The 107,990-nt window shown below is 37.9% G+C and overlaps 1 protein-coding gene, 1 long non-coding RNA gene and 1 pseudogene across 13 annotated transcripts; 2 read left to right on the top strand and 1 right to left on the bottom strand.

The window, feature by feature from the left end:
- Positions 1 to 1,524: 1,524 nt before the first annotated feature.
- TAB2 (TGF-beta activated kinase 1 (MAP3K7) binding protein 2) lies at positions 1,525 to 92,792 on the bottom strand. Of its 4 annotated transcripts, none has more exons than XR_006598381.1 (9): positions 92,418 to 92,792; positions 65,296 to 65,444; positions 49,575 to 49,765; positions 38,304 to 39,804; positions 16,442 to 16,602; positions 16,132 to 16,225; positions 14,728 to 14,808; positions 2,688 to 3,487; positions 1,525 to 2,597 (listed from the first exon to the last, which is right to left on the bottom strand). XR_006598381.1 is itself a non-coding variant. In XM_045058186.1 (8 exons), exons 3-8 carry the CDS (start codon positions 49,674 to 49,676, stop codon positions 3,345 to 3,347), a joined length of 2,082 nt encoding a protein of 693 aa, XP_044914121.1. In that variant the 5' UTR covers positions 49,677 to 49,765; positions 65,296 to 65,444; positions 92,418 to 92,792; the 3' UTR covers positions 1,525 to 3,344. The 4 variants fall into 4 exon arrangements, 2 of the variants coding, with proteins under 2 accessions (XP_044914121.1, XP_006932147.1); XR_006598382.1 differs by having other exon boundaries at positions 2,765 to 3,487; XM_045058186.1 differs by having other exon boundaries at positions 1,525 to 3,487.
- LOC109499960 lies at positions 26,690 to 65,821 on the top strand. 9 transcript variants are annotated; one of them, XR_006598383.1, is made up of 7 exons: positions 26,690 to 26,835; positions 35,237 to 35,390; positions 42,137 to 43,109; positions 47,079 to 47,189; positions 48,431 to 48,555; positions 65,418 to 65,505; positions 65,678 to 65,821. It is a non-coding gene; the product is annotated as an uncharacterized LOC109499960 (long non-coding RNA). The 9 variants fall into 9 exon arrangements; XR_006598385.1 differs by lacking the exon at positions 42,137 to 43,109; XR_006598388.1 differs by lacking the exon at positions 48,431 to 48,555.
- LOC123385572 lies at positions 53,713 to 55,099 on the top strand (annotated as a pseudogene).
- Positions 92,793 to 107,990: the final 15,198 nt, after the last annotated feature.

Here is a 107,990-nt window from a genome sequence, read left to right as displayed (position 1 = left end):
TGCCACTACAGATTTAACATCATTTTCTAAGGCAATACAGCCAACTTCAATCACTCAGGGACTGAATATTAGAGCTTACACCATTCACTTCTTAAATCCATCACTGCTCACTGGACTGTCCCGTCAACATTTAACTGGGATAGAGGTATGATGAAATGTCAGGGAAGTGTGCGGGTTAAAAATGCTTTAAAATACGTTTAAAGTTAATAACCAACATAGTTTTGACTACCTATGGATATGATTCTGTGCACAATTTCAATTCTCCAATATAAGGTCAATATTAGACTGCTGATTCATCTAGATTGGTCACTTAAAAAAGTAAATGGGGGGTGCCTGCGTGGCTCAGTCGGTTGAGCGTCTGACTTCAGCTCAGGTCATGATCTCACGGTTCGTGGGTTTGAGCCCCGCGTCGGGCTCTGTGCTGACAGCTCGGAGCCTGGAGCCTGCTTCTGATTCTGTGTCTCCTTCTCTCTCTCTGCCCCTCCCCTGCTCGCGCTGTCTCTCTGTCTCTCAAAAATAAATGTAAAAAAAAAATTTTTTTTTAAAGTAAATGTAAATTTTAAAAGAAAAATTAATTTTCATACTTTCACAAAAACCTGCAATATGACATACATCTTTGCATAATGTATTAGTTATAAGAGCATATACTGGCCACTATTGTGTTAATATAAGCTTTTCTGAGAAATCCAGGCTCCCCGAACTAACTGCCCACCTCACCTTTAAATAAGAGAACGTCAACACCCAAGGATAACAGTGATGAGAAACAGAAGTCCATCTTTCCATCTGAGGTTCTTAGTGTCCGTAATTCTATTTTAGTGCAGTAATTCTTGAAGGTGGTTTCCAGACCACCAACAAGTCCAGGCCTCATATTCCTTGGCAAAGGGTATTTCTGTCTCACTAGGTTTAAAACACAAATCAAGGCAAGGCTGGGCTTTCTACGGTTACGACATAAAGAGATCAGCAAACGCTACTTTCTTTTTTTCATACTCAGAAGAACCAACTTATATTTTTCGGAAAGTCTTAATATAGAGATTCTCTTCAAGAGAAGCACCACTGGGATCCCCAGCACCTACACATTATGGGATAAAGTAGATACTAAGTGACTCCTCCAGCCTAATGGCCCAAGATATCACGCTTCCAATGAGGTAAACGGTAAAAACCCAAAAAGAAATGAAAGGAAAAGCAGTAACGACGAAAAAGAAGCAGTATTACATTGTTTTTGGCTCAGTTGAAACAGGGTCGCTTTCTTTCATTAGTTAAGAAGCCTGAGGAAATGGCGAAAAATCATCCAAGAAACGCAGTTGAATGCCATCTGTCACGAGAAGACTCTAGGGAATGAGTTCTCTCTGATTTCAGTTAACTATCAAATGTTCGGCTGGGGTAGAAACTGTCTTCTGTCCCACAGACTTTAAAAACAAGTCACAAAATCCACATTAGAATATAAGTTTTTTAATTTTTATAAATAACTTATCTGTTACAAAGATAGTTTACCCAGCTAAATCACAAAACCATCAACTCAAGATATCCAAATTACGTTTTATTAATAAAACAAGTAAAAACTGATTTATCAATCTTCACATAGAACTGCAGATGAAGCTGAAAAACAAGGCCTAGTTTTAAAACAAAACGTATCAAATGTAAGGGCTTTGGGTCTATGGGCTAATTAACTAGGATTGTCCTATTTCTTCCCATATACAAGATGCAAAGCCCGGAAGTCGAGGCTCTGACATTCATACAGATCACCTGTAATAATCCTGCCTATTTAAAAAATATCCATTTGCAGACATTTACAATGGGTGACAGTCAACATTATCTCCTACCTTTTTGCTACATTTCAGCACTTCCCTTAGCCCCGTTCTAAGCACTGATAGATAATTTCATAATTCTGCTCTTAAATGCATACTGTTATTTCTTTTTCTTGATTTCATTTAGTTATATACATTCCCGATCATCTGAATATTTATTTTCCTTATAAAAATAGATCATCAAAATAAAGAGATGCTTGAGGTTGCTTCAGTGTTCAAGTTTGCTTGTTTTTCTTTTTTCCAGCTTTCCTTCAGTTGTCCTAAATATGACTAGCCTCGTTTTATAAATACGCATGATACTGCCACCAAGTCAGGTTTAGAAACGGACTGCCCCAACAGTAAAGCATTTAAACTTCTCCCCACACCAGGGCTGTAGGTACGGCCGCTGTTGCTGGTTTTGCAAACTGTACTTTCCCGATCGTACTCTCCCGTGAGAGTTCTGTGGGACACCAGGCAGATGGAGCAAGCTCAACCTTGTTGCTCTGTCAGTGGGTTAAAAACACCTTTTGTTTTAAGCTTCCCTGTGGGAGATCAAACACCGTTGTGCCACCCACTGCCGAAGTCAGTACAGATAGCGTGACTTATCGACGTAAGTCTTGGAATATTTCCTGCAATTCACTGGGCAGCATCTGAATGTCTTCACAGAACATCGGCACTCATGAGGGCAAAGTACAGAGTGAGTAGAGGAAGGTTATTTTGTGCACAGCTTCATTTCATTAATGCTTTTTTTTTATTTTAAGGCATTGCTTCTCTCAGGTAAGGCTTAAAAAGGGACATGATCGTGCTTAATCACTAAAAGGAAAAAAGAAAATTAGTTAACAAAAGACTATTACACTATACATATAGAAATATAAGAAAATAATAAAGAAGAAAAGAAATCACTTAAAGCAGACTCGAGAGATCTGTACAGTAGGAAAAGCTTTGGGATATTTCACCGCATGTTTGTACAGACAACGCACTCTGCTTTCCTTCTCATCTTAGAGCCCAGATGCTGGCTTCACAGAGTGGAGACGTTTTCAGGGAAGACAAAGACAAGGCCAAGAGTACCACAGATTCATGAAGTTCTTCCCCCATCCATTGGCACCACGCGGCAGCAAACAGTTTTTAAACAGTTAAACCTTGTTCCTTTTCTTCATGTTTGTAGTGTTTCACCGAAAGCTTTAAAAAAGAAAGCCATCGTTCTATTCCTTCCTCCTGTCAAAATTCAGTAGTGACATGAGGGGGAAAAGGTACTGGGAACACCTAGGCATTAATAGATTGAGGAGTATCCATAACGGGCTACTGGTAACACTGTACATGGTTAGGCAGCGGGCAACCAAGTCTTTCAGCAGATTACCTTTCATGTGATGAATTTCAACTGCCCATGACATTAGACTGAGGTATTATTAGCTCTGTGGGCTGACATTTACCATTAGCACAACACCATCCTGTCACACCTGCAATTTGACAAAATCCTATGTAGCAGTGAAACTTTTCCCCTGATGACAGACTAGTTTCTTGAACTTCAGATGTGGTTTTAGAGATATAGGGCCTTTTGGCTCAGAAATGCCTTGGCATCTCACACTGTTCACAGCGGATTAAGGCTGGATGGTTCAAAAAAGTACAGGCAGTACAATTCCACTGAGCCCCCTCATCATCTTCTGTGTCTTGAGTCTTTGGTGTTTTGATGGTGGACCTTTGATCTATAAGGAAGCAAAAGAATGATTTTAGAAGCAAAAAGCACAAAGTCATCAATTACTGGCAACTTTAGACACCTGTAACTGCACAGCAGGAAAGCAGCCTGTCAAGCAAATGAAGCCTTGACCCGAAACTGACACAAAGCTCCGTTCTCTCCAACCTCTAGGGAGCCGGTGCTCTGTGCCGGGGAGCCAACATGGACATGACGGGGTCACCCCGCTATGTCCTTCAGGGGAAAAGAGCATCTTTTCCAATTTATATATAGCGGGAGAAAACCGAAATCAACTCCCAGGGGACCCAACAGCAAATTCCCATGTCACCTTAAGACTGGGAAAAGGTATCCATCCTACTGCAATACTGACAAAGTTTATATCTCATTAATGCTAGAGTTTCATTCCCCACTGAAGCATTATTTTTATTTCTGTTTTCTTCCAGGAATGGACGTTTTTGTTAAACGTCCTCTATCTGCTAAGAATGAATGTAAGCCTTGACCAACACAAATAAAAATAAAAAGATGAGCTAATTTCTCAAATCCTCACTATGTATCAACAATAGACTTGGAGAAGCAAATTGAGTATAAACATTTTACCATCCTTTATCTCTCAGTTCATTTTAAAATCCTACTTATTATGGAACAGTAGAAAGAACACAAGGTGAAGTTCTGTTCCTGGGTCTGCTACTCATTCATGGCTTTGTTCTGTGATCTCAGATAAACCACATACCCTCCAGGTCTGATCTTTCTCATAAACTAAAGCCACTGCAGCTCTAAGAGGCCGATGTTCTAGACTGTTTGAAAGGATTAAGGTATCTTAAATATCAAGAATAATTATATTCCTCCAAGGCTGTATCTAAGATGAAATTACATTTATGAAACTACTCTTGTGGGAATACCATTAGAAATGTTAGGATAGAGTTGCTACAAATTATTCAGGGAGGTTTAAGGTAAAAGAAGCACGTGTTGCTTGCTGGAATCTCCTGCTGAGGTTTACAATGTAAAGATTCAAACTATGTTAAAATGCTGTCAATTAATTTGCAAATTCCACCTACTCTACTGAGTTGGTAACTAAATGGTAGCTTTTCAGATAACCTAAAATACACACTGCGGTATCTAGTAGATAAAATATAGGAAGTCAAGTTTTTATAACAAATTTAAAATAATTAAGTGATGTTTGGTATTCTGTCCCCCTTCGGCAGCATCTTTTTTACTGATTAGTCTGAAAGAATACTTACTTTATTGCAAAACTGTCGACTTTCAGGCATTGGTAGCAATTTTTAGGCATCATGACAATTTTTGCCATATGCACGAGCAACCGAAAGTGTTATTTATACAGCAATTTTCTTTAAATTGAGTAAGTTAAAAATATCTAATTAAGGGTTTTGTAAATGAAAATATTTGAAAAATCAAGGGTCTGAAAATACTAGTTAATGTTTCCTACCCACATTAAAATAAATAGTTAAGATTTATTTTGACATTTTACCATTTAAAATGATTTCACATTTCATACTTGGGAAACACTTTTATTGAATAATTGTTTTAATCTCGGGCTCCATCCTACTTATTAGAATTTTGGTCTCACTTAGGTGTTAGAAAACATTCCTACCTGGCACATTTAAAAAACTTTGTCTATCCTTTTTGTTTAACTACAAAAGTTTTTAGGAAGGGGTACTATTTGTATTAACATTTCAATTATTATTAAACACCAGCATTATCTTCATTATTTAGATATCTAAGGTAATCAATAGGGGACCTACAAATTAAAAAAAATTTTTTTTAAGCTTTATTTATTTATCTTGAGAGAGACAGAGACAGTAAGGGGTGCGAGTGGGAAAGGGGCAGAGAGAGAGAATCCCAAGCAGGCTCTGCACTGCCTGCTCAGAGCCTGACGGGGGCTGGAACTCACAAAACTGTGAGATCATGACTTGGGCTGAAACCAAAAGTTGAATGCCTAACCGACTGCGCTACCCAGGCGCCCCTAGGGACCTACAATTTTTTTTTTTTTTTTTTATGAAAAATCTCCAATGGTTTTCTTATATCTGCACAATCTCATTTGGTACTTAAACTTACCAATCTTTTTATTAGAGGTATTTGGAAACCAGAATTTATTTATTTTTTTATTATTTTTTTAATTTTTTTTTCAACGTTTATTTATTTTTGGGACAGAGAGAGACAGAGCATGAACGGGGGAGGGGCAGAGAGAGAGGGAGACACAGAATCAGAAACAGGCTCCAGGCTCTGAGCCATCAGCCCAGAGCCCGACGCGGGGCTCAAACTCCCGGACCATGAGATCGTGACCTGGCTGAAGTCGGACGCTTACCCGACTGCGCCACCCAGGCGCCCCTGGAAACCAGAATTTAAAAGGAGGAAGTTGGATTGCAAAGGATGGCTTGTGATTTCCACACTAATTTTAGCCGTTAAAAAAAAAACAACACTGCAGTGTAAAGCAGAACTGTAAAATCATTTCTAACTAAATAAACCTCTATAAATGAAACTAATAAATAATTCTCTATTTTAGCCCTAAGGGAAGAATGTTTGATTCTATATTTCCCCAAAATAGCGTACAAATTTTTATCTTTTGCGAACAAGCTAGTAAGAATTTTTTTCTTTTTTTTTTTGGAAATAATAATATGCCATATTTCATCATTTGACATGTTATGAATGTTTTAAATTGAAGGATAGTTGGCATACAGTGTTCTAGTAGTTTCAGGTATACAACATAGTGATTCAACAATTCTATACATTACACAATGCTCATCATGACGTAGTTACCATCTGTCACCGCACAAAGTTACTACAATATTGTTGACTATATTCCCTATGCTGTACTTTTCGTCCCTGTGCCTTACTTATTTTATAACTGGAAGTTTGTGCCACTTAATCTCCTTTACCTATTTTGCCCATCTCCCTCCACCCCAGAGGCCATTAGTTTGTTCTCTGTATTTATTAGTCTGCATCTGTTTTGTTGTTGTTGTTGTTTTGGACTCCACATATCAATGAAATCATATGGTATTTGTCTTTCTCTGATTTATTCACTTAGCATAATACTCTCTAGGTCCATCATGTTGTCATGAATGATAAGATTTCATTCTTCTTTATGGCTGAATAATACTCCATTGTGCACATGTGCACGCGCACACACACACACCCCACATCTTCTTTATCCATTCATCTATCAATGGACACTTAGGCTACTTCCATATTTTGCTTATTGTAAATAATGCTGCAATAAACATAGGGATGCATGTATCTTTTCAAGTTCATGTTTTCATTTTCTTGGGGTAAATACCCAGCAGTGGAATTACTGGACTATATGGTATTTCTAGTTTTTGAGGAACTTCCATACTGTTTTCCATGGTAGCTGTACCAATTTAAATTCCCACCAACAGTACACAAGGGTTCCCTTTTTTCCCACATCCCCATCAATACTTGTTATTTCTGGTCTTTTTCAAATTGAGTTTTTAATTTTTACTTCTTGTCTTTTTGATTAGCCACTCTGAATGGTGTTACTTCATTATAGTTTTGATTTGCATTTCCCTGATGATTAGTGATTTGTAGCATTTGGAAAAAGTCTACTCAGGTCCTCTGCCCGTTTTAAAATTGGATGATGTGTGGGGTATTTTTGGTGTCCAGTTGTATGGTTCTTTCTATTTTGGATATTAAGCCCTTATCAGATATACTGCTTGCGAATATCTTCTCCCATTCAGTAGGTTACCTATTTATTTTGTTGGTGATTTCCTTGCTGTGCAAAAGCTTTTTAGTTTGATGTAGTCCCAGTATTGCTTTTGTTTCCCTTGCCTGAGGAGTCACATCTAGAAAAATGTTGCTAAGGCCAATGTCCAAAAGATTATTGCCTGTGTTTTCTTTAAGGGATTTTATGGTTTCAGGTCTTACATTTAGGTCTATAATCCATTTAGGGTTTATTTTTAAGTGGTCCAGTTTCCTTTTTTTTTTCCCAGTTTCTTTCTTTAGACACATGTAGGTGTCTAATACTCTCAATACCATCTATTGAAGAGATTATTTTTTCTCCATTTATACTCTTGCCTCCTTTGTTGTAGATTAGTTGATGATATATGGGTGGGTATTTCTGGGCTTTCTATTCTGTTTCATTGATCTATGTGTCTATTTTTGTGCTGGTACCGTATCTTAAAATCTGGGATTCTGATACTTCCAGGTTTGGCCTTAAGATTCGTTTGGCTCTTTGGGATCTTTCAGGTTCCACACAAATTTCAGGATTATTTGTTCTAGTTTTATGAAAAATACTATTGGTATTTTGATAGGGACTGCACCGAATCTCAATGTAGACTGCTTTGGCAGTACAGACATTTTAACAATATTAAGTCTTCCAATTCACGAACATGATACATCTTTCCATTTGTTTGTGTTGTCTTCAATTTCTTTCATCAATGTCTTATAGTTTTCAGAGTATAGGTATTTTTTCCTTCTTGGTTAAATTTATTCCAAAGTATTTTACTTTTCTTTGATGCAACTATAAATGGGATAGTTTTCTTAATTTCTCTTCTGCTACGTTGTTGCTAGTATATAGAACTGCGATAGATTTCTGCATATTAATTTTGTATCCTACAGCTTTACTGAATTCATTTATTAGTTCTAACAGTTTTGTTGGTGGCATCTTCAGGGTTTTCTATATATAGCATTATGTCATCTGCAAATAAAGACAGTTTTACTCCTTCCTTATCAATTTGGATGCCTTTTCTTTTTCTTTTCTGAATCTGAAGCTAAGATTTCCAGTACTATGCTGAATAAAAATGGCAAAAGTGGACATCTTTGTCTTGTTCCTGATCTTAGAGGAAAAGGTTTCAGCTTTTCACCAATGATTATAATGTTAGCTGTGGGTTTGTCATATGTGGCCTTTATTATGTTGAGGTATATTCCTTCCAAACCCACTTTTGTTTAAAGTTTTTTTTTTGATGTTTATTTATTTTAAGAGAGAGAGGAAAAGAGAGAATCTCAAGAAGGTTCTGTGCTCTCAGAGCAGAGCCTGACACAGGGCTCGGTCTCATGAACCATGAGATCATGACCTGAGTTGAAATCAAGAGTCAAATGCTCAACTGACTGAGCCACCCAGGGACCCCTTGTTCAAAGTTTTTATCATGAACAGATACTGAATTCTGTCAAATGCCTTTTCGGCATTTATTATGGTGATTATATGGTTTTTATGCTTCATTTTATTAATGTGGTATATCATGTTGATTGATTTGTAGATTTTAAACCATCCTTGCATCCCTGTAATAAATCTCACTTGACTGTGGTGAATGATCCTTTTAGTGTAGTGTTGAAACTGAGTTTGCTAATATTTTGTTGAAGATTTTTGTATCTATGTTCATCTGGGATACTGGCCTGTAATTTTCTTTCTCTCTCTCTTTCAGTCTTTTTCTTTCTTTCTTTCTTTCTTTCTTTCTTTCTTTCTTTCTTTCTCTCTCTCTCTCCTTCCTTCTTTCCTTCCTTCCTTCCTTCCTTCCTTCCTTCCTTCCTTCCTTCCTTCCTTCCTTCCTTCCTTCCTTCCTTCCTTCCTTCCTTCCTTCCTTTTGTAGTGTTTTTAAAAGGTCTGGTTTTGTATCAGGATATAATGCTGGGCTTGTAGAATAAACTTGGAAGTTTTCCTTCCTCTTTTATTTTTTGGAATAGTTTGAGAAGGATAGGTACTACCTCTTCTTTAAATGTTTGGCAGAATTCACCTGTGAAGCCATCTGGTCCTGGACTTTTGTTTGTTGAGAGTTTTTTGATTCCGGATTCAATTTCGTTACTAAGTTATTGAAATGTTCAGATTTTCTGTTTCTTCCTGATTCAGTCCTGGAATAATGTTTGTTTCTAGGAATTTATCCATCTCTTCTAGGCTGTCGAAATGTTGGCATATAATTTCTCATAGTAATCTTTTACAATCTTTTGTATATCTGTGGGTGTTGGCTGTTACTTTTCCTTTTTCATTTCTGATTTTGAGTCCTCTCTCTTTTTCCTGATGTGTCTGGTTAAAGATTTATCAATTTTGCTTATGTTTTCAAAAAACTAGATTTGGTTTCATTGATCTTTTCTATTGTTTTTCTTAGACTCTATTGTATTTCTACTCTGATCTTTATTATTTCCTTCTTTCTACTAATTTTGGTTTTGTTGTGTTTCTTCTAGTTCCTTTAGGTGTAAGGTTAGATTATCTGAGATTTTTCTTGTTTCTTGAGGTTATATTGCTATGTTGCTATAAACTTCCCTCATAGAACTGCTTTTGCTGCATCCCAGAGATTTTGAAACTGTGTTGCCATTTTTTATTTGTCTGCAAGTATTTTTTTACTTCCTCTGTGATTTCTTCATTGATGCCTTGGTTATTTGATATGTTGTTCAGCCTCCACATATTTGTTTTTTCCCCAATTTTTTCCCTGTAAATGACTTCTAGTTTTATAACACTGTGGTTGGAAAGATGCTTCACATTTCAGTTTTAAGTTTACTGAGACTTGTTTTAAGGCATAATATGTGATCTATCCTGGAGAATGTCCCATGTGTACTTGAAAATATGTACTCTGCTACTTTTGGATGAAATTTTCTGTTAAGTTCATGTCATCTAATGGGTTGTTCATAAGCCAATGTTTCCTTATTTTCTGTCTGGAAGATCTATCCATTGATGTAAGTGGGGTTGTAAAGTTCCCTACTCTTATTGTATTACTATCAATTTCTCTTTATGTCTCTTAATATTTGTTTCATATATTTAGGTGCTCTATTGGTGGGTGCATAGTATTTATAATTGTAATATCCTTTTGCTGATCTTTTTATCATTACATAACGCCCTTTTTTGTCTCATTAGAGTCTTCATTTTAAAGTCTACTTTGGGGGCACCTGGGTGGCTCAGTCAGTTAAGCATCTGACTTTGACTCAGGTCATTATCTTGTGGTCCATGAATTCGAGCCCCGTGTTGGGCTCTGTGCTGACAGCTCAGAGCCTGGAGCCTGTTTCGGATTCTGTGTCTCCCTCTCTCTCTGCCACTCCCCAACTCACACTCTGTCTCTGTCTCTGTCTCTCTCTCAAAAATAAATAAACATTAAAAAAAATGTTTAAGGGGCTTGGTCGGTTAAGCGTCTGACTTCGGCTCAGGTCATGATCTCACGGTCCGTGGGTTCGAGCCCCGCGTCGGGCTCTGTGCTGACAGCTCAGAGCCTGGAGCCTGTTCCAGATTCTGTGTCTCCCTCTCTCTCTGACCCTCCCCCGTTCATGCTCTGTCTCTCTTTGTCTCAAAAATAAATAAACGTTAAAAAAAAAAATGTTTAAAAAAAAGTCTACTTTGTGTGATATAAGTATTGTTACGCCAGTTTGTTTGTTTGCTTCTATTTGCACAGAGTATCTTTTTCCATCCCTTTCAGTGTCTTTAGGTCTGAAGTGAGTCTCTTGTAGGGAGCATATACATGGGCCTTGTTATTTTATCCATCTAGTCACCCTATTTCTTTTGATTGGAGGATTTTGACCATTTACATTTAAAGTAATTACTGATAGGTATGTACTTATTGCCATTTTGTTGTTCTCTGGTTGGTTTTGTAGTTCTTCTGTTTCTTCTCTTGCTTTCTTCCCATGTGTTGATTACTTTCTTTAGTGTTGTGTTTGGATTCCTGTCCGTTTACTTTTTGTGTCTTTATTATTGGTTTGTGGTTTGTAGTTAACATTAAGTTCATATGTAACATCCTAAGTATTTAGCAGTCTATATTAAGTCAATGATTGCTTAAGTTGAACATACTCTAAAAGCACTACATTTTTACTCCCTCCTCTATGTTTTATGTAGATATTACATTTTATCTTTTTATTTTCTGAATCCCTTAACTAATTTTCTTTAGATATAATTGATTTTACTTTTGTCTTTTAGCCTGCATACTAAGCTCTATAAGCAATTGATCAACTATCTTTGCCATAAGTTTGCTTTAACCTGGGAAATTTTTTCATTTCATTATTTTCTTATTTCTAGTTATGGTCTTTTCTTTTTTGCTTAAAGAAGTCCCTTTAACCTTTCTTATGAGGTTGGATTAGTGGTGGTGAACTCTTAAGTTTTGTCTGGGAAACTCTACCTCTCTAATTCTAAATGATAATCTTGCTAAGTAGTATTCTTGGTTGTAGGTTTTTTCCTTTCAGCCCTTTGAATATATCATGCCACTCCCTTGTGGCTGCAAAGTTTCTGCTGAAAAATCAGCCGAGTCTTTTGGAGTTTTTCCCCTATATATAATTAATTCCTGTTCTCTTACTGCTTTTAAGATTATCTATCTTTAATCCTTGACATTTTAATTATGTGCCTTGGTGTGGACCTCTTTGGGTTTATTTTATTTGGGACTCCCTGCGCTTCCTGAATCGGAATGTCTGTTTCCATCCCCAGGTTAGGAAAGTTTTCAACTATTATTTCTTCAAATAAGTTTTCTGCTCCTTTCTCTCTCTCTTCTCCTTTTGGGATGCCCATAATATGAATGTTACTATTTTTTTAAATTATTTTTTTAATGTTTATTTTTGAGAGAGAGAGAGAGAGAGAGAGAGAGAGAAAGAGAGAACAAGAATGAGTAGGGGAGGGGCAGAGAGAGAGGGAGACACAGAGTCTGAAGCAGGCTCCAGGCTATCAGCATAGTGCCTGATGCAGGGCTTGAACTCACAAACCGTGAAATCGTGACCTGAGCTGAAACTGGATGCTAAACTGAATGAACCACCCAGGTGCCCCTGAATGTTACTATTCTTGATGTCCCAGAAGTCTCTTAACCTATCCTCCTTTTTTAAAACATTCTTTTTTTTCTTTTGCTGTTTAGTTTGGGTGCTCTCCATTACCCTGACTCCAGATGGTCTATCCATTCTTCTGCATCCTCTAATCTGCTCATTCCCTCCAATGTATTTTTCATTTCAGTAATTGCATTCTTTAACTCTGATTCTTTTTATATTTTATATCTCTTTGTCGAAGTTTTCGCTGAACTCATCTATTCTTCTCTCAAGTTCAGTGAGCATCTTTATGGCTATTACTTTGAATTCTTTATCAAGTAGTTTATTTCTGTTTCATTTAGTTCCTTTTCTGTAGTTCTGTCTTTGTTTGTTTGGAGCACATTCCTCTGTCTCATTTTGTTTGATTTTCTGTGTTTATTTCAATGAATTAGGCAAAAGAAAAAAAAGACCTTTTCCAGTCTTGAAGGAGTGGCCCTGTGTAGGAATGTCCCCATAAAGATGTGTATGCCCGGCAGCTTTGGCTGGCTGGCTGGAGCCTGTAGCAGGTGTGAGCGGAGACCCAGGGTACTCCATGCAGAGGTGCCCTGGTAGGACGGCTGGAACTGCAGTGGGTGCAGGCTGGGCGTCTACCAGTGCGCACTGCATTGGGGCCCTTTGGCGGGATGGCTGGAGCTCAGGTAGGCATAGGCGCATGGGGCCATTTTGGAAGGATGGCTAGAACTGGTGTGGGAAGAGGCCCGAGTCTTGCTGAGAGGGCAGGTTGGCTAGACTTTGCTCCCATTTGTGCTATCATAGTGGTGGGAGAAGGTAAACATGGTACTTGCTGGCACTTCTGACCCCAGAGAGTTGCAGCAGTTCCCTCACCATTTGGTAGATGCTCTAGGTTTGGTAAATGGGTTTTCCTCACTTATATTCCCGTTGCCCTTTAAACCACATCTTTGTTTTATTTTTTGTTTTTCCTCTGGGGCCAGGTGGGCAAATCTGTGAGTGGGCTCCTCAGTGCTATCTCCCCCTACTGCAGTTTGTAGTGTAGGGGGTGGGGTTCCCATGGTTCCTGTGTCTCTATCTCTCTTTCCAATCTCTATGTGGTCCTTCTACCCTTTGTCGTGCAGAGCTGTTCAATGAGCCCCCCAGTTCTTCTTCAGGTGGAACTGCTCCATACATATGTAGGTGTAGATTTGGTGTGTTTGTGGAAGAGGTAAGTTCAGAGTCTTCCTAGGACACCATCTTGGACCCCTTCCCTTGATATGTTGTAAATTTAAGGAAAGGCTTCCCATCCTTTGCTTTCACTGTTCCACGTTTCCTTACTTCTTATCACAAAAAACTTCAAGCATATACAGTAGTGGAGAGAACGGTAAACTAAGCCCTCATGTACTTATCCTGCTTCAACAACTGTCATGACTGATTCCATTTCACCTCCTTTCCAACTACCTTCCATCTATACTCCCTCCTACTCTCAATACATAAGTACTGGATTAAGTAGAAGTAAAACAGGAATCTTTTTATAAGAACAATTCTACTTTTTGAGAGTGAAAAGATTATATTAAAGCAACTTATTCAGAGTCTGAAATACCCACTTTGTTTATTTTAAGAAGCTAGGCTATGCCACTGTTTTCTTTACTCTATTTAATTAACATCCAAATAGCATGTAGTATTTTAACCACTGCTTACTGTGACAAATGCCCTAATCTCACTTTTGCTGCTCTGGAATAATAGTTCATTGCATTCCAGCTAACTATGTTTAGAAACGTTTAAATTAAAAAAAAAAAAAAAAAAGATGGTACAGCTAGGCCCAATACAATTATATTTAAACAAAAATGATGGAGTGGAGAGAACTCCACTGAGTGCTAATGTGAAAAGTCTTCTAACAAACCAAAGAGCTAGTAACATACCTATTCATTCTTGTTACTATTTCTCTCTTTTAATTCCTAGAGTAAAAAAATCCACACACCTATTTTGGCATCTTGGTTTGGTGTGCATATGGTCTGATTATCAATGATGTAAAATGATAGTAGGTAAAAAAATTTTTTTTCACACCCAGCGTGGAGCCCAATGCAGGGCTTGAACTCACAACCCTGAGACCAAGACTGAGCTGAGATCAAGAGTCAGATGCTTAACCGACTCAGCCGCCTAGGTGCCCCTTAGTTTTTAAAAATGATTCATTTGGAATTTAGAGTATTTTGATTATGCAGAATTATGCATCAACAGAATACTCATGAAAAGTAAACTTCCCTAAGGTGTCTTCCTCTTCATTTATCTAAAATTTTAAAGAGTACAAATTTTTGCACCTGATGATTTCTTTTGCCAAGACTTGCTATTTTAGAGGGGTATATAATGAATCCTAAGGACCTGCATATTACTTTTAAAGAGTTAAGTACATAACACTTTTGCATCCTTTCCCATCCCCAGCATATAAGTGAAAATAAGCAACTATCTTCCTGATGAATTCATCCATGAATGCCAATGTTTGAAGCACTTCTAGAGTGGAAGGTTGCTAAAAACAAAATTTTCTAAAATCTTGTTTTTCAAGATGTAATGGTTTTCACACTTAATGGAGACACTAACCTTTGGGTTTTGGTGGCACAGGACCTACAAATCCAATATTGTCATAAAAGTTATGAATAGCGCTGGGATTAAAATGTGGTCCTGAAATATATAAAAAGTAAATATATCAATGTTTATAGCTCAAAAATACTTAATTTTATTTTTTCAAAAGCAAACATATTCTTTCTAAAAAAGATCACAGTATAAATAGAAGAAATGTCTTTCATTTATTTTGCACTTCTAATCTCAAATTACATGTAAGGATGTCAGAACAGCTGAGGAAGGTATAATACACTACTCACAACAGAGGTCTAAGTGGTACATGAGGGAAGAAGCCAAATGAAACTGTAAGACAGTGACAGATGTAGAACTAGACCACTATTCCATGTGACAAGTTAAAATAACTTAAAATGTAACAATTTAAAATATAATTTCAAACAATCAAACATGGTCTTAAGCAACTAAATAAATAGCTTGGTTCCAAATAAGTATTAAAACCTTACACTAATGTAATATAATGGTTCAGATGTTAAATAAAAGGAACAGGTTCAAAAACTATAGTTGCTAGACCGGCACTAAATTCCTTTTTCTCTCTTTAAAGTTAAATATGGCATTTTCTATGAATGTCAAACATGACTTATTAACATTTTAAAAGGAAACACAACCACCATCTTTCAGTTTGATGGATTTTTGGCACACACTCAAGAGTAATTAAGGACTTCTTTTTTGTTGGCTTCCTTCCTTTTTTCTATCTTTTCCATTTCATACATTCTATTATTTCCCTAACTTCAGAATTAGGTTTAAGTTATAAAATTTCCTTTCAGCTGTCTATGGAACTGAATTAAACTGTCAAGATTTTTTTTTACTACAATAAGCAATTATGGCTTATCACTAATAGCTCAAGCTTCATAATAAGTTGTTCTAAAAAAGTACAGGCCATACTTTTACTCTCTTTTATTAATTAAGACAGTGCCATTAGGGTGGGGATGCCTTTTAATTACGTTTTTTTTAAAAAAAAAGCATGATTCTTGAGAGGTAAAAGGAAAAACAGCAATAGGAAAGAGACATAGGCATACCTCTATTTTAATCTTAATAAATATTACAATAAATATTATAGATTCTACTAATACATAACAGTAATACTTTTGATGGCACAGCCAGACATACTAATTACTGTCTTCCCTTAACACACGACTAAAGCGGGTTTGAATAATACAAATTTTATCAAATTACTCCTAAACCAAATATATAATTTTTTTTGGAGTGGGGGTGGGGAAGAAAAACACAATAGTTCTTTAGTACTATCTGGCTCCAAAGTCAAATCTGAGACAATAAGCTTACAACTGAGAAGTTTGTTTTCAGCCACAGGAAAAGAGTTGATAAATTAATACAATGAATTCCAGTTGAGTATGCACTGAACTTTACCTCGGGCTTGAAAAAGATCAATTTCTTTGGTTAAGCAGTCAATGTCAATCTGGAGTTGTCTATTACAACTTCTCAATTGCTGCATTTCTTCGAGCTGAAAAATAATTCCGTGTGAGAAGGATCTACATTGGATTCTCTTATCATTAGGTAAGAAAGCGTGGAGTTTGGCAAGGGAAGGTAAGGGCAAAGAAACAAGTCTGAGTTAATAGGAGCATTTCTAGAAAACTAGATCAACTCTTTATACTTCTGACAGATTGCCTATTCTCATGTTCCCAAGCACAGAGGTCACAAGAATTACAGAAAGACTTACTGAAGGTATTTGGGATATGGAATTTGATCTTTTCAGGCGCCTTCGAGTTAGATTATTTTCCATTTCATTGACCTCAGATTTTAGTTTATCCAGCTTTTTCTTTTGAATCTCAAGTTCTCTTTGAAGTCGTTCCATTCTGGCCTTCTGGTGTACCAACAGAGCTGCAACACATATTAGCAAACATGAGGACCCACTCACTTCCGTCAATTAACCTTTAAGCAGCTTCGGGAAAACAAATAGTGTTTCTGTGACAATCAAGAGTATGCCAAGAATCCCAAAGATACACTAAAACAAAATATTTTGAGTTTGAACACTTAAAATTTAAAAAATTGTAACTTGAAAATTATTTTAATTATTTAAGCAGACAAATGTTGCTACTCATCTAAAAATTAAAAAAAAACCGGTTTGGCTAAACCCACTTTGTGGCTAAGGCCAGCATTTATAGCCTATTACTTCTATAAAGGCTCCGGTCTAGTTAATTAACCTACTCACTCTTATTTAATTTGCGTCTGACCCTCTGAAAGATAAGACCTACTCCAAGAAGCCTGACATGTTTGGACTATGCATAAGGTATTCTAATGTGAACACTTTATAGACATTTTAGAAGAGAATGTGGGTTAAGCCAAATCCATTTTGATGAATGCCAACAAATAAGACAGACTGATTTCAATCCACATGAATATTAACATTAAAGTGTTCAATGCTAACATTAAATTGTTCAAATCACCAAGTAAAAATGATACCATTTAAAGAAATCACTTCTATTTTGTGAAAATATTTTCCTAAGGTTTTTAAAGAAAGAAAGTACACAATCAATCTTGTAGCATGAAGGATAAGCTGCTTGGGAAACCTTATTAAGCCAAAAAATTAGTGTGTGTTCTTATGATCAATCCTTGGGCAATGTGGGCCTTGTTTTTTAGGATACTGGGCTAGAAGTGAAGACACCTTTATCTACTTCTATAAAAAGGCAATGTGGGATGATTCTACCATGAGAAAACGGGCAGATTTAGAAAAGTACAATTAACAATCTTTAAAAATGAAAAATAGTTATTAAAATGAAGAAGTCAAGTAGATTAAACAGGTTGGGTTAATGCTAAACAGTCATCTTAAACTAAACTCAGATTTCTTTATTTTACTTAATTTTTTAAACCTCATTTTCTAAGAATCAAAAGAATAAGGAAAAGGCTATGGCATATTAAGACATATTCAGGCCAATCGAGTACTGTATTCTAGAACCAGAATTAGGGTGTGGAGTCTGGGAGGCTGTTAGGATCAAGGACTTCAAAATTAACTTTAAACAGTAGAGAATTTTTCCCAACAAAATCTGACACTGTTATAATCCACAAATGCTTCCCTCTGTAATTTTCCTTTCTTATTAATTGGAAGAAATAAATACTAGGGCATTATGTTTCAAGTTTTAAAAAGCATGGCTGATTCTGATAAACATGAAAACCCTGTTAACCTTTCTCCCATTTTAATATATATTCTGTAAATGCAGGGAGGTGTTCTTGGAGGTACACATGTTCCTGGTTGAAAACCCGCTGGGTCTTTAGTACATCCCTACCTATCAAGCTTGTTCTGTCAGGCTTTTATCAATTTGACTTATTTATTTGAACTGCAGTTTTACCTCTCTATTTCTAAAATATAAGAATTCTACGGTAGGGTTTATTTTCTTAAGAGAAGATGAGGATGTGGGCTGTTATGGAGGGAGACAGAAAGAGAAGAAAAGACGGAGGCAGGACTGCAGTAAGAATGAAGGACAGAGCAAAGGAAAATGGGGAATAACATCCTTTCTAAACTCTAACCACCTGCCAACAACATGTCTCACGGGGCATTAATTAGAAATTTGCTCAAATTAGTGATTATTTTACTTAAAAGTAGCATTTCTTAAATTTAATGATGGTTTTCTCCCTAATGACTGAATCCTTTAATATCCTCTGATGACCAAATGATGCCTGATATTTATGCTGAAATTCTAAAACAAGATACATATCTGCGATATTCTTCAGTATTCTTTATGAAGCAGGGATGAGTAGAGATTTCCTGAGAAATTGAAACCCAAGTGAAAACACATCTGAGTGGTCAAAATTTATATCTTAAGGGCAGAGAGAGAACCTCAGGGTGAGAAATACTGACGCCAATGAGCCCCAGGCTGGTGATTTGCTGGGAGGGGCGGGCAGAGGCAAGTGCAAGCTGCCGTGACAAGCCACTTCCACCGCCAGGAAGCTATTACCATGCGATCCGTGGAGGAAACATCCTTTCCATAAAGAGAAGCTTTCAAAAGACAAGTCTGACCAAACAAGAAAATGATCTCCCATGAAGATCCATGGCCTAGAAGGAGCCCCCCAAACTTAGAGATTATGTAACAGTCTGAAAGAAGCTATATAAAAGCCTGAGATGACTACAGTGATAACAGAGTACGTAAAAATACAGCAAAAGATACTATGAATAAAAGAGACAGACTTGCAAAAGTACCATCAACAACCTCTAGAAGTAAAAAGTAGCCACTGAAATGAAAAAGTCAAACAGATTAAACAGTAGACTGTATACAGTCAAAGACACAGCTAGTGATCTGGAAGATAAGCCTAAGATCGCTACCAGGAACACAGAGATAAAGTGACAGAAAACATGAAAGAGGGGTGAAAAAATCTCACATAAGTCAAAAAAGGAGTTCCTGAAGGAGACAACGGATAGGAAGGGGCAAACTTTGAAGAGATGCTTGCTGAAAAAACTTCTAAAACTAAAGAAGAGAAATAACAGATTCTCAAAGATAATAGCATAACTTGATCATCTAGTTAAATTATCGGAGCATGGATGCATAAACATTTTCAGGTAAAGTTTGGGGGAATTCACCAACCACCGGCTGCTGCTGAAAGAACATACTACTAATGTTTTTTTTGATAAGAAGGAGATTAATACAAAAGGAAAGAATAGGTGAACAAATCTAAAGTTCTAACTCTAAAAAAAGGGGAAAGACCATGGCAGTGGGCAGGGTGGCATAAACTGCTTAAAACAAAGTAAAACTAAAACATTAAGAAATAACAAGAAATTGGAAATATGAAGCCCAGAGAAGCATTCTAAGGTCTTGAAAGTATTTAGGAAGAATACTCTAAAATGTTGCCAAACCAAACCTACATGTTAGTGGCACCTGGCTGGCTCAGTCGGTAAAGCATGTGACTCTTGAACTCGGGGTTGTGAGCTCGAGCGCCAGGTTGGGCGTGGAGCCTACTTAAACACACACACACACACACACACACACACACACACACACACACACACATTAAATGTGTAGGGATCACTATTAGAGAAAGCCAAATAGAATGTAGCTTCTAAATAAAAAGACTGAACAAAAGGAGAAGGAAAATTTGATTAAACTTAGATGGCAGGAAAGGAGGAAAAAAGAGAAAGTAGAAAAAAAAAATATGACAAGAATAATCCCAGATATATCAGTAATCACAACTGCAATTTAATTAAATGTATTTGGGGGCGCCTGGGTGGCGCAGTCGGTTAAGCGTCCGACTTCAGCCAGGTCACGATCTCGCGGTCCGTGAGTTCGAGCCCCGCGTGGGGCTCTGGGCTGATGGCTCAGAGCCTGGAGCCTGTTTCTGATTCTGTGTCTCCCTCTCTCTCTGCCCCTCCCCCGTTCATGCTCTGTCTCTCTCTGTCCCAAAAACAAATAAACGTTGAAAAAAAAAATTAAATGTATTTGTTTAGATACAAGAGATCAGCACACTAAATTTTTAAAATTCAGCTATATACTGTTCATAAGAAACACACAATATAATTCACTCACCCATTCTTTTATTATGTTGAGAGCCTAATTGTCAAATCAAAGAACAGGCAAAAATCCCTGCCCTTGCAGAGCTTACATTACAGAGGTAGGAGAGACTGGGGGGGTGATGGTGGTGGTGGGGAGGGTGGTGATGGTGTGGAAGAACAAGGCTCTCAACGAGTGGCCAACAAACTATGGTCATTGGACAAGTATGGCTCACTGCCGATTCTGTGAAAAAAGTTTTACTGGAATACAGCTATGCTCACTTGTTTACTTATTGTCTATGGCTGTTATTGTGTTACGACAGCAGAGCTGAATAGCTGTGACAAACTGCATGGCTTGCAAAATCAGACATAGTTTACTATTTGGCCCTTTATCAGATCATGTGGAGACTTGCTGATCATGTTAGGAAGTCTGAGTACATGGGTAGGACCCATCATAGCACAGAAAGGTCGGAAGTAAAAGGACTAAAGTAAAATAAATAGTTTGCACTTCGGGTACCACTCTAAGAGATGCAAAGTAAGAGCAGTCAATTGCTGGAGATATTTGAAGGCAGTGGTACACTAAAGATTAACGACAAAACCCAAACCCAGCTCTGGGCCTGACTGAATTGACTAAAGTCCTCACACTAATAACCTGAAAAAAAAAAAGAGCTGTTCTCATTTCCAGGTGCAAATACTACTTATCTCAGTCTCTTCTGTTTGTTTTTTTTTTCATACAATACTGGCATTCAACAAAAAATTATGAGACACACAGAAAAGCAAGAGAAAAATCCAACTTCTCACCAAGAGATAAAGCAATCAATAGAACCATACTAACAGATGATCTAGATGCTAGAACCACCTGCCAGGGAATTTTAAAATAACTATGATTAATATGTTAAAAAAAAATCTAGTTAAAAAGACAGATAGCAAACAGGCAGGACCCAACAGATAATCTGACAAATGGAAATTACACAAAAAAAGAGTCAAATGCTGGCAATTAAATATGGTATCAGAGATAAAGAATTCCTTCAACAGACTTACCAGCATACTGGATACAGAAGAATCAGTTAACTTGGAAGACAGAAATTGCCCAAACAAGAGGAAAAAAGTGGAAAAAAGAACAAATATCAAATAGTCTAATATACATGTAATCAGTTAAAGAGAAGAGAAAAACAAGGCAGAAGAAATATTTAAAGAGACAATGGGCAAATATCTTCCAAAATTAATGAAAGACAATCAATCATAGATCAAAGGAACCCAGAGATCTCCAAGCAGTAGTTAAACAAAAACCAAACACATCATAGTCAAACTGCTGAAAACCAGACACCATCTTGAAGGCCACTTGGAAGTTTTGAAGGTGACATAGCAGGCAAATATGTAAAATTGAAATAAAGCGAGTGCAGTAATATTCATTTCAGAAAAAGATGACTTTAGGGCAAAATATGAGACATAAAGAGGGTTCTTTACTTAGTGATAAAAGTGTGGAGGGGGGAAGGTACCAAGCATCCAACTTTATTTCTGTTTCAATTTTATTTTCCAACCAATCCATCTCAGAACATACATTCTAGGACGGGGGCTAAGCACTCTTCCCAGTAATTCTCTGTATTAGTAATCCTTTCTACCAAAATAGGAAAGTATACCACAGAGCTGAGAAGGCCAATATTGGTAGCAGAGATCCTTTAACAAGGCAGAAATCTGGTTAAAAAAAATTGAGGAAAAATAGAGGAGCCACAGTCACTGAAGCAGCCATAGCTGCTGAAGGTTGTGGGCATATTTTGAAGTCAAGGAGTAAATTCTTCAGAATGTTTCTGCAATAGAAAAATGTTATTTACATCCCTGGGGATTCACAAAGAATGGAGTTTCTGCAATGGCTGAAGATGGCTTGCCTTTGGGGAAAAATGGCAAGATACACTTATGATTAGACTGAACCCCGAAAGTAAAATACTGTGAATCCATGACCTCAAATTCTGTTTGAGAGATTTCTTTCCAGTGAAGACAAAATCTTAGAACAGAGTTATAATTATATTATGCTATATTATGTTATATTATGTTATATTATGTTATATTATGTTATATTATGTTATGTTATGTTATATTATATTATATTATATTATATTATATTATATTATATTATATTATATTACTTAGGAATGAAAAATGTAGTCCATAGACTCTTCAGGATCTCTTAAGTATGTCTGTTAATTATAAACAAGATAAAAAGTGCTCTGAAGATAGTAGGAAAGAGATATGACCCTCTACTTCTTAGCCATTATTTCTTCTAAGTGCCTAGATTTCTATGTGCCCAGTTCACTTTTCATTTGTGGCTTGGGAGTTTTAGATAGAAATCTCAGGAAGATGAATGACAAAATAGGGGTGTCAAGATGAATCACTATGAAAATTCAGCTAAAGGTAATAAACTTTTTCTCTCGTTGTGGTCTGTCTGCAGTTTTAACCTTCACCATATAAACCATTACACAGTACATATCATTAAGAACCCTTATTAGACTCATAATGAAGAAAAGTCATTACAGTGTTTGTTTACAGACACTTTTGCTCTGATCAGGCCCCACGAAATGAAAAAAGGGTGAGTGTTAACTACAGAGCAAGAAACATGACAATTATACTTCTGGCGTCCAAAAGAAGGGAATTAGCTTAGAAAGAGAGTCAGGCAGGCTTACAAAATTGGGCTGCAGTCGTGGGGTGAGGCTAGAAAGTTTCACCTCTGTTACAAGAAATGGCTTTGAAAAGGGATTTGAGAAATCCCTGAGACTGGTTTTTGGGTTTTGTTTCTTTGTTTTGACATGTTAAGAAAGTGTTACAAACACAATCACATCAACCACACATAAGGATAATTTGGGCTCATGTGCTATCTAGTAATACGTATTTATAAGGGAGGAGGGGTGATTTGTTACACAGACTTCCATGGGTAAGCTAAAGGAAAAATTCTCTCTCCATTCTTGTCATTCATTTAGATATAGACAAATATGGACTTAAAAAGCCAGGCTATGAAGAATCGATGTTAGCCAGGACTTCCATTTAAAGATGACTAAACATTGTATTTATAGAACTTTCCACCTCCTGAAACCCCAAGACAATGACAGAGGAATAAAACCATCAATCCAACAACAACAACCAACGGGAAAAAGGCAATTAATGGACAAGAGATTTCAACAAATTTCTGGAAGGCTGAAAGTAGATGGAATAGCAGGCTAATGAAGGAGGGTGGGGAAAGCTACAATCTCGGACAGCGAAGCAGCTCATCTGCACCGCAGAGACCTACTGAGGCTCCAGACTGAAGACTGCAGGTGACAACAGGAGGCCTACGTTAAGGAAATAAGGTTTTAATTGGATATCTGTTTATGCAACAGTCGGCCTTACCCTATCCTGTGGGACAGGCAGTTGCATGTCTATTCTCAAGGCCACCCAACATGGATTTCTCAAGCTGGTCCCCATATACAAACAACGTTAGGCCGTGATGGTAGTGTTCTCTCCTCGTAGCTGGCTCCTCACTCATCACATAGCAAAGTCTCCCAAGTGACAAGTCCCTCGTTCTCATGTAGGTTTCCACTTAGTTTTCTCAGTCTTTCATTCTCAGATATAAATTGGGGTGCCTGGGTGGCTCAGTCAGTTAAGCGTCCGACTTTGGCTCAGGTCATGATCTCGCGGTCCATGAGGTCAAAGCCTGTGTCCGGCTTTGTGCTGACAGCCAGAGCCTGGAGCCTAGTTCAGATTCTGTGTCTCCCTCTCTCTCTGCCCCTCCCCTACTGGCGCTCTGTCTCTCTCTCTAAGAATAAGTAAACATTAAGAAAAAAAATTTTAAATATGAACCAACAGCCATGGATCACCATACATTTCAGAAACGTCTGACATGTCAAAGATCTATATAAACAAAGAGAAAGACTAAACCTAGATCAAGCAGAGAGGATTTAGGAGCTAGACGAAAACTTAAATTCTAATTAGCATCATTCAGAGATCTGAGACATTCATGCACCCATGCAACAATAGTCTGCTATGAAAAAGGAATTCGAGAAATAGCTCTTAGACATTAAGAACATCACTGCTGAAATGAAAACTTCATACATGGGTTGGAACAAAAATTAAGGAAACCTCTTGAATTACATAATGGGAAAGATAAGGAGGTAGAATATCTGAGCACAGGGCTATGAGAAGTAGAAGGCTGGTATAGGATGTTGAATAGCTGAGTAAGAGAAGCTCTAGAAAGAGACAATGGAAAAACTGGGACTCAGGAGGGGATTTCCAGAACTGAAGGGAGAAATAAGCCTTTCAACAGGAGTTCACTGAATATGAAACAAGGATGATTAAAAAAAACACCACACCTAGACATAACTGTGTCTATATACAGAATATGTATATATACATCTACAGAATATACAGGATATACAGGATATAATGTAACATATATAAATGTCTAAAATTAAAATATATCCAATCATGTATGAGTAAAGACTGTGCTGTAGTTTCTTTAGCAGTATTTGCATCGTAACAGTATTTTGTTTAGCCAAAACCAGATTAATTAAATTTTTAGTATTCTGAAATCCAAGGTAATTTTAGTAGTAAAGAAGCTTAAGTATATTTCTATACTACCTGTTCAAAGGGCATTAAATAAATTAATACCCTGAAAGGGCATTAAATAAATTAAATAAATTAATAAATAAATTAATACCCTGAAGTGTGAAGGAACAAAGTTAAAGGAACTATTTCAAGAGCATTTTTGTATTTATAAAAATACTATTACTATTACTTTGTATTTATAAATACAAATTAGAGAAGCAACTTTTTTAAATTTATAAATACAATTTACATATATATTTATAATATATATTTATATATATTTATATTATATATTTATATATATTATATTATATATTATATATATAAATATTACATATATAATATAATATATATTTATATATATTTATATATATTTATATATTTATATATATTATATATATATTATATATATTTATATTAATATAAATTTATAAATACAAATTAGAGAAGCAACTTTTTTTGTTAGATGAGTCCATTTCATTTCACACTAGGAAAAATTCAGCATTTTAGATTTTTCATTATCAAGTACATCTCTCAACTAAACCTCAAGGTCCTTGAGGGTAAACACTGATTTTGTACCACCTGGTATCTAATACTAAATGTCGACAATTATAGGCACTTGATAAGTATCTATTACGTGTAAAATAGTGACAACAATTGACTTTTAATGAACGGTGGAGTAAAATACTAATTTTAGGCCCAAGAGACAGAAATACTGATAAAACAGAAACATGGAATTTATTTTAGAGTTCTCCCTGAATGTTTAGTTTTAGTATTTTTCACTTAACACAGCTGAATACATTTTGAAATCTGGCAAGACTTTTAAGTTGCTCGCAATGCAGAAAGGTGGCGTTGTTTTCTATATGCTAGTTCTGCCTAGGCAATAACCTAAGTGATGTATTTAACACCTCAATCACACACTGACTTTGGTTTCGAAACCTACCTATCTACTTTTAGATATACACACAAAAAAGAGAAGGAATAACGGGTAGTGGAAAAAACATTCAGCACCTTTTAAATCCTCTTTCAGGCAAAACTACATTTTAACATATAAAGGTAATTTAAGCATACAACTCCCTCTTGTGGTTGTTAAAATAAGTATTAGTGAATTCAAATACTGGGGCCCTTAAACCAGTCCTACGGGCATTTTTTTAAAGCAGCAGTTTCAGAAAGCTTAGTCTTTACCCAGCTTTTGTCAACTTCCAGGAACGACGGACACAATTTCTTACTCAGGTTTATTGGTAATTAGAAAAACACACTTCAAGTTTCAGATGGTGTTAGTTTTACTAATTTTAGGTATTTTTTTTTAATTTTTTTTTAACGTTTTATTTATTTTTGAGACAGGGAGCAGCAGAGCATGAACAGGGGAGGGTCAGAGAGAGGGAGACACAGAATCTAAAACAGGCTCCAGGCTCTGAGCTGTCAGCACAGAGCCCGACGCGGGGCTCGAACTCATGGACCGAGAGATCATGATCTGAGCCGAAGTCGGCCGCTTAACCGACTGAGCCACCCAGGCGCCCCATAATTTTAGGTATTTTTATAGTGTAAATAACATGTAATTTCTCCAAAAGTTAAAAAAAAAAAAAAAAGAGATACTGTCTACCTACCATGTTTCAGGCACTGTACAAGCATTACAGAGAGAAGGGAGCAAGTTAGAAGAGATCCCATCCCTTGTGGCACTGACATTCAAAGCACGGTCAGATTTTTTTCTTCTTATGAAATGTGGGTATATGAATTAGTAATGGAAGAAAGAACAGTAAAAATGGTTAACCATAAAATGAACCAAAAATTAATTTTGATTTGTTCTCCTCCCAAATGGGGGGGTAAGAGAAAAAAAAATGTCTGACTTAAGCTTTTAAAATAACAGCATGGAACACAGCATACATTCTGAAAACTGCATTTCCATTGTGGGGGGGTGGGGGGGGGGTTGGGAAGTAAGAGAAAATGAGGAAGAGAACAAATGCACTTGAGACCTAAGGTGAAGAGATACAGAATCACCACTGTTGTCCGGGAATGGTGATGACAGGGTTGACATTCAAGAAGGAAAAACTGTAATTCTAATTAAGGTATTCACAGTTTTTTTTTTTCAACTGCCTCTCTTAAGCTCCACGTAGGTCTCGCATCTGCATAACTATTTTACAAATGGTAAAGCACTAGACAAATGTGCAGCTTTTGTATTATTTAATTTTTTTTTCAACGTTTATTTATTGTTGGGACAGAGAGAGACAGAGCATGAACGGGGGAGGGGCAGAGAGAGAGGGAGACACAGAATCGGAAACAGGCTCCAGGCTCCGAGCCATCAGCCCAGAGCCCCACGCGGGGCTCGAACTCCCGGACCGCGAGATCGTGACCTGGCTGAAGTCGGACGCTTAACCGACTGTGCCACCCAGGCGCCCCTGCAGCTTTTGTATTATTAACAAATGTCAAGTCTTTATAATTCTTACAGAAAATTCCTTTATCCTACAGTTTTTAAGGATTTACCCCATCTCCCCCCAAAAGTAGTTTCATTCTTCAGTCATCATTCTTACATTCTATTTCTTTAGACAAAAAGTTTGACTTGAACTTGTGGGGAAATTACGCGATTTCTCAGGTGCCTAGTCTTTTTAATTGGTGCCAATAAAAAAACTTGCTAAAAAAAAAAGAGGATGCAAAGTGCATATTAAAAGAATACCTTTGCCACTGGAAAATGTACCAGGTATTTATGGATATAAAGATCTTTGGCTTATTAGAGAGAGAGAGAGAGAGAGAGAGAGAGAGAGAGAGAGAGAGAGAGGGAAATTTGCAACTGGAAATCTAATAGGTACTTACTTCTAATATCTTTTATATTTTTGTCTGTCATGACAATTTCACATGCCAAAGTCAGTTATGTGCCTAAGTCACTGTACCTAACAAAGTACAATGTCAGCTTCTAAAATAAATCAAAACTGTTCTAGACTGTAACTGTTGACAGCAGAGGTATTTGTTTTATATGCCAATGTATAATTACTGTCACTTATTTAGTGATGGAGTCACAAAAGATTGAGAGATGGCAATTACTCATTAAAATTAAGTTTCCTGATGTTTTCATCTACTTTTGCCATTTAAAAAAATTTTTTTTAACATTTATTCATTTTTGAGAGACAGAGAGAGACAGAGCATGAGTGGGGAAGGGGCAGAGAGAGAGAGGGAGACACAGAATTGGAAGCAGGCTCCAGGCTCCGAGCTGTCAGCACAGAACCTGACGCGGGGCTCGAACTCACAGACCAGAGATCATGACCTGAGCTGAAGTCGGACGCTCAACCAACTGAGCCACCCAGGCGCCCCTACTTTTGCCATTTTTAAAGACAGTTTGAAATCAGATCTTTCAACAGTGCTGAAACTGGGCCTCTAATGTGGGCCACAGATGTAACAAAACTATAAGGAATGATGCCTAACTCCTATGATTAGGCTTCTGCTAGATAAACACTTTGTTGGCCTTTATTTGTGTGTATAAGATTCTACATATAATTTTACCGCATTAAGATAGAGACACTGTCTAAAACTTCTGTTATAGAGAAAAAGAAAACCAGGGCCTAGAGATACCAAAAGAGCCTCAAAGAAATACAACTGGATGAACCAATAAAGGAACTGGGGGATGTTTACAGCTTAGAAAAGTTTTGAAGGGTTGCCACAGTAAAGAGAAATGAGTCCAGTTCAATAGGGTTCCAAAGAATATCACTATAAAGAGAAGATATGTGCAAGATTTCTGGTCTTTTTTCAAAATCTTGGAATGGTGAAAGGCTTTCTAAATAAGACCTAAAACCCAGAAGCCAGAAAGAAAAAAAAAAAAGGTTGAGAAGTTTCAACATATAAAAGTAAGAAACTTTATAAAATAAAAAAATTTATTGACCAAGTTAAAACAACGTATTAGAAAAAAACAGTAGGTATCTTATAAAAACAGACAAGTTCACAAAATACAAACAGCTTAAAAAATTAACACATGAAAAGGTGCTCTACCTCACTCATTTTCAAAGATGCAAATTTTAAAAAACCCGAGCAATAAATTTTTACCTACCAAACTGACAAAGATGTATTTTTTTTTTTCAATCACCTATATCGTGATGATACTCATCACGAGGGAGGGAAGGAGAAAAAGAACATTCTTACAAATGTTGTCAAAAGTGTTCCCCGTTTACAAATATGAGATTATAAACTGGTAGCTAGAGTCTCAAAACTGGCAATATTTTCTGTGATAGTCATCGGTGTCCTTCACCAAATATTTCTGGCTCTCTGCCTTCCAGGTATATACAGTAGAATTATGCCTCCCCATTCTCCAGGAATTAGATGTGGTTAGGGGTGGCTGTGTAACTTCCTTTAGCTAAAGAGTAACGTGTCAGGGCAGAAGCTTAAGGAATCAGTGCTGATTTGCTGATTTTCCTTTGTTTTATCTGAACAATCATGGAAACGTGGAATGGCGCTTCCCTCAACCTGGGTCCTTAAGTGAGGATGATATAGAACAGAGCCCACCAGCTAATCTACTGTGGCAAGTGAGCTAGAAATAAACTTTGGTTGTTAAAGACACGGTTTGTTACTGACGTATAACCAAGCCTAAATGATACATCTATCAAAATTAAAAATACACATATCCTTTGACACATCAGTTCCACTCCTGGTAATCTCTTCTGCCAACATACTTGGACATGGGCATAAATATGTATGTACAGGATTTTTACGGCAATGGTTTGTAAAAATAAGACCTTAATGTCTATCTATCAAGAAAGGACTGGTTATGGATTATGGTACAAACTGCTGTGCAGCCATTTTTTAACAAAGAGATCTATCTGCACCTGCTGTCATGGAATGCTCTCAAAGTGATAAAGAAAAAAAAAGGACAAACACAAAACACGAGATACTATATTTCATTTGTATAAAAATATATCTATATACCTATATACCTTGATTTGCTACATTTCAGTTTCTAGAAGAATGCAAAATGAAATATTTGTGAATAGCTATCAGTTGCCTCTGGCGAGATGAACTTTTCACTACAAACCCTTTTGCTCTGATTGCATTTAAACAAAACAAAGCAAAACAAAACATCAAGTATATGTAGAAAAATACTCCAGTGCAATTTCTATTAGAATCCCAGCTGACTTCTTTGTAGAAATCGACAAGTTTATTCTAAAATTTATATAGAACAGCAAGAGACTGCAAATAGCCAAAATAATCTTGAAAAAGAACCAAGTAGAATTTACAGGTCTCAATTTCAAAACTTACTACAAAGTAACAATGATCAAGACAGTGTAGTACTGGCCTAAAGACAGACATACAGATCAATGAAAAAGAACTGAGAGTCCAGAAATAAACCATGTGTTTATGGTCAACTGATTTTCTATGAGGGTGCCAAGACCATTCAGCGAGGAAAGAAAAGCCTTTCCAACAAATGGTGCTGGGGCATCTGGATAAGCCCCAGGTGAAAGAATGAAACTGGACCCTTACCTCATACTATTATATAGAAATTAAGTCAAAATACATCAAAGACCAAAATACAAGCACTAAAACTACAAAACTCTTAAAAGAAAACATAGGAGTAAATTCTCATGACCTTTGCTTTGGCAACTGATTCTTAGATATGACACTAAAAACAGGAGCAATTAACGGAAAAAGAGATAAATTAGATTGCAGCTAAATTAAAAACTTTTGTGCTTCAAACAACAGTCAAGAAAATGAAAAGATAGGGGGCCTGGCTGGCTCAGTTGGTAGAGCATGCAACTCTTGACTGTGGGAATCATGAGTTCAAGCCCCACATTGGGCATAGAGCTTACTTGAAATAAAAACTCACAGAATGGGAAAACATAACTGCAAATCATCAGAGACTTATATTCAGAATACACAAAGAATTCATACAACTCAATAATAAAAAGACAACCCAATTTAAAAAAGGCAAAGGCTATAAATAGGCATTTCTCCAAAGAAAATACACAAATGGCCAATAAACACATGTCGTAATCCTCAACATCATTAGCCGTCAGAGAAATGCAAATCAAAACCACAAAGAAATACAACTTCATAGCTACTAGGATAGCAAGATTCAAAGTCAAATGATGGCAACTATTGATGGTGTGGAAAAATCAAAATACTCACATACAGTTGGTGGGAATGCAAAATGGTACAGCCACTTTGGAAAACAGTCTGGCAGTTCCCCAATGGTTAGCCACAGAATTAGTATAGGAATCAGGAATTCTACTCCCAGTACATATTCAAGAGAAATAAAACCAAATGTCCACCAAAAAGGTGTACATGAATGTTTACAGCGGCATCATTCATAATAGTTAAAAGATGGAAACAACCTAAATGTCCATCAACTGATGAATGAACAAGCAAAAATGTGGTCTCCATCTATACAAAAGCACGTTGTTCAGCTGAAAAAAAGAATGCAAATAGTAACATATGCTGCAACATGGATGAATTCTACAACAGTATGCTAGGTGAAAAGAGCCAGTCATGAAAGTCTCCATATTAGGTAATTCCATTTATTGTAAGAGTCCAGAATATATAAATTTAGAGCCAGAAAGTAGATTAGCGGTTGCTTAAGGCTGAGGGTAGGGGTGATGGGGCAGGCAGCTGATAGCTAAAGGGTGTGGAGTTTCTGAGGTGACAAAAATGTTTAGTATTGGTTGTGGCTATGGTTGTACATGTGACTCTGCCCAAAATCATTGGTTTGTACACCGTAAGTAAGTGAATTTCACGGGCGTAAACTCTATCTCAATAAAGCTACTAAAATGAATAAAAATGTTTAAAAAGTATATTAAAAGAATGAAAGAGATTTGTACAGGCTGAAATGCAATGATCTTCAGCAAAAACTGTGGAGCGTAACTCTCCAGTGTTTATGTCCTACATACGGTAGGTTATGTATTATAAAATCCCACATGTGTGTATTTATGTATGCCATATGTGTATAGTGGGTTCCCGTTACAAAAAGTATGTGTGTGTACGTGTATGATTACAGAGAGAAGGGGGATCAAGACTGTTAGTGGAGGTTACCTCTGATAGTTAAATGGTGGGAGGGCCGAGGGGGGAGACACAGGCAGGTGTTGAAAGGAGACAGATTGTAATCCTAGCTTCCTTTTTTTGGGGGGGGGGGGAGTTGAAATTTCTTTTATCATGTGCATATGTTACTGCATAATACTTTTTAAAGAGACCAGTTTAATGCAAGAAATAACTTGCCAAAAGGCAGAACTGTGCAAAGTGGGATTTGCTACCTTGGGAGGCAGCTTCTCTCTCCTCAGGGACTGAAGTACGTACAGAATGGGTTTACAATGACTAGGGATCGTGAGGACTAAGTGTTAACTGGGCAAGTGGGCTGGATGACCTCTGCACAATTGTACACAGTTGTACAATTCTAAATGACTTTTGAAGTCTCTTCCAATCCTGAGATTTCAAATTAAGAAAGGTAGTAAGTCTTGAGACTGGGAAGAACCTATGAGAAGTAGGGCAGATTAAAAAATTAAATTTTATTTCCTCTTGAAAAGAATATTTAGCCCTCTCAATTTTTGTCATGATTAGCATATTTATTGAATATTGTTAAATAGAAAGTGTGATTTGGAGGGAAGCACTGGTTAAAAAAAAAGGACAAGGAATGAGAAATACAAAGTCCAAGGAGCTAAATTTCATCTCGTAATTTTCCTTATTTGTTTTTGTATTTCAGGTTCAAAGTCAAGGCTACTGCTTAACAGTATGATAGGACCATAAATATAATTGGGAAAAAAGTAGTAGGGAATCATTAAAAATGTTTATAACCTTATATATGTAAATTTAAAAAAAATGTTTACTTATTTTTGAGAGAGAGAGAGAGACAGAGACAGAGAGTGAGTGGGGGAGGGACAGAGAGAGGGAATGTGAAGCAGGCTCCAGGCTCTGAGCTGTGAGCACAGAGCCTGATGCGAGGCTCTTCAGAAATAAAAGAGAAGAAGACATGATTTTTGGCACCAGTGGTAATCTGGTAAGAGCCTCTGCCTGCTATAACAAAACATAGAAAGCAGGCCTTTCCTCCCATCCCCCACAATATAAATTAGTTTGAATCAATGAAATGTTTGTTCTTCACACCTAAAGAAGTTGCCAGTATTACTAAAAGCGTACATCTATGAATGCGAGAGGGCACCAGAAAGTCCCAGAATACAGTGAATGATAAAATATTTACTGGCACTTTTCAGAAGTTAGGTACAGTCAGGCAGTATGACTCAAGGGGGAAAACGTAGCTTGTGGCCACACAGTATCCTTACTACTGGCAAGCAATTTTTACTTTAACATTTGTTCTTAGCAGATAGGAGTCTTCTTTATATCCACAGACTTCAAAAGGGCATTTCTCTCTAACCTGAATTTGTCTTTTCTATTGGGCATTCATTTGTGTCTCTGGTTCCTGTAGTACTTTGATAAGGACTCAAGTGTAATTTAATTCCTTTAGCAGTGGTGTTGGTAGACTTGGGTGATGAAATGAGCAGGACCTGGGAAAGTTTCATTAATTTATCCCTTTTTCTTCTCATTCGATAGCGAGGGCTTACCAATCAATGTATCTTTTATAGACATAAGTTCTCATTTTTGACATGTTTGATTGTAGTATTTTTAGATTTTAAATGTTAGATGAAATACAAATGAAAAAGAATGCATTTAGTGTACCAAATTTATTTATGTATGTTCCGTCCTCAACTTGAGAAAAATATTTTCCTACGACTCTGGTACTTGGCTCAACTTCTCTTTCTATTCTGAAATAGCCTGTTCCAGGAGCTTTAGAGAGATCAATTTCACTGCAGGAGGCAGAGACACTTCTTTTCTCTTTATTACCCATGCCACATAAATCAGAATTCAGGTCTTTTCTTAAAGATCACTATTATTCGGGTCACCGCATTAAGTACCTTAGTGAGTGCTGTATAAACTGTAGAGCGTCAAACACGTATAAGTTAACCTCACAAAAGATACATTTTCAGGAAATAATAATTAAAAAAAAAACTTTTTTTTAACATTTATTTATTTTTGAGACAGAGAGAGACAGAGCATGAACGGGGGAGGGTCAGAGAGAGGGAGACACAGAATCTGAAACAGGCTCCAGGCTCTGAGCTGTCAGCACAGAGCCCGACGCAGTGCTCGAACTCACCGAGATCATGACCTGAGCTGAAGTCAGCCGCTTAACCGACTGAGCCACCCAGGCATCCTGAATAATCTTTTGATTTGAATAGAACCAAGTCAAAGAAACACGAGATCAAGAATTTTGTCACTGGATGATGCATAAATCTAGGTCAACAGCAGTTCCACACTAAACAGAAAGAAACAAGATGAAAGGGCTGGAGAACGGTACTCCCGCCAATCCGGTGCGCACGCACCAGGTAATACAAGGATACGCAGCCACACGAATGTTATGAAATTCCACATGTATGTACATATGTGTAAAGCAAGCGAGTGCTGTTGTTTCAGCTGTCTGAAGGCTGTTAGTGTAGAGAAGTAATTTGAGCGGCGGATTCCGTGCAACCCTGCTATTTGTTACTTGGGTAGGCTCTGGGCTCTCAAACCAGGGCCTTCACTCACCAGCATTTTTTTTTTTTTTCTTTAATGTTCAGGTGCCTTTAGAAGTCTAGTGCTCCCTATACTTCTTTCTCCAGGGGACTGCTTTATTTTTTCAAGTCGTATTTCTAATTATATCTGTATATTGTGATTTCTTACCCTATAGCTGCCTGTTTTTGTTTTACTTATTTTTATTGAGTGATCTTTTAGCTTCACGCTTCTTAAACTGGGGCACATGTCGCCCCCACAGTGGTGAACCAGGGGTTATGTGAAGCTACAAGACAAACTTGAAGCATCTATCCAGAGGGTTTATTTTTAAAATGTGGAAAGAGGTTACAATGCTGTGGTTTAAGAGTGTGGGCTCCACTGTCAATTTCCTAGGTTAGAATCTTGTCATTTGTCCTTTGGCAAGGTATTTACCCTGTCTGTTTCTAAGTATGTTAATCTGAAAACAGGAATAATACTAGTGTCTGCTTTATAGTTGGTTGTGGGAAATAAATGGGCATTCAGAAAAGTGCCTAGCACATAGTAAGCTTTCAGCAGGTATTTATTAGTTATTATGTATCTTACTATTAGATTATTCATTTTCCCCTCTCTGAGCAAAAATAAGCAAGGATGGAAAGATGGGAAATGCTGGCATGGATTTAGACAGGGATACCAGGGATAATTTCACTGAAAAGGTGACATCTGAGTAAAGATCCAAAGGGAATTAACTGGATTCTGGGAGAAGAGAATTTCAGACAGAGAACAGCAAGTACAAAGATCCTAAGGCATCCCTTCCATTGTTTAAGGAAGGCCATTGGCAAGAAGACCAATAGGGCTGGAAGTGGTAAGCAGAAGGAAAAGAGATGAGCGATGGGCAGTGGATCACATAAGGGTTCATAGCTTTTACTCTGAATGAAATAGCCATCATATGCAGAAGAGTGATATAATCTGACTTACGTTTTTTAACAGCATCTGTCTGGCTGCTGAGCTGAAAGAAGACCATAAGGAAGCAAGAGTGAAAGCAGGTCGGCTACTGCAATAATCCACTTGAGATGATGGTGGCTGAGACCAGAGTGATAATAATGGGGTGGTAAGAAGAGAGAATTCTTGATACACCTTGAAGGTTAGAGTTGATAGATTTTCAGATTAGATGTGAAACACGAAAAAAAAGAAGGTGTCAAGGGTGTTTCTGAAGTTTCTGGCCTAATTAAAAAAAAAAAATTAAATTGCCATGAACTGAGATGGGAAAAGTGATTACAGGGAGAGTAAGCTGGAGGGAATATCAGAAGGTATTTCAGACACGGAAAACTTGAGACGGCCAGTAAACATTCAAATGGAGATGTTAAATAAGTAGTTAAATAAGCTGGCTTGAAATTCGGGATTAAGTCTAGGTTATGAATTAGGGAATCATCAGCACATAGTATTTATAGAGTCATAAGGCTGAATGAATCACCTAAAGAATGGTACAGACAGAAAAGAGAAGGGGCCCAAGGATTAAGCTTTGAGGCATTGATCCCACTTCTTTGAGAAGTGGGAGGATGAAGAGATGAGAGATGAGGGAAGGAGGATGAGCAAAGAATAAAAAGGAAGGTGGAAATTTTATAGTATCCTAGAAGTCAAATGAATAAAATGTTTCACCGTGAAGAGGGTGCTTCACTGGTAAATGTGGCTGTACGCACATCAAGGAAGATGAGGGCTGAAAGGAGACAGATAGGTTTTGTAACAATGCTGTCACTCATGACCTTAACAAGAGCTGACTATAGTGGAAAAAATCCTGACTAGAGTAGATTCCAAAGAGAATGAGAAAAACTGGGAGATAGCAAGTTTAAGCAACACTTTATATTCACAATCCAGTTAAATGTGATCATCATGTCTATTTCAATTGAAAATTCCCTTTACCAAATCGTCTTCATACAACAATTTATTCTCCATTTAAGAAATAGCAAACTATATGAATACAGGAAATCTGCTATTTTGATGGAAGGAGAGAAGGAGAAGGGAGGACTTTGGGAGAAGAGTAAGAATTAAGTATCAGTGGAATAAATAGTGGTATATTAAAATTCATATACCACTGAAACCAAACAAAAATGGTTCCAGTTTGGGGCACCTGGGTGGCTCAGTCAGTTAAGCATCTGACTTTGGTTCAGGTCATGATCTCATGGTTCCTGAGTTCAAGTCCTGCATCGGGCTCTGTGCTGGCAGCTCAGAGCCTGGAGCCTGCTTTGGATTCTGTGTCTCCCTCTCTCTTTCTGCCCCTCCTCTGTCCCTCTCTGTCTCTCAAAAAGTAAACAATAAACAAACAAACAAACAAACTGGGTCCAATTTAGTCACAGATATATGGAAAACAAACAGAAGTTTTAGCACAATTTTTAGTGCAATTGGAATCACCCACAGACCTTTGAAAACACACATGTACACTAGGCTTCACCATTCAGAGATTCTAACTGAGCAAGTTTGGGTTAAGACCTGGGCATCTTAATTTGAAAGCTGCACAGGTGTTTATGGAATCTGAAAACACCACAGTCCAGCTTGAGTTGAAAATCACAAGAATCTAATTGCTTGAAACATAAAATAAGCCAAAACAATCAGGCTCTTCTGAGAAACTCAGCAGTGAAATCATTATTTTTAGAATTGTTTTTAAGTTTATTTATTGAGAGAGAGAGAGAGAGAGAGAGAGAGAGAGAGAGAGAGAGAGAGAGAGAATCCCAAACAGGCTCTGCACTGACAGTGCAGAGACTGATTAGTGGTTTGAATTCACAAAACATGAGATCATGACCTGAGCTGAAATCAAGAGTCTCAAGCTTAACCAACTGAGCCACCCAGGTGCCCCTATTTTTAGGAATTTTTAAAAGGACAAGTGGTACTAGGGGTAGTAGGTGGCTGCGTGGGAGTGACGATATATATAGTACTTTCCTGCCTACAGTGCTTGGAACAATTCACTGGGGACACAAAGAGGAGTACGACATGTTGTTACTCTAAAGGACTCGCAGCCAATCTACAAATTTACATCAATAGTCAAGAAGACACTTACCCTCCACTTTCTTATCTGAATGAATTTAACAGTTTCCTACTGAAGATTACGTAACTTAAGGGACCAAATAAAATATGTATGACAGAAATTATCTCTACTTGAACTAATACAGATATCATTTATTATTATGTCAATATCAACTAGTCTATTTCAGAAAAGGATAATCAAGAGAGACAGACTGAAAACTAATGTTTTTATTCACAATTCCAAATAAAAAGAAAGGCTGCGTTCATGGATGATTAAGGGTGACTGAAAGAGACAAATATCTAGAATAGAAATCAAATCTCTGAGTTCAATTATTCTAGGACTTGAAGAAGTTAGCTTTTGACATAAAATAAGACGAACAACATCATATTAGAAAAATGAAAATGCCTTAAGAGTAAGTAGAGAATTTGCCTGGTCGAAGAAGGCAGATTTACTGTATGAATTCACTCATCTCTTACTAAGATGTGTGTTTGTAGAAATTTTAAAGGGCAGGTAAGCATCACCACGGAGAAGAGAATTACCTGAAAAGCAAACATTAAGAAAGTAAACAGACCAGGAGCGCCTGGGTGGCTCAATCAGTTAAGGATCCAACTCTTGATTTAGGTTCAGGCCATGATCTGGTGGTTTGTCAGTTCGAGTCCCGCGTCGGGCTCTACACTGACAGCGTGGAGCTTGCTCGGAATTCTCTCTCTCTCTGCCCTTCCCCCGTATGCACTCTCTCTCTCTCTCTCTCTCTCTCTCTCAAGTAAGAAAATAAGCATTAAAAAAAAAAAAAAAGTAAACAAACAAGAGTGGATTGTTCTGAAGTTGTGATAACCCTATCGGTCAAACTTAAACTTACACAATAATAAAACTGAAATTCAAAGCTCATATGAACACTCTCAAAGGTTTTAAAAACAGTATGAGTTGGGGCAACACTTAAAAGATGCAGTAATAATGCTGACAGCCATGTCTACGGTGAAATCCAATATACACCAATGAGCCCACCATGGAAAGTGACCCCACCTTCCGTATTATTACCTTGAGTGTAGGCAGCATCATCAGATCCCATACTCAACTTCCGTGCTTCACTTATTCTATCCACATGTGCTAAAGTAGGGTCCGTGAGGTGCTGAATATTCTCTGTTTCTACATAATGATCAGGATGGTTTAGAAGGTTTGTAAGTTCAAAGGTAGGGGACACCACCCCTGGTGAAACTGCAGGGGGTTTATTAGGAGAAACTGTAATTTTGAAAGTATATTTTGTATTGGGTTGAGTGACCACCACTCGAGGAGAAGTTGCGGAGTTATTGCCTATTGCTCGGCTTTTGGGAGGGTGGTGGTGAATAAAGGCAGGACCCATGCTCACTTGCCCAGACATGTTCCTGGAGGCCGCAGATGCTCCGGAGTTTGTGGATATGAAGAGGGTGGGCTGATTCCTCATGATCTGTTCATCTCCTGGGGCGGCATTGGCCGAAATGTAGACCTTAGGTTGACTACGGGACATCATCTCATCAGTATTTGGGGGACTGGCAGCTATGTAAACAGTGGGCTGATTTCTATTTAAGGTCTGGCTGTTGACCGAAGAGGAACTGCTGGAGGTTCGAGGTCCAGAGGAACGCAATTTTGAAGAGCTGTTTCTTTGTGGGGGTTCAAGTTTGATTTCGATCTGGTTTTTTCGAGGTCCTGTCGAAATGTTCTGAATGTTGTATTGGCTATGGGCAGAAGACTGGGAGCTCCCAGATGAATGAATGGTCGGTGGCTGTGGAGTAGTAGGTGAACTGATGGGCATGTAGACGTGAGAGGTCTGGTGGCCTTGCTGGTTTGGCTGCTGGGCTGAGGTATGTGACATAGGATTAGATGCAGGATAAGGAGTCCAGGGGCCAGGCTGTGAAGGCTGATAGACTTGTTGAGGGTTCATAGGATTAAACTGAGATACCCAGCCAGAATGCTGTTGTGTCTGTCGAGCTGTACCACCAGGAGTCGTAATATAAGGCCTAATATAGATAGAATTTCCCTGTGGACTGTTCAGTACAGGGGGAGGTACACCATGTATGTGCAAAGATGTAGGAGTGTTACGACCAGTCTGGATGTTTGGGGCTAACGTCACCATAATGGGATTAAATCTGGGAGTCTGCTGAGAAAGGCTAGATGTTCCTTTGCTGCCTAAGTGAAATCCAAGATGCGGTGCTGAATTTGAAGCACCCGATGCACTAGACATTCCAAAAACGTTAAAGCCTTGAGGAGCTTGAGCTGGTGCTGTCTGTGGCTCCTGCTGAAATAGCTCGTTATTGGCCGGACCACCTGGAAGTTGTCCATCACTAATGCTGTGCGTCAGAGTCCTGCTTCCGTTCACTCGATGTCCTTCTCTCCCATGGTGGTAAACATTCTGCGACTGCAAGTCCAAGTTGAGAGAAGTCATGTGATTGCGTAGGCCAGAAACTCCAGAGTCATCCGAGAAGTTCAAGTCTCCTTCACCATAAAGATACCTTGTACTCTCCTGAGAGAGAACTGCACAGCAGGCATCCAGGTTGTTATTATTCTATAAAACAAAAATAAAAACAGCTTGATGTTAACAACCAGAAGCTCATGCTCACATGCTCATCACTACTAAAATATTACGCGATTAACTAGTGACTAGTTAATAAAATTCTAACAGATCTGTTGGAATCTTTAATTTGAGAAGAACTATTTTTGGTGCAAATGACGGAATTATAAAAATCCTCACTGCTAACATAATGGAAAAGCTCTTTAGCAATAGCTGACAGCAAACCAGGTCACGGTTCTGTTTTAGGAGCTGTTTTGGAAGTAAAATAGATTCATGCAAATACAGTAAAAGTATAACCTAATTAAAAACACGATTTGAATGTTGAACAAAACATAACCACTCGAGTATTATATATTAATTAGATGTCCTGCATTCAAATGCTGTATCAATTGTTTTAAACTAATGACCTTTAAAAAAAATCACGTATGGAGTGTTTAAATATAAAAAGTCCGAAAATTCACAACAAAGTCATCTCAATTCCTTACATGCTTCCTCTTAACCTGTGTAAAAAAACCCCACACATATATAGGAAATGGAAGTTCCAGGGAGGCCCTAGAGTAATGGAGTTCGTATCTCTGCCTTTAGACAGTACCATACAAATCTACTCCACAGAAATGAAAACAAAAACAAAAAAGCAACCAGATTATTTCCAAAGAATCCTCAAGAGACTGACCAATCATTACTCATAAATCATCCGTAAAAATATTTACTGAACACCCAAAATATGCACAGTAGTCTGAGCCTGTGGAAAAACTCAATGACCTATAAAACCAAACTTTCCCTAGAAGAGTTCTGGAACTCGATTAGGGAGACAAACCATGGATTTATGAAAAGGTAACATTATTAAAACAGGAGTATGTGCCAAGTGGTTTTGAAGTTCGACAGAGTCAGTACTGTAGGCTACTGTACAAAGAACTGTTATTAAGGGACATGTAGTCTGATGGGTTTTATATACAGTAGGATATGCATTTATACACGACTTGGGTAGGAACAAAGAATTCCAGGTGAAGGGAATGGCAGGAGTAAAGACAGATGTAAGTGTGATCAACAAAAGCATATTTTAAACAAGGTAATTTCAACAGACTTAGTTGGAGCTAAAGGTTTCATTGGAGATTTTAAGATTTTAAGAAAAAAAAGAGATTGAGATTAAATTAGGCATACCTCGTTTTACTGTGCTTCTGTGCTTTGCAGATAGTGTTGTTCTTTTACAAATTCAAAGTCTGTGGCAAGCCTGCATTGAGCAAACGTATTGGCACTGTTTTTCCAACAGCATTTGCTCACTTAATGTCTCTGTGTCACATTTTGGTAACTGTTGCGATACTTCACACCTTTCCATACTATTATGTTTGTTATGGCAATCCATGATCCAGTGATCTTTGATGTTACTATTATAATAGATTTGGGGTGCCACGAATTCTATGGATGTGCCACGACCCACATCCAGAGAAGATGATGAACTTAACGGATAAATTTGTATGTTCCGACTACTCTCTCTCCCTATCCTTGGGCTTCCCTATTCCCTGTGACACAACAATACTGAAATTATGCTAATTAATAATCCTACGATGGCTTCTAAGTGTTCAAGTGAAAGGAAGAGCCACCCACATCTCTCACTTTAAATCAAAAGCTAGAACTGCTTAAGCTTAGTGAGGAAGGCATGTTGAAAGCCGAGACAGGCCTCTTGTGCCAGAGAGCTAGGTTGTAAGTGCAAAGGAAAAGTTCTTGAAGGAAATTAAAAGTGCTAGCCCAGCGAACATACTAATGATAAGAAAACGAAATAGCCCTATTGCTGATATGAGAAGGTTATAGTGGTCTGGATAGAAGATGGAACCAGCTTCACCATTCCTTTGAGCCAAAGCTGAATCCAGAGCAAGGCCCTAACCTCTCTTCAATTCTGTGAAGGCTGAGAGAGGTGAGGAAGATGAAGAAAAATCTAAAGCTAGAAGGGGTTGGTTTATGAGGTTTAAGAAAAAAGTCATCTCCATAACATCAAGTGCAAGGTGAAGCAGCAAGGGTTGATATAGAAGCTGCAGCAAGTTATACAGAAGATCTAGCTAAGACAATTAACAAAGGTGGCTACATTAAACAAATTTTCAGTGTAGATGAAGCAGCCTTCTATTAGAAGGAGATGCCATCTAGGCCTTTCATAGCTATAGAGGAGAAGCCAATGCCCAGCTTCAAAGCTTCAAAAACCAGGCTGACTCTCTTGTTAGGAGGCTAACGCCTCCTAGTGACTTGAAGTTGAAGCCAATGCTCATATACTATTCCCCAAATCCTAGGGCCCTTAACAATTATGCTAAATCTGTTCTGTTTTTGCTCTAAAAAGGGAACAAAGCCTTGATGACAGCACATCTGGTTACAAAATGGTTTACTGAATATTTGGAGCCCATTGTTGAGACCTACAGCTCAGGAAAAGATTCCTTTCGAAATATTACTGCTGACAATGCACTTGGTCACCCAAGAGCTCTGATGGAGATGAACAATGAGATTTATGTTGTTTTCACGCCTGCTAACATAATACCCACTCTACAGCCCATGGCTTACGGAATCATTTTGACCTTCAAGTCTCATTATTTAAGAAATATGTTTTGTAAGGCTATAGCTGCCATAGACAGTGATTCCTCTGATAGATCCGGGCAAAGTAAACTGAAAACTTTCTGGACATGATTCACCATTCTAGATGCCATTAAACACATTTGTAATTCATGGGGAGAGGTCAAAATACCAACATTAAGAGAAGTGAGAAAGAAGTGGATTCCAGCCCTCACAGACAACTTTGAGGTGGTTCAAGACTTCAGTGGACGAAGTCACTGCAGATGTAGTGGGGACAGCAGAACTACAATAAGAAGCAGAGCCTGAAGAAGTGACTGAAATGGGTCATCTCCTGCTAAAACTAACAGATGAGGGAAAAAAGTGGTCTTTTTGAGATGGCATTTACTGCTGGTGAAGATGCTGTGAAGATTGCTCAAATGACAATAAATGATGTAGAATATTATATAAACTTAGTTGAGAAACCAGTGGCAGGATGTGACGGACTCCAATTTTGAAAGAAGTTCTACTGTGGGTAAAATGCTATCAAACAGCTTTGCGTGCGACAAAGAAATCGTTTGTGAAAGAGTCAGCTGATGTAGCAAACTTCATTGTTTTAAGAAACTGCCACAACCTTTAGCAACCACCTCCCCGATCGGTCAGCAGCCATCCACATCAAGGCAAGATCTTCCACCAGCGCAGAGACTGTGACTCACAGAAAGCTCAGATGATGGCTAGCAGTTTTGGCAACAAAGTGTTTTTTAATTAAGGTATGCTCATTCTCTTTTTAGACATCATGCTACTGCATTAATAGACTGCAGTATAAACATACTTTTTATATGGCACTGGGAACCCTCAAAATTCGCTTGACTGGCTCGGTTATGATATTTGCTTTATTGTGGTGGTCTGGAACTACACCCTTAATATTTCCAAGGTATGCCTATAATTGAGGGTTTTGAAAAATGAGTCACACTAAAGTTAGGACCAGATATAGGCCGTGGGGAGAGCCACTGAACGTGAATGAACAGAGAAGTGCAGACACAGGGTATTTTGGGAGGGTGGTCTGTTGATACTTCATATGAAAAGGAAAGGGGCAACTTCTTGATAAGACCACCACTGGAAGACATGAAATAAGGACTGTTTGACAGTAGACACAAATTATGAAGGATTACAAATAAATAGTCAACGCAATTTGTCTACAAGAGAGAAAGAGACTTCAGAGAGGTTGGAAGATTAGGAACCTGACAGAAAGAGGTCAGTTTGAGACACAAAAAAGATAAGTAACCAAGTTAAAATGTTTACAGGTGGTTTGATAGGAGATAATACCTTATTAGAGAAAACTGAACTACAAAAGGCATCTTGAAGTCTCGTTAAGAAATGACAGTCCACAGTTTGAACAGGTAATGCAAAATATAGTGGGCAAGGCTTGACTTATTTCTGCCCTGAAAGCTCAAATCTCTTATGCTGTAAAAATTCTTTTACCCTACTCATAACTCTGAATTGATATGTATTAGTTTTTCAAATAAAATTTAAAAAGTCACCACAATCTTTATCAACCAATTACTCACTATAGTTAGACCTTACCTTTTGCCAAACCTAAATGGTGCTTTTTGCTTCAAGTTACCTTTCTTGTTGTTCCTAGCAAATTCTCCCTACTAAACCAAAGCTCACAAAGACCCCATCTTCTCGTCTCTTCTCTGCCAACATCCCCAAATTAAAATGTGTCTACCAAATCCAATCCCACACTTCCTTTTTTAAAAGAGATACTCCTATTTACAAAGTCTTTTTCCTTAATTCTCTTGAGCTCTCAAAAATCCCTTCAATCCTTTATAAAATCTGATTATTTAATATGTTCTAATCCCAGCTATGTCATAACTCACATGCACTTAGGTTATTTACCCTCTACAGACATCATTTTCTTATCAGAAAAACACTGACAAGTAGTATACTTATAGGGATTTTATAAGGCCATAACAAGATAAAAGGAAATGTACCTTTTATCAAATGTATTAAAAATTAAAACATTAAAAACTAAAGAGTAAATACGATAAACTCATCTATATCATCATCCATCTGTAACAGTATCAAAATCTTTTTTCACCCAATGTATATGCCCCAGCTATTCCCCTCACAATGCTAGATCAAGTCTCAGACATTATTTCGCTTTCATCTGTAAATACTTCAATATGTATCTTTTAAAAATAGGGACTTGGCCGCCTGGGTGGCTCACTTGTTTGAGTGTCTCTTGATTTAGACTCATGTCATGATTGCAGGGTCCTGGGATGCAGCCCTAATGCTTGGGATTCTCGCGCTCTCTTTCCCTCTGCCCCTCCCCCACATATGCAGGCACACACACTCTCAAAATAAAATAAAATAAAATAAAATAAAATAAGATAAGATAAGATAAAATAAAATAAAATAAAAATAGGGACTTAACCATAATCACAAGGTCCCTATCACATCTTAAAATAATCAATACTTGGTATCACTTAATATCTAAATAGTGTTGAAATCCCGCGTCATAAATGTCTTTTTAGTTAGCCTGAAGGAGGATCTAAGAAAGGTCCACATATTTAATTTGGCTGATATGCCTCTTAAATTTCTAATAATAATTAATCCTCCCGTCTTTAAAAAATTCTCTAGCCATTTGTTTGTTGAAAAACAGTCATTTGTCCAGTAGAATTTGCCATCTAGACTGGATGGGTGCACTCTGTGGTGTCAATATCCCCTGTATTTCATCGTGAATTAGTAGTTGTAACTCTAAGTATAAGCAGGTTCATATACAAATTTTTGGCAAGACTCTTTACAGCGTCTGTTACTTACTGCATCACAAAGGGGGCATAATAATGTCCCCTTGTCCTTTTATGACTTTCAAGCTGATTGGTAGATTCTGATATTATCAGCCTGATACAGCTAATGATTTCTAGCAGTTACTGATGATCGCTATTTAGAATCTTTATTTCATTAGGGATTGCAAAATGCCGATATTTGGGATATCTCAACTGTAAGATTCCTTTTTTAAAAATTTTTAAAAAATATTTAGTTTTGAGAGGGGGGGGGGGCACGAGCAGGAGAGAGGCAGAGAGAGGTGGAGACAGAACGTGAAGCAGGCTCCAGGCTCTGAGCTGTCAGTACAGAGTCTGACGCGGGGCTTAAACTCAAGAGATCATGACCTGAGCCAAAGTCAGATGCTTAACTGACTGAGCCACCCAGGTGCCCCTAAGATTCCTTCTTCATGTATTTATTAGCTGCAATGCTTCCTCAAAGAACTTGCTGTCTTCAACTATTTGGTACTCTTTGCACAGAAGAAACAGAGTAAATAATTTCTTTCTCTCTACTGGTTTTTAGAATAATAAATTGGTGTTCTAGCAACCCCTAAAAGTTACTAAGATTTATTTTCAGTATCATCACAAACTCCAGCATCTTTAATGTTTTGATGTTTATCGATTGTGGTCATTCTTATTTGATCTTTAGGCTGGTGGAAAGGACTTCAAGTTGGTCCGTGTGTATACATGACATGAACCCAGTAGCCTTTCATAGCTTGTTCTGTCATATGACAAGATGTCCAAGATCATCTTGTACACTTCCTACCCTAGTGGAATCACCTATTTCTCAAAGACGCCCTAGTTACTTTTAGTGGGACTCCATTTAAGTGTAACAAGAGGTATGGAGTAAGATTCTAAAAGGTTGAAAATCATTGCTTTTTTGTATATGTGCAAATCTGCATTCTCTTCAAAGCTACAAAAAGGTCTGACTCATTATTTCCAGTTCCTCTTTCATTTTTCCTCAAGCTTCTTACACAGACCCAGAGATTACAGATAGTGTCAAAATATCCTCTGTGATCATCCTTCTCTGATTCATTCACCCCCTTCAACCAATTTACTGAATTTCCCTTAGGCAAACAGAAAGAAATACAATTACTGCTAAGGATCTCCTGGTCTGGTAGAGGAAATTAATGTGTTCACAAACAGAATAAAGAATGATAGGTGTAGGGATAAGGACTATGGGCAGAGGTCACCTGAGAAGACTTCACCTAAGGATATGTATGGTACTTAATATTAAGTCTTACAAATACTAAATAAACACTACTTAATGCATTACTGTTAGAATAGCAAATTTTAAACTTATAGATTCAATTGTCATTTTAAGAGAACTGAAAAACTCAGTTAAAAAAAGGAAGTCAGAGTGTTAACGATGCAGTATTTTTACACCATTCTAATATTTAATTAACAAATATAAACTTTAAAGATATGAATTATACCTGCTGATAATATTGTCATCTTAGAGAATCCACAGCGCAAGGAAATGATACAGGCAGTTCCAAACAGAGGAATCTGAGCAGTCAATAAAGTCAAGAAAAGAACAGTAGATATTTCTGTCCTTAAGAAGCAAGATGTTTGGGGTGCCTGGGTGGTTCAGTCAGTTGAGTGTCTGACTTTGGCTCAGGTCATGATCTCGTGGTTCGTGAGTTCGAGCCCCGCATCGGTCTCTGTGCTGATAGCACAGAGCCTGGAACCTTCCTCGGATTCTGTGTCTCCCTCTCTCTGTCCCTTCCCCACTTGTGCTCTGTCTCTCTCTCAAAAATAAGTATTAAAAAAAAAAAAAGAAGAAGCAAGATGTTTAAGAGCATGTAAACACAGTGGCAGCATGGCATGATCCTTTGACGACTAATTTCTTATATTTTCTTTACCGTGTTTTTTTCCATCGAGGAAAGTTCTGAACCAGTGTATTTATTACAGGGAGGTTCCCTCCAGAGGAAGGACAGAAGCCTACCCAATTGGGAAAGGGACAGCAGCTCCCAAAAGAAGAGGCTGTTACCAAATAAGAGATGTTTAGAAGTACACTTAGAGGTAGCTAAATTTACTTTTACAGTTTAAAAATATCTCCCCAAATTTGGGAAGATGTGCACCCTAGCTGTGCTTTCAGAGGAGCTCTCCCCATCCCTTTCTTTTAACATTTCTTGTTCTAGCACATACAAATTACATTATTTGGATGCCCGGAATGATCATCAACTCAATTTAGAAGAACGTGATCTGTCACATGGGTAATTTGCAAGCAAAACCGATTTCATTTCAGTTATCATTAGGTGTTAGGAAGCTTGCCTTCGGGCAGTTTGCTTTGTGAAACCAGATTAACATGGTAAAAGTGTTACTACGGGGCGCCCGAAAGGAATTCAAAATCATTTATTTTCTATTTTTTGGTAAAGTTGAATACATGCTTACTGACTACATTTTTAAAAAATTGGCAGTTCTTTCATATCAAGTCTTATAACATTTTATTGAAGAAATTGTATTATTTTTCTATTTTTCAATGACTTACTGAACTCTCTCAGCATAGGGTTATTTTATTATCTCTCAGCATAGCGTTATTTTATTACAAAAGTCTATTTGAAAAGTTAGAAAGAGGTACCTGGATTCTAGGGGGAAACACTCCCCACTATCTCTGCTCCTCCCCATATTTTCTTTAACTTCTGACTCCACTCTTAGTGGATTACTGATTCATTCACCAAATATTTATTATAGGTCTTCTACTATTATTATTGTTATTAGTAATGGCTGCCAAAATTTATTAAGCACTTCCTATGATTCAGGTATCCTACTGGTGGTTTTACTTTCTTTATCATATTTAATTCACTGTTAAGTTTTTTATTCCCATTGTATAGTTAGGAAAATGAGGGCCAGAGAGGTTAATTAAATTACTGTTAGTAACTGTCAAAACTTGAACTCAAATCTGTTTATCACCCCAAACATATGTTATTTTTTGATTATTTATTTCAAAATTTTATTATTTATTTATTTATTCCCCCCCAATTTTACTAAGGTATGATTGATAAATGAAAACTGTATATATTAAGGTTGTACAATGTGATTTTTTAAAAGGTGTACAATGTTATGACTTAATATAGTTATACATGGTGAAATGATTACCACAATCAAGTTAATCAACACATTCACCACTTCACATTGTCTCTGTCTCTGTGCATTTTTTTAGTGGTGGTGAGAACACTTAAGATCCACTCTTTTTGCAGATTTCAAGTATACAATACAGTATTATTAACTCAAAACATATGCTCTTAAACACTATATTATAGAAAGAGCGAGGCATGTTCAGAGAATTCCAATCAGCTGAGGACGTCTGCAGCATAGGGTGTGAGGAGGAAGGACTGGGCAAGAGACCAGGCTGCAGAAGAAGGCAGGATTCCAGATCACAGGCCTGGTATGCCCTCTTCGCAATATATGAACTTTATTCTGAAGGGTATGAAAAAACAATCATAAGGTTTTTAAGCAGGTAAAAACATGATAAAATCTGCACTTAGAAAGACACGTTGGCAGAAGTACTAAGGGGGACTGGAGAGACCAAAACTGGATTAGGCTACAGGCAGGTCGAGCAATTAAATGTACAGATAAAAGGTGACAGGAGTATGAACAAAATGTAGTCACTTGTATCAAGCAGATATCGAGCCTTTAAAAATTTCATACAATTTCAAACTTTTAAATTAATTTATCAAGAGAAAGTATGTCTGAGCCCAAATTACTTTTTTCTATCTCTATTTTTAACAAGCTTGGAAAAGCAGTTTTTGATGGAGAGATTTCCAGTTTAATCAAATGAGAAGGCACAACTGTCACCAAACATTTAGAATTATGGATTTCTAAGATTGTACATGCAAGAAAAATGCAAACATTTATTAGATGGTTAGTGACAACTGGAAAACCTACAGATTAAATTAAAACATATAAGAACAAACTTTTGTCTTTAAAATTGGAACCTGAGGCACTGCTGAAGTCAAATTCCTTCATTTCACAGACAAGCAAACTAAAGTATAAAGAAGGCATATTACTTGCCAAATGCGCTTGGGGTGCTCATTTAGGATCAGAACCCAAGTTTCCTGACTCCTTATTTAATGATTTCCTGACTCTCATATGAAGATCTGGAATTTTTAAAAAGTGCAGGGGAAAAGTGAAGCGAGCTCAGAGTAAGTATGGACCATGTATCAGGGCTTTATACTGGGCTCTCATTTAGTCCTCACGTCTACTTCACAGGGTAGGTACTACCTGTATTCCAAAGAGCCTAAACACCTCGTTAAAGGCCACACGGCTATCAGACACCAAAGTTCCTTTCTTTTCATCAGAGCACACGAGTGCCAACAGGAAGATAAAAGAGTTTTCTTCTAATTAAAAAAAAAAAACAACAACCCAGGTTTGTATGAATGAATGCAGAAATCATTGCACACTGACCTGTAACATGCACCTGGATACAACAACTTCAGGTACTTCAGGGAATTTTTGTCGCAGGTCATGTAAAACCTGAAAATCAATTTGGTGGCTTCCTTGGGCCATTCGTATATTGCCTGATCAGGACTATTTGTACAGTAGGCAATTCTAGGCCTTAGTGGAAATAGTACTCATCTCTTCTGTCCAAGCATTTTCTGTGAAAGAAAGAAAAAAATTTTAATGAGAACTGATTAGAGAATGAATATTGTTGTGGATTTAAAATTTCAATACACAGGGCACGTGCTTTAGTACCTAACATTTAATATAAGTTATCAAAATATTATTTAGTCCTACAATGTTTTCCATGTAGTTATACTGTCTTTTCAATTTATAACTCCTGATGTCAAACTTTTAGATTGTTTAATCCCTATTTGTATGCCTTATAATGGCTGTGCCAAAAGGCATTTAAGAAATTATTGTCAAGGATGTCTTCCCTCATTCTTCTAGACAGGGAAAATGAGTAACATTACTGACATTTTTCTTAATAATTAGAAGAGAATCTGAGGTGAGTTATCTTATTTACTCAAAAATTTTAAAGTTTGGAACCTGATAAAGTTTGGTTCTAAAAATGACTTTGCATGCTTTGTCTAATAATGAGCTATATAACCCAATACACTTTCTTAATTTCCAGATATACTTAATCCTTAAATGTGTAATGAATTCATTCTCAGGGGATCAGTGGCATTTTATTCCCTCTGTTTTAATAAAATCAGTATTTTAAAATATACTATTACTTGAGGCTCAACCCCAAAGGTCTGGATTTAATTGGTTGGGGAGTGGCCTGGGCATATGGATTTCTAACACTTCCCCAAGTAATTCTAAGGTGTGGCCAAAGTTGAGAACTACCTACCTTCTTTTTATTCCTAATGGAAACCACGTTTAATTTTGAAAGCCCTTTTGGCATATAAATAGTATGTAAGTATATTAAACCTAAATAACATGAAAATATTTAAATATAATGCTATTTGTGTGATCATGTCATTTTATGATAAATTTAACAATAAGACGATCTCTTTGAAACAGGTTTCTTATCTGTAGTATTTCTCATTTAACCTTGCTAACTAACATAAGCTTAAAAAATACAAATCTATAAACTCCATCAATATAGGAATTAGGTCTCTTGTTCCTGTTCAGCATAACAGTAGATATTAAAATATTTTTTATTAAATTTAGTTATGGTAGAACTTCTGAGTCTTCCACAGAATATATAGACATCATGCATAGTAAAGCCTTTTAGCTTTTTATTATCATTTAATTAAATTCCTTAATTGTTTCGTCTATGTGATTTCAGCTTAGTTATGTCACACAGGTAAAAATTACAGTGGGTTATAGGAGAAAAGAGGAGCACTGAAAATTAGTAAATGGTATTTTAAAATAGCTTACGGGGTGATAAATGAGCTACAACACTGCTCAACTTGAGCCAGCCTCCCTTGACTTCACTCCAGCCATCAGCTCGTTTCTCTGCCCCTTCCCTCTTCTGGGCTAAAACTCCTGGAAAGGAAGGGTTGTTTGTACCTAAGTGTCTTCCCTTTCTCCCTCCTAATCTCTTTTAGCCTACACAATCAGGCTTTCGCAGTTTTTCTCCACTGAAACTATACTTCTCAAAGCTGCCGCAGGCCTTCAGGCCGTCAGACCTCATAAGCAGTCCCCAGTCCTCATCTAACCACAGCGGAGGACCCGGTCAACCAATCTCCTCCTTTGAACAAGTTCCTCACTTGGCTTCTGAGGTTTCTACTCCTGGTTTTTCTCCTACCTGCTGGCAGCTCCTTCTCAGCTTTGTCAGACCCTCTTCCTTTCCCGCACATCTAGATGTTGGTGGACAATGGAGTTCGATCTAGGGTTTCTTTTCAACTATACCTACGCTCCTCCGCAGCGTAATTTCATCCAAATATACCGCTTTAAACAGAGGCATTTGTATCTCCAATGTCAAGGGAGCGCTCTCCCTTGAGTTCCACACTAATCTAGCCAATTACCTGCCTGACATCTCCTTCTGGACATCTAAAGCTCACTTCAAACTTACTATGTCCAAAAGGAAACTCTTAATTCCCCCCCTTTCAAGCCAATCCTTTCGCCGTCTTTTTCATCTCAGTAAATGGTGCCATCATTCATCCAGTTGATCCTTCTTTCAGATCCCAGATCTAATCCATCATCAAGTCTTGTTGGCTGGATCTGTAAAATAATATTCTGAATCTGACCACTTGCTCCCACCTCCGTTACTGCTCTTGTCCAAGCCACCACTGTAATTCACACAGACTGCCACTGCAAAGGTCTCTTCCTGTTTCGTCCCTTGCCTTCATTTTCTGTTCCCCCTCTGCCCCTCATTCTATCGAGGGATCTTTGTGAAAAGTAAACCAGAGCAAAATCCCCCGCTCAGTCCTACAACACGAGGCCCGTGGCGAACTACCACCCCTCAGACTTCACCTTCTACCATTCTAGTCCCCTCGGTTCTGGTTAGTTCTCAAAAAAGCCACTCTTCCCTCCCCTAGGGCTTTTGCACCACTGCTCCTTCTGCCTGGAACATTTTACCCTCAGATACTTGCATGGCCCCCTTTCTTAATTCATTAACATCTCTGATGGAATGTCACTTCCTCAGAGACAGTAGCTTCCTTGACCAATCTCTCAAGAATAAAGCCACAAGTCTCCTCCTCACATCCTCACACCCTACTTTTCTTCATAGCGTGTCAATACCTGATATGTATTTATTTATTTACTTTCCATCTATCTGCAAAATGGTAACTCCACAGGATCAAAAACTTTGAAATTCACTGCTATACCCACCTCAGGACCTAGGTCAAACATGCAACATTTGCTGCATGAAATGAAAGTTTTACTGTATGGTTTCTTCACATTACTTTGCTTCTAAAACACTTTTCAAATGATCTAGATGTGGAAATTTTTGCACAATTTGAGGGAGAGGCAAATAAATGAATTTTCAGTCTAATTCAGGACCACCTTTATTAGAAGAGGATGAGTCACGAAAATAAATTTCAACTTATCCCATTATTAAAACATAAAGTTCCCAAATTCTTTGAAAAAGTCTTATCACACTTGCTTTTCTAATAAAGACCATCAAGCACACAAACAACAAAATTGTTCATATGTACAACTGTATTTCAGGGATTTCATTTCCTGTAATGGCTGAATGGCTCCTACTAGCTCATTTCTCTCATAAACACTATAAACACTAGACAAAGTATAAAAACAACTACATGAAAGCAGAAGGCATAACCAGTAATAGAGATGGTGCGGAGGAGGAGGAGTCAGTACTTAGAAGGTTAACAGCATGGGGTGATTTTCCATTTTTTTTAGTGGCCTTTAGCCAGAGAGCAGGCCTCAGCTGGTTCGGGTGGCTAAAACCTAGACAGAAAACCTACAGCCGTACCAGCTTAATGAACCAAAGGGTAGACTCTGGCATACCCACAACAGCTGAAAACCTAGTAAGTAAATCACAGCAAGGAGAGAAGCCCCAAATCCTATGTATAAATTCTGCACACATCTCTGATCCCCAAACTACACATATGTGAGATTCCAAGCAGCCCAGCCAAAGCTAAAATAACTGAGATTTCAGAGTTTGAAGCTGGGAGTTCAGCCAAGTTAACTGCCTCCTAAAGCAAGCAAGCAAGGAAGGAAACCAACCAAACATCAATACTCACTACTGAAGGCACACAATAGAATCCAGAGTCTCTACATGCCATTCATAAGAAACAGGAAAAACTGACCCATACTCAAGAGAAAGGGCAACCAAGGGAGACCAAGCCCAAGATGACCCAGGTGCTAGAATTAGCACATAAGGATTTTAAAGCAGCTATTTTAACTATGCTTAAAGATGTAAGGACACACATGCTTGGATTTCAGCAAAAAACCACTCCCCTGAAACCCCAAAAAACCAAAAAGCCAGAAACTATATTCTTTTAAAAAAGAGAACCAAACATAACTTCAAAAAGTGAAAAATAAATGTCTGAGATAAATTCACTGGGTGGATTCCCCATATATTGGAAATGACAGAATAGTCGGTAAACTCGAAGACAAAGCAATAGAAATTATTCACACCCAAGGGATGGAGAATAAAAAAATGACTGAGGGTGGGATGGGGTCAGGTAGGTGAGGGTAGGAAGAGAACCTAAGGGTAAATATCAAAAAGTCTAAGGTACTTGTAACTGGAGATCCAGAAGGATAAAGGAGAGAGAATGGGGTAGAAAAAACTATTTGAAGAGTAGGGGCTAAAGATTTCCCCAAGTTAGTTAAGACTTTGGTCACCTTCTCAGACATGTGTGGCTGCTATTGGTCAGGGGTCATCCCACACAGCAGGCAGAAGATGGTGGCTGCAACACCATCCAGAAGATGATGGCTGGAGTCCATCAACTCTAGGCTCCAACTCCTCATGAAAAGTGGGAAGTCCTTGCTGGGGTTGGAGCAGACTCTAAAAATGACCAGACAAGGCAAGGCAAAACTAGCCAATTGGCCAACAGCTGCCCAGCCTTGAAGAAATCTGAAACAGTACTATGTCACATTGGCCAAAACTCGTGTCCATCTCTGCAGTGGCAATACTACTGAATTGGGCACAGCATGTGGAAAATTCTGCACAGGATGCCCTGACCCAGGTGATTCTGATATCACTAGAAGCCTGTTAGAACAGACTGGTGAAAAGTATGCAGAAGTTGTCTTTAATAAAACTGGCCAGAGCTTGTTTTAAACAACAACAACAACAACAACAACAACAACAACAACAACAACAGCAGCAGCAGCAGCAGCAGCAGCAACAGCAGCAGCAGCAGCAAAAAAGATCTTACTTAAGACATCAAAGCCTAAACAGGAAAAGCCAAGGAAGACCACGCACAGGTATAAGTGTCAAACTGCTAAAAATCAAAGACAAAGAAAATGTTGAAAGCAGCAAAAGAAATGACACAAAGGGGAACAATTCTAATAATGCTGACTTGTCATCAGAAACTGTGGACGCCAGAAAATAGTCAAATGACATTATTTAAGTGTTGCAAGAAAAAACATCAACCCACTTTCTATATCCAGCAAAAGTAAACCTTAAGAACAAAGCAAAATAACTATTTTTAATGTAGCCTTTGGCGGTGAGCAAATAAATTTTACAACTAAACACATTATTGAAACAAACCAATGTTAGATTCTGTATGAACTATAACGCAGCTAACTATGGGCATTTATGAGGCAACTGGATACACAGAATATTGAAAACCAGACAATCATTTAGTCTAATTAGCCACGACCCACACACTTAAGGAGTGCCTAGAATGTGCAGATACAAGTACTAGTCAATGCCCTTGCTCTCCAGGTCACGGAAATTCTTGGATTAGAGGCACATCAACACAAGTTTGTAATTTAGGTAGCTATTCGAACTGGGGCACTATTTTACCTTCTGTCTGCTTCCTGCTGCCACCTCAGCCTAGCCTGTTGCTATCACATTGGTTTCGTCTCTTTCACATTCAAAAAAGGATTAGAAAGGAGCACTGTGCATAAGGAAAAATTGTAGGGAGCAGAGAGCAAGAAGAAGGTAGGCTCCAAGTCATGATGTGTCTTGCAGGTCATTAAAATTTGGAGGTTTTATCTTCTGAGTAATGGGAAGTCACTGAAGATTTAAGCTCAGAGGCAGGGAAGGGGACATGATCAAAAAATCATGCATGTATGAAGAATAGCTACAGAATGGAGAAAAGGGCAAAATATATGAGCAACTCAGTTTGAAAACTACTGTTGTGGTCTAGCTGGCAAAGGTTAATAGCTTGTAACCACAGAAACAGCAATGGAGGCTGAGTAAAAGGAAAAACGGAAAGGATATTTAGGAAGGAAAAATGAATAGAACTTGTTGATGGATTAAATATTGGGGTGAAGAAGTCGGTGTCAACACTGGTTTCTGATCTGCTCAACTGGATGGTGGTCCCATCTACAAATGACAGAACAGGCCCAAGAAAACAAAGGGGTAGATTACGGGTTTGGTTTTGAACATGCCGAGTCTGGGGCACTTTTAAAACATCAAAATAGATGTATCACAGAGGGAGTAAGGATATATGGGTCTAGGCTGTACACGAGTGCTACCTAAGTGGTATTAACTGTGCTGTATGTGTTTAAAGGGCTCTCTGGGCTGAGGGAGAGAGTGGGAGGCCATAGAATCATGGCTACTTTCGAAGTTTAAGAATATAAAAAAGAATGAAATCTTGCCATTTGCAACAACATGGATGGTCTAGAGGGACAATACTAAGTGAAATAAGTCAGTTAGAGAAAGACAAACACCAAATGATTTCACTCATATGTTTAAATTAAGAAACAAAACAAAACGGGCAAAGAAAAAAGAAAGAAACCAAAAACCAGACTCTTAATTACAGAGACCAAACTAATGGTTGCGGAGGGAAGGTGGGCGGAGGGACGAGTGAAATACGCTTATTGTGAGGAGGCCTAAGTCATGTGCAGAACTGCTGAGCCACTATATTGTACACCTGAGACTAATGTAACTGCATGTTAACTAAACTGGAATTAACATTTTTAAAAAAGAAGGTTAAAAAAGTATGAAGCAAAACAACCAAATCTGAGGCAGATTCTGGAGATAGTCATCTGTCTGGCGAGAAGAAAGGAGGGACAGTAGGATTAGGAAGAAGGAGTTTGGGGTGGGGGGTAGTTACAGGAGATGAGAAAGGCCTTGAGATATAAGAACACTAAAGTTTTAATATTATTATGTAAACTATCATTTATCTTTGCCCTATTCTTGCATGGTTGAATTTTACTGAAACACATTTAATTATAGTTCATGTTGAGTATCAGAAAGAAATGGAATGAAATATATAAAACTAAAATTTACTTCTCGATTGCATTAGGATTCTCTTTTAGCTTATAGGACAAGAAGGTAAGGAGGTCTTCCCATTTTAACATATATACCATCCTAAAATTTAGTTCTGGTTAATAACCTTAAGAGATGATAATTTTTTCTGTAAACAATGTAATCTTGAGTGGGAGAGGACCCCATGAAATTATCTTGCGAAAGTATATAATTTCAGAGGTTAGAGAAAAGCCTGTTGTCCAATAGACTCCTTGCTAGACTTCTCCTTTCACCTGTGTAATTTCACTTCTTAAAACTGACCCTTGACAACAAAATTCTTCACAAAAGTACTGTTATTCTCAAAGTGGAAAGACTACCTTGTTCACTGTTGTGTCCTAAATACTTAGAAAGTGTGTGCTAAGTAGTAGATGCTCAGTAAATATTTGCTGCAATAAATCTCTACATATCAGAAAATGCCTAGATTTATTTTTTTAAATAATTTTATTTATTAAGTAGGCTCCATGCCCAACGTGGGGCTTGAACTCACGACCCCAAGATCAAGAGTTGCAGGCTCTACGGACTGAGCCAGCGTGCCAGAAAATGCTTGGATTTTGAAGACTAGTATAAAAAGTGGTCTCTATCTATCCAAACAAGCGTTTCCCTTACCCTCAGCTTTAAGTCGGTGCTGCTTAGTACTTATTTTGAAACTGCAAATTTGTTCCAATGCAATTGAAATAATAGGAACAATTTGAGCGCTAGTTACCAGCTAGAAATACTAGTTGGATGCGGAAAACCACGCTCAACTGAAACAAGCTGCATGTGAATACACAAAATGTAACACACCTCAAACATCCGCCAGCTGCCTCAGCTGGCCTATCAGCATGCGGCCCCAGCTAGCCATATCTTGTGTTACAACTTTCCTTCTGATTTCAGAAAACCCTTCTTTGACCACTTCAGGATAACAAATTGCCACATCTACGCTCATTTCCATAAGCCAACTTCAGATCTTTTTCAAAGTACCGTATTTGTTTGTACGTTATAGGAGTACATATTTCTTAGTCATTTAACATGGGTAAAACTATACTGTCATTTTTTTAAGGATCCTATCTTTTTTAAAATGTTCTCTGATAAAGTTTTTGAGTGTTGTATCTGGAACTCCACTTTTTCCATAAACCCTGTGGCTTTTCTTTCTCATGATTTGCATAGCATGGTGATTTTTAGAAACACAGATGTTAAATTTTAACAGAACTGTCTGAACTGCAAAGCCCCTCTGACCTTAACAACTGTGAACAGTAACTTCCCCAGGATGACTACTGGGAAGGCAGAATGTTTTAACTTATCTATTTGGTTGTCAAAATGATGTTAATAGTTTCTTATAACTGATTATAATTTGTGTCTTTTCTGTGGATTGGCTGACATTACCAGACTGTGCAGTGAGTTATTCTTAGAGTATCATAGAACGAAGCATTGATATACAGTAAGAGTAGCTGGATGGTGCTACAATTTTTAAAACTAAAGTTAAAGCAAATTTTGAAACCTTTAGCCCCAATAAGATTTCAGAATTAAACCTTAAAAATAAAGAAATCTATTCCCTGCCTAATCATACACACACTATTCTAAATACCTTTTACTTTACTCATGCATTATCTAAGTATCTCATCAAATGCCAGTTAGGTAACAGTTGATGTACTTCACATTTGATTAACCTCAAAAGAATTTACAAATGTCATTAATTAAACATAAAAACTTTCAAAAAAATTTTAACAGCAAATTATTGGAGTTATATTTCTTGGAGCATGATATGACAACTTTACTAAGGCAAAGCAAACTCCTTCCCCCTCCCCACCCCCCGTCCACCCTCCACCAATCTATAATATCAAGTTATTTTCCTAAGAGTTAAAAAATACAAGAATTGTAGCCATGTAATCAAAATCTAAAATTCAAATACTATCACTGTTTAAGACTAAAAATAAGAATCATAATCCCTCTTTAGCATAAATTTTAGCATGAAAGAATCGTAATACTGAAACACTTTACATAGCTAGTTATTTGCAAAAGTAACAGTAAACATACCAAATCAGTCATCTAAATGCTACATGAAGTTAGCTATCATGTTCAGCTTTTATGTTATTTAAAAGCTTGAAAGGAGCAAGGGACTGGTAGCAGAAAATAGATTTCTCAACTTTATAATGCTGCAATAATTTACTTTGTAAAAGAAAAAGTTTAACACTAATGGCTGAAGTACATAATGATCTATACTTCCTTCTCTAAACAAGAAAACTTCCCGACTTTTTCATTTACTACATTGCCTCAAGTCCATGAATGTTGGCCATTCCTTATGGATAAAAGTCTTACCAGTTTTAAGTTCTTCTAAAGGAATGTGCAAGTCAGCCACACTTGGCAATTTATGTACTGTGGTTTTGTGGTGAGTGCTACCATTTTCTAAGGATCAAGAAAAGTGCAATAAATCTAAGACAGAATGGTTATAATTCATCAAAACATATTATATAACTAACTACCTTGTGTGTATTTTCCAATTCATATCTCACTATTTTTTTCCAATACGTTAGGGCTTTAAGATGGAGACAAAGTTATTTTTCAGTGCTCCCTTTTCCCTGTAATTTTTGGATAATCCATCCTGTGCATAAATATCTTGGAAAGAAAACATGATATAAATAAATGATATGACAAGAAGCTCGTATTATGGGTAAAAGGGAAAAAGAGAGGATAAAAGAAAATGAAAGCACTTGGAAGTACCAGTTTGCATCTTGTATCAACCATCAACATTTAGAACGAACCAATGAACCCAGTGGCATGTGAAAATTATAATAATCTGGTTAAAATATTAATCTAAAATGGCATCTTTATATGCAGATTAAGAGAAAGTTATGAGAAGTTTTATCAACTGATCCCTGTGCAGTTCTAATCACTCGCTTGGCCCCATGCTTTCTTTTTGTTCATCTCATATAATTTTGCCCATCTTCCTTCTAATGTCATGGCCCTCAGCTGACTTCTCCCCAAAGTGGACTTCTGGCTGCCTGGTAGATGTATGCATGTGTGTGTGTTATAGCACAGGGCACAGGTCGATTATGTTCATGAGTTAGACACAGTGTAAATGGACAGTTATTAGTCTTTTCTTCAATTTTAATTTTTTTCATGTTTATTTAATTTTGGGGGTAGAGAGAGAGAAGGAGAGAGAGAATGAGCAGGGGAGGGGCAGAGAGAGAGGGAGACATAATCTGAAGCAGGCTCCAGGCTCTGAGCTGTCAGCAGAGAGCCTGATGTGGGGCTCGAACCCACGAACTGTGAGATCATGACCTGAGCCGAAGTCAGGGGGCTGAACCGACTGAGCCACCCAGGCTCCCCATTAATGCTTTCGTAATAACCACCAAAATGTTTTACTATCTAACGAAAAGTTAAATTGGCAATTTGAAAATTATACACATACACTTGATTGGTAATACAACTGTGGTTAATAGAGACTGCTAAGCCTGCTAATGGAGAAAATATATACAAATCTATATGTAAAGACCAACATTTAAATAAAATATTTCATTACTAGATTATTCAGAACCTTAAAAGGAAATCACAGAGAATTCAAAAGAGCAAAGTTAAAATTGGTAAGGCAATATTAAATGAATCAAGTTTCGAAAATACAACACCATGCTGTAATGTTGTTTAGTATGTGCCAGTGTTTCAATCTAACACTGTGAAACTGTAGTATATAGTTGGCTATTTGTCTTGTTATAGTTATGGTGAATGGATTTTTTATTAGATGGTCAAGAATAATCTCAGAACTCTACAGAAACTTTTATCAGCAAATTTATTATATACAAGTCTATTTCACAAATCTCTAAATTAGATACCCTTAGAGAATATTCAATTTAATATTTTTAGTTGTATAACATAATCAAATAAAGAAACAGAAACCACATCCTACAAATACCTACCCATAAATCTGCAGCAAAGGCTTTCCTAATTAAGTAGGAAATCTGAACTGTAAAAATATATTAAAGTGGTCTTCTACTTAACATTTTTATTTATGACATAACTCATTTTCTAATTTATCATTTTTATATTTTTTCATATGTACATTTTTCATATGTAGTTTTTCATATGTATGTATATATATGTATATATGTGTGTGTATATATATATACATATATATACATATACATATATATACATATATATATATATATATATGTATATATATATATATAGCTCAAACTTTGTTGAGTGCCTGCTACTTACTCTACACCATAGTGGGTGCTGAAAGTATTAAAATTAATAAAAGCACAGTTGCTTATGTTCAAGAAATTTACATTTTAGGGGTGCCTGGGTGGCTCAGTCGGTTAAGCCTCTGACTTTGGCTCAGATCATGATCTCATGGCCCGTGAGTTTGAACCCTGCATCAGGCTCTGTGCTGGCAGCTCAGAGCCTGGAGCCTGCTTCAGACCCTGTGCCCCCCTTTTCTGCCCCTCCCCTGCTCGTACTCTGTCAATCTCCCTCTCTTAAAAATAAATAAACATTAAAAAATTTTTTTAATTTACGTTTTAGTAGGGGAAAACAAACATTCAACAAATAAATGTAATAATGGATACAGATATAATATGCAGTAAACAGCAGAAATGAAGGAGGGACCAGCCAATTCTAGGAGAAGGGGAGGATTTAAGGAAAGGATTCATTAAACAAGGGGACACCTACGCTGGGTCTTGGAAGAGAAAATGTGTTCTGTTGGACAGGCGAGAGGGAAAGAGTAACTCAGGCACAGGTAGCTGCCTAGGGAAAGACCTAACGGGGTGAAGCAGCCTGGCAAGTTCAGGAAAGCGTAAGGAGCTGGCTAATGCTGACCTGCGGGGGCTGAGACTCACAAGGAGACAGCGTGACAAAAGACGAGGCTGAAGAAGTGGGGTAAGGAGGGGCACATCACAGAAGATTTTCATTGCTCTCTGCGTCATGCATGCTGCCTCCCACAAGTCAGCAAAAACATGCCTCTCACTTTCTCCGTTCAGGTCGTTTATCTCTGAAGCTCCAGGCCCCGCCACAAGATGCACCACTGTGCCCCAGCACACGACAACAAGTACTCTGTGCCATTTACAGGTGTATAAGCTGCAGTGAAGGTCAAGGGAAGAAGTGCCTAAAACTTAGGAACTGAAGAAAGGCAGGAAAAATGTCACAAAGAATGTCGTGCTTGAGCTTAGGAATTACAGAGGAATAATAAAGGTCTCGCAGGAAGGATATCCCTGACAACCGTTTGTGTTGAGGGAAAGGCCACGAAAGAACATGATAAATGAGAAGAATTACAGCTGAGTAGAGTAGAAAAATGAGTGAAGTGTGAAAAGGTGGGAAAGTTTCAGTGAAAAATGTACAGATTCCAGATAATGTAGAAAATACATCTGAGAAAATTCTACGGGCCTGAACGACTTTTTGGCTCACCTTCATTTCTAGGATCCACTCTATAAATATTGCGACTATAAGCCAGGCGATGTGCTTTAAATATGCAAAGCTAAGTAAAATATAGTCCCTGCTTTTGAGAAGATTATAATCTAGCAGAATTCAGATTTATATTGGGACTTCTTATCAGCACATGTCTATTATCTCACCTTATCCTCCCCACATGTGAGGCACAGAGGACAACTGTTATATGCCTTTTAACTGAGGAGCATCATGGAGAGAGACACTGAGACATCTATACACCCACTTCCCACCAAGTTAGTCTGCAAGGCCAGCCGTGCACAACTGTGGTGTCAACCCCCACTGCGACTGCAGTCAGCTGTGAGGCAGGCTGAATGAAGTCTGTTGCAAATAATAAAGTACCAGAGGTCTCTTTATATAAATTAGAGGATCTCATCTAGAGACAAACACATGTGTTTCAAGAGGAGCAGAAAGTCACCTCCTTAGTGTGTATTACTAAAAACAACTGCTATTGGGAAGTGAATAAGTAAATTACTGTACAGCAACACTAATGAATACCAGGTAGCTGTGTGTGTGTGTGTGTGTGTGTGTATGTGTGTGTGTGTGTGTGTGTGTGTGTGTGTGTGTTTTGGTGGAATAAGATATCTAAATAATTAAATGGAAAGAGAAGACTTTAATGAATGAAAAAAGTAAGAGGCAGAATCTGTGTATTTAAAAAAGGGATACAAAAATGTATTTTAAAAAGATATTTTGTATGTATCTACAGGAAAGACTCTGAAAGAATATACACTTATTTTGGAGAGGGAGCGAGGCCAGGTAAAAGGTTACATGGATGGAAGATGGTCCATCAGTATTTGCATTCTGATACCTGAGCAGGAGAGTAAGAGTAGAATAATTTGAAAAAACCTATACTTAGCCAACTATATGTACTTTAAGATAACTTAAAGCCTATGTTATCTATGCTGAGACTGTTACTGTTAGCGTTAACAGCTACAACAATTACCAATCTTCCAGATGTTTGACAAGATGAGATCTACAGTTACATTTTGATTTAAACGTTACATACGGGCTATATGTTTAGGTGCACGACTAGCTCTATGCTCAGTCCTGTTAAAACAAAAAAGCCAGGTCCCTTTGATTTTCAACCAAAGGCTAACTCAACGTGAACTAATGCTGAGCTACTCTCAAACGGAGTAAGAAATACTCATCCACCAATGAGATGGTTTAATTGTTTAAAAGAGGTAGGGGGTTGTAGAAAAAGAGGTTTAATGTTACTATCTTAAGCCTAAGAGTCCCTCAATAAACACAATACTTTCATAGAAAGCTATAACACATAAAGGTGGACCAGAACACTTTTCTCTAAGTTTACAGTATAAACGCTATGGTTCAGCATTACTGGTTCACCATTATTATGGGCCAGGTCCTATGCGAAATGCCTAACATGTATCATTTCAGTTACTTCGCACATTCCTGTAGTAAGGATTAAATCAGAAACTGCAGGAAAAACTCTTCACACATTTGGCACATATAACAGTAAGTGTCCTTAATGAGGTACCACTACTGCTAAAATCTAACTTCATCAAGCCAATGACTCTAATACAGTTAGCTTTTCAAAACACTCACGGACTTAAGTGCACCAAGGCTAAGAAATCTTCAGTGGATACCCATTCCCTGCTCCTGAATTAAGTCCAAAATCTTTCACCTGACGTTCAAAAGTATGACACAGCTCCGTCTTCTATCGCATCCTGTACTCCACTGTTCTCTAGGCACACTGGACTGCTCACAATTTCTAGAACATGTTATACACTTAAAAAAAATTTTTTTTTACTTCTTAAAGAAGTAAATAACATTTAAAATGTTTACTTATTTTTGAGAGTGCAAGTGGGGGAAAGGCAGAGAGAGGGGGACAGAGGATCTGAAGAGGGCTTTGTGCTGATGGCAGCAAGCCTGATGTGGGGCTCGAACTCACTAACTGTGAGATCATGACCTGAGCCGAAGTCGGAAGCTTAACCGACCGAGCCACTCAGGTGCCCCTATATACTTTCATTTCCATAACTTAGATTTCTAGGATTTCTAGATTCTTACCATTCTCTCCAAAGACTTTTATCTATCCCTCAAGGCTTAGTAGAAACGTTACTTTCCCCACAAAGTTGATTCTATCTGGTACTCTCCCGTATACTGTTAGCACTCCTAGTATAGTACTTTCTTTGGTATTATTTGTCTGTGAGCTCCCCGAAAGCAAAGTTTATTCATTTGCACATCCCTTTGGGCCTAGTACAGTGTTTTACACAAAATTTGCATTCAATAATGTAGAAAAATTTCACCATTACTAACAGCCTCCCAGTGATGACAAACAAGACTTGAAATTCAAATGCAATTCTCTCTTCAATTTCTCCCCCAATTCACCCATCGGCAGTAAAGATCCTGTAATAACTCTGATAGTAGCTCTCTTTCCGGTCCTAATACAACACTCAGTGACAGTCAATCCTTTCAATACCAAACAAATCACGTGGGACATAATCAGGGACCCAATGCTGACTAGACTGGCTGACATGTTCATTATACAATAACAGTGGAGGAGAGAATTTCTGAAGCAGAAGCTAGGATATTAGAATCATCTTTTAAAATCACAGTTGGGACATAAAATTTCTCTGATCAATTCTTCTGAACTGAACTTTAAAAACAAAAGTATGGTTATCTGCCCATTCAGTAAATAAAATGACCTTTCATGGATTAATCCAGTTTCTAAATCTATACAAATTGGTAAAAGCAATAAATGCCCCTAAAAGCTAACTGACCTCAGCCCTCGAATCCTTCATAAGTAGTTTTCACTGCATTAAAATCTTAAGCAACAGGAAACCTGTTTTTGGTTTTGTTGTTATATTCCAGGACAATTTAATCTACTTATGACTTTCTTATTGGATTTATTTTGAATAATCAAGTATCATTACAGCAAGTATTAGTTACACACTTACATTTAAAATTAAACTCTTTATGTAGAAGTACTATATAATAAATTATTTGGTTCTACTTCCAACTGCCGAAGAAAACACTGACTCTATGTGAAGGCATGCATTGCGTGGAGTGGTTGAGAGAACTAGTTTCACTTACTAAACTCCACGTACTACTCAGACTCTGTGTGAACCTCTTAAAGGAAGACAGTTTTGCTGTCGATAATGTTTACTTTTCATTGAAGACCAGAGTAGTTTTTGCACATTTACAGGGTCTAACTCAATAGTATTTCCAATTTATTTTTCCTAAGTTGTTTTTGCATTAGTTTGCTACTACTAGCAAACAAGTTAAATCAGAAATATTCAGGCAAAAGTAAGTTAAAGTCAAGAGTAGCTGCATGTTACCTAGATGTTAGGAATGTTACTATACTTGAAAGCAAGAAGACCACAGATTTTGAAAGTAAAGTTTTGGTTATTATAGATGTCACAGTAAGGCAGTTACACAGGCTAAGCTTGACTGGTGCCATGGACTTTAGCATACCTGGAAATAGAAAAATTCAAATTGTAGCTGTTCTTGGTTGGCCCTTTGCCATTTTTGCAGCTTACAAATTTTTAATTAAGTAACTGCAGTGAGCTCATCTCTACCGGATACTTCTTTTCCAGGGCAGGTCCAGGAACGGGGTCTGGAGCCTTGAAAGCAGAAGAGAAACTAGAGTAAACTAGAGGCAGGCGGAACGAGAAACGTGACCAGGTAACACTATGAGATCTAATGGCAATGATGCAATGATGTAGTCCCCAGTGCGTCTCACACAAGATATTCTGAGGCGGAAAAAGGATCTCCTAAGTTGCAAGTTCCCAGAAGATGCCATTTACATGAGTTAAGTCGCTGTCTTTCTTTACCCAACTCTACTCTCGACTTCCAGTTCCAGCTACTGAAACAGTGGCCTTCGTGAGACCTGTGATCGCTTTCAGCAGCAGACTGTCCAACGTGGGACCACAGACAATAGCCGAAAGAGAAAAACAGCAAATCCACTTTCACTGGTCAAATTAAAATTGTAAAGTCCTCATTTCCAGGTCGTTTTGCTCTTCTTTCACTATCTTATTTCCAATTGTCTTCTAACTGCTCCCCTGATTTCCTACAATCAATTCTCAGAGGTTTCTTCAGAAATACATCCAAGCAATGAACTGAATTTCAAGTTCCAATTTTTAAAAATACTTGGTAATTCTTAAAGTGGGAGGCAAAAAAACAGCTCATAAGATGTGGTTCTTAACCACACTGGAAATTCTCTTTTTCCATTACCAAAATAGGTTCAATCTTTTTGGTATAAATTTGTTGGGTCCATATTAACACACACACACACACACACACACAACTACAGAGGTTACAGAAATGGTAGGATATTAAAAATGATAGACTGTTGCACGAGAGCCTGGCAAGGATGTCCTTACACTTGGTGAGCTGGCACCCGAGGGAGCTTCTCTAAGAAACAAATGCCACAGCACTCAAAATGAATTGAATTCTCTGCTACTGTCAAATGATGGCAGATTGTGGGAACTGCTAACAAGACAAAATAATAATAATAATAATAATAATAATAATAATAATAATAATAGTGAAGACAGGGATTCAAAGAACTAACTCCCTGCATTTCTAGTGACTAGCAACACAGCAAAGCAAAAGAGAATCAAAATAGTTTTTAAGAAAAATGTAAATTTTCCATCTTTCACGATGGCATATTGTCAGTGAAAAAATTCTGGCAGAGACAGATCTAGGTTCAAATCTTGTGTCAGCATGGCCTTGGACTAAAACTCTCTGCAGAAGTTTCTTTTCTATCAAGTTGGATACCACACCTCACTTTACTAGACTGTCAAGATAATTAGCTAAAGTACACAAGTGGCTAACAACCTAGAACACAGTAGATAATCAATTTTTCTGCATTACTACAGAGTGAAACACATTTTTTTATTCTAAACACACAGGTCTACCTAAGTTTTCATTTTCATATATACTAAAACAACAGTGTGTAACAAGCTTTAGGTTTAAATAACTCAACTGCATCACATCCTAAGAGACACAACTGATTTATCAACATTGATTTCAGAACTACAAAGGAAATGTGTCAGAGAGCTCAATTCTGAGAGCTGATAATGAATACAAATAGAACAATTTACATTTAGAACATAAAGGGAATCAGTGGTAAGCAAGGTAAACAATGTAATTCTTCTCCCTCCAAATAAAATAGAAAGTACCTTTGTCAACACATCTCTTGTTAAAAAGTTACAGATCTGGAGTAGTGTACTTTAAAAAGCAAAAAGAATCCACGCATGATATAACTTGGTTTTTAAGTCAGGAAATGCTTTAAGGGCAAAGAAAAGCCTTACATTTGGGCAATAATTTTCCTCTTACTGATAGAACAGCGGGTTCCATACAAAATTACTATTTACCAAATATGGTTCAAAGATCAGATTACACCTTTCCTACATTACCAAGTAATACAGCAAGTATCAAAAGTAACAAAGAATTAAAAAAAAAATCCTTAAAGTCATTCTATTCACTGCTACAACTTTATTTCAAAATAGTTTTTAAAAGTTAACATGGAAAGTGTCTATTCAAAACCCACTTCAATTTACTTAGAGATGATAAAATTAAATTGTCTGTGTATTCCCTAGAAGGAAAACAAACAAACAAACAAACAAACAAAAAACAAAGTATTTAGGGGTGCCTGGGTGGCTCAGTAGGTTAAGTGTGGGACTTCTGCTCAGGTCATGATCTCAGTTTGTGACTTTGAGCCCCGCATCAGGCTCTGTGCTGACAGCGCAGGGCCTGGAGCCTGCTTCAGATTCTGTGTCTCCCTCTCTCTCTGCCCCTCCCCCACTTGTGCTCTATCTCTCTCAAAACTAAATAAACATTAAAAAAAATAATTAAAAAAAGTATTTAAGAATGAGGATTCCTGGGGTACCTGGGTGGCTCAGTTGGTTAAGCATCTGACTCTGGATTTCGGTTTAGGCCATGACCTCAGTTTGTGACCTCGAGCCTAGCATCAGGCTTCTCACTGACAGTGTGAAGCCTGCTTGGGATTCTCACTCTCTCCCTCTCTCTGCCCCTCCCCAACTCATGCGCTCGCTCGCTCGCTCTCTCTCTCTCTCTCTCTCTCACTCTCTCTCGAGTAAATAAACCTTAGGAAAAAAAAAAAAGAATGAGGATTCCCATTCATTAACCCATACAGATGGACTTTCAGTTTAAAGTCCACCAAGAAAAATATGTATTTTTTAATGTTTATTTTTTTTAAGGAGAGAGAGACAGAGCATGAGCAGGGGAGAAGCAGAGAAAGAGGGAGACACAGAATCTGAAGCAGGCTCCAACTCACACACTGTGAGATCATGACCTGAGCCCAAGTTGGACGCTTAACCGACTGAGCCACCCAGGCACCCCTGGAAAAATACTTTAAACAGTTTTCATGTTTGGTATTTTATTACTAGCTATTACAATGAAACCTCATGATTCATGGTAATGTGTAGATTGATTCTTTTTTTTTGTCTTTTCCAGATATACAAGATCATCTACAAATAATAAATCTGTCTCCTCCCTTTCAACAATTCTTTTGTATTTTGGTCTAATTTTTGCATTGTATTCCAAAGACAATGTTATAGAATAGTAACACTGGCCAGATCTTCCTTGATTCATGACTTTAAAAAAGGAATTCAGTATTTCACTAAACACGAAAATAGAAATTCTAGTATTTCATGTCTAATAACAAAATGCAGTCTTGTGGTTTGAGGTATGTAAAATTTTAAATATATTCATTTATCCTGGTTTCACTAAGGATTATTAGAAATAAATGTTGATTTCCCCCTTTTTGGTATCCTTCAAGATATTCATAATCCCCTCTCACCCACTAAACGTGAATGAATTTATCATTACATTTCTAGAATGAATTCTACTTGGTTACGCTTTATTCTGTTAATGTAATGGTAGTTTCCATTTGGTAGTTTTATTAAGCATTTTTTGCACCAACTTTTGGGAGATTGGTGTGTATTCTTCTTTTATGTTCATATTTTGTTATCGTGTTATGCTGGCTCTGTACAAAGGACTGGGAAGCTTACGTTTTTTTTCTCTACGCTCTGAAATGGTTATCTGGGGCTTAGCGTTCTTCCTTCAACCTATGAACATGTTTGAGTCTTAACCATCTTAAACATACATCCATGTATAAACTCGTGGATGTATTTCCTTACCTTAATTGGTATATATAATATACTGGTATATACAATATACAATATACTGGAAATACACAAAGTATTTCCTTACCAGTTAAGCCCTGTTAACAAGTATGTCTTCACAAAGCTATTAAAATTGCTACTGTATTCAAGGCACTGAGGAAAGAGAATGAGCTACAGTTTCTGCCCCCTACATCCTCCTAAACAAGTGAGAAACACAAACATACATACCAAAATCTGCATTAGCAATGTAAGGAATGAACACACTATGCTAGGCCACCTGTGTCTTACCATTCATGCCTTTTGCCAAACTCCTCTACAGAGTAGTTATACTATGGCTTCAACTTTCTTTTAATCTGCCTCCAAGTTTCCTCCCTTGATAATAGTTTTATTCAAATCATCAAATACAATACCCTTTTCAGGATTGTCATCCACCATTTTGCAATAACTTAATTCCATAGTATATTTAAGTTTTCTTGAGTACTTTCTAATTCGTCATATCATTTGATCCTCATGCAAAACCAGTGAGGAAGCCTAGGTAGTTATTATTCTCATTTTGCAAGGTTTAGAAAATTAAGTAATTTACTAATCAAAACCTCAATCAGTGGCAGATTTAGGGCCAGAAATGTATCTGTGGCTTTCTAACTCCAGGCACAGGGTTCCTGCCTCCATGTTTTTGTTTTTTGTTTTTTTTTTTAATTTGAGAGAGGGAGGGAGGGAGGGAGAGAGAGAGGGAGGGAGGGAGAGAGAGAGAGAGAGAGGGAGAGAATGGGGAAGGGCAGAGGGAGAGAAAGAATCTTAAGCAGCCTCCACACTCAGCATGGAGGCTGACGTGGGGCTTGATCCCATGACACTGGGATCATGACCAGAGCTGAAATCAAGGGTCACTCAACCCACTGAGCCACCCAGAGACCCCCTTTCCTCTATATTCTATTAACTTGACCGACTGATTACTAATTTGAACAATTACTAATCACTCTTTTCTTGAAAATTTTTCTGCTCAATAGTGTACACATTCTTCATTTTCTAGGATCATTATTTCTGTGCTTCTGGTTTGTCAAAACTTGTGGTGCAGAGTTTTGACACTCGTCCTTGCACGTCTTCCTCAGGCACCTTTTCTGTACTGTTTCCAGCATAATCGAAGGAGAATCTCCTTTAAGGCGTAGTTCAGTCCTTCTCTTCTACTGGATAAAATCTAAACATTCACAGCCGTAGAGTCTGATACTGAAAGGACGCTTATATATACTCTAGTCTGACGTCGTTACTTAATTAAAAACCTCAAGTTTGTATTATACAAGTCACTGGGAGAATCTGAATAAAGGTTTAAGACAAAATTTGCCTTCTTAAACTATACGTAAAGTAAATGCATATATGTATGTACAGTAGATATAGCTAAGTAATTAAATTTTAAGAGTAATTATTGGACCTTATTTCATTTTTGCTAAGGACTTGTCTGTCCTTATTTCCATTTCTATTAAAGACTTGTCTGCTCCTATTTCTAAGAGATGTTATTTATGGGACAATATTAATAGGAGTTCATTTATCAAAGTAGATTAAAAAAATCACAGAATAGCAATAAAGTTGAAACCTACTCAATTCTACATATTCATGAATTATCCATACTCTGGATTTTTATGTTTAAAATTTGTCTAAATGTACAGAATTTGAAGTTGGTCAGTTTTTTTTTTTTTTATAATATTTATTTACTTAGAGAGAGAGCGCGCGTGCACGAGCGTGAGTGGGGGAGGAAGAGGGAGAGAATCCCGCGCAGGCTCTGCACGGTCAGCACAGAGCCCAGCGCGGGGCTCGATCTCACGAATCGTGAGATGATGACCTGAACCAAAACCCAGAGTCGGACACTTAGCCACCTGAGCCACCCAGGCGCCCCTCACTCCAGATTTTTAAGGTGAACTGGGAATCAAAGTCATACCGCTAGCTATGCTAACGCTTCCCACCCAGATGCAGTCATGACCTGGGCTACAAGGCAGAGAGGCACAGACTGCTTGCTGTAAAGCATTTAGAACAGTGCCCGGCCTCCGGTAAGCATTCAAAGTGCGTCGGCTACCACGCTGCAGCTGCAGCTGCCATTTCTGTACGTGTTCACATCATTACAAATATGGCCACGTTAATGGTTCCGCCACACAAAGAATCCTGCCATGGTATAAGTACCTTACTCTACTCCTTTTCAGTCTGTTTTCCAGGCTTTGTCCCAGTGAGCAGGGCCACAATTTTAATGCTCCAGGACCAACACCTTTCAACCACTCTCAAACCCGAAGTACTTTAATGTCTCAACATCAGAGACTGTGAGTTCTGAAAATTAAGAGCTTATTTTATTTTAATTTTTTAAAACATAACTTATTGTCAAGTTAGCTAACATACAATGTATACAGTGTGTTAAGAGCTTATTTTAAAAGGAAATTGTACATTCCACTTGTAAACTTTCAAGCTCATTCTACCAATATGGAACACTTGAAAAATAAAAGGGAAGTAAGCTTAAATTTAAAATCCTGCCCAAACTCGCTTCCCTCCTCAGCTTCCCATTTTTATCAGAAGTAGTAATTCTCTTTTTAGCCTGAAAACTGAAGTCACCTAAAAGCTTCTCTTGCCTTTCTTTACCTCTCTTTCAAATTTCATCCATTTCATAATCAATATTCCTCAAAACACAACTCCTAAGACTCTCTTCACTGGATGTTATAATCAATACAGTTTACAATTACTTCCATAGTTCTGAAATCTAAAAGTACTTAAAAGATTTTTTCCATGAAACTTCATGTCGAAACTCCTCTGCACAGGGTGCCTGATTGGCTCAGTCGGGAGAGCATGTGACTCTTGATGTCGGGGTTGTAAGTTCAAGCCCCACATTGGGTGTAGAGATTACATAAAAATAAATCTTAAGAAAAAAAAACCTCATCTGGTAGTGGCAAAAATTTGCTTTGAACTGACTTACTGACTTAAGGCTATTTATAGACTTAGTTAGCCTACTGTGACTATTTCCATGCTTCACTGCAGAAATAATTAGGGTTTAATAACTGGGTGATGCCTCAGACCTTGTTGGGGGCATTACATAATATACAATATAAATGTCATGTTTCCTTTCTAAAATTCAAAGAATTTCGAATTTGAAAACACAAAGCTGGTCTCGGGTTACAGATAAAGCACTGTGAACCTGTACAGTATTATTCCAGGAATCCTAATTAGGCACTCTCTTCTTAACTTTCTGGTACTTTCCCCTATACCACTGCATGCAATTCGGCCACCATGATTACCACCAACCCCTTTAAAGTTCTTTCTTAATACCTCCTGGCAATGCCAATTCTAGCCCACCCCTACCGCTACCCATACTATCCCAATCATCCAGCATCTAACTGACCAGACCCACAGTTTACCTCCCTGACACCAAAGTCTTCCCGCTTGACCCAGTGTAGTACAGCAGATTAAGAAATGCTCCTACCTAACCACTTTAAATATTTCATTCCTTTGCACAAAAACTTAACAAACTGGAACAGATACACGGTAAGAGGGTAAGGATAAAGAGTGTGGGATTATACAAGTTTTGGTTGCCTTGTAAACTTATGTTTATCTACAGTTGTAAAATAAAGAACTCCCTCTTTTTAAAACTTAATGAAAATTAAAAATTCTTCTAAGTTAACTTGTATTTATTCTGTAATTAAAAACAAAAGAAAAATTCATTAGGTTCCTCCTCTACTATTCACTTCAACTAAAACTCTTTGGTAGGGTTCTCAAGGCCTTGTTTGGTTTCACTAGATCTGGTGCCACTGACCCAGTCTTTGGCAGTCTGAAGAAAGCTACAAATATCCTCTCAGAATAGTTTGAAATGCATAAAATACAATACATAGGATTACAAAGAAAGCCAATTTCACTAAAGTGTAATTATTTTTTAAAATATGGATGGTTTTAAATGCATAAGTGATTACAAAGAAAACTAATTATATTGAAAGTTACCAAGTATTTTTTTAAAACCTGTATTGGTGATGCATATATAGATATAGATATAGATATAGATATAGATATAGATACATATATAGATATATATGCTTCTTTATTAACACTCAACAAAATAAAATCTAGAAGTCTAATAACCATAATTTTTTATTAACCTGCATAAATTATATTCAGAGATATCAACAACTGTAAAGTAATATGAAAATCCCTGTGCTTTTACCATTAGTAATAAAGTCATAGGCACTGCTTTACTGCTTAGAATCACAGTACAGATCTTCCTTGAGTTATGATGGGGTTACGTGCCAACAAACCCACTGTAAATTGAAAATACTGTTAGTCAAAAATGCACTGAATAAACCTAACCCACCAACCATCACAAGTTAGTCCAGACTACCATGAATGTGCTCAGAATACTTACACCTCATTAGGGCAAAATCATCTAACACAAAGACTACTATATAATAAAGTGTTGACTATCTCATGTAATCTATTGACTACTGTACTGAAAGTGACAAACAGAATGGCCGTGCGGGTGCAGAATGGTTGTAAGTGTACCGGTCACTCACCCTCGTGATTGTGTGGCTGCCTGGGGCAGCGGCTCCCTGACACTGCCCGGCATAGAGAGTCCAGCAATGGGAATCGCTAGCCAAGGAAAAGATCTAAATTCAAACTCTAAAGTGAGATTTCTGTTCAATGTGTATCTCTTTTTCAGAAAGTTGAAAAATCATTAAGTTGAACCACTGTAAATACGGGACTGTCAGAAGAAAATGCTAAATTGCAGGTACAGGTTTCTGTTAGTGAAAACATAAAGATGTGGAGGTTTTTTCTCATCTAAGTGCAGGGATCCCTCTAAATTCTATCCTCAGACCTCTTCGGTTTCACGGAACCTAGAGTAAAACTCTACTAAATCCACCTACCTTTATTTCCCACTCGTCCTCACACCCGTAGGAATCCAGTCGGGCTTGTCTGAACATGTTTAACCCAGTTTTCCTTCCCGATTACGCTACTGCCTTGGCTTAGAATGTCATTTCTCCATCTCGATGCTTATCAAACTCTGACTTACTCTCCAAAACCAATTCGTTTCATCTCCTTCTTGAATTCTTTTGCTACTGCTTCAACCCACATGGATCTCTCTATTCTTAGAACTCCCACTGTACCTGTAGGTCAGTGCTTCATGATCTAACATTTAATCAGTCTTCTAGTTTCATTTGTGTGTCTCTTCATCTAGGTTATAAGATCCCTGGGGACATGGGCTATATCCTTGTAAATAAGACACTGCTTACATATAATATAGACAAACAGAATGTAATCGGTAAGGAAACTTCTCATTAAATGAAGTATTAGAAAATCATTTGACAACTTTAAGTATATAAGAAGATACATCATGAAGGCGAAAAATTCCACGAAGCAACTAAAAGACAATATAAATAGTTCGCCTCAGTCAGAACCTAGATACTCCTGTTATATTAAAAACTTAGAAGCTTATTTACTAGGTAGTACTGAATCCCAAGTAATAAATCAGGAAAGCAGTGCTAATGTAGACATAAAACAATGATTTATTCCACGAATATTTGCTAATAAGCACCTACTGCATGGCAGACACTATTCCAGATCCCATGGATTCAATGGTAAAAAAACAAAATATCTCACACAGGAATTTACTGTTAGAGCTTGGACTAGAACCTAGGGTTTCTGACTCTTCATTCCGAAGCTCTGGGAACAAGAAGCCATTTCTATCTTCCAGAACAGGTTAAGTGTGGAGCAAGGGGAATGTTCCCTATTTCAGAAGGGAGTACATCATATAAAAACATTATAAAGAAACATACTTGTAGCTACTAAATACATGTATACATACACACACACACAAGTAAAACCTACATAGTGTATATATATATTGTAAAAATCTCTATACACAAAATCCATAAGAAAACATTTTGGGATAAATTTCAATTATCTTATGTAGCATATTTATAACCAATGAAACTAGATGAATGAAGTGTTACACTACTCATTGATTAATGCTTTAATCACAAACACCTTACATAAAGTTTTGTTTTTTCTTCAAAGAGCTCTACCAAGTTGCCTCATTTATTTCAAGAAATATAAAAACTTATGTATCAATATCCCAGAGATGGGGTGGGGTGAGGTGGTAGGAGCGATGGTGGTAAATATTATTCTAAGTAATCTTTCTCACTGGAAGAAGAGGAGGATAATGGGAATGTGGGTAGGAAACAAAGATGGTTTCCATACAACACAATTTCTACTGTTGATTATAACCAAATAGAAATGACTTTTCCTAAAGGGAAGTTCTTAGACCAACAGCACTGGAATTCAGAGTGAATGAGGGGGAAGACTGGGGGGTGGCGGGGCAGGGAAACTGGAACAAGTAAAACTAAATAGCCTGATGATGCTATGCTAGGAACCCAAGTTCTCTGTCTAAAACTTATCTGTCTCCCACCCAGTAATTGCCTCTCCAAGACAGGCAATAGGTTTTCTAGAATTACACAGTACTGAGTTTTAGGAGAAGGTAGTGACAATGACCCAGGGAATTACAGAAAAGGTGCTAAGCAGGAAAAGAGGAGACTTAAAGACCAAGAATTTACAACAAGAGAGTCAGTTAGATACAATTCAATTCAGAAAAGAGTGGGGTCAAGAAAGCCAAATGAAAAGAAGCATAACAATAATTATTATAAAGTTTTAAGTTTATTATTTTGGTAATAATTGTATAGCTATGTTATAATTGAAAAAGTTTTCTATAAACCTCTAACACTTATTAAGCATTTATCACATCAACAATTTCAGAGAAAGATTCTTCCTATAAACTTTATTAATCTGTTATGGACTAATGGGACATATATGTACATGTAGATACATACATACGTACATATATATATATATATACACATACATGTACAAACACACTATGGATTTAGAGATAAAATACCATGGTTGCAAAAATAACTGTTCTCAGGGCGCTTAAATCTGCATTGGAACAGTAAAGGCTCAGGGTGTCTTGTAAAGCTCAAAGGAACAAGAGTATATGAAAATGCTTTTAAAAGTATAATTATTACTGAAGAGAAACATGGCCTATAATTGTACCATCTACTTGGAAATGGGGAGAAGGACTAGGTAATAAACGTGCACATGAAAATCCTATGAGGCATGTAACTAACTGTGGGCTAAACTCTAAGCTCAGCTTACTATCTGTAAAGCGTATGCCATTCAATACAAGTCTGGGCCAAAGTTGAGATGATTTTGCATAACTCCATTACCACTAGGACAAAAAGAACAGATAACAAAAGGCAAAAGGTGTGTCTCACTGACTTTGGGTTAGTAATGTTGCTATGCGCGTTCTGTCGGAGTATAATGTTCATTGAAAGCATCAACTGAAAAGGTAGTACTCAGAAGAGATATATGACCATAACCCATACTCTGGAATCTCAAAAACTCATTTGCTTTCAAAAGCAAGGTTATTAGCTTTAAACTTTAGTAGTAGGTGTTCATGCATTCATTCACAAATACTTACAGAGAGCTTAAGTGCCAAGGCATTGTACTAATGGTGTAAACCTGACATTTAGTGGGAGAAACTGAGAAGTAAACAGAATATTGTAACACAATTTGGTAAATTGTACAACAGAGGAACTAAAAGTGCTAGAGACACACAAATTTCTTTATCAGTAAGAAAATATTATACTAGAGGGGCGCCTGGGTGGCTCAGTAGGTTGAGCGACCAACTTTGGCTCAGGTCATGATCTTGTGTTCCTGAGTTTGAGCCCCGCCATCGGGCTCTGTGCTGACACCTTGGAGCCTGGAGCCTGCTTCAGATTTTGTGTCTCCCTCTCTCTCTCTCTGCCCCTCCCCTGCTCGCACTCTCTCTCTCTCTCCCTCTAAAGTAAATAAATATTTAAAAAAACATTTTTAAGTATAAAAAAAGAAAATATTATTAGAGTTAATCAGTTATAACAACAAAGATTGTGGCATTTAAAAAATATTTTCTGAAACACTTTTATATGAAGTAAACATATCTGAATGGAACTCAGAAGATCTGTCTTTTCACCAATTCTGTAAATTGAGGCTCACCCTCTCCCTTTACCGATTTAATTTTGGGCCTAAGTCAGTAATCGAAGTCTTTTCCTTGCTATCTATTTTGCGCTCCTGTTTTTAATTTTTGTTTTTGATTTGTCTCCCTGGCTGTCCTGTTTTACCTACAAAAGAAATCCTGCCACAGAAAGCCTATCAGGCATTTAAATAGTGTCAAACCCTGTTCACAATACACACAGAAATACTTCCTTTTATAAAGATTTAGGACAAACCTCTGAAAATAAGTAAGACACACTACTATTACAGTCATCTGCCTATCAAAAAGCATGGCTAAATACAGTATTATAGGGAATATATATCCCCCCCTCCATCACATAATTTCTGGTGCACGTCACGTAATGTCAGATACACAGCAGTCTGGTGATAAACAGAACCAATCCAAATTTAAACAAAGTTCTTCACATGGTAAGAGAATACGGCATTTTGCTAACAGATAAACTTAGATAACAGTTCAGTGAAAAGGTGATAGGTATAGTTTTTAATAAATATCACTATAATTTCTCATATGTCAACTCCATTGATAATTCTCAAATTTCTAGTCTGAATCTCTTGCTAGAATTCTATTTTGTATACCCAATCACCTACTTGTTATCTCCAGTTACAAGTCTAATAGGCCTTTCAAAGTTAACATGTACAAAACAAACTCTCAATTGCCTTGCACAAACTGGCTAGACATCACTGTCTTCTCCCACTCAGTAAACAGCAACTCCATACTTCCAATTGCTTGGGCCAAAAATCTTAGGAGTCACCCCTGACTTCTCTTTTATGCCTCAGATCCAATTCATCAGCAATTCCTGCCCACACAAGGTTTGAAACATATCCAAAATCTGACCTCTTCTCACCCTTCCTAGTCCAAGTTACTATCCTCTTTCATTCGGATTACTGCAAAAATTTCCAATATGGTTTCCCTGCTTATATCTTGGCCCCGCTCCCATAGTTTATTCCACACAGCAGCCACAGTAAATCTTTAAAAAGGAAAGTTACCATCAGTTAACAGTTTAATGAAGAAAAACCATGACCTATTAATTGATGTAGAAAAAGCACTTGATAAAATTCAATACCTGGTCATAATAAAAATTCTTAAACTAGAAACAGAAAGGGGCTTTTTCTCAATCTGATAAACAGCATCCACACAAACTTTCAGCTAACATATACCAAATTGTGAAAGACTGAATGCATTACCCTTAAGATCAGGAGCAAGACAACCTTGTCTGATCTCACCACTCCTATTAAACATAATACTGGAAATACTAGCCAGAGCATTAAAGGCAAGAAAAGCAAATAAAAGGCATACAGATTGGAAAGGAAGAAATAAAACTGTCTCTATTCACAGAGACATTAGAAAACCCAATGGAATCCGCAAAAAAAAAAAAAAAAAAAAAACAAAAAAAACACCTAGAATATTTAGCTTACTGAGGTCAAAGGATACGGGGTCAACTAACAGAAATCAATCATACTGCTAAAAACTAACAATGAACAATTAGAAACCAAAATTAAAAACACAATGTTATTTATAACTGCTCCAAAAAAATGTACCTAGGTAGAAGTCTAACAAAACATGGACAAGGTTTGAGTATTGGAAACTACATAATGCTGATGAAAGAAATCAAAGACTACCTAAATGTATGGAGAGAAATGCTGTGTTCATAGATTGAAAGACTCGAAATAAAAATGCAAATTTTCCTCAAATTAATCTATGCATTTAATGGAGTTCCTAGCAAAATCCAGGATTTTTTGCAGGATTTTTGTAAAATTTTATACATTTTACATGGAAAGGAACTAGAACAGCTACAAAAAATTCTGAAAAAAGGAGAATTAAACTGGAGGAACTTCGACACCTGATTTTAAGACATACTGTATATAGCTGCAGTAATCAAGATAGTTACTTGTGGAGGAACAGACACAAAGATCAATGGAACAAAATAGGGAATCCAGAAATAGACCCTCACAAGTACAACCAACTGATTTTTGACAAAGGTACAAAAGCAATTCAATGGAGGAAGGATAATTTTCAACAAAGGGTATTGGAACAGACTGGATATCCATAGACAAAAATGAATCTAAATCTAAACTTCACATCTTAAATAAAAATTAAGTCAAAATGGATCATAGATCTATATATTCAAGATGTAAAACTTCTAGAAAACTTTTAGAAGAAAATTTGGGATCTAAAGTTAAGCAATGAGTTCTCAGACTTGACAACAAAGGCACAATCCACAAAAGGAAAAAAAATGGATAAATTAGACTTCATTGAAATTAATTTTTTCTTGCTCTGCAAAGGCCCATTAAGAAGATAAAAAGATAAGCCACAGACCAGGAGAAAATATTTACAAATCACATACTTGACAAAGCATTTGTATCCAGAATATTTGAAGAACTCTCTAGGGTAAAAAAAAAAAAGAGGACAAAAAAATCCCATCAAAATATGAGCAAAAGACTTGAACAGATACTTTACCACAGAGGATATACAGAGAGCAAAGCACATGAAAAGATGTTCAACATCATTAACCATTAAAGAGATGCAAATGGACACTTTAATGAGATGTACTCTAAACCTATTAGAATTTCTGAAATAAAAAAATACAGTACCAAATGCTGGTAAGGATGTGGAGAAATTGATGTCTCATACATTGCTGGTAGGAATGTAAAATAGGGCAGCACTCTGGAGAAGTGGCACCTTCTTAAAAAGGTAAACATATATTTACCACACAACCCAGCAAAAGCACTCCCGAGGACTGACCCCAGAGAGATAACAATGTATTTTCACACACACACAAACTCTACAGTTTTATTTTTATAAACTAGAAACTCATAAGTCTATCAGTCCATGGTTGAACAACTTGTGGTACATCCATACAATGGTATAGTTCTTTGGTGTTAAAATAGAATCAACTATTCATACACTCGTTAACTTAGATGGATCAAGGGCATAATGCTGAGAAAAAAAAAAAAAAAAAACACCAGTCTCAAAAGAGAACATAATGGATGATTCCATTTACATAACCCTCTTGAAGCACTAAATTATAGCGATAAAGAACAGATCAGTGGTTGCCAGGGGTTAAGGTCGGGGAAAGGTGTGACTATATAAGGGTAACACAAAGAGGTTTTTTTGTGGTGACAGAAGAGTTCTAGCTCTGTATCCTGACTGTGATGGTTACAGGAATCTTACATATGATAAATGATAGAGTCATATATATACAACTGCAAACAAATAGACATGTTCTAAGAAGGGAGAAAAAAAAGCACAAAGATCATGCGTAAAAACTCTTTAGGGCTTCCTATCACATCCTGAATAAAATCTAAAGTCCTTCCTACAATCTAAAGACGCTATGAGGAATACATACTTGAATCTCATCTACCCTTCCCCTTGCTCTCAGCTCCAACTAGTGTGGCCTTCCTGCTCTTGGAAAATGGCAAGCACTCCCCCCCGCCCCCCCAAACGCCTCTGCACTTGCTATTGCCTCTATTTGGACAGCTCTTTCCCTTTATCACTTCATCAGGTACCTACTCAAATGTCATTTAATTAGAGAAGTCTTCTCTGCCTCCCCGCAATAAAGCAATGTCTTGCTTCTCTTTTCTCTCCATAGGAACCTTGAAAACAATAAAAAGAACTCAGATATATTCCTCACTTGTTACTGCCCTGGTATGTCTTATATTGGTAAATGGCAGGCACTACACTATATACCCAGGTACTCAAACCAGGCCACGTGTGATCATTATGACATTGTTTTACTTCACACTCGGTATTCGCTTCTCAAATTCATTTCCTACTCTGCTCTTTAATCCTTGACTTAATTCATTAATTCAGTTCCTTATCCACATACATGGTTATAAGGCCTGCCCCTGCCTTCCAAGCCTAGCTCTTTTCTATTTTTTTAAATTGATTTTTGAGAGAGAGATCACTAGTGGGGGAGGTACAGAAAGAGGGGGACAGAAGAGCCGAAGCGGGCTATGCACTGAGAGCAGCAAGCCCGATGCAGGGCTCGAACTCACGAACCTAGAGATCATGACCTGAGCCAAAGTTGGATGCTCAGCCAACTGAGCCACCCAGGTACCACATCCTTGACCTTCCCAAGCCTGGCTCTTTTCTAAATATTCTCTACACTGCAGCCAGAAATACCTTTTTAAGGATGTTAATTTAAGCACTTGCCTTCCATCATTTATAGAATGAAGGCAAATCTACCTTACAGAGCAGGCAGTATCTTCATGTCCTGTCTTCTAATTTTCCACCTCACTTCCAGTAACCCCTCACTAGTGCCTACACACAGTGAAACTACTCATAGTTACTGAATGTGTATGGACTTTCCTATTTTCACCCTTTACACATGTTGTTTTCTCTGAAATAGCCTCTCTCCTCCCAGCTTGTAATCCTTGTCTGACATACGCGTAGATTAAGCTTCACCTTTCCTATGACGATTTCCCTCTCCTATTCCTTTCTCACTCACTGAGTCAGATGCTCACTCCTAGAGACTCCTAATCTATAACTCTCTCATTGCACGTGTTACAGAATAGCATACTAGTTTGTATACATGTCTCTCGAAGGCAAGAACTGTATCTTATTCCTCTTTCCATCCCCCTCACCTAGGAAAGTACCTAGCACGTGGCAGAAACTCAAAACTACTCCAAAACTATTGGATAAGTGAATTAGATTAACTAATCAAGAATGCAGAGATGAAGCATAATGGAAGAATCAGTCGGGCAAGATTCCTTGGGTTTCACACAGGTGTGCAGAGGCTGTGGAGTTTCTTTCTAGTCTTCCTATCACGTGACAACCTAGAAAAGTTGAAGTACTAGTCCTGTAGTTTGGTTCAGGTGAAGATCACCCGTTCAATCTTCCCATGAACCAGCACTCCCGGAAGAGCACTTCCTGTTCCACTTGCACACATACAGGAACGGCTCTGAACAGTAATCCTGTCAATTTATGCCGTTGTTCGTGAGGGGAAGATGTGAAAAGAGCGAGCATGTCTCACTCGGGCCAGCCAATCACTTCGCCTAGAAAAATCCTGAAAAAGAAAAAGAGAAGAAAAGAAAAAAGAAAAGGCAAGCTGGCAAGCCCAACCAACATGTCAACACATTTTCCTATGTAAAAAAGCGAAATTGTCCATGTGGAAATGAAAGGGTTTTTTTGAAACTCCAATTTCCACATGTTTATTTTTCCATTTCCTTAGAAAATCATCATAAAGTGGACATCAGTACTTAGTCAAGTACCATTCGGGTACATGCTAGCTACAAGGTAAACTGCAAGTTACTCTCAATGCAAATATACGGTACTTGTATTTCCACCAACTTTTGTTTGACGATGATTATCTTAGGTATCTCCTAAGTACTTGTTCTCTTCGATTCTAGCAACTACTTGACTTCAATGCCTACACACATCTGCTTCAGTTCCAAAGAGTAAATGTCCATGTTTATCAGGTCACTAATTGCCTTTTAAAAACTAGCCAAGCAACTATACATACAAAGTGCTCAATGAATTAAAGTGGAACATACACAGTGTTCTGAATTCCTGTCAAAAAAAAAAGTTTGTTTTGTTTTGTTTTTTTTTTTTGCCTATATATTGCTATCTTCTCCACAATTATTTTCTAGGGATGACTCAGTACCAATAAAAACCTATGATCAGGAAATGCTGGTATAAAAGACAGGATAGTTCAGATAGTCAAGAATATGGAAGCCAGTATCTATCTTTATCTTATTTTATACCATAGATTTGAATGTTATAAATTTTTTAATGTTTATTTACTGGAGAGTGTGTGAGAGGGAGAGAGAGAGAGAGAAATGGGGAGGGACAGAGAGAGAGGGAGACACAGAATCCAGAGCAGGCTCCAGGCTCTGAACTGTCAGCACACGCTCTCTCTCTCTCAAAAATGAATAAACATTAAATAAATAAATAAACAAACAGACAAAGGGAGGTTTCTTCAATTTAAATTCTTATGCAACTGATTATTGATTTGCTACATGTAAGATGAACTCTTGCAAAGGGCAAAAAAGCAAAATTTGTTGACCTAATTATTACTAGCATTAAGTGATCCATCTAAACAATTTTGAAAACATAATTTTCAAAATAATAGTATTTGAGGAAAATAAAAATGGAACCTTTGTGTATATAAATAATCCTACGCACTACACATGACTTTGCTAAAAGAAAAACTATTTAGCTATAGAAAGGACACTGGAAAGACCAACACAGATCTCATAATCCTCTCTGCAACAATGTTATTTATTCGATGATAAATGGTTAGATCTCCGCTATCCTTTGTGCTTCTAGGTTTATACCACAGACCTCACAAAAAGTGCACGTTTAGACAAAGAGTATTTATTACCTCTAGAGCTACTACCAAATGTTCTAAACGTACTTATTAAAGTGCAGGCAGTTATTGATGGATTGATTGACTGGTACATACTGCTTAACAGTAACCACAGCAATTGGACTTACAGTTCAGTAACAGGTTATTTGTATTGCTGCAAAATCAGGAAAAGTTCTGAGGTTTACTAGATGATCAATAAACAAATGGTATTGTTAATATGTTAAAATATTACTTATGCAAATAGAACTGAATACTAATTAGTAGAGCAAAATATTCTACAACAATCACATCAGTTCTTTCAATAGATTAAAATAAAAAACTTTTAGGAAAAAAAAAAAAATCAAAGCATCCAGTAATAAACGTTGGGAAACTCAGCACTATATCCGTTTAGAATGGGAAATACAGACACAGAAGAGCATTATCGAAATAACTCAAAAAAACATTGACTAGGAATTTAAAACAGAAAAGGTACAAAGATCATTCTATATAAAGTAACAAGATTTTTTTTAGGTAGCACAAGTTTCATAGTATTATATTTAACCTCATATTTAAGGTGTTTTCAAATATGACCCATGCCAATTTTCTAATGCTTTTCATTAAAAAGAACTTAATTATGAGTGTGGACTACTTTCAAAAGAAAAATGTAGGCTTTTTCACAGGAATGGGTAAGGAAAATACAAAGAAGTTACACATTTATTTTGTAATGAAAAAATAACAGTGATGTTTGTTTATTTCATCCTTGGTCTAAAGAGGAACAGTAAATTAAACTGTATAGAAATTACTCCCTTTTCATACTATTTATTGAAAACAATAAAGGGAGTAAGTACCCTGAAGGAAAAACCTAACAAAGCAAAATTCCAAAAGTAAAATTATTATTTCTAATTACAAGCTAGATGTCTAATGTAAGTACAAGAATTTGCCTTGTTCTATTTTAAAGATTAATACTTCAAAAAATTAAACTGACTAAATAGAAATTGCTCAATGTGAAGCTAACAAAGTTAGAGGGAAGAAAAGCTGTCTTGAAAAGCACAGGATATCATAGGATATATTTTACATTTTGACAATTTATCGATGCCTACTAGGTTCCATGTCTGTATATAAGTAATCTAAGAAATACAGATAATGTGATTAAAACTCCCATGCAAGTATTAGTGTACATACTTATTTTTCTAAAAAAAAGTCCTAGGCTCAAAAAGTCTGAGCAATTAATCTAAGGCCACATACTAATAGCAATACAACTTGGGAGCTGAACTAGGGCTCATGTGACCTTAAAGCCCAGGTCTCTTACTAAACCTTGCTGAACCTCACCATGGTAAAAGCTAAGATAATTAGCTAAAGGGGGTGGAGGTTGACAAGCTGACCAGTTAAGAGAGATCAACTCAAGTCAAAAGTCCTATTTTTTTCAGTTGCAGACAGAATCAAAACTAAGTAAACTCCCTTCAGCTCCTATCTCCCCAGTTGATACCAGAATTAGTTTTTGTTGATTTATCTGACTAAGCACTTGCCTAGTGTGAGAACCAGGTTCTGTAAGGTCAAGTTGGTGATTTCAAGTTTTAGTTTGTCTTGGCAAGTATTTTCTCTCATTGATAGGGAACGGAAAACCACGGCACTGAATTGCCATTGGCTCTGTAGGGATGAAGCAGGCGGTTATCTCTGGCCTGCCCAGCTGGCAAGCTGACAAGAAGCAACCTGTGACATGCTCAGTTTTGCTAACATTGGAAAGGTTAACATTAAGGTAGGCCAAAAGAAATTTTCCTAAATATAAATGTTAAGAGTAAACCTGTAAGGTAAAACTCAAAATAACTGAATATTATGTAACAATTCAGATAGAGGTACAGTTAATAAACCAGGGAGAATTTACTAATTTACTAATTAAAATTTACTAATCAAAATTTACTGATTTAGAATTTACTAATCAAAAAGGACTCTGTCACACAGCTTTTTGGGGAGGGGGCAATAATCCGCTCATTCTCCCAGAACGTGTCTTCTGCACCAAGTAAGCAGGCAAGTTCAACGGTCAGAATTACCTCCAGAAATGTTTAAGACTCTGGTGGTAGCACTAACCCCTGTAATATATCTAGGAATGTGACACTGCTTTGAATTGTTTTCGCAGGACTGGCTGGGGGTACTGGTTGCAGGGGTCACTCGCTTGAATGGATTAATTCTTTTGAATAATTTATTAATCACTACCAGTATTCATGTTATTTCCACCAAAATCCTTGTTAAATTCTACATTACTCTTGCTTCTCTCCTGTCTTTCTCTATAGGACCTTCCCAACCTCTATTTTTTGGCTTCTGTGACTTATACTAGGACTGTTTTTGTTTTTAAGTGAAACAAGAATGTCATTTTCTTTAACAACGCAATTAAAATACTACAAATTCTTACAATGCCCTCGTCTATGTTCTACCTGTTTATGGATAAATCAGACTTTCTTTCTGAAGCCACTCACACTGACACACTGTAGAAGTATCCCTTTTCAGTGGCAGGTTATTACAGTTCAAAACAAGCCAACAAACAAAAACCACAAGAATAGCAAAATACTCAATTGTATGTATTTCTATCTCATTTCTAAAACACTACTGTAACATACCAAATTTGAATATAAAGCAATGAGGAGCAGTTTTTAAAAAGCCAAGAAACAGTCTGTGTAAATGACTAAATGTCTCAGAAGTTGAAAAACTCTTGAGTTTTAAGAAAGGTAAAATTACTATTCATTAGGCAGAGGACAACTTGCCACAGAACAGGAAAAAGCTGGCTGATGGTAAGATTTAAGCATATGAAAAATGGTTACTGTTAAAAGTAGGGTGGGGTGGGTTGTTTTCTCTTTTCTGTGAAAACACCAATATTCCCCACATCGTAAGAGTGTAAGAACGTGACTGAGCCATTTAACTCATAAAGCCAGTATAAATCGACAGTTTCATCAAAAGTGCCCTAAGAGAGAAGCTTAACTTGTCTTTTAACAGGTAAGAGCATGTAATTATGCATGAATTATTTTTTCTGCTCTACTTGTAAACATTGCTATTCACTTTCTCACTTTAATGTCAACAACTTCATAGGAATAGGTTAACAAATGCCAATCTAGCTGCAAATAACTGATTTCTTCCTCTCAATTTCTAGGGTATTTTTCAAATTTTTGGCTAGATTAAAAAACATGGCATTCAGAAGACCTTGCCTGACATCTGAGGCTGTGTTTAAACTACAGATTCAAAGATTTAAGTCCAGTACTGTCACTTTTCAAACTCAGAAGTGGCTTACTACCAAAATGAGTTGTGATACAAAGAAAAACTAAGAACTATTCAACATCGAACACACATTTGTTGAGCTCTTAAGTAGAGGCCAGCCACTGAAGATATGGTGAAATTAAGACTGAAATGAAAATAAGCCGTGGTACAGGGGTGCTGAAGTGGCTCGGTTGGTTAAGTGTCCGACTCTTGGTTTCGGCTCAGGTCATGATCTTCTGGTTCTGGGAGTTCAAGCCCTGCATCAGGCTCTGTGTAGGCAGCGTGGAGCCTGCTTGGGATTCTCCCCCCTCTCTCTCTGCCCCTTCCCTGCTCCTGGTGTCTCTGTCTCTCTCAAATAAATAAATAAACTTTAAAAAAAAGAAAAGAAGCCATAGTCTGTCCTTGAGAAGCTCGGTTAGTGATCTCCCAGAATAAAAATGAAAAATACTGCAATTTGGCTATCCCACTCTTCCCTCAAAAAAACTCATCAACAATTTGCATTCTTTTATCCTTGTAAAAGTTTTCCTTAATACTTTCTGAACTCTTTGATTACACCCTTCACACAATAAGGAGTAATGAGTGAAAAAAAGCAAACGTTTATTGAATACTTACAATATGCTACGCTGTACTAAATGTTTCACAAGTATTTGCATAAACTGGAATCTTACCCAATATTTGTATTTGTCAAAATGCTGTGATCCAGTTTGTCACCCTAAATGACAAGCTATGTCACAATGTTCCCTCACCAGAAAAACACTGTCGGTTTACTCCCAATATCACATTGACTAGACAACTGTACAAGTGTCCCGGATAGTACTAGTGACTATAGGTTACAGGTATATATTAATTATCCTTATGCTATCAGACAAGAATGCTTTAGCTGTTCAAATGAAATATATATTAATGCCCCACAGAGTGCGAGGAGAGCTTCTTGGAAGGGTCACCAACTTCAGGTATATTTGTTTGACAGAATTTTCCCATAAGCAGTAAACAAAAAACGTTACAATTTACTGAACCCCTTCTATGTATCAGATAATTGACACAAAATGTGTAATTTATAATCACAACCACCTTATTGATATCACAGGCATTTTAGAAGAAAACAAGTTCAGAGAGGCCACCAAATTGTAATCTGCTCCAAAGCACAAAGCTAATCATTGGCAAAACCAGGATAGCAGATTCCAGATTTTCTATTGAGCCACAAAGCAGTTTTCTGAAGTACTAACAATAGAAAATTGCTATTGGGGTGCGTGGGTTGCTCAGTCCGTTAAGCCTCTGACTTCCACTCACGTCATGATCTCACCCTTCGTGGGTTTGAGCCCCGGATCAAGCTCTGTGCTGCCAGCTCAGAGCCTGGAGCCTGCTTTGGATTGTGTGTGTGTGTGTGTGTGTGTGTGCGCGCGCGCGCGTGTGTGTGTGCGCGTCTGCCCCTCAACCACTCACATTCTCTCTCTCTCAAAAATAAACATTAAAAAATTTTTGAAAATTGCTATCAACTGAACTCTAATTTTTTTTTTAACGTTTATTTATTATTGAGAGACAGAGAGACATGGAGCCTGAGCAGGGGAGGGGCAGAGAGAGGGGAGACACAGAATCCGAAGTGGCTCCAGGCTCTGAGCTCTCAGCAGAGCGACGCGGGGCTGGAACCCACAAACTGCGAGACCATGACCTGAGCCGAAGTTGGTCATCCAACCAACTGAGCCACCCAGGCACCCCTGAACTGTAACTCCAAAGTACAAACATAAATGTGTGCACAAGTTATGAAGTATATTTTTAAAGAAAAAATTTATGTAGTGGATAGTTTTTGCTTTTGAAATCAAGGATAATGTTCATTACACAGTTGTGAAAACAGCAAATAAACGATGTCCATTCTCCCAACCCCCTTTTATTTTTCTCCACAGTACTTTTTTCTCCTAGACAATTCATTTTAGTCATCTGTCTTCTACTACTAAAGTGTAAACTATACGAGGTCAGCTATTTTGTCTGTGTCATTCACTGCTGCCATCACCTGCATCTCAAAGGTCCCTAGCACGCAGTAAGTGCTCAATAAATATTTGTGAACGAAAGCTTGGCATTCAGTAGCCATTCAGTAAATATTAGTTTCTTTTTCTTTCCTTTACTATGAAAGAAACACTCACAAGACTAACATAAAGCTATTAAAGGTCAAAAAAAAAATTCATCACTCCCTTGATACCAAATTTTGAACTGGAACAGATGATTAGAAATGCAGGAAGAATTTATTAAAATTTTACATTAAAAATGTTGAGCAAATCAAAAGATATTCAGCAATTTATCAGGCATCAAGAGATAAGGAAGGGGTCTATATAAATTATATTTTGAACAAATGCACTTTTTAGTGCCTAAACTTTAATCCAATTTCAGTTATATTTCATTGATATTAATATCTATGATTTTAGTTTGTGGCAATTGTGACCTGGATCTTCTTCTGAAATATCAAGGTGTCAGCTGACACTTTTTACTGTGCTTTTAACAGTAGCTCATTCCTTTTCTGAGGACTAAGAAATTAGAAACGAAGCATATTCTGTAAAATGAGTCAATACAACTCAGAGTGAAAAGTCTAAGTGAAATGCTTAACTTTAATGCTAGAAGGCTAGTAGTTATACTTAGTACTAAGCATTGTTTTGAGGGATGGAATAGTTAGAAAACAAAGAGAAAGAAAGCCATTCTTAATCTATGACTCTATCAAGATCATAGTCAAGTTTAGTGGTCAACAAAAGAGAATGCTAAAAGTACAATACTGGCTACCCCTAAGAGTACTTCCTCTGGTTTTTAAGCTTTCTGATTAAGCAAGTGTCCTTGATTTCCCAGGACCAGAACCGTAAGAAATGAAATGTTAAACTACTGTGTTTTGGAAATATGAGCCAGAGGTAAATAATATGAACAAACATACACTTAAATTTCATACAATTTCAATGTCTCCAAATCCTTACCATTTCTATAAAATAAGATGACATACCTATGGTCAAAGTCTCTCAAAAGATTCAGAGCAGATCTCTTCAGTACAGTTCAGCATGATCATTTTCTTATGCTTGGTAGCCACCACTACCCACATCTACGTATTTCCAGCTGCCTAAAACTCTTCATCTAATAATCCCTTATCTCCTCGTTATTATTTTGCCCCGATCTTCACATTGGCCTCTATTACTGCCTCATAATCCTTTTATTACAGACAGTCCCAGTCTCAGATGGACCAAATATAGAGGTGACAGAAGTGAAACAATGAAAAGTGCTACCACTATTCTCCTCTGGGTGATGGGAACCTGGCCAGGTAGAGATACACTGCAATCGAAGCCTTTCTGAATTAGTTTAATTTACAAACTTTACATATTGGCAAGATTACCAGGTACTTTTTCTCCAAAACATGTACAAAAGACAACATTTCCGTTGATGACTGTTAAAAATAAACTTTTAAGTCTTGATCAGTTTATGTCTCTTAAAAATGTTTTAGAAAATTCTGACATTCCTCAAGGAATTTTTGGCATGAAACATAGTCTCATGTAAATGGTCTACATCACACCTATTTTTCAAAATGCGGCATGTTTACAGATATATGTGTATATTTCATCCTAAACAATATTCTGAAAAAATAATTTTCCTTACAGAGAAAATGACAGAAATAGAATACTTTTACTTCTGTCAAGACACAGACTAATCACATTAAGACAATTTACCCATATTACTAATACTAATGAAGGAATACTCAAGGACATTAACTGGGGATCTGGGTAGCGCTTACTTAACGCCGCAGAGTTTAAAAACTTCATTTCATTAGATGCAGTAATTAAACAATCCTTAGTTGAAGGCAAGTACTTCTTTCCATTAAAGAGAGGACCAAATATAGATGTTATTTCAATCAAACAGGATTGATTTAAGTTAAAACGTATTTTTCAGGAAATCTGTATCCGAGGAGACTCCCATCATTACCCACTTCTTAATGAGTTACAAAAGCACAGTCTCTACCATTTGACAGTTCACTGAAGAGACGCTGAAGGGCTGCATTTCATCATTGTCCTTTGAGAATACTTTCAAACTTAGAAAAAGTTATTCCATGCACCCAAGAGAAAAATGAAATAATGGAGTCTATTCGGGGGATGACTTATTCATCTAATTAACACATTCAACTTTCAGTTGATCCTTCAAAGATTTAAATCATAAGCACCCTATATTAGAAACTGATTAGATTTAAAGGAGAAAAAACCCCAACAGAAGTTCTGAATCACTGGAATTTTTGCTCTATTTCCTGTTAACACACTGATGGTACCATCACTCAATACATTTGTTCCATACACGTTTTTAAATGCTCCAGGATCCCTTTTAAACTAACTTGGCCCTAATTTAATTTGTAGCTCATTTATCTCACAATTCCTTCCATTGTTTCTAATTTAAGTGTTCAGCCAAAACATACAATAAGATGAAAAGCATGTCTTCCTTTATTAGAAAATGCAATGGTTTCAAAACTAAAGTTTCAAACTGCAGGGTTTATTAAAACCAATCACGATTTCACGGTTACAAAAAAAAAAAAAAGGTGTCAATACTCTGCTACTGTATAAAGAAAAGTGTGGCAACCAGTTAATAGTGTAAAAACTGAAAGCAAAAATTCTACTCCATGCCCACCAAAATTCTCAGCCAAGTCTGAAATTGCATAATAAGCAACATACTCTTTTAAGTGAGCTAAAGCACAGCCCCAATTGCTTTCATAAAATGTGAATCAACCTGACCCTAAAATTTGAACCTTTACAAACTTACCTAAAACAGACAAAATGGATGCAAAATCATACTGCCTTACCGTTGCCTCAAATACGACCTTAGTGTTCAAGAACTTTCCAATGAATAAAAGGCTCCTAAAAACAGCCTCGCATGGGGGACCTGAATTTCAGGAGCTACTGAGAAACCCCTGTGAAGCTGCAAACTCCCTCCGCTCTCCTGGAAACTCCTCTTATCAGAAACATTTGAAGAATTTCTCCACAACAATTAAGCGGACTTGAAGAATGGAAACCTAACATCTCAAATATACTATATATGGAATGAAACGTGGCCAAACACATAAATACAAACTCACACGGTCCCCGAAACTTTGGTTTACAGCTCTGCCTGAGCAATCCGACAGCATCAGCAACAGAAAGATACACCTGTCACCTGTTCAGCAATATCCAGACCCTTTCAACCTCCCCGCTACAACCACAATCTTAGGGGTTGGAGATAGATCGGACAGAACACTAGAACTCTCCAGTGAAATCGAGGGGGCCGCATATTCAGAGCGGGGCTTGCTCCCCATTTCAAGAAGGCTGCAGAAAACCAACACTGCAAAGGGAACGAAGTTCTCCCGCCCCCCCCCCCCCCCACCGTCGCCACACAACTCTTTCAGTCTCTAACCCCAACACCCTGGCTAAATCATCTCGACCGGACTACGGCTCCCCAAAAAGGAGTTTTCCTTCCCCCACCCCCATCTCACACATGCCTGAGGGGCGGGCCGGGGGCACGGGTGCAGGCAGGGGCCCTCCCCACCCCCTGGCACCCTCCCCTACCCGGGGCTCTCCCCGGCTCCCGACTGCAATGAATGCCCCCCCTCCCCCTACACACAAACTCCCCGGAGCCCAGGCCCGGCCCGAGACTCCCCACCCCCACCCGGTCGGGAGGACTTGGGGGGCCTCCCACTCTTCCTCGCCACTGGGGGAGGAAGGAGGCGGAGGGAGGAAGAGTGAGGGGAAGAAGCGGACGCCCCGCAAGGGCCCTGCGAGTCAGCGGAGCCCCTTCTAGACGAAAGGGGGGTGCGGGAAGCTGAGGGGAGAGCCGGGACCGGGGATCCCGCCGAGGCCCGGCAGCGCTGTCCGTTTACCCTTCGCCGCCGCCGCTTCCCCCTCCTCCTCCTCGGCCGCCGCCGCCGCCTCTCCCACTAGGGCAGCCGTCTCCACCGTCGCCGCTGCCGCCTCCACCACCACGGCCGCCGCCAGCGCCGCCGCCGCCTCCGATTCCACCCGGCAGGGGGGACACCTCAGCCCTCCCTCCCTCCCCGCTCAGCCCCTCCGATCGGCCGCCGCCGCCAACTCCCTCCGGCCGCCGCCGCCGCCGCTCGTGGCTGAGGGGGAGGGGAGGGGAGGGGGTCGGGCTGGGTCGCCCCGCCGGCGGCTGCTGCAGATCAAAAACGCTGGCTGGGTGGCGTCGCCGCTCCCCGCTCCTCGGCTCCGGCTCGCTCGGCCTCCCTACCTCCCTCTGCCCCCACCCCCCTCGCGCTCGCCTGCCCTCCCCCCACCCCCCCAGCTCTCGCTCGCTCTCGCCGCGGCTCCGCCAGCCCAGTGCAAATCAAAATACTGTCACACAATATGGCGGCGCAGCCGCCGGCAAACACCGCGAGATCTGCGGCCGCTGCTGAGGCGGCGGCTGTGACGAGGCCTCCCCCAGCCGGCCGGCGGCGGCCGCCGCCGCAGCGGCGGCGCGGGGATGCTCTTTCTCCGCCCTGCACCCCTCCCCCGACACTCGCAGACTCCACGCCCGCCTTGTGAAGGCCGGAGGGAGAACACAGATCAGCGACGCGGACTGGCGCGGGCCGCCGCCGGGGCAGTGCAAGAGGGGGCGCCGGCGCAAAGAGCTCGGGAAGGGCCCGGGATCCTACGTTTTTAAATCCCGATCTCTCATACTTTGGAGGGCTCTGTATGTCGGTGCGTGCGTGTGTGCGTGTGTAGAAAGTGCAAGTTCCCCCACCCCACGGGGCCGGTAGCAGTTTGCGCTGGAAGGCGAAAGGAACCCCGGCTCCGTCGGCACGGCCCGTCCGGAAGCGGGCGGCGGGACCTGCCCCCGATCGGCGGCGCCCGCGGGCTAGGGGCCCCGCGCTCCGGGCTGGGGGTGGCCCCGGAGCACCGGTAGCTCAGCGCCTCCCGCGCGCCCGGGGCCCGAGGGGGCAGCAGGTGGGCCCCACGGCGGAGGCGGTGTCCGGCCGCCCCGGGGGCCGGGACACACCCCCTTGGAGCCTGGCTGCGCGGAGGCCGTCGGCTGACCGGGGTGACCCGAGCGGGAGCCCGGAGTCCGGAGTCCCGAGAGAGTGTGGGAGAAGTCCTGGAAGCGTCGGCACTCCCACCTTTGAGACTTGAAAAAAGAGTCGGACGCGGAGTTTTCTAGAGCGCTTGGGGGAAAAAACAAATCGAAATGCTGCAAGGGTTTTGTTTCGATTTTATTTTAATTGCACGTTCCTAGAAGTCCTAGAAGCAGAGCCAAAGACACTTTAACTTGGGGGGGGGGGGGAGAAGGGGAGACTTGTTTCTATCTTCTTAAAGAAATATTTGTTTAATTTCCCCTATAAAAAAAAAAGTGTTTAACACTCAGACATTTCTCACAATGTAAAATATTTATTTAAAGATTCTAGTGCTTTCATGGTGTCCAAAACACTACGGCATTTTTTCTGTCCCTGTCCAAAATGTCCATATCCCTGCCAGTTTCTTCCTTAAAACAATTCTTACTTATTCCCCAGAAAAATTCTGAAGGACCGTTATTTTTGTTTCCAGATGAGTGCTATAGCTATCATGACTATTTTTTTGGTAAAGTATCTTTTAAGCAGTACAGGTTTCTACACAGTTGAAGGGCTTTTCTCAGTTCCTTTTTCCTCAGTCATCATTTAAAATTACCTGTAATCTTGGAATAAAGAACCAACTCAAAACCTTTACCACTTCAAAAGCCAAAGTGCTTGTGATTTACAATATCAGAATTTAAGTATTTTCTCTCCTGTTAATATCATAAGAGATGTAAAAACAAAGATTCAAAAAATGGAAATGCTGTAGTTTTATTCACTGGTGGGTAACAAGAAATCACCAAACTTTGATACATTCAGTAGTCCTGTCTGAAGAATTGTTTCCATACTCAATGTTAAAATAATTGAATAAATGAGTTTAGAGAAATTGGATCTATTATTAAGTAAATTTCACTTGTCTTTGAAACCACTGAAAAGCACAGAGCCGACAACTGTTTTTAAATGGTAGAACTGTGTATGTTATATTTTTAGGAAAACTTATTTAATGAAATAAATGTATATTATAAGAGAAACAGAGTGCTTTATAAACTTATGAGTATGATAGGTGTGAACATACACTGAAGAGCTTTAACCTGGACCTGATTGTGAGGAAGCATCAGACAAATGCAAAAAGGAGAAAATTTTGTAAAACAACTGGCCTGTATTCTTAAAATACTATCAATGTCATAAGACAAAGCAAAGCAAAACAAAGCTGCAGATTAAATGAAACTGAAGAGACATGACAACTAAATGCAAAATGTACATTTGGACCTGGATCTTTTACTGGAGGAGAAAATTGCTAGAAAGGACATTATTGGGATAATTGATGCAATTGGAATATGGACTGCAGAGTAGATAAAACTGTATCCATGTTAAATTTGCCCGAATATGATATGTCCGAGAATATCCTTATTCATAAGAAAACATATGGAAATATTAAAGGATAAGTGGAGCTTATGGGATTTTTTTCCCAAATGGTTCAGAAAAAATAAGTTACACACACACACACACACACACACACACGCACGCACATGCATGCACGCACATCTCTCATGTCTCCCATACACATATACAGACAGTGATGGATAAAATCAAAAATTGGTGAATCTAGGTTATTATTAGTTTTATTAAAGAATCCATTTTATTTCTGTTGAGGTTGGAATATGATGAAAAAGGGCTTCCCTTCTAAAATATGGAATTTTAAATGAGCCATAAGGAAGGACTTCTAAAAAGTGAGGTTTTGAAAATGCAGGAACAGATTGATTTCTGGAAGAATAATTCACAGGATAAAAGAAAAGATATTTTCCTTTTTGGAGCCTATAACAAAATTATAACTTATTTTTCCAAGATGGTTTAACTGTTCTCATGTTAAACCACACACACACACACACACACACACACACACACACAACTCACCATCTTAACCATTTTTAAGTGTGCAGTTCAGTAGCGTTAAGTATATTCACATTATTGTACAACAGAGCTCTAAAACTTTTTCATCTTGCAACATTAGAAACTCTAAACCCAACTAAAAACCAATCCTCCCTCCCCTCCCCCAGCCCTGGCAACTACAGGATGACTTTTAAATTCTAAGAAATGTTTAAATATTTTAAAGCCTTGGTGAATATGGCAATTTCTGTACTATTCCTACAATGTCTCGCTAAGTTTGAAATCATTGCAAAGTGAAAAGTTTTAAAAACCAAAGAGCCTTAAACAGCAGAGTTCCTCTACTTGACTAAGAGGAATAAAGTTGTAAGGTGGACAGAGCGATAGAAATAGATTCTTTTACGGTGAGCTAGCCATTGTTTCTCAGCAACAGGTGCAAGTTTTGTCCATTCTTCTATTTAATCTACTTGAATTTGGAACAAAAATAGCTAGAAACACTTGTTTTGGTAAATGTGATTTCCATATTTAATGATCTAATAAATATTCAGTGTCTATTAGCCACAAGTCTCTGGAGAAAATAAGAGAGAATAAAACACACTGTGCCTTTCCAGGGCTCTGTATTGATTACAGAGATAAAATAAGATAAAATCCCTGTGCTGTATTCAAGAGCCTTTTAGTCTAGGACTGTGCCGTCTGATAGAATGGCCACTACCTGCCTGTAGCTATTTGCATTCAAATTACCTAACTGAAACAAAATGAGAAATTCAGGCCCTCGATTGCACTGACCATATTTCAAGTGCTCATTAACTTTCTTCACAGAAAATTCTATGGAACAGCACTGACAGTAGAAGAGATTATGCTACAGAAATAATACCAATTCAAGGTAGACAGTAAAAAAGACCACAGAAGTTTAGGGGAAGGAGAGATTACTTTGCAGGGGGTGGAAGAAGGGAAGGGACAGCTTCAAGAAGAAAGTTGCATATAGACAGGAGGAGGTAGAACAAGAGTATTTCAGGGAGGGAAAACATGACACGAGCAGGAAAGAAAGAGGCATATTCGAGGGATAGCACTTAATTCTGTGTATCTGTAACATGAGATATGTAAAGCAGGGTAGAACTGTATAAAACCACAAATGCTGAGCGGCTAAGTCTGAACTACTCTCTAGGCACTAGGAAGTTACTAAAGGTCTTTGGATAAGAAAAAAGACATGGTCAAATAGTTCATTAGGAAGGAGAATCTAGCAGCAGGTGTATGAAATAGATTAGGTTTGAAGGCATAAAGACCACATAGCATTGCAATAGCCCAAATGAGAGATAATGAAGAATTGACAGTAAGGATGTTCTCACTGGCATGTAACAAATCTCAATTTTAAATGGATTAAGTAATAAGGAAATTTAGGTCTCATAAATTTGGGTATTATAAACTAGAGTAGATTTCAGGTCTGAAAGATCCAGAAGCTTAATAATATCATCAAGAACCAAGTTCTTTCCATCCCTGCCCCAATGTCATGAGTGTTAGCATCATTGTCTGGCTAATGGCAAGATAGCAATGGCAGTTCCAATGATCACATCTTGAAGTCATAATGCCCAGAGGAGGAAGAAAGATCTTCTTAAGAGAGAGAAAATATTACCCAGAATGACTTGCCATCCCTCCCTCCTAGGCCTTAACTGAATCACAATGCCCACTCATGAAACAGTTCCTGGTTTATAGGAGGGAACAATTGTCGAGGAGTCAAAGACAGAGAAGTGAGAGTCAAAGGTGACTCAAGCGTTTAAGGCTAAAAGACTAGGGTACATAGGAAGAGGAGAAGTTGTGGGAGGGAAGATGATGATCTTTGTGATAGTCCTCCTAATTTGAGATGCTAAAGGGGTATCTAGATGGAAAAGATCAGCACGTGAAAACATGGGACTGGAGTTCAGAAACGAGATCACAGTTGGGGATATACACTGGATGTCATTTGTGGAGAGAAAATAAATTAAGCCATGAGACTGCCAAAGGAGAAGAAGAGTGGGGAGGATACATAACCCAACCCTGGAGGATGAGGTAAAAGCAGGGAAAGCAAGAGAAGTAGGCAAAATTAGGCTATATGTCGTACAGAAATCAGGGAGAAAGGATGGAATTTCAAGAAGGCCAGCAGTATTAAGTGCTATGAAGAGATTCAGGATGATGCAGGCTTGGAAACATTGGGTTGCTGAATAGAAGGCGATTGTGACCTTTAAGAGAGTTGTTCGATAGTAATGTAGGAGCAGGTAGGTTTCAGGAGTTAAGGGATGAGCAGACAGCTCAAAGTATGAAATGCAGACTATTCTTTCAAAAGGTTTGATAGTCATGAAAGGGAGAGCTACATGAATGAGGATGTTTACACCAATATTTACTTAGAAGACTAAATATTGAAGCAACAGAAATTTCTGAATATACTATTATTTAAAATAATATACTATTGTTTTAAAATTAGGATTTTGGTAATCAGTTGTGTGTGATGCAGTCATTTAAAGTAATTATTAAGATTATGGAACAGTATGGAGAAATATTTATAATATTAAGTGAAGGAAGAAGATAGAAAATTAAAAAAAAACACATATGGATCACAACAACAAAAAGTATACATGCATGTGCATATAAAGATGCTATGAAATAACCCTAATTGTCTTGCAGTGGTTGAACAAAGGTTTTTCAGATTTCGTGTCGTGAGATAGCAATTTTATAATTAAAATGTATATGCACATATTTAAAAATATTAAATGGCAAAGACAGAGGATCGTGATGTGAGGGTTGAAAAGGTTGAAAAACATTTGTTTTTGTTTGTTTTGCTTTAGTAGGAAATAAGAAACATTTAGCTGTGTTTATCTGCTGAGGGGAAAAACTCAAAGGAGAGTAAAAAATTGAAGGTGCAAGTATGAGGTGATGACTCTTGAGCATGTAAGAGAAGCCTATGGGATTAACACTGCAGACACAAAAGGAGAATTTTAATTTTTTAGGAGAAGAGGCATTTTCCGAGACAAAAAGAAATAAGAAAGGAAGAAAATTCCCCAAAGTGTGTTTGGATGTGTGCATGTATGCAAACTGAAAGTTGATTCTAATATTTATTTAAATTTAAGAACCTAGAATAACCAAGATAAATTTTAAAGGAGAACAAAGTTAAAAGACTTACACTACCAAATGTAAAGACATCATAAGACTCAGTAATTAAGACATTGTCATATTGGCACAAGGATGCATGAATACACCAAAGGAACATAATAGAGAATCCAAAAATAGAACTTGATTTATGACAAAGGCACTGCTGCAATTCAGTGAGGAAAGGATAATATTTTCAACAAATGGTGCTGAAGCAATTGGCTCCTCTTATGGAAAGAAAAGATACTTGATTCCTACCTCACACCATATATAAAAATGAATTCAAGATGGATCATAGATCTAAAAAAAAAAAAAGATGGATCATGGACCTAAATTAAATGGGAAATTAAAAAACAAAAAAGCTTCTACTAATCAAAAGACACTATCAAGAGAGTGTCTTGATAATGACACCCTTAAGAGAGAATATACTTGAGTATATATATTGACAATAGACTCATATTCAGAATATGTAAAAAAAATACTTTTATAAATCACTATGAAAAACTGAACAATGCAATTTTTTAAATGGGGGAAAACTCCTGAAGCAATATTCTACAAAAATGACTTCCAAATGGCCAATAGGTTCATGGAAAAGTGTTTCACATAATTTCTTACTAGGAAAATGTAAATTGCAAGCACAATGACATATCACTACCTACCTATCAGAATGGCTAAAATTTAACAGACTGACAGTACCTAGTGTTGACAAAGAAAGGTAGACAGCCACCTGAACTCTCATGCGCTACAGATGGGAGTGTAAATTGGTTTATCCATGTTGGAAAACGCTTTGGCAATGTCTACTAAAGTTAAACATATGCCTACTCTATGACCCAAGTGTGTTGGTTCATTTTATGCTTCAACTTGGCTGGGCCAAGTATCATTCTGCGTGTTTCGGTGAGGGTGTTTTTGTATGAGATTTCCTTTCAGATTGATGGACTCTGAGTAAAGCAGATTGCCCTCCATAATGTGCATGTGTCTCATCTAATCATCGAGCACTTAAGTAGAATAAAAGACCAACTCTCCCTCAAATAGAAGAATTCCCTCAGCAGATGGCTTTCTGACTTGAACTGGGACATCAGTTCTTCCTGGTTCTCCAGACTAACGGCTTTTGAACAGAAACTGCAGCATTGGCTCTTCCTGGGTCTCCTGCCTGCCAGCTCATCCCGTAGATTTCGAACTTGACAGCCTCCGTCACCACTGTTATTTCTTTTGTCACTTATGAAAAATAGATAAATTCAACTTCATCAAAATTAAAAACTTAAGTATATATCCAAGAGAAATGAGAACATATGTCCACAGAAAAAAACATGTACATAAATATTTATAGCAGCATTGTACATAATAGCAAAAAAATAGAAACAACCCAAATGCCCATAAATGGATAAACAAAATGTAGTATTTCCATCAATTGTATAGTGTTTGGCAATAAAAAGGAATGGAATACTGATACATGCTCCTGCATAGGTGAACCTTGAATACATTATGCTACCTGAAAGAACTCACTCAATAAAAACTGCATATTGTATGATTCCATTTATAGGCAAATCTATAGACGGAAAGTAGGTTAATGGTTTCCAATGGCTGGAGGAAGGGGAGGAATTTGGAGTGACTTAATCGGTATAAAGTTTCTTTGGGGATGTTAAAAACGTTCTAACATTGAATATTGTGATGGTTTCACAACTCTGAATATACCAAAACCCACTGAATTTTGTACTTTGAAAGGGTGAATTTTATGGTATACGAATTATATTTAATAAAGTTGTTATGTATGTAACGAGAATGAATTACTGATTAACAAAATAGATGAATATCATAGATACTCTGGGAAGAGAAAACAGCTGGGCACATAAGAGTGTACACATTGTATGATTCCATACATGTGAAGTTCAAGAACGGGCCAAACTAATTGATGGTGATACATGTCAGAATGGCACTTACCACTAGGAGGTTCTGGGTGAGGCATTTGATTATGAGGAGTCACAAGGAAGCCCACTGAGGTACTAGAAATGTTCCACATCTTGATCTAGGTGGTGGTTGTTTGGATTCAAACGTGTGCAAAAATCTATCGAGCTGTATACTGAAATTCAGTGTGAGTTTGGCACTTTGCTGGATGTATTTTGTATTTCAATAATAACGTTGACAAAGATGGAGAAAGATGGGTGATAATATAGAGAGGAACTTAAGCTTGGAAAGAAAGAGACAGTAGAAAGGTCATGGGGGCCTCCGACCTTTCGGATATGCCGAAAGCAGGGCCTATTTTTCAGAGTAAGAGTGTTGGGTGAGGGATTCTAAATTCGTGGAAAGGAGATAGTTATATGAAGGAAGAGAGTCATTCTTTTTTGTCTTATTTCTTTTAGGATAGGTAAGGTGGTTTATGTGCACATGTTCCTATGTGTATGAAATATGGTATGCATGCGTTGTGTGATGCCACTGTGGGGAGAAGCACCAGATGTTATTATGAATGATTTAAAAAACTTATTTCCGGAGAATAATCGCAGTGAAGTTCATGGGAAATCAACAATCTTCTTCATTGACTCAGACATCCTTTGCCTCAGGACTAGACCTGAAAACAGGAATTGGAATGGCTAACCTTCTGATCTTTATCTCCCTCTGTCATCGTATATCATAGATTCTTTAATAGAAATATGTTTCATTCAGAAAGGTTTCTGTCAGCATGATTAGCAATTGTTTACAATCTGTAACAATGTCACCTATCTTTAAAGAGGCCATTGGTGTTCGCTACTTTTAAGGTTCCTCTTCACGTTTAAACAGCTACAAAACCATTGTAAACACTGTTTAAAATGTCTTTTTCTCAACCAACTAATAATGACAATTTCCATTTTTTTTTTTAGGATTTATTTATTTATTTGAGAGAAAGAATGAGCAGTAGAAGGGCAGAGAGAGATGGGAAGACAGAGGATCCCAAGTGGGCTCGGTGCTGACAGCAGAGAACCCAACGTGGGGTTCAAACCCATGAACCGTGAGCTCATGACCTGAGCCAAAGTAGGACACTTAAGCGACTGAGCCACCCAGGTGCCCCAACAATTTCCATTTTTGAGACTAGATTGTGATGCTAAATCTCATTAGAAATTATTGCAACTGTCTTATGTGGAATACGGTACCTTGATTGACGTTGGCATGGTGAACAAATGGGAAGAAAATCAAGGCACACTAAATTTATCAATTCTAAGCCAATATTTATTATACAGTGCTTTACAATTTACAGGTTTTTTTCACATACATTATCTTCTTTGTTCTTCACAGCTTCTTTTGTTATACACATTATTGCTCCCACCACCAATTCACAAACTAAAGATCTTAGGGCAAGAGGTTAAATGACTTACCCAATCTAAACCAATTAGTAAGTGAACAATGGGGCTTTCAACAGATCCTCTGACCACATACCCCAGGATTTTTTTCATTATACCATCATGTAAGACACATTCTCTTTGCTTAGACAATTTATAGTGGCGATAATAATAGGGTGAGTAGTTTAAGAGAAACAAAGTTACACCGGGACTTCAGAAGAGTTGGAGATCACAGGACAGGCTTCTTGGAGATGATATTTCAGATGAGCCTTGAGGAAGTGATGGGGTTGCAAAAAAAAAAAAAAAAAAAAAAAGGAGGACATTCCAGGTGCATTTGATAGCAGAAGAGAAAGTATATCAGGAAATCATAGAGAATATTTTGGGAACCTGAAGTAGTTTGGTTTTGCTGAACTATAGGAGAAAAGGAGGATCGTGTTGGAAGACAGATTTAGGAAGCAGTGGTATACCATTCAAGTTTTATGAACAATGGGATATGCTTGGATATGTATTTCATGTATCCTCTGTTCAGGTGCAGAAGGAAGAGAGGGGAGGTGGGGAGACCAGAAAGCCAATTATCTCTGGGCAAAGGGATAGAGGACTTTTTCAAACCTATGGCCATGAAAAGGAAGAGTCAGAAGCAAGAGAAATTTTAGTAGTAGATTTTAAAAAATCACTTTAGGCAAATGAGATAAAGTAGGACGTGAAGGGGGAAAGAGTTATCAAAGAAGGCTATGTGATTCTGAGCCTGAATCATGGAGGACTGTTATCTTGTTAACAGAAACAGAGAAGTAAGGTGGAGATACTGCTTTTGTGAGAATGAGGAATTAGATTTAAAAAAAAAATTTTTTTTTTAACGTTTATTTATTTTGGGACAGAGAGAGACAGAGCATGAACGGGGGAGGGGCAGAGAGAGAGGGAGACACAGAATCGGAAGCAGGCTCCAGGCTCTGAGCCATCAGCCCAGAGCCTGATGCGGGGCTCGAACTCACGGACCGCGAGATCGTGACCTGGCTGAAGTCGGATGCTTAACCGACTGCGCCACCCAGGCGCCCCAGGAATTAGATTTTTAATGTGTTGAACAATTATTTTAGTTGTCCTGGGGACCCTCTCAAGCCTTCACTGCCATTCAGATGCGTAAGAATGAGAAGCTCAACTTGCAGAGACTATAAGTGAACAATAAATGTATGAAAGTGTTTTACTTCATTGGTAATAACATAAATGCAAGTTAAAAAAAAAAACAAAGGAGACATTTTTTTTTCCAGCCTATCAGGTAGAGAAAGATTGAAAAGACCGACTGTTCAGAAATAAACTTAAGAAATATATAAACTTCTTCTAGTAAGAAGAAAACTGGAAACTACTGAAGGACACAAAAGTAAGTCAGAAAAAACCAGAAATAATACATTCTTTAAAAACTTTTTTTAATGTGTATTTATTTTGGGGAGGGAGAGAGAGACAGACAGACTGTGAGCCGGGGAAGGACAGAGAGAGGGAGACACAGAATCCGAAGCAGGCTCTGGGCTCTGAGCTGACAGCAGAGAGCCCGACATGGGGTTTGAACCCACAAAGCATGAGATCATGACCTGAACTGAAGTTGGACACTTAACCAACTGAGCCGCCTAGGCGCCACAGAAATAATATATTCTTGAGTGGAAGACAATATTTTATTTTTTAAATGTTGAGAGAGAGAGAGAGAGAGAGAGAGAGAGAGAGAGAGAGAGAGAAAGCATGAGCAGGGAAGGGGCAGAGAGAGAGGGAGACAGAATCCCAAGCAGCCTCCAAACTGTCAGCACAGAACCCATGTAGGGCTTGGTCTCACCAACCGTGAGGTCATGACTTGAGCTGAAATCAAGAGCCGCTTCCTTAATCAACTGAACCACCCAGACACCCTGGGAAGACAATATTTTAAAGATGAAAATTGTCCCCAAGTTTATAAATTTAACTCAACTACAATCAAAAGTTGACAAAGTGATTTTAAAGAGCATTTGGATATTTTATTAAGTGAATCAAATAACCAGGATGCAGAATACTGTGTACATCATGTTACAATTTGTGTAAAGAAAAGGGGAAATCAGGGGCCCCTGGGTGGCGCAGTCGGTTAAGCGTCCGACTTCAGCCAGGTCACGATCTCGCGGTCCGTGAGTTCGAGCCCCGCATCAGGCTCTGGGCTGATGGCTCAGAGCCTGGAGCCTGTTTCCGATTCTGCGTCTCCCTCTCTCTCTGCCCCTCCCCCGTTCATGCTCTGTCTCTCTCTGTCCCAAAAATAAAATAAAAACGTTGAAAAAAAAATTTTAAATACAGAGAACAAACTGAAGGTGGATGGGGATTGGGGTGGGGAAGAGGGAAAATGGGTGATGGACATTGAGGAGGGCACTTGTTGGGATGAGCGCTGGGTGTTGTATGGAAGCCAATCTGACAATAGGTTATAAAAAGAAAAAAGAAAAAGAAAACGTGAAAGGCTTACCTATTAAAATTAGTGAGATCAATTGAGAAGAAGAGCTAGAATAGTTTTTAAAAGGAGTAATTAGGTAGGCACGGGGTTGGGACATACTCTACTAGGCAAAAGGCTTGTTACAAGGATTAAGTGAATGAGCATATGCAAAGTGTTTGCAACGTGTGTACATAAATGTTTGTTGTTATTTTCATAATCTTGATATGGGAAGTATATGACTCAAATGTTCATCTATCAAGGGAATATATTGATAGATATTTTTACTACTTGAAGCTTACAGACTTCTGGATAGGAAAAAAATTTTAAGAAAATACTAAGAGAAACATATACTAGGAGAACTTACTTATAACCTCTACAGTTAGTTGGGTCTGCCCTGGGTCACGCGTCATACTAAGGGCCGGCTCTGTGGTACTGAAGATTATATTAGCTCTCAGAGAGCTTATAGTCTCTATAGACTAACGTTACTCTCCCTGATATACAAAAGGTTATGAAAAATCATAAGGTTAAAAATCCACAAGCCAACAGGAAATGAACAAAGGTCATAAACCAATTATTTTTAGAAGCATGGCTAATGGTCAATAAATATAAGAAAATAAATTCATTCTCAATAGTCAATCTCACTCAAAAACAATGCGATTTATTTATTTATTTTTGTTTATTAATGCCAAGGTTTTAAAAAACAGAGACCCCAACGTGGGCACAGTGGAGACGGAGGCATCCTTATATCCTACAAGTGGGCATAGAATTAAGTATAAGCACCCCGCAAGGCTGTTTAGCAACATGTATTGGAGTTTTAAATATGCAAACTGTGTGATCTAGCAATTGCACTCCTAGGAAGAAATAATTGGACATATATCTGGAGGTGTATGTTCAAGGATATTTACTTCAACCTTCCGTATAATAGTAAAAAAAGAGTAGAAAATAACCCGAGTATATGTTAATAAGTAATGAGCTAAATTGCGGTGCCTCGATACAATAGAATACAATACAATAATTAAAAAGTGTAGGTCTATGTACATTGACATGAAAAATGCCACAATATTATATATAGTGAAAATGGGAGATGGATTGCATGACAGATTATGAAAAATACTCTGATCACATTTAAAACCGGGGGTGTATGCCTGAATGTGGGTATGTGTAGAAAAAAGTCTGGAAAGACAGATTCCAAAATATAACATTGGACAATGACACTAGAGATAATCTTTCTTTTCTCCCTTACACTTTTTTGGTGGCATTTTTTCTGAAATTTTAACAATGAATATGTTACTTATACATATACAAACAAAATAAAACTCTTCAATAAAAACAAACTAATTAAACTATGTTTCTTAAACATTTTCCTTCAAAAGCCCTTCAGGAATAATCTTTGTTTAACTAAGGCCATGGCAATTGAAATTTTTATCATTGAGACTTTGTCAGGGTTTGCACATGCATATTTTTTCCTGTCCTAAGTCAGTAGGGAAATCTTTTGTAAATAATAAAATATTTCAAGAATTTGGAACGAAATGACAATCACAGAGTACTGACCTCATTCCACGATGGTTAAAAGAATTGAAGAAAAAGGAACCTTGACAGGGCCTCAGACAAAAAATCTGAGCAGCAGTGGCCTTACGCTTGCAGCAGGTTTTTGGACAGGGCTGGGGGTACAGTGGCATGGAAGAGAGGTGGGGAGTTTGCCTCTTCCTTGGTTTTGTATCCTGCCTTAATCTTGCCCAAGTGCGTAAATTTCCACATAAATAAGGCTTCAGGGTGCAACAGAACGCGTCCCCTTGCCCCTGTCACCCTTGTCCCATCCTTGTTGAACCCGATCTTCCTTGCACTGGTATCTGGACATTCAGTCCTCTTGGCTCGGCAGCCATTATTGCGCTAAGGTTGCTAAAAATCCTCAATTCAACCCACTCTTCTGTGAGACTCAGGGGCCTAATGCTTATCGTATTTGCAACAGAATCGCTCTGTGACTCACAATGATTTTCATCAATGAACAGAAAAGAACTGTGTCTCAGCCTCAGCTCTTGGGGGAGGAGGAGGGGCCTCCGGGGACAGGGGGTTGTTGTTAAGAGTCAGTGATTTCATCTAGGTCTCAAGCATGGTCTGAAAACTAAATAGACAAAAGAACAATTGCTGTCATGTAGAGAGCCACGTTTTCAGACACTCAGATGAAAAAGGAGTTCTTATTCTCAGAAAGTTTACAAATTACCAAATGAAGATAATGAACTTTGTATGGTGTTTCAAAGCTTCCTATCTCTGTATCTGCCGTGCCCACACTCCCGCTCTGCTTCCTTGCCCTGGTGAGCCCAGCAGAAACATGATGCCGGCACACGGTTTTCAGTAAGACTATTTGGTACAGATTTTACAGACCCATAGAATACTACCCCCTCATCTTTCCCTTCCTCTTCTCGTAGAGCCAGATTGCTATATAAATTTAAAAAAAGAAAGAAAGAAGAAAGAAAGAAAGAAAGAAAGAAAGAAAGAAAGAAAGAAAGAAAGAAAGAAAGAAAACCAACTTGGACTTTTCAGAGGGGAGGGCTGGAGGCACTGGATAATCTACATGTTCCTAGACCTAATGATTGGTTTACTTACTAGAAAAATTCACGACATTTTCTAAGCATTTTTTCCAAAATAAATGCTGAAATGCTTGCTATTATAAAATGGAAAACCTTATGAATTCTGAAGAACTTTATAATAATAAGTCTATGTATCTGAATTGCAGGAAAAAATGACATGTTAAGGAAATACTTGTAGACCTCCAGCTTCAGCTACTATAGCAGTTCTTTAAATAAAACCTAAAAGAATGTTACCTCAGATCTATGAATAACTGCTTTGTCTATGTTATACTCAAAGTCAGCATTTCACTGAAGAACTTTGTGTTCTATTGTTTTTTCTTCGAACTACTTTCCTTTCCACGTGATAACGTCAAGATTCTTAGTTTCTGACAGCACATCTGTTAACAACAAAGAATGGGCAGGACTTTTGAGATAAGGAAATGATGGGGGGAGGACTGCTTTTACACGTTTAATGGTTCCGAGTCTGAACAGTCTTGTGAGATTTGGATGGAACTCTTAGAGAAAGGAAATACTTTCAAGGCAACAAGCGATTGCAGTATGTGAATTTTAAGCTTGTGGTGAACCAAGGAACATTGTAGGCTCATGTAGCAGAACTTGACCTTAGATGATGATAATAATGCACATTTCTGCCCCAACTCCACCCCACTTACACTAATCATCAATGTTTCAGAACTGTAGTTGAACAGAAAGATGTTCTGTTCATGACAAAATAAGTTTCAACCTTTTTCATGGGATGTTTCCAAATCCGGAAAGACTACGGTACTAAGCTACTCTTAAACAAACGAGTCTAGTCTTTTAGGTGAAATGATGAAAAATCTTGTGAGCTCCTGATCATGGTAAAGCTCTGCTGTTTTCCATACAGAGCTCATGTTATTAATTTGTAAAGTTGACTGTTTCATGAACTGATGGTAGAGCGTTGGGACCAAGTCTTTGCTGTTGTACCTGCCATTCCCTGCCACCCCCCCCCCCCATCTTTACTTAACAAAATGTGACATGTTTTATAACATCTGCCCCTGATGTGCCAGGACATGCCCAACTTTTGAAACTCCAAAAAGCGAGTTGGTCCAAACGAAGTAGACATTTG

The sequence above is a fragment of the Felis catus genome, chromosome B2 (assembly GCF_018350175.1).
Source record: "Felis catus isolate Fca126 chromosome B2, F.catus_Fca126_mat1.0, whole genome shotgun sequence".
Classification (NCBI taxonomy): domain Eukaryota; kingdom Metazoa; phylum Chordata; class Mammalia; order Carnivora; family Felidae; genus Felis; species Felis catus.
Note: the sequence above shows the minus strand (reverse complement) of the source record. Positions and strands in the feature narration are given on the sequence as shown.

Coding starts and splice junctions, on each gene's coding strand:
- TAB2 (XM_045058186.1), bottom strand. CDS start 49,676: ATGGCCCAAGGAAGCCACCAAATTGATTTTCAGGTTTTACATGACCTG. Junction 16,603..38,303: donor TGATGCTGCCTACACTCAAG/GTAATAATACGG, acceptor TATGTGTTGCAG/CTCTGTTGGTACACCAGAAG. Junction 14,809..16,131: donor TGATCTTTTTCAAGCCCGAG/GTAAAGTTCAGT, acceptor TATATATTTCAG/GACCACATTTTAATCCCAGC.